Source organism: Harpia harpyja, chromosome 6, assembly GCF_026419915.1.
Source record: "Harpia harpyja isolate bHarHar1 chromosome 6, bHarHar1 primary haplotype, whole genome shotgun sequence".
In the NCBI taxonomy this organism is placed as follows: Eukaryota; Metazoa; Chordata; class Aves; order Accipitriformes; family Accipitridae; genus Harpia; species Harpia harpyja.
The window spans coordinates 7,722,240-7,860,262 of record NC_068945.1 but is presented as its reverse complement, the minus strand read 5'-3'; the positions used below and the strand labels follow the sequence as shown (position 1 = coordinate 7,860,262).

Genomic DNA, 138,023 nt, shown 5'->3' with positions numbered 1-138,023 from the left:
GGTAATCATTAAATAACTTTAGGGTTTGTTCAGCTGCTGTGTACAGCCACCGGTGTCAAGTTGGCTGCACTGGAGTACCCATTTTCTGCAAAGCACTCCAATATCCTGCACAACCAGGGAAAGAATACCATCAAAAGCAATTTTCTTTAGTTATGAATAATTAAGTATCTGCATCCAAAGATCCCCATGCACATTACAGACTTTACCCATGTTGTCATGCTGCCTATGCATCAGACAAGCCTTAGTATTCCATCTGTAAATGGGGAAAATGGTGCACAAAGTACTGAAGATAACTATATCATAACCAAGACACTGACCCTTGGTTCAGCTTTGGCTTGTTTGTTCACTCAACCGTTGACCAAACACTGGGAAAAGGGTGGGACCCGAGCAAGCGTAGGACAAGTGATCTCGAAGGAGAAAGGGCAACCACTCTCCACGGGCTACATTTAGCCTGCACATAATTTGGGCTGGAGCCACATGAAGGGAACAAAAGTACACTGCTGCAAAGGCTACCTTAGGTTCCCCTAGAACATGTGGTACTTAAAGACCCGTCTTCAGAAACACGCCACTGGCCCCACTGCTGTGTTGCTCCTTTGTTTTCGCAGGGCTGTGAGTAACAATGATTCCCGTCCCCAACAGGCCACTCCAAACCACTGGCTGGGACAAAGGGATCTCAGACTTGTGTTATTCAGATCTGAGGTTTTGTCCTTTACTGCTGCTTTTCACTGCACAACAAGGTATTTTCCTTAATCTCCTCCTAACATCATTTGTATGCCTTTAAGCAACTTGAGCTGAGGCTGGGCCATGCAATCAGTTTGGGAGGAATGAGTAGCTTTTTTGTAAAAAATAAGAAGCTGTAGAAAATAGACGGCAGCTCAGCATAGACAATACAGAGCCATTTCCTAGAGGAAAGGAAAACATCTACACAATTAGCTATTGTTTGCTGGGAGTGACTAACCCTGTGCCCTCACCCAGGGCCTATGTGCCCGTACTGGCTCTGAGGCTGCTATAGGTCCAGCATCAAGTGAAACTGGTGACCAGTCAAGAGTGGTGCAGGAGAGACACCAGGCAAGGACTGTGCCATGGATGGACAGCAAACAGAGCAGAGTCAAAAGCAACTTCAGGTATGCCCTCTGTGGTTTAATCACCATTCAGACTACAAAGTAGAAGTTTTCTGACAAGAGAGGCTTTGATATGCTGAATCCACACCAAAGATTACAAAAAAAAAAGAAAGTCAGCCCATGGAGGCACAAATGGAGTTAAGTACCCAAGGGGAGGTACAAATGAAAGAAATACCCAAGGGAGTCCAGAGTTATAGGTAGCTGAATAGTAGCTCCAAGGGGGTTGCCAAGAGACATCCACCTAGATGACATGTCCAAGAAACACAGGGCAAATAATGGATATTTATATCCTTAATTCACAGAATTTTAGCCAGTTAGCTACCTTAGCTAGCTTCACTTCACAGTGGTGCAGTGCAGAGCTCCTAGCAGTGCCCCTGGAGCACTGTGTGGTACAGCACAGGCTGCAAACCCTGCCCCCAGATTCCGTGCAAATATTTTTATCTCCTGCTTCTATGGCTACAGCATTGGCAACGCTTGGGGAATCCCTTTTAGAGCGAACCTCTGCCTACGTGAGCTGCAGGCACAGCAATACATGCTCAGAGCTGTTCTGACACTCTAGGTTAAGAAAGACTATACTGTTTTGACACTGCGGAGAACCACTTTGTGCTGGCAGTCCGGGGTAAGAAAACTAGCTGACCCCCTTTCCCATTCCTCCCTCTAGCACACGGACCCAGAATGTGGGGTTTGTCACATGCCCATGGGTTGACATTTTAATAAGAGCTCTAAGTCAGATGATTAGCTGTTTGTCACTGCTTCTGCATGTGTAATCTTCCTGCCCGCTGTTGTGCCAGTGACGTTATTGTTGTTATTGAGCTGGAGGAGAGGGCTGGGAATTCAGAGCCTGGTGGGAAGGAAGCAGGGAAGTGGGAGGAGGGAGGCTTGTGGCTGCACATCCAGGGCTGCATCATCAGGGCAGGAAGAGTTCAGTAAGGAGATTTGTGATCCTCACGTGGGATTTGTTGGGGGAGCAGAACTCACCTAGCACTGTGCTTGCTGGCCATGTCTTTGCATCAGACCAGGGAAGAGCCCTGAAACTCCGCTCTGATTTGGCAACAGAAATTCAAACTCGACGCTAGCTCAGCTGCCTTGTATAGTCCTGGAGATGGAAACAGCGATTTACAAGGCAACAGGAGTTTGAGATCAGTCTGTTAAAATTGGCAGAATGTGTTGGTGGCCTGGGTGAAACAGGCTAGAAAATTTCCTCTCTTTTGTCCTTGAGGAAGAGGCATCTACATCACTACAGACCTTCAATACACATTAGCAACTGCTGTGCTGCAGGCAGTTAGGAAGCAAGGAGGCCAAACGCCGGTATTACAGAAAGGCGCAATGCCATGAAACCAGAATTTTCCCCAGGTCTAAACCCTAGGATTCCTTCAGTCTAGGCGATGCACTATGGTACTGCACAAAAATAATGCCTTCCTTCTGAGTCACCCTTCTGCGATCCTGTGACACTCCCTGCAAGCCTGGAGAAATGTTGACATGTCCTAGGACAGACAGAAACAACTAGATGATGCTTCCTGTACAAACCTTATGCACGTGAACTAGTGAAGGCTGGGGCACACCAGTCTATGCCATTCCCACTGTGGGCTTCTCTATCCCTAAGAGATTTGGGCATGTACCTGTTGGAGCTGGCCATCGAGCTGTGCAGGAGGTCACACTACACCGTACTGAGCAGTAAAAGCTTAGACACTAAAGCGCCTGCCAGAGTTCTCGGGGACACACTTCAGCCATGCAAAAGTAGGTGTCATGATTCAGGTGAGAAAAATCCCCCCCAACATGCCTACTTATTGCCAGTGACCACAAAGGCAGTTTAAAGTGACAGGCTCAGCTGTACATGCCTACATTCTAAGTGTAGGGGAGATTTCTATCCCATGCCCATTTACACTCCTGTGCCAGGCAAGATTATCTGGGAGCTGCCACCATCTAAGCATTCCTGCAACTAAGTTAATGTATTTCCTCCATATCTCTCTTACTTATGTTCAAGATGAGAGATCACAGTGCCGCAGGGCTTGGAAAGGGAGCATTACCAAAAGGCATCTGAGTTCAAGAAGCAGTATGCTATTGAGTGCAAGGGTGGGTGCTGGCCAGTACACAAAACAGTCTCTACAGGGCAGAAGGCACAAGCTAACACCCTGGATCTCCTGTGAGGATTTGTAACAGGCCCTTCATATCGCTGGTGTCGGCCGAGTCCCATCCTGCAGGCAACTCGGGTGTGCGTATCAATATATAGGGATAAAGCCACCAGTCCTATGAGTTTCTTGGGGCAGCCTAAAGAATTTACATGAGTACTTCTAGAAAAAGACCAGGGCTTTATGTTCCCCTGATCCTGTTTTTATCATTAAGGAGCATCCAGCTTGCTCTTAATTTTCTTCAGGATTCAAATTGACTCTTTGCTATAGTCGGGATTTTTTCCATTCTAACCACACTGTAGGAGCAGAGTGCCAGCAAAACACCAACAATACCTTATCCTACCCTTGTTCATTCTGAGCCAGCACAACACACTATCAGATATAGGAAACCTGGGTCCTCTCACCTCTGCCACCGGTGTGGCCTTGGAGAGTCACCTTGAGCATCTGAGGCAGCCTGCTGTCCCACTCAGCCCCTACTACTGCAACTAGTACCTCCTCGGAAAAGTTCTGCTGCTCTGGATGTGGCACGCAAAGAAAGAATTATTTGATACACTCCCATTCATTGTCCCCAGGGTAGCAGCCATTAATTTTTGTGCTGAAGTGAGCATGCTGACCCATTCATTATTACCTTCTCTTTTGCTGGTCAATAGATAATTGTGAGCCCAACTGCTCCTAGGAAAAACCAAAGATATTCCAAGTATGTATCAGCTGAGTAACTGGGCTAAAATTGGCCGGCTATTTTGGTTTGTTTGCAGACAGTTCCCTTTATCTGTCTGCTGTTTGCAATGTGCATCTGGTCTGGCACATTACGTGACACGCTTTCTGCCCCTTGTTGTTTAACTGAGATGTTATAAACAGGGCAATAATCCAGCTTCAACAGGGCCGCTCACGAAAACTAGCATTTTTTTTGGTCTTACATCTCACAGCCACTTAAAGGTCAGGCTCATTACCCCCGTTTTAGACAAGCAGAGGCACTCAAGCATCACACGGGGTGCACCGAGCCCTGTCGTGTCCCGTGTCCACCCCCCCCGCGTGGAGCACCGCCCCACGCCGCTGCGCTGGTGGGGAGAGAGGGCGGAGCAGCCTGCCCCCCCCGGTCCCGGGTGGATTATGTGCCGGCTCATGCTGTATTTATAACCCCTGAGTCACGCTGGAGTCGGGGGGGGGGGGGGGGGGGGGGGGGCTGCGGCGTTGCTCAATCCTATGTTTATTTTGCTGCCTTAAAAAACAATTCTTTTTAATTTAGCATTGCTTATTTGTTTTACCGTTCATTTATTGCCGCGCATCCCTTCTTGCCCCCCCCCTTCCCCGAAACGCGAAGGATCCCCGCCCCGCCCGCAGCCAGCGAGAGCCCCCGCCCCGCCGGCATCGTGACGGCGGAGGGGGGGCCTCCGCGTGACGTCACAGCGCCCAATTTGCCGTCAGCGGCCGGTGCGCTCCCGCGGTGCGGCTCGGGGTTGCGCTGCGCTTGAAGGGGGTGTGCGGGGGCCGGCTAGGGACCCGGCCGGAGGGGAGGGAGCCGCAGCAGCCCTCGGGAGGGAAGGTGACAGCCCGGCAGCATGAAGTTCCAGTACAAGGAAGACCACCCGTTCGAGTACAGGAAAAAAGAAGGGGAGAAAATCAGGAAGAAATACCCCGACAGAGTCCCGGTGAGTTGGGAGGGGGAGGCGGGGGCGGCGGCTGCCGCTTGCCCGGCAGACTTCGCCCTCAGCCCCCCTTTTGTTTTCCTTGTCGGCTGCTTGTTTCTTTGTTTTGGAAGGCAAAAGAAGTGAGACGAGGAAAGATGATCGTGATCTTGATGAGCCGATTCCAATTCCAAGCTGGTTTTCTCCTTAGCGCAAAGCTACGGCTGTTGATTATGGAGGGAGGTGGGTGTTGGGAGGTGGGTGCGGGGTGTGATACCCCCTTTTTTTCTGGGATCCGCAGTAACTCGACAGCGGGAATGCTGCTCATCTTTTTCTGGCAGCCTGCGTGCGTGGGGTTGGGGGGTGGGGAAGGAGCTTACCATTAGCTCTGTAAAAATGGAGGAGAACAATGAGTGGGTTGACCGGGTACTTTTCACAGAAAACGAGGTCTGTGTCCTCGTCATCTGATGCTTTCCCGTTGTTTTCCTTTTACTTTCCTTTGGCCTGTCTTTTGGCTTAGTTTTGCTCTGTTCTTTTCCTTTGCACGAGAGAAAAATGATACTTGTCAGTCTTTCTGCCCTCCTGTTTAACCAGCCTGTGGAAAAAACGTCACTTGGAAAACAAGGTCATCTTCTAGCTAAACTTTGCTTCCTCATCCTTAGGTCCCTTTGGAGTGCCTGTGGAAAACTTCTAGCTTTATAATTACTAATAATAATTGGAAAAAAGAAATGACAAATCAAATTAATTGTGACTTTTTTTTGGTTCCTTTTTAATAAACGCTTTGCAAATGTTCTTTCTTTTCATCCCCACTGGAGAGGTCTGTCCTAGATTTACTGCCCAGGGGTACTGCATGCAAAATAACTTAGACTCCCCTGTAAATCTAAGGGCAAGGGGGAACAGTTACACCACAGGTTTTCCCTGCAGGCTAACACCACTTTTTATCTTGGGAGTGACCCTCAGCTGGACTTGCAAAAGTTTTGGGATGTCAGTATTTGGGTGCATTTGTCCTAGCTGCTTTTGGGACCCCTGGCCCAGCATAGGAGGTTGAGCACGCAGCAAGTCAATGGTGAAGTGTGTGCAGTTCTGTGGTTTAGGATGAGGACCGCAGAGGGCTCTGTAGGTCAGGCTGTAAATTGAGGATTAACATAGCAGATTGCACAGCAGATTATGACAGATGTGTCTGGAAGAGCCGTGTGGGGAGCCCGGGACTAGACCCAGTATGGCAAGAGGTAAAAGAGGTCAAGATAGGGGGGCATCAGCAGATCTTCATGGAGAAAGCCAGGACCAGAATAACAAGGTGTGCTGTAGTTAAGGATAAATGAAAATTATGCACGGCGAGGCCCAGACGTGAGTTGTCGGGGGTAGCCTGTTGTCAGAGCTGCATATGGAGCAGATGAATGCAGCAGACAACTGTTCTTTACATCACTTCTGTCTCTGCCCTTCCCGACAGCAGGATCCTTGAGGATGACGTCCATTTGGCTGCCTACACTGCAGTGCCCTGATACATCTCAGCATTTTGCTGAGATGATACTGTTGGCACAGTCCCACATTACCACAGTCGCCACCCAGCAACAACAGACATACAGATAATCTGTATCTGCCCTTTGGATTGTCTTTGTAGGTTGGTTTGTGTGTGTGAAGGGTTTAGTGCTTTCGGAAGAGGTACCTGTGTTATCAGGCAAACTGACTATAGTTGATAGTCAGATTAGCAAAGCACCTCCATTCCTTCCCTGCCTCTTTGTAAGAGCAAGATCTCTCTTAAGCTCAGTGATGGTCTGATTTAAATCTTTCCTAGGGGCTTAGAAGCCCCAACAATCTCACCTCTTCCTCATAGGCATGGCTTCTTTTCCTTTCTTATCTAATGACCAAGCTACAAGCCACCCTTTAGAGTCAGGGTGGTCAGAGCAGTGCTGCTAGCTAGCAGTTCTGCTTGTCAGTAGTTTTGGAAATTGGAGGCAAGAACTAAAGGGTTTCTCTCCACTGCAATTTATTATGTTAGCTATTGCCTTGTTGGATGTGCGGGTAAAAAAATGCGCAGAGTGCTGTTGCTGTTCAACCTGCACCTGTTCAGTGAGATGGGGGAACTGTCCTTCCTTCATAGCATTTACCAACTGCATCTTGTACGGAAATGCATGTCCTACCAGCTGCCTGAGCGAGCTTGAATGCCTTGTACTAATTGAGGTGCTTGAAGTTCTTGAAGTAGCAGATACAACCATGTTTCTATTTGAAAAACAAATTTAGAATTTTCAGGGGTTTTGGCTGTATTGGCAGCATCCAAATGGAGCACGAGGAAGAGATGTCCAAGCTAGCATCTCCACGGTGAGACATGCTTTGCAGATATTCACTTGGATCTAGGAATCAAGTTAGCATGGCACTTTGTCCAGGCTAAACACACCAAGCTCATCATCATAACGTTTTTTCTCTGGCATAGTGTCTCACTGATGTGACAACACCATTTCGCTTCCAAAGAAGGCTTAGTCCACAGCAGTTCAGCCTTTTTTGTCACACAACAGATAGAGTTGCTGCTTTGGGTTGCTGAAGAGCTACGGGAGCATGGAGCCCTTAGAAATTAGTCCCACAGTGGCTCAGATGGAGTATTTACAATTATAAGGTCTAACAGAATTAAAAAGTGAGGAGGTTCAGAAAATCCAGCTTCTTGTTTAGATGGTCAAAATGGCTTCTGCAGAACAGCAAGCCACATAGATTGAATCATGTAATGTATCTCTTACCAGTTCAAAAATATGTATCACAAAAAAAAAAACCCCAAAACCAAAAAAAACCCCCTGCCTGCAATGTTTTTTCTGCACAAACCCAGCAGTTCCAAAGGTTTCCAAGGCTTCTCATGGAAGGAATCAGGTCACTTTGGAATACTTCTGCTTCTGAGGTAAACATTTTGCCTAGCTCTGGTAACAAAAATTTTCTTGTAGCAGAAGGTCTCTTGGTCTATTTGACCTTAAAGCCGCTGAGTTTCATATTTTTCTATGTTGTAATGACATTAGAATATAATGAGGATTAGTATTTTGTATGAAAGGTCTCTGTGGGTCCAGTTGCCCACATGGTAGCCTGTTTTTTAATTATTAGATATTTTTATGAATAAGGAAATGTCCATAACTATATGAAGTAGGGAAAATAACCTTAAAGGCTATGAATTTCAGAGTAGAATGTGCTGAAGAACTGAGGATTAAAAAAAACCCCAAGCATTCCCCAATGACCTGTAGTTTCTCTTTAATTCTTTGCTTCATTCTAGAGCACTTGGTATTGGTGAATGTGGAAATTAGGATGTGGGACTACTGGGAGTAGGGGTGATTTTGTGCCAGGCAGTTTGGAACTGTAACCTGGAAACAGTTCAACTTACTTGTGATACTTCTTGTGTTCATGTATTAGCCTCCTGGCAGCTCCTTCATACAAAATTAACCTGCATTGGGACCATCAAGGTGACCCGATTTTTTTTTTTTTCTTGGCCATTATGGTTTATTTTTATGTCTGTTCCAGTCTCCATTTTTTACTCTCTGTGCTTACTGCTGCAGTACTGGACACAGCTATTGCCAGTGATTTTAAGTCTTCTTCTCACCTATCTGTTCTTCAGTGTTGTATATTTGTTACAGATTAAATAAATTTCTAAAGGCCTAGTGGCACCATCTCTCTCAAAGGGTAACATCCTTTTCCACTGATGCTTTTTGGTCTGTTTCGTTCTATGATACTCATGGGTTGTTTCTTCCCTTCTCTCACTCTCTCTCTCCAGGTAATTGTGGAAAAAGCACCAAAAGCCAGAGTACCTGACCTAGACAAAAGGAAGTATCTTGTGCCTTCTGACCTCACAGGTAACAAAGTCTACCTCCTTTCTTCCTGATTTTCAGTGAGAAGGTCTCAGAAGTGCTTTTTACTCTTATGATCAGCACCAAGAAAATATCCAGGCAGGCTCAACATCTTATCATGACCCCAGTGTGTACGTGGCTGTCCTTGTTACATTTATGCACCTTACAGCCTGGATTACAATATGCAGAATTCTCTGAGATCCTCTGAGTTATCCCACTGACTTAGCTAACATGCATGTGGCACAGCTGACTTCCAACCATGATGAAAAATGACTGAATTGTGTATCATAGGCAGTAGCATAATTATCAGTCAGTGATGACCTAGCTGCAGAGTTGCCAGAGGCTGTATCCTTGTTGCAGGAAAAGACAAGTTCTCCAAATAGTCCCATCATTTTCCACCCCTGTGGTTGGAGTCATGGCTACAGAGTTCCTTTTCCGGATGGTCATGGCCATTTTGTGTGTGATTACATTTGTTTTCATTTGAGAACATGAATGAGTTAAAGGAACAGCATTTCTTTTTCTTGCAGTGCATAATGGATTGCGGAATACTTTGTTGTGCAACATAGCCCAAGCAAATAGTAAGGAATTTGTTTTCAGGAATGGTATGACCATTTACACCAAGGCTAAATTCTCTAAGGTGTCTTTGATCTATAGGATTTAAAGGTTAAGCTAGTTAGAGGTCTTCCCACCAATCCCCTCAGCAGAGCATTTCGTACCATGGTAGGTGGAGTGTGGATTTAGAGGGTGCATGAACTGAGGCATGTACCTGAGAAACTGCCAGCTCCGAGAGGATTGGCTGCTAATGTGGTGACAATCACAAAGTTACTGCTTTCTTTCCCGCATTGTTCATTTTTACCTACATTTTCTGTACAGCACGTGACTTCCACCACCAAAAGAAAACAACCATGGTTAGGGTAAAACAAACAAACAAAAAAACCCCAAAACGTTCTTTCTGCATCTAAGGCATTCTCCTCTGTTCCTCTTCAGTTGGCCAATTCTACTTCTTAATCCGAAAGCGGATCCACCTGAGGCCAGAAGATGCCCTCTTCTTCTTTGTCAATAACACCATCCCTCCCACCAGTGCTACTATGGGCCAGCTGTATGAGGTAAGCCTGGCCCACCTCTTTCTCCTTTTGCTGGAGTGTCCAGAAGAATGCATATCCTCACTGAAGGACAACTGAGCACTACTCAACTGGCAGTGGGTGCAGCTTGATCACAGATGCCTGAACACGGACCCCCTTGGCCTGGGCTGTATCCCATCATCTGTTTAGGGAAGTTCCATCCGGCAGTTATAAAGAGGAGCCAGGGGAGCCTCATCATTTTAACTGATTGTTTGCTAGTTGAAAGGGTTGTCGTATCAGGTGGTGAATAGTTACCCCAGCAGTGATGTGTTGGTCCTGCTACTTTGTTAAAGTATTGAAATGAACCACTTTATTATTTATGTTTCAGAGAAAAGATTGTGGCTGGGGCAGGGGGGGTAGCGGAAGGTAATGCACTAGCTTTCCTGTTTATACAAAAGGGATTTCCTTTTAGCTAGTAAAAGAACACAGTACCACTGGGCAACCAACTGTCTATAAATACGTTGTCAAGGAACACTTATTCTTTGTTCAGAATGACTTTTTCATTGCTGGTACTGTATATGTGAGGACCTTGTAGGACACTGAACATTGCTGCCCAGCATTTCTACTGAGCAGTGTTATTTGATTGACCTTAAAGGCATGTTCTGTGCACATCAGAGGAATGTTCCTCGATTTTATAGCCATTATATCATGGCTGGTTTGTAGCTTAGATTGATTTCTCCTTGATTTCTCCTTCTGCTGTATTAGTGTGTTTTAATAGGAGAGCTCCCGTAGGGAGCTGTGAGCCTTGTTTGACCTGTCACTTTCTGGCAATAACTGGACAATTTGTATGTGGACTGATGAAGATAATCTTATATTAACACACGCAGGGAGTTTTCCAAATCTGGACATGTAGGAGGAAGGTACGTCTGACTGTCCAGAGCTGAGATCAATACTCTGTTCCTGGCACTCTGCAGACTTGTGTCAGTGTAATCATTTAACATCTCAGCTTTATAGCCCACATGTAAAACAGGACTAGGAATACAGCCACTTGTCAAAGTGTTCTGAAAAACAACAAATACAACCACATTTACCAAATTTTTTACTTGTTAGAGCCTTCCAAGTCTCTCCTCTCGATCTTAAGGCCATACCAGTGCTGAGAGCCTGCTGCACAGCCTGCAACAGTCAGAGCTGTTTCTGTTACATATTTGCAGCACGCTCTGGCTGTGGCTCTTCAAGTAAATTCACTGTGTCCAGAAATGTGACATGCCTGAATTTAGGAACAGAGCTGTGGCTAGAGAGAGGGAGTTGCTATACACTCTCTTTGATATGAGGAAGTGAAGCCTTCAATGTAAAGGGGGAGAAACAGCGAAAGAGAGGTTATGCCCTCTTGTTGTTATAATGATGTCTTGGTTGGGCTTTTTCACATCGTGAATTACAGGGCTTTGGTTTGTTACTTTCTCCCTTTCTCCCCTTGCAGGATAACCACGAGGAGGACTATTTTCTCTATGTGGCCTACAGCGATGAGAGCGTCTATGGCAAGTGAGCACCAGCCCCTCAGGCATGCAGGCGAGATGGACTGATGGAATGGATTTGGGGGGGGGGGGATGTTGGAGAGGAGGAAAGAGGATGCCTGAGAAGAGGGGAAGAGAACTGGAAGTGAACCACATGCACAATGCCATCACCTTCCATGCATTAATTATAACCATTATTTTTTAAAATGAGGGGAGGGAGGGTAGGGGGACAGTGTATGAAAGGGTGAACTGAAAGGCTAATGAGGGGTTCTGCACTGAGGGGTGGGGAGACTCCACTGTTCATAGTTCTTCTCTTGCCACAGCTGGACGTAGTTAGCCAGTACTGGAAGCTGCTAGACAAGCCAGTGTGGTGGAGCTCCAGGAGACTGACTGGGCAGGATGGCCATTTTTGTGTAACCCTTTCATTGGATGAAGAAGGCATGCCATGTTTTGTACACTGACCTTGTCACGCCTTGCCCATGGCATGGGCTGCACTCCTGTGAGCATTCAGTGAGCTGTGAAATACTTCACTCTGGCTGTCACACAAGGCTGTCCTACGCTGACAGTCCTCACTCCAACTGCTACCTGTGAAGCGTTCCAAGAGTATTGTGTTTCCCGTCACTTCCATCAGTATTAGAAGGGCTAACTCTGAGGGCTGGGAACTCCTCAGCTGTGAGACGTGAAGGTTGGGGAAAAGAAGGAAGGATTCTTTTTTTTTCCTTTGTTGCTTTAATTGCAAGTGCTGGACAGAAAAATTAGAGACGACCCTTTCGTTCTTTTCAGTGAAGTCAGCTGATAAACTCGTAAGCACAGGGCTAGAAAGGACCTCAAGAGAATGACTAGCCCACTCTAGAGTATACCAAACATGTCCATCATGGCTGCTTATCAAACTTGTTCTTAGTGAACTTCACTGAGGCAGATCCTGGAGGCTGCTGAGATTGTCTGTTCAGTTCCTAGCTAGCCTACAAGTGAGAGAGCTTTTCTTGCTACCTAACTTTAGTGTCCCTTGCTGTGCATTAAGGCAACTAACTACTAATGGTATTGTTATTGGTGAACACAGAAAATTATCTATCAGTGTTGTCCTTGTACCAGTCTTCTGCAGATTTGAAGATGGCAGAAGTGCTGTGGGTTTAGCCTTCCCTTCCATGTCTCATCCCTGTACAGCCCTTGCACCACATGCACAAGCGGAAGAAATCAGTCGCTCCCATGTGTGTTTTGCTGGCTTTTTGTGATTGGACAACAGTGCCACTCTTCACCGCAAGAGAGGTGCTTTTAGACTTGATGGGGAAGGGGAATAGATTCTCTGTAGATTTTAAAGTTATTTTATTTTAAGCCAGTGTTGTTCTTAGAAGGGTGCCAGATAGATGCTGTCCTGTGCAAGCCTTACGCTGTCATGCCAAAGCAGTTTCTTCCCAGTGGCACAAACAGCAGATTTTCCCATAACTGCCATAACTCTGATGAAGGGATGGGGTTTGGGGAGTGAGCTGACTTTCAGGAAAATTCTGGGGTTTTATCTAAACATCAGAGAACTGGACCTGAATTACTGTAAACATTCCTACATTTAAGAGAGTGACCAAGAGGGAGGAAAAGACAAGAAGGATGAAGACGACAGGCAGATTCCAAAATAAGTTGAAGGTGTATGCTCTATTTGCATGAAGTTAGATCCCAGTTCTCTGCGTTCCTCAGGAATGAGAAACCAAGATGAGTGCTCCTCTGATTGTGGAAGACAGGAAATCAGGTTTCAGCCTTCTCTGACTGTTGTTCCACAGAGGTACATGAGGCAGAAGAGCAGGCTGGGACTGTGAAGTGGGGAGTCACTGGCACAACTGTATGAAGGTCAGGGAAGGCGGCATAGTAGGGCAGGAGGGTCGCTGCCCACATGCTATGGGAAGTAGCAGAAGAATGGGGGAGAAGGGAAGGACCGCAATGGATGTAGACAGAGTAGTCGTAACAGGCAGACAGAAAATGGGGGAACAAAGGATGCAGTGGGTGGGTTAGTATCCCCAGTTTTTCATCCTGAACTTCAGGTTTGCTGTTACATCATGTGTTCATCTGGAATAAATGCGTTTGGATGAGTTGTACCTACTGCCAACTTAGATAACTTCAGTTTCTGCTTGCAGTGCTCGGTGCCCTCTTGTTGGCCTACTCTCCTCCAATTACAAGGCTCTTTTCACATCCTTTGGGTGCAAATCCGCATCAGTCTCTTGTTTTAGAAAGCTCTGAATGTTCTGAAGCAGAGAACAGACCCAGGAGGCTTTCTAGGGTAAAAGACAAGATGCGGGCAGATGGTGTGCATCTCTCTGCCGCTGTCCCACTTCCTCACGCCCGTGCTGCCAAGCACGTGGTTGTGTGTTGTCTCAAATGAGCCCGCGCTTAGGCATGCTCAGGGGAGCAAGAGTTGGCATCTGGGGTGCTTGGTTTTGTGTTCAGACCTCCCTTCCCACTGCTGGGTTTATAAGTGACATGTGTGGGACTAATCTCAGCCGTTTGTTACATGTAGAGTTTACAGTTTAATTTAGTTATTTTACAGTTCTTTTAACTGGATTGTGGCATTTACTTCTGTTTTTGCGCTAGTCCGGTATTGTACGAGGTAATGATGGTAATTCTTTTTTGTGTTGGTTAGCTGCAGGTTCTTGTAAAATAAAGTTCATACTACTTGAGCTAAATCAACCAATCAATAAAGACGCATTTGAAAATCACAAGCTTGGTCCAAAATGGGTGACTAGCATTTCTTCTTGATGTGGGCTTATAAAGAAAGGGATGGCTTTGCCAGAACTTCTTGCTGCTACTTTTTCCCAGAGCCCCAGATTTACTCTGTCCTGTTGACCAGGACAAGTCACTTCTCTACTTTTTTTGGTTATGTTGTCATACGCATACCTGGCTGTGTCTTGCCATGCCACCAGCGTGAACTTTAATTAGACCTGGATGACACGAGAAGGTCTTAAGAAGCGTAGTGGATGCACTGAGGCATTCTCTGCCATTTTAAGGCCCTGAACGGTCCCAGCCAGCTGACGGGGCCCCGAGGGCACCCCCAGCCCTGACTGTCCCTGCCAGGCCCCCAGGGTCACCCGTCACCCTGCCCACGCCCCAGGACCCCATCTTGGCCCCCCCAGGGCTGTCAGCCCCCGTCCCAGCAACGCCGCAGCAGGGCCGGTCTCCAGCTCCCCATAGCCCTGCCCTGCCCAGCCCCGAGCCCCGCCGAGCCAGGCCCACAGGGCCCAGCCTCAGCCCGTCCCCGCAGCCCTGCCGTCGCTGGGCCTCATCCTGCCCCTGGCCTGCAGATGGGATTGCCATCTTGACCTGCCTCGTCACGGTGACGACGAGCCTTATGGTTGGCGCTTGTGCCTCGGCCTGGCCGCCATCCCCAGGCCTGCCCTGCTCCGGCTGTTGGGTGCAGTAGGAGGGCTGCCGGGGTGCCCTGCCGGCCGCGTCCCTCAGGGAGCCGCTGGCCCTCGCTGCCTTCGCGAGAGCTCAGACTGAGGCGGGACTCCCAGCCGTGGGCAGAGGGTGTGGGGCAGGCCCTGGGGAGGCCCCCCTGTGCCTCAGGGCCCTCTAAAGATAGGAAAAGCAGAGGTAAGGAAATCTGGGACTCCTTGAAAAGTAAGCCTGCAGATCGAGGCTGCTTGTCCTCGCAGATGGTTGTGCGCTGAGAGGGAAGGAGTTGTCCTGGGAGCTGGCGAGACCAGCGGGAGCCATTTGCTCAGTGCCGTAACCCTGCGTCAGACACCGGCGGCGCGTGAGGAGGGAAGGGGTGCACGTGAGGGATGTGCCGCTGCTTCCACCTCCTCCCTGCGGAGGAGCGACCATCAGCGCTCGCCCTGCCGCGCGCTGAGCGAGAGAGTCGCTTGGAGAGCTGAAGCCAAGAACTTGCAACACTGAAACTCACAGGAATAAAACTTGCTAGGCCTAATAGGATCTTCCCTTCCCCACTGCATACAGGGTGGAGCCACAGTGTGAGCTTTTGTTGCTAGCGCTGAGGGAGAGGCAGTAATTCATCCTGCGCTGTGTAAGCTCGGAGCCTGTCCGTAACAGCAGTTTCTGTGCTTATATCCACCATCGGGACTCAAACAAGCTCCCTCTGTATGGCAGAAGGGTGCCGTGACTCCAGCCAGATGGGCAGAGATCAGCTAAAAGCTTACACTAGCAGCTGAAATAATTTGAATTTCAGCTTCAAACGTAGTGCACGTTTTGCTGTCTAGGTTGTGGTATTGTCTGCTGGCTCAAGTAGAAAACCACTATGGAGCATGCCTAAGCAGGCCTCTCCCACTCCCTCTCTCACCTCTTTCCTAGGAAAATGGTGCAGCAGTGATGTTTGTACCTGCCATGCTGCTTTGCATGTTTGTGTCAGTGCCATTGCTGAGAGAAACAGCAGGCGGGCGCATTTGCTGAATGTGATTTGCCTGGTCCATGTGTGAAATGTCAGCCTGCGCTCGAAGGCTGTCACCTTTATTCTGTGAGTTATGGAAATGGAATTGGAGCAAGGCCTAGGGGAAACTAGGGGCTCAGCTGGTTAAGAGAGGTTAAGTAATTAATACTCTGCCTTGGTCACTATCACTGCACCTGGGATCCTCTCTCCAGTCATCCTGATGCTTGCTTTAGAAGAAAACATTCTCCTGGAGCAGAGACTACCTAAGGAAAGAGATGGCCTGGGGCATTAGGGCCTGACAACATCACCATGAAGGACATCTGGGCTAACATAAAAGGTCCCGAATTATGCTAAAGACTGATGTTTTCACTTCCATAAGACAGTCATGTCCGAGATGAAAGAAACACTGATTAAAACAGAAATAAGACTACCGGCGGGAGAAACTCCAGCTCATTCCTGTCACTCAAGTGCGGATAAATGCTCCCCCAGGATGAGCCACAGAGTGTGACTAGAGAGCTCATGGCTGGCAGGGCACTTGCAGGACTGACCCAGGCAGAGCACAGCTGACCATGAACAGCAGCTGCCCCAGCTTGCACTGCCAATCTTTAGGAGGATGTTGCAGGTCCCGTGGTATTTGTGTTCCTGGAAGCTTGTAGGCATCCCAAAGCACAGCTCATGCCTGGATATACATGTGTTACAGGAATTAGTTAATATTCTCCTGAAAAAGCTGGACCTTGCAACACCTTTCCGTAAAGCAAGGGTCTGATTTTGCACTCTGATTTTGCACTCTGGCCAATGTCATTTGGATGTTGTATTGTTCTTTGGGAATTAAAAGATTGTTAATAAATGCTATAAATAGTGATATGTGGAAGCAGCAGGAGAACATAAAGATCCTCATTTTCAAGTAAGGGCATTTCTATAACTGCATGAAGGTTGAATGTACTGGATTATTAGCTGAAGGAAAAACTGATCTGATTCATCTCCTTTCCACTCCCCCCCCCCCCCCCCCAGCTTAGAGGAGTCTTTGTCAGAGCTCAGGACCCTGTTTTGGCTTTTTGCCACAATCCTCTCTGATCATCTGAGCAGTCTCCTGCAGCGTCCACACACCATTCAGGAACCTGGAGAGCTTGCAGGAGGTAGCAGTCCCCGTTACCTTTAGCAGGACATTCTCCTAGCCCTTGGTGTACCTTACCATCCTTGAGCCAATTCATATAATCTTTTCGGTGAGCATTCCTCCTCATCTTTGCTGTCTTGCTACTTGACCCTTTTGAAATAGTCTTCCATGTAGCAGAATGCCTTTAGGTCAGTGAATGTAAATCTCTAGTGTTTGCAGAGGATGTAACTTTTTGCTGTATATTGGGGCAAAAGCATCCCCATTCAGTGTTCCCAGCACTTGCAATGTGTATGTGGCAAGTCTTGCAACTGCCACCAAATCTGCAGCCTGTTTCCTTCCTGCTGGAAATCTGGCTTTCCTCTTTCAGATACCACCTCTTCTGCCAGTGCTCAGCACTATGGATGCTGTTCCCAAAGGACTGATGGAACTGTCTAGAAGCACAGGGGGTCTGCAAGAGGATAGCAACTGCCTGGGGAACTTGAAAATGTCTCCTAACATGTCAGGGAGATCAGGAGTTGATGGTGTATATCCTTGTCCAAACATAGAGTCCTCCTCCCTGAAGTAAACCAGCTTGTAGCTGATACTGGCTCTGCCTCTTCTCTCTCCCAGTATCCTATTTTTCCTCCAGTAGCAACTGCCCTTTTTCCCCTCAGGGTACAGCAAGATTACCAGGAACAGAAAGCTTTCCTTACCCTTTGATGTCATTGCCTGCCCAGCCACCTTCCCTCTCACAGGAGATGACAGAAGGCTGAGATGTGCTCGCATGCAGCAGCATCACCTACCTCCATTACCTGGGGTTCAAAGACACTTTGCTGCCAAACATACAGTGAGCAGGGCTGAAAATGCCTCATATCAAATAGCCAAAGTCATTGCATATCATTCCCACAATGAATACACACCTGTGAACACACCACCTTGACCACACACACAGAAGCGTAGACTACTTCCTGCACCTTATACTGGAAATACCACACCATGCTCACCCCAGATATGTACACACACATGCACCTTTTCTGCCGCGCCTCACACCACATTAAATGCACATATATCTTCATATGCCGCACTGGCCACATCATGAATATTACCATGTCAAAACCCACTCTGTGTCTTCAGTAGTTCCCCACACAACAGTGAATTTGCATGCATTCCCATGATATGCTGTCAAAAACAATGTGCTGCATATACCGAGCCTTGTATCGCAGCAAATGTGCAAAACATACCAGTTTGACGGTGTTCACCTGAAGCACATGTAAGCAGAAGGGACGTAAGGGAGAGAGCAATACACACTGCACACTTAGAGTTCAACTCCCCACACAGACTGCAAGTTTGGAAAACAGTGCAGAAAGGAAAGAAAAAGGAAGATGCATGTACACACTGAACGTGACACTTTACAGGCCTGAAGTACAGCCAGTCTGGCAAGTATAGTGTGTACGGGCAATCAAGAAAGAAATACAGCAAAACAAACATCTGTGCATACTGGCTTTCACCCAGCCCTTAGGGTGATGGACAAACATACATTTTGCGCTAACATGTATTCAGTGCAACTGGAACCAACAGCCATGTGCAAAAAATGGCCACTGAGGAGTGGAAATCAATAAGGAAACACAGGATGGAAAAAATGCATAGGGTAATATACAGTCATGGGCTACAGGTGGTTACAGAAAGGTTTGCAGGGGTAAAAGTAGGAGTGAAGAAGGAACCTGGAGCGCTCAGCAAAGGTACTGCAGTCTACAGACACTGAACTGGCTCTTATCTATGGAGTGCAAAGGATGCCAAGAGAGCATCAGGTCATAGGAAACCTTGGAGGAAAGGAGTCCACTACCTACAGCCGTATTTCAGAGGTGAAGAAACAGCAGTCCCTCTTCCTCTATCCTTTGCAATTTAAGGTGAAAATTAGAGTCTGGAAAAGCAGGACCCTTCTGACTAGGACTGGATTGGGTTAGGAGAACAGGAGGGAGGCAAAACTGGAGTATCGGCAGTTTGTGGAGTGCAGATGGAGGTAGTAGCCTGCTGGACCAAGGTGTGAGGGGAGAGTAAGAACAGACTAGTGAAAGGACTGCAGGATATGAGTGAACCTGGCAGAATTGTGTGGGAAGCCCAGCACTGAAATAACACAGTGGCTCCAAGGCAGGAGTGAAAAGATACAGACAGCTTAAACTAATTCCTTTTTTGCATAGTCATTACAGTAGCCATCCGAGCTCCCTGTGACCATCATGCTACCTCAGTGCTATCAATTAACCTCTTTGACCCTGGGTGGACAGTGGTATGGGACATCCTAAATGCCTTTGCCTGACATCACACAGGAAATCTGTGGCAGGGTGAGGGAGTGAACAGTTATCACAGGGATGGTCCTTCTTTTTCTTAAGAAGTGTTCTGAGCCCAAGAGCAAAATAAGTGTATAATTAAAGAAGTGGTATCACCATGCAGATACATGAAGGGCAATAGAGTCAAATATTTAGGAGAGAACAACTAGAAGACAATGGGCAACACAAGCCTTTTAGAATGAGAGCCAAGAAAGGCAGGAGTCCAGCTGCAATGCACTATGTAAGAATGTATATAAAAATGATGGAGAAGATGCTAATACAGATTAGAATCTGAAATAAGTATTTTGCCCTTTTACTGTGGTTGTTCAGATGTACCATTGGAGTATTTCAGGTCTCACTCACAGTTCCTTTGTTCCAAGGGGCATACAACAGAAAATGTGAAGTGACAGGTCTGATTGTATTTCATTAGTCTGCATTTTATTCACACTTACATAACAAGTTCTATATGACAGTCTCAGTCCTTTCAAAAATACTGATCTATTCAGCCTCACAGTAGCTCAGTGGGGTAGCTCTTACTGTCTCCAGCCTGCTGCTGGGGAAACTGAGGCACAGAGATGTGGACTGGCTTGCCTAAAGGCCATACAATTAATTAGAAGCAGAGCTAGAAAAAAAGCCTTGTCCCCCTCATCTCTAGCACCTCTGATAACAGGATGATACTCATCACACAGTAAAATTTGAAATGTGGCTTCTGTATATTCATATTATCGTTCATTAATGAACGAAACCCATCATCTTTGGGAACACAACACTGTAGCATTTTGATGTTCTGCCATTTGCGGACTAGAAAAGCTCTGATTTCTGTGCCAGAACCAGCAACAAGAAGGTAGCCCCTACTCTTGACATACTGCCAAGAAAACACTGCTGAATTGTCTTCGAGCAACAGCTCTCTTCAAAGCTCATTGATACATTTATCAGTGCCTTCTTTCTCTGGAACAAAAAACAAATCACAGTGCAAGCCTGAAAAAAAAAAAGTGCATTTTCTTCTTTTCATTTGCATATTGTTGGATTTTCTGGCAACTTACAAGTATTTAGTATCTGCTCTTCTATTTTATTACGAAAATGTTTCATAAAATTTGCAAAAGGATTCAAATGATTTAGAAGCCTAAATGTCATTTTGAAAGAATTTAGACATTTAGCTCTAGATGCTGCAGAACTTCAGGGCTGAAGTCCCACTCGCTCTTGAAAAATGCTGAAATAAACCCAACAATGTAGCCACAGACTTTCAGTAATATTTTGTTTTGTAGTATTTTTAAAGACATAGTCACATGACAAAGCAGAAAGAAATCTTGATGGTTTTGAAACTATATAGCTATATGCATCTGTGGTTGCCTAAATAAAAATCAGATATAAGACACTTTTGGAAATATCCTTTTGGGATAGCATTTCCTGGCTGAAAAAAAAAAAAAAACCCAAAACATTTTTAAATCTATACATTTGCTGTGGATGTCATGGAGATGAGCATTAGAGTGTTTCACTGTTAAAGGAAAAATATCATCCACTATCTTGGCCTCAGAAGATGAGAAAGCTCTTACCCAGTGGTAGAGACTAAAGGCCCTACAGGTACCTAATAAAATGGAGAAGTGATATTAAGTTAACATCACTTCAGTGACGGAGATATTTTTGCTTCCTATAAAAGGTTTCAGATTATTTTGCCTCGAGGATGTCCTGTAAGAAAACTGCATTTCCCCAACTCAAGCCCAGGGGAAAATACCTCTTATTAAAACTTTGACTATTCCAGAAGGCAGAATCAAGTGCATATTTGGACCAACTTCTGAGCTCCAGAAAACTCACAAAGGTGCTAAGGCAGATTCATATTTTAGCATATTCTTATAGTCTATTTTAGCATATTCTTTTACTGTAGTGTTCTCATATTTTTTCAGAAAGCAGAAAACACATCTAAGTAGTACATCCCAGGTAGCATGAGCTGCAGTTTGCTGTAGCGCACCGACACTTCTCTTGACTCAGGCGTTGCAGGTCAGTTGCTCCCACAGCATGGACATTTTCTCCTCTTTCTGCAGCTGGTTTGGGTTGTCCAGACTTAAAAAAATCTCCTTGAAGGTACCTCCCTGCAAAGGATTCCTGATCAGAGCCTGTCTCCCAGAGAGGATCTGAACATGGCACCTGGTCTAGCAGCATATTCTTGAACAAGACAATAAAGAAACAGTTTTAAAAGGAAAGTAAGCTGTGCCAGGCAATTTAAGGTGAGGTAGCCACAAGAAAAGAACACCACTCAGTGAATTAAGATCTAAGATTTATTTACTAAGGGAGATGGTATTAGCGGGTGGCTGGCAATTTCTAGCTATGAAACGTGCACACCACATGCTCTTTGCAGAACATACACACCCCCAACTGAAAACTCCAGTATGACTGTGAGTGGCACCATGGACTGAGGGCGACAACCCTGTACTGACCATAACTAGCAGGGTTTCTGTAACAGGGGGCTGCAGGGCTGCCGTGTGCAGGAGGAGTCAGTGAGCTGCCCCATGCCAGTCACAGCTACTTCCAGGTAACCCTGAAATGGATGGGAACAGCCCATCGTGCTCCAGAAACCTCAGCCTGTCAGAGCCAGTCAGAAGATCCATGGCAGAGCACATGGCACCTCTGCTCAAACAGATTTAAGAAAGAGCAGCACACACAAAGGGGAGGAGATATGCGAGGAGACACATGGAAGACAACATTGCTGGGGACATGGCTGGAGATGCACCCTTGGAAGGAGAAGCTCCATGCCAGAGCAGTGACACGCCTGAGGGACTGTGGCTTGTGGAGAACCCATACCAGAGCAGGGACACCCCCAAAGGGACTTCAGCCCGTGGGTGGTCCATGCCAGAGCAGAGGAAAATGAGCAAAATGCATGGACTGTCAGAGAGAAACCATTCCATTCGAACCTCAGCCTCTTGTGCTGCCCGTCACATCCCTGGAGGGACTGGGAGAGACTGAGTGTAATGCATGGCAAAACCAAGGGAAGTTGGGACCAGGAAAGGGTGGGAGTGGTGTTTGGCTGAAGTTGAGCTGCGGGAAAGAGAAGGAAAGGTGTTTCCTTAAATGTAAGTTTAATGGTTTACTTTTTTTTTTCCTCAATATACAAATCAGTAATCAAAAGTTTGCCCTAGTTGGCAGTAAATTAATATAAATAAAATTCCCCAAGTCGAGACTGCTTTGGCCATGACAAGTATGCTTACTCCAGCTGGTAAAAGTGTTCAAGACCTGCCTGGTGGCCCAGCTGGTACCTGCAGCAGTGCCAGCTCAAGGTTAGCCTTCCGTGTGATGCTGTATATCTGGGGATGTGGTTCCTTCCCTCAGCAACAATTGTTTTCACTATTTATTGCCGCCTAACTGAGATGGCCAGTAAGTCACCAATTACCTCATTTTCAGATCAGCTCAGGCTGGTTTAGCTTTCTCTGTATGTTAAGCCAATTAATGGTCTTTCCTGGGGTCACTAGTATGTTGCAAAGGTGTAAAGTTGTTAAGAGTTCCTCTGTGCTTCTTGTTTCTTTCCGTTGCATACATGAATCATTTGGAACAAGGCAGATGTAGTTCAGAGCTTTGGGCAAGATTTCCCTGTAGCAGCTATTTGTGCTTTCCTTGTTTTTCCCTGTACATACCAAGAGTGTTAAAGCTGGCAAAGCAGTTGAAGTCTCATTTTGTCTGAGTGACAGTTTTGGGCAAGTTTGACCACATGACAAGCCTAGCCTCCATTTCCAAAGGATCTCAAAGCAATCTACAGAGATCGATACTAAAATGGTCATCCTACTTATGGAAAGGCAGCTGTTCTCTGAGTGACAGAAAACAATCATAAATCAGGTAGCTCCAGGGTAGAAAAAGCAGAATAACACCAGGTCTCTGAAGCAGGAGGTGGGGGGATTCTGTCTGCTAGAACTGGGTGGACACTTTCATAGACTCATCCACTTTCAGAAATACTGAAGATAATTTACTATTATGCATAAGCTTAGTTTGAAAATTATTTTCTGTCTCCAAATAGCAGGTATTTTGATTGGAAATATGAAAGATGTAAGCCATGCGTAGTGTGGGAGTTTTAAAAGCAGAAAAAATGAAAGGCTAAATTACATAACAAAATAACAGAAAAATGATATGTGCTGGCTACAATTTGGGGATAGTGTGTTTTCTAGGTAGTTTTGTACTGCCTCTTAAAAAGTACAGAAAAAGAGACAGAGTGAACTAGTCTAATCCAGTGAGAGACAGAAACTTCCCAGCTATTCAGGTTTTCCACTTTCAGACAATTGTTATCATAAGCATTTTCTATTAAACACTCATGTTTCAGTCAAAGAACTCAAATATCCACTGTTTATGTAAGATATTTATTTGTCTGCCTGATGGGGTGTAGGAGTTGAAAATCTCCAAAGTATAGAACAGAGATTATAAAGTCATTCGATGGGACAGATTCAGTAGTGTTATTGGGGGACCCAAGACCACAATATTAAGTAGGATTCACTGCTATGAAGTTTAGAGGCTGTAACCAAAACTTGACTCTCCTGAGATTACAGTGTAAAGGAGAATAGCCTTATCCTTCCAGCTAGGTAACAGTGACAGTAATAAACTCCTCTGGAGCAAGAAGTAGCAATGAGTCTCTAAAGGATAGGAAAGAGCATCAAAGGAGACATAAAGGATTTACACTGGAAGAAGAATATTAAATGCTTGATCCTGCTTTCACTGGCACTACTGAAGAGCTTCGGTTTTGTTTCTATGAAAGCAGACTCTGCATCCAAAAGCAGAGACAAGATTCTGCTCTAAGCTACATTCATGGCACTGAGATTGGTAGAGTTGCACGGAGGCAACTGACAGTAACGTCTTGCCTTGTCTGTAAGCAGCAGCTTAAAATCTCTCTCCTTCTCTGGCATAAGAACAAGTAATTTGATAAAAATCATGTTTCCTTTATGTTAAAGACTGTTCTAAGCAACTCTTTTTTTTCCTGGAGACTATAACACTTTTTTAACACAATCAAAACATTTGAGATTCCCAAATACTTGGGAATCTTTTCTGCCAAACCTGTGCATCATTAGTAAATATTATTCAATTTACTTTTTGTACAAGGAGATATTAATAGATTTCATAATGATCTCATTTCATTATAATTTGCAAACAAAACCAGAACAATGGAATTAATTAGCAGGGCTGACTCACCTGTGTACATTATTTGAATACAATTAACAAGACTCCGGTCAAGGAGTAATAAAAAAAATTAAAAGGGAATGATTTTAGCCTTCTGCTAAACTAGATGAAGAAAAACAACCAAAAAAATGTAATTAAAAATACCAAAATACAAGTCTGCAGAAATATTATGTTTAATTGGAAGTTTATTTCAAATAAATTACTTACTGTTAGTTAATTACAGTTGCCAAGCATATTTTAAAGGTTCAAAGTGCTAAGAACTGCCAGGTCTGGCAGAATGGTGCTCATTCACATCTGCTCCTGTAGGAGGTTGATAAGCCAGGGTTATTTTACGCACATGATATTTTCTTCTTCTTTCCAAAATAGCTGGATAAAATAACACCTACTCTTAGAATTTCTCAGCTGAAAATCAATTTGAAAGTTCCACCCCAAACCAGAAACATTAGTGGTACAAATGGATATTTCACCCTTCTGATACCCAAAATTCTGGCAAAACTGAAGTTCTTTGTTTCCAAGCAGAAAATCTGTTCCTCTTCAAAGTTCAGTGAAAAAATTCCTTTCTTTCTTGGTGGGAGTTGAAATGAACCCAAGAAAGCTTTGTGGTGGTTTTCTGCAGGTCTCTATTACAAATGCTTCAGCCTATGGACAGTGCCACCCTCCTTCACTTCCTATTTCAGTCATCATCATATATGTCAGGCTGGAAAATGCTGTTGAAAGGCGATTAATACTGGATTTTAGACTGGGTAGATCCTACCTGGGGACAGCCGGCTTGAAAGAACATAAAGCAAGGTTGCTGCTTCTTTGCTTTTGTGCTATCAGTGGACTCAGCTGGGAAATGCTGCAAGATTTAGAAAGGAAGCTGGGAACTAGATGGAAAAATGTGTTCTGATTGAACTGCTATTTCATGACAGGTCTTATTGGCCAGCAAAGCAGCAGATATGAGACACTTGGCTGGGTTTGACATATGCCACCATGTCAGGGTGTTCACAGCCCTCAAAACCTCGTCCATTGAAAACCACTGAAAAATATATCAAAATATAACAGATGGCTGTTAACAGCTCCTGAGAGCATCCTCCCCTACATTTCCAAGCAACTACCTCTTCAGTGGACATGTCTGCACAGCATTAACTATCACAGGTGGTCCAAAGAAGTCAGATCACAGTGAAAAATTCTCTTCTGCCTTTGTGATTAATATTATTGAACAAAATAGACTATTGATACAAATTCTTAAAAAAGAACTGGATTATCCAAACTTTTCTTTTCCTCTCCAGGGTTTTTTTTTCTGACACTATGTACACAGCAGGACTGCGTCAAATTATATCAAATATCATAAGAAAAATTCAGCCCGTTTTAGGCATTTAACACACTGCAGGCAGCATAGAACAGAAAGATAACAAGGTTTCCACCAAGTCAGTCATTAGGAGAGATTGTCAGATGGCATTATGCTTGAACAGGTATTGTCAAAAAACCCCAGGGTTTAAATGTCAGTCTTGCAAAATTACAAATAACAAGCAAGTGGGTGATAGACTAATTTCCCGTCTCCTAGATGTCTGTGGCAGTACGATTCTTCTAACAATAGCACCCATGTAACTGCTTTAGAAAACAGATGAACGAAACTTATGTAAATCGTCTTTTGTGGCCCACCCTCTCCTGGGTTAGGAGCACCTTTTCTCAGTATAGCACCATCTTTCCCACACCACTACCTTCTTACAATCGCTTTGATCTCTATGCTCCCTGAAGCACTGGGGACTGAGTGTCATATACTGTTTCTCAGCACAGCCATGCTTTTTCCCTGTTCCCATCCCTCTGACAACCAGTGGAGCAGCTCAGCAATGCACACTGCCTTTAAGAGAAGGCTGTGCTAAAATATTTATTTTTGTCTTAGAATGTGTAAACACTGGTTTTCATTCCAGAGCCCAAATAATTTCCCACCCCTCCAGTGCTGTCAGTATAGTTTATGGATCTAATAGTTTATTATGGGAAAGTCACAAGTGATACAATCTGCAGAAGTAACCCAAACCCATTCCTTTCATTCCTCAGACTCTACAAGGAGAACAGGGCAAAAATTTCATGTGCTGAGAAAAGACTCGTATATTCATGAGGTGCTATCATACATATTAAACAGGAGAGTGCTCCTCAGAGGCTGAAACAACACCCAGATGAGAAGAATTTGCATGCCAAGAATCCTGCCTGGTTTGCTTTACATTCTGCTAGGAAGAAATATAGAAAACAACAGTATTTATCAAAAGGTATTTGAAGCACCTCTGCTGTTTTTCTCACATGCTGTGTTAGTTTTTGTAACTCAAAGTGAATAGCTATTAAAGAAAACTAATGAACACAAAGGGGTAACATTTGCAAAGTGCTTATTAATTGCTTCTGAACTGATTATGCTTTTAAAATTAACTCCTTTTGCATCTATACAATAAGCATGGTCATGGAAGAGTTCTCTGATTGGAGAGTGACTTGCAGCATGCTGTGTAGAGCTGAAACTGCTGTTTATTCTTTACTGTAAGGCACAAAAAAATCCTGGAAGATTGCTGTGATGGTTGCTGAAAATTTGTAAATCCTTCCAAGGCAATCAAGATGTATTTTGCAAAGCAGAGGGTCTACAACTACTGTAGGATTTTTCCCCCAACACGTCATATCCTTCAGTATTATTCTTAGTATCATGATTTTCTCTACCTCATTGATGGGGGGTTTGCCTTTGAAAACCCTTTGCTCCCAGACATGAGCTAGTCCTTATGTATAGCCAAAGGAATAAAGGTTTTCTGTTCCAAAAGCAGCCTGGTGTCCTATGCCATCCTGTTTTATGTGAAATCTGAAATGGGAAGACATCTTTTATTGTTAACTTTTCTAATCTTACTATAAAAGGCACATAAAGAAATGGTCCCTCGTTTGCTTCTCTGGGTACCCTTAATTGTCCTGGAGTTTATAGGGATTCAGCATGGAAGGGGCAGATGGGTGAGCCATACCAGGCTCTGCTCCATCACAGAAGTCTGTATACAACAGACAAAAAGTAAGGCAGATACACTTAATATTCTCCTAAGAGAAAGCCCATGAGCTGTAGTTGCTGCTGTAGTTTGCACTGTCAGACATGAATACATCCCAGTCTTGCTTCACAGCCCTGGAAATCGGGGCTAGTATAAAAAGAGGGTAAGGCTTAGCACAAGGGAGAACTCATGGCTGCTGTACTGGGAGTTCAGGACGGCAGAGGGGAGACAAGGGACAGAGATAAGGACAAGGGCCGTATCAGTAACACTGTCCCAACTACTCAAAATGCTGTTATAAAAGCCTTTGTCTGCCCAAGCCTCGAGACAGAACACTCCTTCTTCCTTCTGGAAGAGAACATGCCCAAAGGCATCCACCTCCCAAAGCAGGCTTTGTGAAAGCACAAAAAACCAGACAAAGATAAGATAACCTTGAAAACAAAAGAAACTCAAGATTTCACTTGCTGGGGGGGGGCTAAAATCTCCTCTGAGTGCTCTACCCTGTCAGGCTGGTCCTTCCCTGGTCCAGTTCTGCAGTTTTTTCAGTGATTCCCTGCATTAAATAAGCAATAAGCACCCTCAGTCCCCAGAAGGCATGAGGCTGTGCTAGAGGTCTGCACCCACAGCAGATCACCTTGCTCTGCTCTGGTTTCAGGGCTCCTCCTGGCTGTGTGACCCCTGCCTGCCCCATCCCACCTTCTGCAAGCTGAGCATGGCCAGCCAGCTGCAGGGAAAGTGCCGCCTCCCCTCTCCTCAGTGGGGTCCCCTTGACTGACCGTGCTGCAGCAGGGATGGGGTGACTGAGCAGACTTTCTTGTCCTCCCATCTCTGCCATCCGGCTATATGTTTTACCTTCCTCTCCTGTAATCCATGGCCCTTCAGCATACCACCAGCAGAGACCGCACATCCTAAGGCATCGGTGTATGTAGGCCTGGGACAGAGAAAGACATTGGAGAGATTTCTAGACTCCCTGTCACTCAAAGGTAATCCAAAACCTGTCCAAGGAGAGCTCCAGGCATCCTGAAACAAGAATTTCTTTTTCAAACAAATATCCCTTTGAAATACAGAACCTAGTTATGGTTCCCCTCGTGTTCACTTAACCCTCCAGCAATGCCTAAGCTCTCAGCCCTACATGATGTGTTGCACCTTCCAACAGTCTGTGTGTCCTCACCTTCCACATAAAGTCAGTGAACACCAGGATCAGTGGTGTTGCATGGCATTCTCACCTCCTTGGGTTGCTGCTTTGGATGGTGGGATAGCTACTTGGTAACTGTCCCATATATCATCATCTATGATGTGATGATCTCCACATTTCCCCTGTGGCACTCTCTGCAGAGATTTCACCATTTCTGCTCACACCTCGCAGACTGTACTCTGAACAAGAATGTGTTGCCATCCCTGAAACTTTTCTAATTCTTGAAGACACTGGCTTCTTTACAGGGAAAAGGAAATGATAGCAGCTTTCTGAAGTCTTGTGGGGAAACAAACTGCATCTCAGGACTCATTTTTGGTGACTAGATCCCAGGGAAAGGACCATGAATAGTGAGTCCAGGACAGAGACCAGATCCTCTGATTTAACTAATAATTCTCAACTAAAAGCAACCCTCAGTATGTAAAATCTGCCTTAGAACTTTTCAGAAAAATCTCATCTCCAGCAAACCAGTAAGTCCTATAAAGGTATCAGCCCTGCAATATTCTAATTCTGTAGCAGAGAAAGAACTCTGAACAGAGAGAAGGACTCATTCTCCTTAAACATCTGCTAAATGCTGACCTGGACCTAGCTCCCTGGCAGAACCACACAGAGCACCATACTTCAAAACCTGAAACCAGATCTACTGCTGCTTTTACCAGTATAATCACCCGCAGCCTGTCAAGGCTCCTAGACATTAAAAGTTTCAGGAAAGAGATGCCGGGGGAAATTTGGCTTCATTGAAACCAATGGAAAAACTCCCATGTAAAAACACATCCTTATAAAGCCAATTTTATATAAGTCTTACAAAGGTCCTATCACAGCCTGGAGGTATGGAAAAAGAAATATGAATTATATTTATGAAATAATTTGTATGGTAATGATACCAATGCTACACTGCACCAGTGTAAGGGCCTTATGATCTTTGAAAGTGCCTAGAAATGTCTGAAGCCTGGAAAAAATAAGTTGAATATATATCTAAATGGATTTTGTCAGAATTTCTTGGAAAATTATTTGCTTTCTTATTAGACTGTGGATGGCAGCTGAGTGCAGAAAAATATCTTAAAGCAGAAGATGCAGTCCTATAGTAACGCTGAATTAAGATTATTGGAAGATGAAGTAGTGTTAAAATAAAGTCAAATGGAGTTTAGGAGAGAAAACCCAGGGTTTTGGTTACAGGGAGGCACCTCAGCTGCAATGGTGGCTCAACTCCAGCGGGAAGCAGCTGAGTACGGGCTTTTGGCTGGGAACCATCCCATCCCCCTTGGGTTGGGGACATCCTTGCCTTCCCGCTGGGTTAACCAGCGGAGAGCTGACAGACCATCACAGCCCCCAGGGTGTCCAGGGAGAAGACAGCTATCCAGTACTGACATTTCCTCTGCACAGCTTTTGAGGGACTCACCTGCAAGACTCAAAATGACCCCATCTGTTTTCTTGCAAACCTCACGCAGGATTTGTCAAACTGACTGGAACCTCCCACTGTTTGGGCTGCTAGGTTGTGTCCAGCTGCGCTAGTCGCACTGGAGTGAAAAACAGTCTGTCAAATTGGCATTGGAGCAAAATGAGTAACCTGAAACAAAACTGCAGTTTTACAAAACTGTCTTTTTTAACTCACTGATTTCTGAGTACAGTTAACAAAGTTGTTATTTCATTAAAACTGTAAGGTCAATGTAGGGATTTTGTTCTCTTTACATGGGGACATCTGATGTTGCTGTATTAATTTTGAATAGCAGATGCAGCCTTCAGACTTTCAAATTAGTAGAGAAAAGACTCATATGTCCAGGTTATATATTCTGAATTTTTGCATGATTTTCCTTGGCCTGCTGCCATGCTGGAGCTACACTTTTTTTGTGCTTATGGAATAAGCTTCCCCAAACTGGCACTCACCATTCCACTACACAGCCAGTGGACATAGCAGGAGAAGGTTGATTACACAAATTTCTGCAGGCAAAGCACTAAATGCTTTGATATTATTCATAAATACTTTCAAAGGTATGAAGCTTTCTTTGAAAGCTTCACAGAACAATGGTTGAGAGTCTGCTCTGATTTCTAATCCTGTGTTTGTTCCTAATATAAACAAAGTACAGCAGAATGAATAACGGGTGGTTGTTTATTAGTAATTAAAAATTATTTGATCAAAACTTCTATTTTTGCTAATCCAGTAGGTGATTCTAATGCAATCGTTGGTTGGGGGGGGGAGTCCTGATATGATCTATAATATGAACATAGATGAAAGAGTGTAATAGAAACTTGACTTATTCTAGAGCGATGGGCAATTCATCCAGTCATCAGTGTTCAGGAGATAGAGCTCCTAGCAAGCTTTAAAGATAGGTTATCTTTAATTGGCATAGACTGTTTGACAAGTTTGTGTCTGAAGATCTTGAAAAAGAGGCATATTTCTCCACCTTATAAGAAGATACTTGGGCATGTGTTGTCAAAAATCCTACTGCAAGCTGATATTTGATTTGTGTTGTCATGTTAGGTTTCATTCTGTGCTGTTCAATACCAAAGATCACCCTGGTGATAAGTATTTACTGAACCTGAATTTAATGTATACACTACACATTATTTCTGCATTAAGCATTTACAGTACAGCAAACGCTAATTAGTCATTACATATAAATAACATAATTTTTTCATCCTTGAAATAATTGGTCGAAATCTCTTGTTATGGGAGACATCTCATGAACTGCTATTAGATCACTGGGTTTCTCACTCATGTAGATTAGTACTGGGGCTGGTAACTTCTTACAGTTTGTTCAAAACATATCTAGCTGCCCTGGACTCCATATTGGATTAAAGTGCTCATATTATAACCATTTCTACTGATGTCATTGCAAGGGCACTCTTGATTATTTTTGAAAGGTAATGGCAACTGGGATATGTTCCTGAGGACTGGAAGAAAGCAAATGTCACTCCTGTCTTCAAGAAGGGCAAGAAGGAGGATGCAGGCAACTGCGGGCCAGTCAGCCTCACATCAGCCCCAGGAAGGTGATGGAGCAATTTCCAGACACACGGAAGGACAAGAAGAGGATCAGGAGTAGTCAGCACAGATCCGTGGAGGGGAAATCATGCTCAACCAACCTGATAACCTTCTACAATGAGGTGACCGGTTTGATGGATGAAGGGAGAGCTGGGGATTTTAATTGTCTTGACTTTATTAAGACCTTTGATGATGTCTCCCGTGAAATCGGCACAGAAAAGGTGAGGAAGTATGGGGTTAAATAAGTGGACAGTAAGGCGGTTTGAAAACTGGCTGAACAGACAGGCCAAGAAGGTGGCACAAAGTCCAGTTGGAGGCCAGTGATCAGTGGTGTATCCCAGGGGTCAATACTGAATACTTAGCTGCATTAAGAAGTGTATCGCCAGCAGGTCGAGGGAGGTGATCCTTCTGCCACTACTCGGCACTGGTCAGGCCATGTATTTTGTGCTGCTTAGGGGCATGAACCTAACAACAAAATCATCAGTATTTTAAGAAATACCATCATGAACTACCACCAGACTGTCACTAAAAAGTCATCACAGTCACCTGTCAGGTAGTCAAGGTGTTGTTACACAGCGTAGGACTTTGGGTGACTATAGCCTACTTGTCACAAAAATTGGAATTGTACCTGTCTGTCCACTGAATCCCATGGGAAGAAGCGCTGGGTGAGGAGTATAGCGGCACTTCTTTACAGGGAGAGCTGCTCTGGAGGAAACTTGGAGCATGGGGCAAAGAGACCACTCAGTCAAGGTATGGTGCGGTGCACTTGAACCGTGGCTGAGGGTACCTTCACGGGTGGGCCTTAGGACAAAGGGTCTAGAAGATGAGGGGTTGCATTTACTTGGCTACTGACAAAAGTAAGTTTGTCAGTCTGTAATCCCTCAGGCAGAGCTGGGGTAGGAACCTGTTTAATAGCTGTAGCTGTATCTTGTCCTCTGCAACAGGAGATGCTCTTCTGCAGTGTTATTGCAAAGAAAGTGTTTCAGCCCCTGCCCTCCTGCCTCTGCTCCTGCCACTAGCTTACTTTCTGCCCATTTATCAGTCACCCAATGTGCTAAACAATGATGTTGGGGAGGAAAACAGAAAAAGCCACCACTGAAAAAAATTGTTAGAAGCAACCATATTTATTTTCATCTCAGCAGGGTAGCAGGTTTACTCCTTCCCAGCTAGTTACACAGCAATGTAACACTGGGTGCCATGCTCCAGTTTTCTCCAGGTACAAACAAAAAACACAGAAGAATTTAGGTTAGAAGGGACCTCTGGATATCATCTGATTCAACCACTTGCAAAAGCAGGCCAGCTTCAAACTTCGGGCTAGTTTTCAGCCTTGGTGTATGACACCAATGTTCACACGAGAGATAAATTAACCCAGAGTTTGCACGAGCTCACAGATTACAATCCTATCTCTCCTTAGGATTTCTGATGCCAGGACAGCATTCCAGTGACAGTGCTCAAGTATCTCTGAAAATGACTGAGAGAGACTTAGAGAAATCTCTCCTGCTCCTTCTCTACCACTTTGAAGACTGTCTGTCACGAGCCAATGGCTATGAATAAGAACCTCACCAGTGTGATCCTGAATGGAGCCAGGAGCAGCACTCAGACCTCTGGCTGCTCATGCCAGGGCTTTGGCTGCAGCTACATTCATTCCTTGCACTATGGCAGGTGTCACGGCAGCAAGGAGAACAGCCAGGCACTCTCTCAGAGAAGCTTCCTGAGTCAACTTCAGAGGGATCAAGCATTAGCACAGCTTTCCAAAGGACACTTCCTAACACAAGGTCCTCAGAGGTCACTGAAGAGATTTCTCGCAGACCCATGGGGCAAGGATTTCACAGCTGGAAGCATGGATGGCACCTTTCAGCAGACCGGCGCACTTCTGCACAGGGCTGTTAGACAGGACCCTGTGGGAGACACGGACAGAGCACACAAGCAGGGAATCATTAGAGAGGGATGCCCGCTTTGGCTGGGGGAAGAACACCTTACAGCTTTGGAGGCAGGAGACTCGCTGCATGGACTTCGTGACCTTGTGTCAGGGAAGACCCATCCTGGGACAGAGGAGGTCTGGCAGTGGGGCTCGCTACACCCAGAGCTCACCGTGAGACTTTCAGTTAGCCAGTCTCATTCTGGGCTCTCCATTTCCCATCACTAAAGAGAGAAAAGTCCTGTCCCACAAAGGATTTTTTGCTGTTTCACTTAAGGCATTTGGAGACCTTGGGACAGAAAGTATCAAGTGTTCAAGTTTAAACCTGTTGTATGGGTTCATGGAAATTGAAAGCCTCTGCTTCATTAAGGTTATCCAGTCAAGGACATTTTCAATGCAAAAGGGGATAAGAAGGAGGAAATGATTAAACAGAAATCCACAGAGACACAAACTTGGTGCACAAGAAATAGCAGAGGCAATGGCAAAGACCAAAAGGCTTCAGCCACAGACTGACGGTAAGAAACTCCAGGCGCAGCTTTGGAGAGGGACACCCTGGGCTTTGTAACGGCTAAGAAGGGGGCAACAAGAGGAACAGGAGGAGTTGGGATGTTCGAGGGGGGGCTGTGGGACTGTGCAGACCTTGTTGAGGAAAGTTTAGGGGAAGGGGGGCGACCAGGGAGGAGAGGGTCTAACAAGGTGCGGGTCGTGTGTGAGCAGTTGCCGATGGCGGGTACGCGCTCGCCTGACCCAGCCCTGCCGCTGCCCACCGCGGTCCGTCCCGGTTCTCCTCGAGCCCTTCCTTCGCCGCCCGTCCCTGCGGTCTCGCCCCCTGCCCCGCGTGTGCCAGCGCTGTAAGGACGAGGTGCCAGCGACCGGGGGCCCCCTGCGAGGGGACGCGGTGCCGGCTCTGGGCTCAGAGCGGGGTGCCGGACCCCGGGCGGCGGTGCCGGGCGCTGGGGCGGGTGAGGGGCTCAGCCCAGCCCCGGGGTCGGCACCGGTGGGGGGGGGTGTGCGTCCCGGGGGTAGCTGCTGGGGGGACCGGGGCGGGTGAGGGGCTCAGCGCCGGCAGCTGGAGTGGGACCGTGGGTCGCTGCCGGGGCGGCGGGTGCTGGGGGGAGAATGCGTGCGTCTCCCCCAGCCTGGGCTGCGTGGGCTGTGGTTCTGCAATTCCCTAGCAAGCTCTGAGCCGCACTAGCCGGCGAGTAGGAGGCCCTGGGTCTGGGCAGGGGGTATCAGGTGGGCAGGGGGTCCGTGCTGGTACTCAGGGAATCCTTGAGTGGGTGTGGGCACGCTTCTGAACCTGGAGAGTGTTGTGTATGTGTCTTCACTAGTCAAATTCAATCCTGAGCGGCCGGAGAGGTGGAAGGGGACTTATCTGCCTGTAGCTGTGCATTATGTGAGTTCTGGTGGCATTACATGTGGGTGCTGCTGAAGGCAGTGCCTTGTCTGTGGCAGTCTGTGGTAGCCAGCTGTATCAGAGTCCTTCACCTGCATGTGTGTCTATGTCCGTGTTTGTGTCTCTGGGATACTGGCTCAGCTTTACTACTAGTTGAACCTGCAAACAGGAAAGTAGCAGCTGTGTCCATCAGCCTGGGATAGAGACTCCCAGGTCTCTGGGTGCACCAGACTGGGCTCCAGCAGCCAGGCAGGAGGAACCCCTTAGTTCTGGAGCTGCTAGAGCCTGTGGCCACTCTGAACATCCCTTAGCAGCTCTGTTCATTGTTGGTCGACTTCCATCAACTACAGAGGGAACATTTCATGTAAAAGGGTTAAGGGCAGGGGAAGGATCTCAAGCCCTTTATCTAAAAATACAGAGGAAATACCATACTCACTTTTTGCCACTCAGTTTTGAGCCATCTTCCCAGGCCCAGTCACCACCAGTGCTATTCTTCAAACCAATCCAGTACAATTCAGTTTGCATCACCTGGAAGAAGTCCTAGGAGAGATGGCGAGGCAGAGAGATCAGTGGACTCGAAGAAACCCAGTCAAGTCCTGGGTTCTGAGGGGGAAAGAAAGGGTCGCTGTGTGAGAGAGGGAGTTTGGGGGCTATTTCTCAATGTCCTTTGAACACCCATGCCCTTCCTTCCTACAGGGACCGGCTCTGTGAGACTCAGTGTTTCGGAGTACCAGGCAGCTCCCCTGACTGTGGGGTCTGAGGGCTGAGCCCATGACAAGCTCAGTGCCGGCAGGCAGAGAGAATTGAGTCCCTCTCGCAAAGAGGCCAAGAGAAAGCCTTGCTTCTGCCAGATGCAGGAAGGTGGTGGTGGGTCCCAGCACGTTGCAAAGTCCCTCCACACTCTCTCTTCCTCACAGAGGGGAAGAGCTGGGCAGTACAGTGCCTTGGACCTGCTCCCCCGTAATCCTACCATCCTGCATGGCAAAGGCTCTCTGCCCTTGCCACTGCAAAGGCACCCACCATTTCGCTGGTATCGCTGATCACCAGGAGATGAGCTCCCTGTGCCCGGCAGGATTCCTGGCTGGAATTCCAGTCCTTCTTCTGCTTGGAGAAGAAGTAGCAGCTCTCTCTGCAGGCCACCCACTGCTCAGGGCAGCGTGGACATGCACGGCCTGCAAAACAATCATACGTCTCTCTTCCCATTCATAGTCATAGCCTAGTTCATTACAAACACATTTCACAAATGCACCTTCTCCAGAAAATGATTCTGCACAGTTACTGTAATGCCATCCCTGGAGCTCTTCTGAGACTGGCAAAGACAATGTAGTTACCTACACCAGAGTCTCTGAAGGGCTCTGTGAAGGGCATCCATTTGCCACACGGGAACACACGGGAGAGCGTGTAGGGGTCTCTTGGGACCTTCCTTTTCCTTCCCAGTGTTTTTGCCTTTTTGTTTTTCCCTCCCCTTTTTGTTCGGTCTTCTCCATATAAACTTCCTCTTTGGCCCATGTTTCCTTCTGTCCAACGGGAAAGGCAAAGCCCTGGCACCCGACAGGTTTGTGGCAGGTCACCCATTTCCATACAGCCCCCACCGCTAGTGCTGGCTGCTGCTAGGGCACATCTGTAGCCCATTTCTGAAGTACTGCTGCTTTGTACGAACAGCATTTCCGATTCCTATACTTGCCCGAACCTCAGCTTCGTAACATTTCATGGCAAGCTGGTCAAAAGGCTTAAACTTCCTAGGAACAGGAATCATTTTATAACAGCTGCTAGTCATGGAAGTCTTGCAGTTTGAAGCACCCTCCTTTTCCTTCCAAACAGGAGAGCAGCTGGTGCTACTGGCCCATGGATGGCCACTGAAGACCTCAGCATTCATTCTCTCGCTCTACAGCACTGATCTCCATATCCACAGAAAAGAAATGGGCCTTCAGGTTATGTCCTCCAGCCTAGAGCTGTATTTGTCAGGATGTAAATGGTCCTGAGTGGCTGAGCACACAACACAGCGTGCTTGCTACACACTGAAGTCTACCCAGTCACCCCTTTCAAAGGCATCTTTGATACTTTCTACCCCTTACTCTCTTGTTCCTGCTGAGGGCAGGTCTAACTAGACCAAGTTTAACATTTAAAAATCTCAGAAAAAAGAAGCAAGTCTTTTTTAAGAGAGAAAAGGTACTTCCATGCTCTCCTTGGACCTTTGAGATTTCAAGAGCTCTGTTTTGCTCCCTGACAAAGTTCTAAATTCAAATCAAATATTTTCAATGGAGGACATCTATTTACCCTTGATAATAAAACCCACTGTTGTTCCCAGCAATGCCAAGAAGAGGATCCCTAGAATCACTGCAATACTCCAGCAGGTGGTACGTGAAACAGGAGAATCTAACAAGAAGAAAAAGAACATAAATGTGAGAAAGGTGAGGCTTTCTCAATGGGATCAGCTCTAAAAATACAACTTATATTGAACTGCAGTGTCTGTTTACCTCAGCCTGCACTCGTGTCAGAGTCCAATACTGTCTGAAAGGGTCCTTTTCAATATTACATACATGGATAATATAATGTTTAATACCAAATTTACTTATTTGAAGATACCTGATGTTGCATGAGATTCCAGTTTAGCAGAATGATACAGCTATATGTTGAAAGCACAACACAAGTGCAAATCACACTTAGCAGAATATAACAATTGCAATACACAGCTGAATCACAATACAAATGTGATTCTCATTGCTAAGCTCTATGATATGCTCACCATCGCAACGCTGAGTGGCACCAGGAAGGAATATGTGGGTTTAAGCAGCTCAAGCCTGTTGCTCTCTTCAAAGCTCTTTTTGTCAGTTGTTCAGCAGTTGTACTCTGTTAGGCTGAGCCACGTATACACTCCCGCCATCCTGGTCTGGCTAACTCAGGAAGACATTCGCACTCTTTTGATTAACTCATGGACAAAAATTTACACAACCAGCTGATCCACTCAACTGATACAACTTTTAATCTAAAAAAGGGTCTCTCTCTGGTCCCCTTAATGTTAAATTCAGCTTTCTGACAGCCATGTTCAGTCACTGCATGCTTCATGGGTACATTGCACTTGCCCACCTCCTTTGAGCCTTCTCTCATTGTAGGGGCTTATTGATCAGTCACAACTCAGGATTACGTCTGAAGAGGAGTCCAAATACAATGATTGTTTTGATACGGCACCAACAGAAATTATTAGATCACACATTACTTACTTACTCTGTTGGAGCTGCAAGTCTCCAAATTTAACATGCCTTGAACTGCCCATCCTTCCCAACTTCAAACAGCAGGATAGAAAAGAAAAATTTTTAGCATGCAAATACAAATCTCTAATTCAGACATGAAATCTGTTAGACTATTTATTCAGTAATGCATACATCTTTCCCATTATTAACAGACTTTACCTTTGTTCTTGATGTTCTTCTTTTCTGTTCTTTGTCTTCCCATCATCAGTTTCTTGGAAGAAGCGCTGTGTTTTACATTCAGATAGATGTGCTCCTTAATATTCCCGTCACATGCTTTTAAGTGTTGCTTTTTTTTACTTAGCTTTACTTGGAATTTAGAAGTCCAGTTAACTGCAAAGTCCAGGTCTGGATCTGAATTTCCCTGAAGGTCAATAGAGCTTTCCTCCCAGCAGTTTGGAATCATTTCGAACAAGAGACCATATTAGCAGAAGGGTAATACATGGAATGATGTCCTAAATCAGCCTTCTGGAATACAAAATCATTTAAGCAAGGACAATAGCTCATGAAGAGCTCTATCTTTTGTGATTAAACTGCTTCTGTGATGGATGCTAGGTAGGTCAATGTTAGACAGGGAATCTTGCTTTCACAGGCAAGTGAAGTTATCTAGCATTCTCCACATCAACTAATGTAAGTAAGCAACTTAGTCTTGACCGAGATGACAAAGGCGAGGAATTAAATTTACTTATGTAGCAAATGGATAGACATGGGTAATTGTAGTGGGACAATTTACAGAACGCACTTCTCTCTTTCACTGCAAGCACCATCAATAAAAGCAATACAGATTAATTTGATCTATGTCAATGACGTACTGATTTAAAAACAAAAGTCCTTTGAGCATTTGGACAAGAAAATTGGGGCTGTTTACCTTAATTCCACAGGAGGAGGCTGAAATGTAATAGCAGAACAGGTGGTGCATCTGTCCTGGTCTCCATATGTGACTCTGCAGGATGCCAAAGTGATCACTAACATCAGACTGAAACAGGGCAACTGAGAGATGAGAAAAAAGTATTGTGGTGACCCACACAGGAAACTTGCATTCTTTTACACAGCACAAAGCTCTACCCTTTCAGAGTTACAGTTGCAAAACCTGTTCCTGTCATGGTCACACAAAACTCTGTTTGAGCTAATTGTAATATCACATTCACTGAGCAACAGAACACATCGAACAAGATGAATCTGTAGAATCCATTACTAAAATCATAGGCTTGTACTGCCAGTGCTTTTCCTACAAGAACAATTTCTCTGATCTGTCCAACAATATCAGTCTTTCCACCCAACTCTTTGGTCTGTGTAGAAAAAGTTGCTCGCCCTTGCTTTGCAGATAGGTTGGGACTTGGCTTCAGATGGAAAACAGAAATTATAGTACCTTCAGAACAGAAGAGGACTTCACAAATCACTCATTTCGTTAATTCTGAGAATTAATAAAAATCTGGAAAAGTAATTCTATGAACATTTGCATAATTGTTTTTACTTTATAGGCTACGAGGAACATAATATTTAATTTTGAAACATAAAAATATTTTCCTTCCCTTTTGTTCATTTCCTTTCCCTTCTTTTTCTTCTTACCCAATTTATTTTTAAGGACATGGACAAGAACTGGTCAGGGATGTAAAGGTTGGGGGCAGGCTTGACTGCAGTAACCATGGAGATCAGGTGGAGATCAGGATCCTGAAAAGAAGGGAAAACCCCCCAAAAACAGAATCACAACCCTGGACTTGAAGAGGGCAGACTTTCGTCTGCTCAGGAACCTGCTTTCAGGGATCCCATGGCAGACAGTCCTGGAGAGAAGAGAGGTTCAGGATAGCTGGTTGGTTTTCAGGGATCAGCTCCTCTGAACTCAAGAACAGTCCATCCCAATGAGCAGGATACAAAGCAAAGGTGGCAGTGGACCTGCATGGAAGAGCAAGGAGCTCCTGACTAAACTCAAACATAAAAAGGAAGTGTACAAGAGGTTGAAGCATGGTCCAGTGATGCAGGAGGAATCCCTAACTTGCAGGGATGGGGTTAGGAAGCCCACCTGGATTTGAATCTGATGGGGGATGTGAAGGGCAACAAGAAATGTTTCTACAGGTACATCAGCAAGACAAAAACTAGGGAAAAATGTGGGCCTGCTGCTGAATATGCAGTGGAGCTGGTCACAAAGACATAGAAAAGGGTGATACACTCTGTGACTCAGTGCCGCCTTTGTCTCAGTCTTTGCTGGTGTGACTTGCCTTCAGCAATCTCAGGTCCATGAAAACTATGAGAAAGTCCAGTGCAAGGTAGACTTATCCTTGCTGGAGGAGGATCATGTTAGGGAGCATTTAAATGAAATGTACACACGCAAGTCCACAGGCCCTGATGGGACACACCATGAGTGCTGCAGGAGCTGGCTGATGCCATTGCGAGGCCACTCTCCATAACCTTTGAAAGGTCATAGTGATCGGGAGACGTCCCTGAAGACAGCAAATGTGACTCCTGTCTTCAAGAAGGAGGATCCAGGGAACTACAGGCCAGTCAGCCTGACATCAGCCCCGGGGAAGCTGATGGAGCAACTAATCCTAGAAACCATTTCCAGACACATGAAGGACAAGAAGGCAATCACCTTCTTGTCAGCATGGATTTACAAAGGGGAAAACATGCCTGACTGACCTGATAGCCTTCTACAATGAGGTGACTTGCTCCACGGATGAGAGAACAGCTGTGGATGTAATTTATCTTGACTTTAATAAGGCTTTTGCCACTGTCTCCTGCAAAATCCTCACAGACAAGCTGATGAAGTATGGAGTTGGGTAAGCAAAGAGTGAGGTGGACTGAAAACTGGCTACAGGCCTGGGTCCAGAGGGTTGTGACCAGCGGCATGAAGTCTAGCTGCAGGTCAGTGACCACAAGCATGCCCCGGGGGTCAATACTGGATGCAGTAGTGTGTAACATCTTCATTAATGACCTTGACACTGGGGCAGGGTGCACCATCAGTAAGTTCTCAGATGATACAAAACTGAAAGGAGTGACTGATACAGCAGGTGGTTGTCCCAACATTCAGAGAGACCTGGACATGGTTAGAGAAATGGCCAGAGAGGAACCTCATGAAGTTCAATAAAGGTAAATGCAAAGTCTTGCACCTGGTGAGGAACCAGTACACACTGGGGGCCAACTGTCTGGAAAGCAGCTTGGCAGAAAAGGATCTGGGAGTTCCTGGAAGATACCAAGTTGAACATGAGCCAGCAATGTGCCCTCATGGCAAGCAAGGCCAGCAGCCTCCTAGGTTGCGTTAGGCAGAGAGCTGCCAGCAGACCGAGAGGAGTAATCCTTCCCCTCTGCTTTGCACTGGTCAGGCCATGTATCAAGTACTGTGTCCAGTTCTGGGCTCCCCTGTACAAGAAGCATATGGACTTACTGGAGAAAGTAGCAGAGGGCCACTAAGATGGTGAAGGAACTGAAGCATCTTTCGTACAAGGAAAGACTGCGAGAGCTGGGACTGTTCAGCCTGGTGAAGAGGAGGTTCAGGGGGATCTTGTCAATCAAAGCTTTTTCCATTTTTTATTTTTTTAAATAAAGGTGAGTGCGGTTTCTGAGTGCGGTCAGAAAAAGTTTCTGAGTGCGGTCAGAAACTGGAACAGGTTTACCAGAGAGGTGGTAGAGTCTCTCTGGGAGAGGGATATTCAAAGGCCAACCAGACAATGTCCTTAGCAGCTTGCTCTAGTTGACAATGCTCTGAGCAGGGCATTGATGATCACCAGAGCTGCCTTCCAATCTCAACTATTCTGTGATTCTGTGACAAGTAGTGAACTTTCAGTATGAAAGAGAAGAAGATGAAGGCTGAATGGAACAGACATCTGATTCCTCTACAGCAGCTTTGGATGGGCAGGTAGGTTGTGCCCTGCCTACCAATACAATAAATCTTTGGCTACTGGAAGGGACTTCTTGGGCTTAGTTAGTTAAAACAGACTTTAGTTTGCTCTGTTTTGTGCTGTTGATAAGGTCTAAAAGAGATTTTTCCCAGCCTCCACATCCAAAGATCTCCTCCCTCACTCCACTTTGTGCCATGTGGTCCACGGGGCTGGCAGATCTATGCCAGCTTCAGGGACAGTTCTGTAGGAGTGAGCTGCAGGATGCTGCTGACCCATTGTCATAGAAAAATTTAGGAGTCTGTGGCTTTTGATATTCCAAACTCATCCAGACAGTGCATGAGCAACTATAATGTAAAACATCTCTCTGGGGGCAAAACAAGCTGGTACAGTTCTTCCTAGTAATTACACCATGCGCTGTAACTCACAAGATCGGAATCAACTGTGCATACAGCAGAAATCACATAAGGATGACACTGACTGGGTTAAGAACTTTAGCACTGTTTTACAAGTCTGTGGCTCTTTTTGTGGGCAGATTTTTGACACAAACATCAGACTTATCACACTCCCCAGCAAGCTGGATCTAAATTCTGCCCCCATGTCCCTGAGTTCTTCATTGTGCTGCTGCAGCTGACAACATATTCTAGGGCAGGATGTTCTTCATTTAAAACACGGATATATCAAACAAATTTAAATACAGAATGTGGGGTTAAATTCAATAAAAGACTTCCTTTTTATAATTCAGTATAAGAAATTAAGTAATTAAACTTATTAAAACATAAGTAATTAAAATTATTAAAACATAACTAATCAAACTTATTAAAATATAACTAATCAAACTAAATGCTGTCCTCCAACTTGGAGCTGGAGTATACCTGTGCAGAAAGTACACATTCAAAAAAAACCTTACAGACAATTCAGCTTGTATCTGGCTCTTCTTTCCTGTTGCAAAAAATAAACCATAGTAAATCCACACTTTGAAAAGATAACACCAGTTTACAGGAACTGCTTTTTCTAAAGGCATTTGCTTCAGACAGGAAGCATTAGCTTCACAAAAAGCTTTGCTGCCTGATATATTGCTCATAGGAAGAAATGATTAATAGGAAAGGCAATGAGGAAGCTCTGAGTGCTTCTCTTCCACAATGCCATATATATCATAATGCCATTTCTTTGTGTGTCTCAGCAGATAGGTCTGTTTTGCAATATGTCCATAGGTTAAGAACTTCAGCAAAACACATCCATTTCTGGTTGGTTTGTTTTTTTGTTTGGGGGGAGTTGCTGCTCTGGTTTTTGGTTCTCTCAGACTCAAGACTTCTCATAAAAATACAGAAATACAATTAACAGCACATAAACTCATCTAAACAGAACAGCATACATTTTTTTATAGTGTACATTACCATGGTGTACAGTACTGCTCCCATCTCCTCACCACATCTTGAAGACAGGTTGTGGTGAAGAGCTTAGAGCTGCAGCTCAGCTGCGTATGTGCAAGATCACATACATGCTATGGGTGCAATAAAGAAAGGAACAGCTGATCATGACCTGACTGTGGTACAAATATTTAATTGCTTTCATTCTGTTACAATGATTCAGGTGAAAAGTAATGAAAGATTTCTACAGTGGCAACAGCTCTGCTATAGCCTTTCCACATCAAAACACTCTTACCTACTCAAGCCCCATGCCTCTCCTCCATGTACTGAATTTTGAAGTACTAATCATAGCAAACTGATCAAACCGCTGCTGCTCATACTGACACAAAAATGCTCCCGTAAGGCTATGTGGAAGGTGACAGCATCCACTTCATTACAGTCATTGAACAAGGAGCCTTTAAATGTAAAAGAGGATTAGAATATAATAACAATAACAATAACAGCAATAACAGCATCATCATCATCATCATCATCATTATTATTATTATTATTATTATTATTATTATTTGCATCACAGAGACACAAACTGAGCTGGACCTGCTGGTGAGTAGGGAACCTGTGGGGTGGGAAAGAGAGGCTGGGATCTGGGCAGGGGTGTCAAATGGAGAGGTGCTGTGCTGGTACTCGTGGGTCCATGAAAGCGTGCGTGTGCTTGTGAACCTAGAGTATTGTGTGTGTGCCTTCACTAGTGAATCCTGAGCAGCCAGAGAGGAGGAAGGGGACTGCGCTGCCTGTTAACTAACATTTGTGCGAGTTCTGGTAGTGTTATCCATAGGTGCCGTTGAAGGCATTGTCTTGCCTGTGGCCATCTGTATATCTAGCAGTGTTAGTGTTGGGTATTTGTGTGCGTGCATGTGTGTCTGGGATACTAGCTCAGCTTTTGGTACTGGTCGAACCTGCGAATGGGAAAGCAGCAGATGTGTCCTTCAGCCTGGGACCTCCCAGGACCTCAGATGCACCAGTCTGGGCTCCAGTGGCTGGGCAGGAGGAATTCCTGAGCCCCAGAGCTGCTGGAGGTGGCATCCACTTAAAACATCCCTTATCAGCAAGAATATCAGAATTATGTGTATTAATTTCCTGATATACACCTGCTTATTTACCCCTTCAGAGAACTCCAGTTTATTTGCTTAATTCCTTGCACAGAAGCATAGTTGTTTCCTTCCCCAGACCATTGTGCTTAATGCTCTGTCTATTCTATGTTTGTAATGGTTTCTACCAGCACATGTAATGTGACAGTGAAGCTTCTGGTCTGTAGTTTTAAGACCCTTAAAAAGTGGTGCTACATTTTGTTTCTTTTGTGTTGGGATACATTCAAGAAGTTACTGTGGTGGGTTGACCCTGGCCAACAGCCAAACACCCGTCCATCCACTCACTCACTCACCTCTCTGACAAGACAGGTTAAAAATAGAAGTAAGGTGAGAGGACTTGTGGATTGAGATAATGACAGTTCAATCAAGAAAGCCAAAGCTGCACGCTCAAGCAAGCAAAAATTTTTTTTTACTACTTCCCACCAGCCAGCAGATGTCTAGACGTCCCTCCTTCCTCCTCCTTGCCTTGACCTTAGTGTTCCCTCCGTTGTTTCTTGCTCTTTTTATCCCTTTTAGCCCTTTCTTTAATACCTTCCCCCAGAAGCACCACCGGCCTGGCTGAGGGGCTCAGCCGTGTCCTGCGGCGGGTCCGTTGCAGAGCCGGCAGCCCCCGGTCTCTTCCCGCAGCGACCACCCCCGCAGCCCCCCACTGCCCACCCCTTGCCACAGACACCCGGCACGGTGACATGCTGCACCCAGTGCATTCCCAGGGATGTGGAGTGGAGAAGGGGCACACGCTCAGGGAGCAAGTGCGGCTGCAGGCGCCCGCTTCCATCGCCGCGGCTGCTGGAGCCGGCGTTGCACCACAGGCACTGCCTGCCCTGCCCTCTGCACAGTCCCGTCGCAGCTTCTTTCTCTTAAGAGCTCAGTTTGGAAAGCTGGCGGTTTTTCTTTTCTATATGCATTCTGCCAGAGGGCTGTGGGTTGGGTTTATTTTTGTTGTTTTGCTGGTTTTTTTCTGGTCCTGGTGCCGTTTCAGTGTCTTCTACTTTCTAAGACTCTCATTTTACTTCCCATCAATTCCTGTACTTGCCTGCTACGCTTTTTAAAGTGTCACACTTAAACTGATGTTCTTTCAACATGATTTTAAATAAATTGGTCTCATCTCTAACCACATTATGTGGTTCACTTCTTTTAAAGACATATGGCATTGGCTGATTGGTTTCTTGTTGTGACGTCCTCTCCCCGTTCAGGACGGAGCTGCGTTACTGCCTGAGGCTGTGCACCCATGTGCGAGTGCGTGCTGGGGCAAGGGACAGAAGGAGACATGGAGAAACAGTGAGAAATACCACGGTGAGGATTGTAATAAATAATAAATAAAAAATAAATGAAGACACCGCTGTCTGGAAGTGAAGTGTTCATCTAAACCACTATAGACAGGAACACAGACTTTTATGAATGTGGAATGCTGTGTTGTTTTTTTCCTGAAACTGTCATACATGAAGAGGTAAGCAAGAAGGAGTGAAAACATCCAGACAGGCAATTCATCTTTCCATCCCTCCATTATTTATATTTCAACCACTGAATTTGGATCTCAGTGTCAGCGGTACCATGGCTGCATCCAGGAGGCAGCAATGCAGGTCTCTTCTCGTGTTGGATGGTATTATGTAGATATATTAAAGGATTAAATGTATCAAAAGATCAGCCAACTAAGGCTTTTCCTTACAGTGTAACCTCCCCACCTACACACACACACATCCCCGCTAATACTACCCCCTTCTTTTTTTGAAAACCCTGCTTTCAAGGACGGTTAAGGAGCATAATAACTTTGAACTATGTATGTCAATGTATAAATTGCTGGCATGCCCTGTACCAAGTAAGGTATGATTTTTTTGGCAGCATCAAGCTAATTTTTCTTTTCCTTGTTAAAATAACACTTTTTAAAATACAGGTCCTAAGACAACATTTCTCCCATTAAAAAAATGGGTCTGCCCCATCTTTTTTTCCCTGTTTTCTTGCTTAAAAAGTAAAAGCCTTTTTTTCTGACAGCAATAATGTATTTTCATGATATTTCTGCATGCAAAAAGAATTTACCTAGGTGGGCCAAAGCAAGATCACGGTCCAGGAATGTCACAACCTAAAGGGTTACCTGGCCTGTGGGTGTGTAGAGATCACAAATGCAGGTTCACAGGATTCTGTAATACACAAGGACATGGAGGCTTTATCCTCTAAATTTCTCTACTTTATTACAGATTACCACAAATCACCACTAGCAAGTATACATATGATTAATAGAGCAAATATATATATAAAGCTATTAAAAATTATTATCAGCAATCAATAGCATAGAAGCAATCAAGAACAGCAGCAATCCAGAACAGCAGCAACAACTGCTGCCTCCCTAGGGCCTGCGTTAAAGATGTGATAAGAAAGCTTCCTACCCTGGTACGGCCCTCAGATTATTATCCATTATTGCTTTTTCATGTAGGCAGCAATGAAGTTGCAATAAGAAGTCCAAGGGCGATCAAGAGAGACTTCAGGGCCTTGGTACGACTGGTTAAAGGATCAGGACCACAAGTGCTGTTCTCCTCTATCCTTCCAGTTGCAGGGAATGATGAGGGAAGAAACAGACAGACCCAGCAGATTGATACCTGGCTCCGAGCCTGGTGTCACTGGCAGAATTTGGATTTTTTTGATCATGGGTCTCTCTACATGACACCAGGCCTGCTGGCAACAGATGGGGTACACCTGTCTCAAATGAGGAAAAGGATCTTTGCTGAGGAGTTAGCAGGGATCACTGAAAGAGCTTTAAACTACATTTGAAGGGGGGAAGGGATAAAATCAGACTTGCTAGAGATAAGCCTGAGGGTGGCACACCAATATTTGAGGGACAGTGTTCTAGCAAGGTCCTTCAGTCTGCTGAGTACACTGGACCACATTTGAGGTGTCTCTGCACCAAGGCACACAGCACCTTAGCCACCTCAGTGGACGCAGGGGATGGAGATCCACGCAGCAGCAAAGACGTAAGGGTTGTCGATGCCATTAGAAACCACGGAAGCACCTGGGAACAGTCACATAGGAATTAGAGCTTCTCCCCCCAAAAGGTGGCAGGATCAGTAGCCCAACTGAAGTGCATCTACACCAATGCACGCAACACGGGCAACAAACAGGACGAGTCGGAAGCCGTTGTGCAGCTGGAAAACTATGATGTAATTGCAATCACAGAAACATGGTGGGATGACTCGCACAACCGGAGTGCTGCAATGGATGGCTATAAGCTCTTCAGAAAGGATAGGCACGGAAGGAGAGGCGATGGGGTGGCTATCTATGTTAGGGAGTGTTTCGATTGTACAGAGCTCCACGATTGTGATGATACGGTTGAGTGCTTATGATGAGGGGGAAGGCCAACAAGGCAGATATCATGGTGGGAGTCTGTTATAGACCACCCAAGCAGGATGAAGAGGCAGTCAAAATATTCTATAAGCAGCTGGGAGAAGTCTCACAATTGCTAGCCCTTGTTCTTATGGGGGACTTCAACTTACCAGACATGTGAGAGGAAACAGTCTAGGATGTTCCTGGAGTGTGTGGAAGATAAATTCCTGACACAGCTGGTGAGTGAGCCAACTAGGTCAGGCACCCCACAGGACCTGTTGTTTGCAAACAGAGAAGGACTTGTGGGTGATGTGATGGTTGGAGGCCATCTGGGGTGTAGCAATCACGAATGATAGAGTTTTTGATTCTTGGAGAAGTAAGGAGGGGGGTCAGCAGAACTGCTACCTTGGACTTCTGGAGGGCAGACTTTGGCCTGTTTAGGAGCCTGGCTGACAGAGTCCCTTGGGAGGCAGTCCTGAAGGGCAAAGGAGTCCAGGAAGGCTGGGCATTCTTCAAGAAGGAAATCCTAAAGGTGCAGGAGCAGGCCCTCCCTATGTGCCGAAGGATGAGCCAGCAGGGAAGAAGACCAGCCTGACTGAACAGAGAGCTTTGGCTGGAACTCAGGAAAAAAAAGAGAGTTTATGACCATTGGAAGAAGGAGCAGACCACTCAGGAGGACTACAAGGATGTCATGAGGTTATACAGGGAGAGAATTAGAAGGGCTAAAGCCCAACTAGAAATTAATCTGGCTACTGCTGTAAAAGACAATAAAAAAATGTTTCAATAAATACATTAACAACAAAAGGAAGGCTAAGGAGAATCTCCATCCTTTATTGGATGCAGGGGGAAACATAGTGACAAAGGATGAGGAAAAGGCTGAGGTACTTAATGCCTTCTTTGCCTCAGTCTTTAATAGTAAGACCAGTTGTTCTCAGGGTACCCAGCCCCCTGAGCTAGAACACAGGGATGGAGAGCAGAATGAAGCCCCCACCATACATGGGGAAATGGTTAGCGACCTGCTACACCACTTAGACACACAAAAGTCTATGGGGCCAGATGGGATCAACGCAAGGGTACTGAGGGAGCTGGTGGAGGTGCTCACCAAGCCACCTTCAATCATTTATCAGCAGTCCTGGCTAACCGGGGAGGTCCCAGTTGACTGGGGGTTAGCAAATGTGATGCCCATCTACAAGAAGGGCTGGAAGGAGGATCCAGGGAACTACAGGCCTGCCAGTCTGACCTCGGTGCTGGGGAAGGTCATGGAGCAGATCATCTTGCGTGCCATCACACGGCACGAACAGGACAAACAGGCGATCAGGCCCAGTCAGCATGGGTTTACGAAAGGCAGGTCCTACTTGACTCACCTGATCTCCTTCTACGACAAGGTGACCTGCTTAGTGGATGAGGGAAACGCTGTGGACGTTGTTTACCTGGACTTTAGTAAAGCCTTTGACACCATTTCCCACAGCATTCCTCTGGAGAAACTGGCTGCTCATGGCTTGGACGGGTGTACTCTTCGCTGGGTAAAACCTGGCTGGATGGCCGGGCCCAAAGAGTTGTGGTGAACGGAGTTAAATCCAGTTGGCAGCCGGTCACAAGCGGTGTTGGCCAGGGCTCAGGACTGGGGCCAGTTCTGTTTAATATCTTTATCAATGATCTGGATGGGGGAATCGAGTGCACCCTCAGCAAGTTTGCAGGTGACAGCAAGCTGGGCAGGAGGGTTGATCTGCTGGAGGGCAGGAAGGCTCTACAGAGGGATCTGGACAGGCTGGATCGATGGGCCGAGGCCAATTGTATGAGGTTCAACAAGGCCAAGTGCCGGGTCCTGCACTTGGGTCATGGCAACCCCATGCAGTGCTACAGGCTTGGGGAAGAGTGGCTGGAAAGCTGCCTGGCAGAAAAGGACCTGGGGGTGTTGGTCGACAGCCAGCTGAATATGAGCCAGCAGTGTGCCCAGGTGGCCAAGAAGGCCAATAGCATTGTTAAGGAATACTAGTCATTCCGCTTAAATAAGTAAGTTTTAAATAGAATGAATTGCTCTGTGCTATTTGGTATACTGTTTGTTTAGCATAACTTACTTAGCATGAGTAGCCAGATTTACTGAAGCCTTAGGCTGCAAGCTGTGAACTTTCACCTAAATACTGCTGAACTTATGCTGAACTTTTACTTCATTACTTGAAGGAAGGCCCCGAAATCGGTGCAAACCAGAAAGATAAGGTAGCCACATCCATCAGCAGAAGTTGCGTCTTTGACATATGAAAAGTAATGGCCTGCCTGGAGACAGAAAAAGGATCCAATGAAGACAAAAGAAGACCCTAAAATCAAATATTACTATTGGACTGAACCATCGTGTGACAGGAGGGGAACTTAGATTGTAAAGGTATAATTGCCCAGAGATTTCTTTGTTTGGGGTCCCTCTCCGGAGGCACCCAGCTCAAGCTGTTTTTACACTCTACCATCTGAATAAATATTTTCATAAGATTCGATGCCTGAGATTCTGCTACGGGAAACATAGGGTGAAGAAACTTCTTTAACAGCACCCTGGCTTGTATCAGCAATAGTGTGGCCAGCAGGAGCAGGGAGGTGATCGTCCCCCTGTAGTCAGCACTGGTGAGGCCGCACCTCGAGTACTGTGTTCAGTTTTGAGCCCCTCACTACAACAAAGACACTGAGGTGTTGGAGTGTGTCCAGAGAAGAGCAACGAAGCTGGTGAAGGGTCTGGAGCACAAGTCTTATGAGGAGCATCTGAGGGAACTGGGGTTGTTTAGTCTGGAGAAAAGGAGGCTGAGGGGAGACCTTATCGCTCTCTACAACTACCTGAAAGGAGGTCGTAGCGAGGTGGGGGTCAGTCTCTCCTCCCAAGTAACAAGCAATAGGACGAGAGGAAACAGCCTCAAGTTGCACCAGGGGAGGTTTAGGTTGGATATTAAGAAAAATTTCTTCACCAAAAGGGTTCTCAAGCATTGGAACAGGCTGCCCAGGGAAATGGTTGAGTCACCATCCCCAGAGGTTATTTAGAAGACGTGTAGACGTGGTGCTTAGGGACATGGTTTAGTGGTGGACTTGGCAGTGCTAGGTTAACAGTTGGACTCGATGATCTTACGGGTCTTTTCCAATCTAAATGATTCTATGATTCTAACTATATACATAGTATTTCAGGTTTCTAGAAACTTACCACTAATAAAGCAAACTTATCAATAATGTAACAGCAAATATATTTATGTTAGATTACTTATATGCATATGAAGGTATGTTCATAATAATACCAGTACCAAGCACCTCAAACTGATGCCAGAAGTGGGAGGCCAAACCCGTCCCACAAGTTGGACCAAATCAAACCAACCCCAGAAGTGGGCCCAGAAGTGGGATGAATAAAAAACAGACTGAGGCTCACCTCAAAGATGATCCATGTCACAGAGCTGGGAGTCAACCAGGCATCCCTGGTGATGGCCCAATAACTTGTCTAGGAGATCTTGTAGAAAAGTTTGTGCAGGGAGTTCAGCCTGCTTAGGAAAAGGAAAAGTACGTGCAGCATGGGAAGTTTGCAGAGAGAGAGGCTCCATTTTGGGTCAAAAATAAGTCATTTTTATATCACAGAGACATAAATGGGCACAGAACACCCCACCTGGAGCAGCCAATAGAGGCAGCTAATTTCTATTTTTGACTTGGGGCAGCCAATAGATGATGATGATGTTTTCTGTTCTCTCAGACCAATTTTTGTTTTTCTTGCAGCTAGAACAGCCAATGGCAGTTACCAATTCTTACTTTCTCAGGGTGTTTTCCTCTTTTGCCAGACTTTTTTTCACCTTTCCAGATGATAACTTGCTGTTACAATCCTTGATTTTGCGCTTATCTCAGGCTGTCTCTGGTTTCTAGGTACCCAGCTGCACTTCAGAGATGCCAGCTGCACTTCTCAAGGATACTTCTGGTTCCCAGGCCTTGTTCCCAAGCTGGCAGGCATTTTCTCTGACAGTATTTTGGCAGACAGCTTCTTCTGTTTAGTAATTTTCCCCTTATAAACAGGTTGCCTTTATGGCTGTTCACATCAAGGAAAAAACTTGCATTTCTGAGAGAAGTCTGAGACTTGCAGTGTAATTTGAAATGACCAGCTCTAAACCTTGAAGCTGGTAGTGAAACTTCCCTAAGAAATTTTTGCAGGATTGTCTCTGTTAAAATAGAACTTGAAAACCGAAGTTTCCCAGGTTCAGAGCTACGCTGGGACAGCGGGAGAGCGAGAGAAACCAATTTCCAGAGTTGTACGCTGGTAGCCTGGCTCCTACACTAGGACATCCAACACCTAGGTTTTCTTCATTGTTTCTGAAACATTGGTTTTGGATTAAAGACCAGAACCCAGATGTAGCTTCCCTCACCATAGTAGTATGTTCATATATACATATTTGTAAGTGAAAAAAACTGGATGAGTGCTTGGTTTGCATTTCCTATCTTGCATGCCGTGTGTGCTTCAGGCTGGGCAGAAAACAACAGAGGTAGTAAGCTAGCATCATGCAAGAACCTCCCTCGTCACTCAGCAACTTAAATAAACACTGAAGTGTAACACAGTGAATAAATATTGTCCTGACCACGATTGTTCTCGGCGTTGTGATGCCTACTGCCTTCAAGCCTCAGCTTATTTTGAGATATTGTTACCAATTCCAAAATCTTGCAGAGAAGTTCGGTGTAACTACTCAAGTTTTTAACATCTGCATATTGCATGTTGCATAAATAATCATGATCTGCAAGTAATTTGCAAGAGTTTTCAAGACTGCATGCACACGTATGTGATGGAAAAACAGATGGTAATCATGAATTTTCAAAATGTGCTCACAACAGAGCTGCTAGCAGAAGCCGTGTAAATACTGACCTTGATGTGAAGTTCTGTGTCTGTCTGCCCATGATTTTCTGTTTCTTTGGTTTAGGATTTTCCTTTCTCTCATTTTGGTTTTGGTGATGAACTACAATAACCACAGGCATCCTCTGCCTACTATTAACATGAGCATTAGGATTTTGAGTACATGTGTCCACAGAAAGACACAAATGAGAATATCATATATTCTTGCCTGGTTGTAAAACAGACCTTTGATACCATGCCACAAAACTCCAAGTCTTAAGTGAAGCAAAGCAACCCTCTCACTATTTCATCCCTTACATTTTCCTAGACCTGTTCTCTGGAGAAGAAAAAAGAAGATATAATTGAAGGTCAGAGATGGGCAACTGGTGCTGCAAGAAGACTACAGCCCAGGTCAGCATACTCGGGGACACGTGCCGCAATGACGTTGCAGGCAGGATATAATGGCAGGACTATCAGCCACGCGTCTTGCTGTTGTCAGGTACAAGACAAACACTGAGCAACGCCACTTCGAACAAAACCAAAACAACGGATGCCTACAGGCCACAAACAGACCATCTGGAGTATCTCAGCATGCCTGCTCACACTGTGCCAGTCTGAATGACAAGCCTGGCCAGGAAGCAATCGCCAGGCATGACGACCCCCTTGTTTTCACAAATGGTGCTTCACGTCAGGTCCCAGCTTCTGCCGAAGTGATGCCAACCATGGTTGAAAAGATAAATTTGATGCTGGTTACATCATCCATAAGCACCATCTATAACCACAGGCACTGTCCTCCAGCAATCTGCCCTGGCACCATCACCAGGAACCCCAGTTACCAGGCAGGATCCCAGTGCAGGGTCTGTTACAGGCAACAAGATAACCTACATTGGAATTACAGTGTGGTGCCTGGCAAAAAATAAACTATCAGGTAGGGAACTATTTTTCTAATTTAATTTCTTCTGACAGTTCACAGACTTCCACAGAACAGAACTCTTTCAAACACTTTTGTCCTTACCTTTCCCACATAAAGCAGCTCACTGAGTAATCACAGGGCTGTACTGTAGCCAGGTAACTCTGGATATGCCCCAACTCAGAAGAAATATACAGCTCCTCTCACTGAAGAGGTAGTCATCAAGTTTGCATTCAGCAGCTCCTGCAAGCAAAAGTTGATTTAATTAATATGAATCACACTAGCACCTCTTCCTACTCTGAATACTCCTGGAGGAGTTAGTCATATCATAGCAAATGTTGCCCTGAAGACAAAAAATCCTGACACACGCTAGCACAAACAGATGAAGAAGCCAGCTATTAACAACTAAGAACCAAGAGAGAGCATTTTCAATATAACATCCTGGTTTAAGACTAGCATGAATAACAATTCCAATGTAGGTATTGCTGTGCAATCTCAAACCAGGCAACCGTGCTCAAAACCACTAGTTTTTGAACAAATTCAACACAGTCCCAGCTTAACTGTCTCGACGTTACTCTACTACACTGGCGGGCTCTTCCAGGTCCTATTCTGACATATCAAATTCTCCCTGGGCACTGCACTGAAGGGCTCTAAATGTCATTCCAGGAGGGAATGTATCTCAAAGAGCAAACATGCATTGTGTTATGAATGAAGAAACAGGGAAAGAATAAGGCTGCAGTGACTGGCAGAAAGCAGGAAGAAAGGTGCAGCATGGGTCTCATGTCAGGGCTTGGTCTTCTGCTATCATCTTAATACCAGCCAGCATGTGAACAACAAGCTTCCTGATAAGCACATCCAGCCCCTTTTGAAGGTACTGGATGTAGGCAAGAGTCATCCTCTGGCAGCAAGAAGACACAGTAGCTTCTTCCTCTGCCATGAACATCTCAACTTCTTTAATCCTACCTGTGCTCTTCACTTCCTCTTCAGCAGTTCTTTTGCTCTTAAACCCTGGATGCTGACAGCTTTACTTCTACCAAAAACTGCTCCAAGAAGAAAAACTTCAAATTTAGAGCCTGGACAGAAATCATTCCTTGACTCATGTACACCAGGTTAAATTCTAATCTAAACAGGATTATAAATATTTCATCGCATGTCTTGGTAGTATTCCGGCTCGAGCCTAGCACTATTAAACACTGCTCCCTCACACCATAGGTCTGCTCTAAGTTTCCCAAAGTCAGAAGTGGTTACTGGAAGTGAAGCAGAGGCTGAAGTAGTGTCCCCATGCACGCTTCAGTGTCTGATGAGATAGCAGTTGTAAATACCACAGTAAAGGCATTTTCAATACACAGAAAGAAATCTCTAACACAGGACACCTCAAAAAAGCATCCAGCACCACTATGTAAAACAGCAGCAGGGGAGAAGAGTTTTCAGCTTAAATAACACCTACCCAGCCACTTACTTGCCAGTGAAGGCTAAGCCTCCCCACTCACACTTCATGATCTGCAAGCTCACACAGTCTTAAGAGCTCAGAAACAAGCCCAAGATGAACTTTAAATCTGCACCTCCAACAGGAACGGGAAAAAAAGCAGTGCTGGGTAAGAAACATTTCTAAAGCCCAAGAGGGAAGAAGGAAGATCTGGGAGTTGTGAGACTCTTGGCATAGCTGAAGTCCAGAAATTTTTGCTTCAGCTTTAAAGGAGACTATATGGGATGCAGGATCTGCAGATACATGTCATCCTTACTAAGATCCAACACTTCAAGACCTTGTCACTTTATCCGATATGATATGGTATTTCACATGCCAATTGCATCCATGTCAGATTCACTCTAAACATGCAGAAGCATGCAGAAGAAAACACCATGGCTGTGCTTTCCACACTGCATTTCTTCATCTGCTGCTTACTGGCTTCTCACATACAGCTCAACCACATGGGATGGAGCTTAAAACTCAGAAACCAACAACCACCAAACTCCATTTTAAAGCGGCTGTAAAAGCAGCTACACAGCCCAGCAAGATTTCAGTAATGATTTTCTGAAAAAATTATTCATAACCAAGGTGTATCCCATCACTTACAGCAACAAAGGCTAGGTCAGATGCCATTCCAACATTGGATCATCAAGAACAGACAGTAATTTGCAATAGGGGATCATACCAGATTATCAGTGCTTCTAACAGGAGCAGCAAAGCCATGGTGGATAAGACATGACAGGTATTCAGGAAGCATTCTCTAACTCCAGTGTATCACTTCGCCTGAAAAAATAGGTATTTCTTGTCAGTCCCAAATGATTTAATGTTACCTTGGCAGTGTTTTCGAAGCATTCTTTTTTTACCTGATATCTATCCGTCCTGAGTCAGACTCCAAACTGTGCTGCCGTTACCGATCTGAAAAGTCACCCACAGTTACCCACATCTTTCATGTTGTATGCACATCTTAAAGAACAGACTGTGATCTCCTCTCCTGGTTTCACCTGGCTAAAGGCACCTACATTGGCTAAAGTCAGCTCTTTCTCTACAGCCATTAGCTGTATCTAGCAGCTTTCATAACCTTTGAACAGAAAAGTACCGCCACACAGAACAAGGCTTGCAAGCATACATTTTGGCTTCACACAGTATTTAAAAAATATTAGTTACAATTACCCTACAAACCTTCTAAAGCTTTTCTGCACAACTGCCTATACATTTGTGGCAGTACGTTTTTAGTCTATTTTAACCACCTCTCCAGAGGATAAGGCCTTCAAGCCTTCTGCCTTCACTTCTTTTTTGGAACAAATTCCAAAAATATGTAATTATTTTAACATGCATAAGCCCAGTCATGGACTATATTAAGCAGGTTTCCTGGTCCTCTTTGCTTTCCTGGTATGTTTTGTACATGAGCCATATTCAAAAGTCCTTGGATTACTGACAAGCTATATGAAGTCCAGCTATTTTGCTGGATATTGAATAACTCCATTACACTCACTTGATTGCTCATGCCATGCAAAGTAAGAGTTACTGTATTTTTGTGTGTGATATTAAATCAAGAATGGTTTTGATATAGTATTCAAGGCACTGTTGCTAAAAGTCAGTGATGGCAGCTCAGGCTAGCTTGCTACATACGCATATGAGATTCTTGCAAACAAGTTCTGCAGGGGAGAACTGTAAGCAAAAGAGGAATGAAAACAAGCTTCCAAGGGCAAAATTGGGGGAAAAAAACCCCAAAACCAAACCCACAAAGGGAAATACAGCATCCTGCAAGAAATAATTTCCAGAGGAGATAGAATTTGAGATAAAATTATTATAATCCAAAACAATTTACAATAAGAAAAGCAAGACAGCATTCATTAACATTTGGAAAAAAATTACTGGATAGCAAGCTCTAAGCCACAGACAACTCAAATATTTTCATGAACATCACCAAACTAGCAATTTAAAGTTTTGCATATGAACTACTGGTTTTACACACTAAGTAGAAACCCACCAATGGCCCAAAGGGTTGGTTAGAAAAGGCTCCACCGAATCAGTACACCTGTGGGATAACCCAGAAAGAGAAACAGGAATATCTCAATTCTTACAGCAGTTCAAATGTGGCAGGCTTCATCTGAAAGCTCAAAGCATGTTAGAAGACAGTGCAGCTACTACTGTTAACCCGAAATGTATGAATCAAGTACATAATGGGGTTGTTTTAATTGTACTCAGGTTCCCAGTTGCATTGAAACAAAATCGGATGCACAGTCAAGTCCTTCCCTTGCATCCCAGCAGCAATTCTTAATTTTAAGGTAGACTACCATGGGGCAGATGTGGTAAGACCAGTCAGCCCTGCCATACAACCAATGGCAGCTACTATAGGGAAACAAGGGCAAACGCTGCAGCCTGTGGGACAGGGCTGAGTTTTGTCACATTGCTGCCTGTTTCTTATGCCAGAAACCATGCTGGCATCCTTTACGAACCTGTGTGGAGTAAAGGCACCCGTAACCCTTTAGCGAGGATTTTTTTTAACACCCATTTGGACTGACATCTGAGAAACTTCCCCTGCCTTAGCGAGAGCGACTGCGGCAGTGAAGCATGACTGATCCTTGTTATTAGGATGCCACCTCAGAGCAGCTCTGACAGCAAGGGCTGCTCCAGCAAAGACAAATAAAGAGTGAAATATGCAGGGTGATGGCAGCAGGGGAAAGTAAACCAGATCCAAAGCACTGGTGAAAAATTGGAAATCAGCTTGCGAAGTAAAGGAGCTTGTAACTTCTGACCTACGGCTATAACACGGTTTGTGTGAAGCTATGCTGACATGGGAACAGAAGAGCAACACCTCTAATGTAAAACACAAAGCTACAGAAGTAAAATGCCTCTTGCAGAAGAGGATGACAGTGGGGGCTGTTTAAAAACAGGAAAACCCCAGGCCACCTTCTCCTTTTGTCATAAGTAGAAAGACCTGTTAAAGCACTGTAAATACGAGACTAACTAATGCGAAAAAATTAGCGCTTTTATGTGTCTTGAAGAATTTGGGAGGGGGGTGTGTGAATTATTGCTATTTCTTGATGGTGCAGTACCTGCTATAAATAAAACCACAAGCTGTAGGAGGTAGCATAAACAAATACACTCTCACATCATCCAGACTAACCCACAGCCCTCACCAAAAAGCAATTCTGTGACCATAGAAGAGCAAGTAAAAGCACTGCAGTATCTCTCTTCTGTGTGTTTTAATGGGAATCCTTTGCTACATGCCCACTGTAGCAGGAGAAAGATTTATGGAGGCCTAGAGAGTTCAAAAAGACTCCTTAAAAGCTAATGGCTCATCTGTGGTTCCAGGAAATTCCAAGCATCGTGAAGCCAAACCGGACCATGAATATTTAGTATCTGTGCATCCTGTCTGTTGTCACCTTTTGGACCATAAACTTTCTTTTTCTCTGGACAGAACTTCCTCATCCTTAGCAGAGCTGTTGGTGCTAATTCAGTCTCTCACTGATCAAATGGCTGAAGAAGGCAGGTAGCAGAGATAAACCTTTATCTGTAACAAAAGACAATGCTACAGCTACATTTGAGAAGGACAGTGAAACAACCCACTGTTTTCCAGTCTCCAATCCTGTATCAGCAGGTACATTGAATGCTAGTCAAATAAAGACTCAGATACATACAATTTACACGGTGCGGTGCTAAACTGCTCCTTCCTTGTCCTGTCAGAAGTGAGGCTGGGCAAATTCACTCTCAAATGAGCAGTAGAGCGAGGCGAGACAGCCGTCGCTGACCCTAACCCTCGCTACCTCTCAGCAGACCAAATCTGCTCAGGCACGGGGTCTCACTGTCACAGCTTCAAATATACAGGAGGCAGCAATGCAGCAGCTGTGTTGGTTCTCTGCATTTGTTCCAGCCAGAGGAAGTCTTCTCTCATGTTCTAGAAAAGCTTCCAGACTTCCACCCCAAGCCTAGGGCTTCACCATGCAGAAGGTAAAAAGCTTGTTTCAATGGAACAGTAAACTCATGCTTTCGGTGATGGCAAATTGTCAGACAGAAGTATTGCAAATCAGAGAGGTGAAGGCCCGGTGCAAAGTCCATCCTGCCAGTTCTACAGGACTTGTGGCTCCTCTGCTTCACACCGAGTCAGTGGGGACCAACTGAATTATGCAGATGGCCCTGCCATCTTGGAGAAAATTGCAACATAATGATCAAAAGTCTGCATTTTTCATGGGAACAAGATATTCCAAATAAACAAATTAAACAAGGTTTGTCATTGAAAATCCACGCTTCTCCACAAAACAACTGTGAAAAATTTTCACCAGGCCCTCAGTAGATTCACCAAGAAGGAATTCATGCATGAGTCTACACTGATCCTAAAAATTTAGACCTGTGCGTGAATGGAGACTGCCATGTGGAAAAGATTTCTATAGACTACTTTAATTAGCAGGAAGTATAGTTAAACTAGGGTAACTCACACATGTAATTCCTTTTATGCCACTATAAAACTTAATCTGATTTACATTCGGTCACTTCCAAACCTATATAAGCTAACCTGGGGAAAAGACAGTCAAACCAGAATAAGAATGCTCACATTGAGAATCAAGCCACCTTATTGAAAGGAAATTAAATTTAGACCTTATCATATAGCAGGAAAATGTCTTTCTGTGGGCAAATTCATAAGTAGGGTCTTGGCACAGATTTGCTCTCAGGGGAAACTAAAGCAGATCTTTTGTTAGAGGCTGTGAGGTGCTCAGCATCCTGAATTCCCACAGATTCCCTTGATCAGAGCTTTGATAACAGAAACAAAATACGAGGACTCGTGTAAACCAGAACATTGCTTTTTGTGATGTAACAAGATAGGGAGCTTTGAAAACAGTGATGCATTTGTCACATTTATCTCTCCGTTTAACAAAGCTCCCTATGAACCACTGTGCATTATTCATCAGGTCTGCAGCAGCACTACCGATGCTGTTCACCGTTCTGAGATTGTATTACATACCTGAAACACACCCACCTTTAGCTGGCAAGACCTTCAGGAATATCCCATTCTTGGGTGGGGGGTTCAAACTAAGCAAATGGTTTTTTTAATGAATAGTTGATTCACCAAAAAAATAGTATCGGCTGACTGGTAACTGTGAATTTGACCTAAATTTACCAGGTAGCTTTGAACCTCTTTTCAAGTGAGTGGAGAGAGAAGAGGATGTTATTATTTTAGCATTTTGAAAAGAAGATGTTTCAATTCTTCAAGCCAGATTTACACCAAGAGTGGTTATGGACATTAAGGTGGCGATTAGCCAACACTGTAAAAAAAGTCAGAAAGCTAACTGAGCACTCTTTCATGGGAGTTTGCAATGTTCTGGTATATAGTGGTGATATATGTGCTGCATGAACTAACATTACTTTTATTTCTGGATGGAAACATAGTTTCTTACAAAGCCTAAGTGATATAGGAAAAACAATCATTCCATCGATGTTATTTCGCATTTAAAAGAGAAAACTTTTTAACATTGTCTTTGAAAGAAGACCAATAAATTTTGATGGAAACCAGAACCTAGGCTCCTTTTCACAGCTATATATGTTTAATATCTGAAGTGACAGTTGAAGACTTCCTTCAGGGTAAATATTCCCCTTTAGATGAGCCATCGTTTAGCTTTTTTCACACCACCAATTTTCGGCCTTGCATCCTACATGGCTAACACCTAATTTTGGCCTTATAGGATGCTGCAGGCCTGCAACTTGTTCTGAAATTATCAGGGATTCAACTACACCAAAGGCTGAAACCTAATAAATATAACTGACTGCAATTAGCCTTTTGTGGGTTTCTATGCCCTTTGACTCCTAACACATACAAGGGTCATGCTAATTGGAGGGATACGGAGTGAACATTGAATCCACTCTTCACACAGAACAGTAAAACTACTCCTTTAATGTGCATTTATTCTTTTTACAAGAACCTTTGTTGCTCAAAGTGCCAAAATAATTAGAGAAAAAAAAAATTAAGGCACTGTCAACTTAGAAACCACAAACAGTGGAAGTCAGATGAGAAAATTTCACAGACTGATTCTGCTTCTTTTGAAATGAAGGAAAAATGTTTGTGACTTCAACCGCCCCTGATTTTTTACAAAGTTTGCATGTTCATTAAAATCAATGACCAAATATTTTCAGATAAACTTTGTGCAGCTTATATTATAAAATATAAATACTGAACAAGCAAAACCCCCACTTTTTTTGATTAAAGAGTCATGCCCCTCTTCCAGGCAGACACTGAAGACATACAGGTGTATTTCCACTGGGACTTCAACCCCTCAGCTGTGCTAGGGTAAACCTTAGCATAGGCACTACTAACTTTTCTGCAATAGCACTGGCGCAGCCAGAGCCTACTCATAACCTGAAGAGTCAAATCATGTGCATTCACATAAATCACCACTGCAACAACCCTAGCCATTGAAATCTTTAGTGGAAACAAGCCTGGAACTCACATTAAAACGTATCCACTGATCAATGCATGGCATATAAACGGCTTATAAGAAAACTACGTACATAAACTTTCTCACATTATTATTTTAAGCTGAATCTTGAGTTCATATTCAGCAGCTCACTGGGCACAAGTTCCTATCCTCCATACGATTACCAAAGTTATCTGTGTTGTTTACATGTGAGACCTTGAAGTAGCTCTGTTATCAACACAGGATTCACAAAATGCTACATATTGTCACACTTGTCACAGGGTAGCTAAGAAGGTCATGGCCAATATCCAGATCCTCACTGCAGAATTCATATAAAGGTGTCACCACAGAGATAAATACAGTCTATGGTATATTCTCACCATAATCACACAACAATGTCACTATGCATGCTTATTTTCATCATGTATTGTTTTTAATGTAGATCAACCTTTCTTATTTGGTGTACTCTTAACATTTCCATACTGTTTTCACAGTAGCTGTTATAACCATGGACAGGTGTCCCTCAGAAACCAAAATACTTAACCCAGCAATGAGCAACTCAAAATAGAAGCACATAAACAAATGACCTGCTCTGCTCAAATGAACACTTGGTTAAGGACCATCCCTAAGAAATTCAGGTCTGTAAGGACTTTTTCCTGAGACGAACATGGGATAATACGCCTTTTGTCTTGGAGTACTCGCTTGAACCCAGAGCTACTACAGGGAAGGTACACTCTACACGAAGATGTATTACATTAATGTAATAACTTCTGCATCCACAGATCTTCAGATTTGGTTTTTTGGTTTTTTTTAATACAGTACCCATTCTCCCATGGGAAGCTAGAGTATAAAGCACTGGAGAAATCCCAGACATTTACTGAACACTTAAAAAGGCACAAACACAACTAACTGTCTTGAATAGGTCCTTAAGTGAATGGACAGGAAACTATCCATTTTTATTACCTACTCCATACGGTTTTTCCTATAGGGCTGTGCCCCATAGCATATTCCCCAGTACATCTCCTGTTTTAATACCCAACTGATGCAGTTTCCCGGGACAGAAAGGATGGGGAGAGATTTACAGAAACCTCCTTGTGGTGGGTTGACCCTGGCTGGACACCAGGTGCCCACCAAAACCGCTCTACCACTTCCCCTTCTCAGCTGGACAGGGGAGAGAAAATGTAACAAAAGGTTCATGGGTCGAGATAAGGACAGGGAGAGATCACTCACTAATTACCGTCACTGGCAAACCAGTCTCGACCTGGGGAAAAATTAATTTAATTTATTACCAATCAAATCAGAGTAGGATAATGAGAAATAAAACCAAATCTTAAAGCACCTTCCCCCCACCCCTCCCTTCTTCCCAGGCTTAACTTTACTCCCCATTTTCTCCACCTCCTCCCCCCAAGCAGTGCAGGGGGAGGGGGAATGGGGATTGGGGTCAGTTTATCACACGTTGTCTCTGCTGCTCCTTCCTCCTCAGAAGGAGGACTCCTCACTCTTCCCTTGCTCCAGCGTGGGGTCTCTCTCACAGGAGACAGTCCTCCATGAACTTCGCCAACATGAGTCCTTCCTACGGGCTGCAGTCCTTCACAAACTGCTCCAGCATGGGTCCCTTCCACGGGCTGCAGTCCTTCAGGCACAGACTGCTCCAGCGTGGGTCCCCCACGGGGTCACAAGTCCTGCCAGCAAACCTGCTCCAGCGTGGGCTCCTCTCTCCATGGGGCCACAGGTCCTGCCAGGAGCCTGCTCCAACGCGGGCTTCCCACAGGGTTACAACCTCCTTTGGGCATCCCCCTGCTCCGGCGTGGGGTCCTCCACGGGCTGCAGGTGGAGATCTGCTCTACCGTGGACCTCCATGGGCTGCAGGGGGACAGCCTGCCTCACCATGGTCTTCACCACAGGCAGCAGGAGAATCTCTGCTCCGGCGCCTGGAGCACCTCCTTCCCCTCCTTCTTCACTGACCTGGGTATCTGCAGGGCTGTTTCTGTCACATATTCTCACTCTGCTCTTCCGGCTGCTGTTGCGCAGTATTTTTTACCATTTCTTAGATATGTTATCACAGAGGTGCTACCAACGTTGCTGATGGGCTCAGCCTTGGCCAGCGGCAGGCCCATCTTGGGGACATCTGGAACTGGCTCTATCATCGGACATGGGGGAAGCTTCTGGCATCTTCTCACAGAAGCCACCCCTGTAGCACCTCCACTACCAAAACCTTGCCACACAAACCCAATACACTTCTTTAACTCAAGTTTCTCATTACATTTTCTACAGCTTCCTAAACCCACTTTGTTCCCAAATGACCACTGGCAGAATGATATCAACAGGTTGATTTAATAATAATAATGATAATAGTTTGTTGTTTCTGGTATGGAGGAGAGATCTGATATATATTGATGTGTTTGAAAAACAAAGGGATCCCTCCCAACATATGCAGCTCACTCTGGGCTTGCAAAGAGTCTAGAAAGGGCAAAATCAGAGACTTCTCCTTTACCAACATGTGAAAGGGTCCTTCAGAGTATAGTGTATTCCCTCACTAGGCTGTGCACATCAACACCAGCAACATTAGCATAGAGTTCAGGCACCACAAGCTCAGGCACCTGCAGTACTGCATGGTCATTGCTGGTCTTTACAGCTGTTTGTAGGGACCGGATCAGGTCTGCTGGAGAAGGCCGGTTAGTTGCATTCCACTGCCAGCAGGACTTCATGATGCCGTACCTGTAAGATGGACAAGTAGGGCAGCACTGGGAATGAGAAGCACCAACACAAAGTTTTACTACAGTCAAGTCATCTCATATTTAAAATATCTAGAGACCTCCTCTTTTTCTGCTTCATATAAAGTTCTTTCAATGATCCTTTGGAATTTGCAAGCACATAATAATGTGTGGGGACAAAGGCATGCAGTTGTTTGCCAGGATGTCAACCGTGAGTATGGGAAAAGGGAAGAAGATTGTTTGGTATTCCCTTTTGAAAGAGCATTATGAAAGAAAAAGCCTCTGAATATTAAAAGAAATTATGTCTTCACAAAAGGAAATAATAATGCCTTATATCTTCCCTGTGGATGATTTGTTCATTTCAGGGAGAATCCCACAACTTAGAGGAGAAAGATTACTCCAGAATAGCCCTGCACCTTGCAGGGAAGCAGTGGAGCAACAAAATGCAAGGGCAGATATGGAAACAGAAACAAGAGCAATTTTCAAAAGCAGGAAAGAACAGTTTTGGCAATCAAGGTTTCATACAGCAGAATCCAGTAAGGAGATGTGGCAGACATGTGAGAACAAGTCTCCTCAGCTAACAGGTTACTGTTTTGTATAGTCGAGACTTACAGATCTTCTGTAAGATCTAGTTTTGCATGTCTCACTTCCATTTAGCTCTGCAGATCTCAAGTTCAATTGTCCATAAAGCAAGTGGCTTACATGGCTTGCTGGCAGCTTGAGGGCTGCTTCATAATGTTCTGTCTCTGCAGGTACGGTAAGATGTCAGAAGGTGGCACTTCAGGATATGGTGGAGCACCTGGAAGAGCAAAAGGAGCAACAGTAGAAAAACTATAAGGTAATGGTTGCAGATAGCAGCTTCTGTGTAAGAATGCCTGCCTTCCCTACCAAAATCCATTTTTTTCCTATCACAATTCACACTGACAGAAAGTCTAAAGGGAGTTGTCAAGACTTTGCAAGTTGGAAAAACAGGATGTTTATTTAAATGGCCCAACTTTACATGCTAAAATTTGAGATTTTGGGTCTTGTTAATTTGCTGCTTCCTTACATATTTTTTTATTATCATTAAATCTTCTTACCTAATGTTATCATTTCATACAGTAGAATTCCAAAAGACCATCTGCAAGAAAAGAAAACAAAGCAATGTTAAGTCTCCATTTTAGCTAGCTAGCTAGCTTAAATACATACAAAAAACTAGGCATGACCTTCAGAAATTATAAGAGAAGGTATGAGCTATAAAGCGGAGCATTATCCTGAGACTAGATAGGCCTTACTGTGAACTGCAGGACATGAAACGATACATAAAGGAGTGAAAGAAATAGGCCTGACAGAGAGAGGAACTTCTAGTCCAAAAATTAAATCATACATGTCTGCCTTGATGCTAGGGGGTTTCTTCAGGAGCCGCTCTGGTGCCTGCCACTTGACTGGCACAATCTGTGTGACTGAGTTGGCACCATATGTGTGAGCTTCATAGGCCAGACCCAAACCACAGAGCTTAGCAGTCAAGTTGTGATGAAGTAGGACATTCCTGGCAGCAATGTCACCATGGAACAACTTCTTCTGTTCAAGGTAAGCCTGGAGAGTTCGAAAAGAAAGAGACCATGATAATTTTAAAAGGAATATTAACTGATATCAATTTTCACTTAGTTTATGCCTGTCTTCCACACTGTGGAATAGAGGTGTATGCTCACCAAAATAATGCAAGCATATTTGGCTCAGTTTTAACAAAGCACATCCTCAGTGCTTAGGCCAAGAAGACCAGCCACCACGCAGACTTGTGTTCCAATCAAGCAAGAAGGAAAAAATGCAGCAAATGTGAGCAGACTTACCAGAGCTGCTGCAACCTGCTGTCCAACTTCATATACTTGCCTCTCAGTGAGGTCATAGGGGATACCATCCATTGTCATTACATCCTAGAGACAAAAGAGCAGACCTTGGTTCAAACAAATGCCATAGCTGTAGGGTACTGGGGAATATTTCCTTCTAATCTAATAAAATGAGTACCATCTAATCTTATGCTCTCCCAGCTAATTTCAAAATTGGTCATAAATCGACTGAAATATAAAGGTACATGGATGGGTGATGTTGATGGATGGATGGTGTGCTGGGTAAGACAAGTACACTAGAGACAACTGGTGGGAAAATTGAAGGGTGGAGAAGAGATTAATAGGTTAGACAGAAATGGGCAGAATGACAACGGAGAATGACAATCCATACAGATGAATGAAAGATATATTATAAATTAGAATGATGAGTAGAAAAGCACATTTATAACATATGAATGGTTATCTGGTACGAGACTAACAGTCCATCTCTCTTACTATCCTGCCTGTAAATGACCCTAGTTGGATGCCCAGGAGAGAGAGAGAGAATAAGGTAAGCACACAATGCTTTTCCTGTGTCGTTTGCCAGCCCCCAACTATTTTCAATTTAAGAACTTCCTGAGATGGTTATAGTTTCAACATGTTCAGTAACCTTTGAAAGGTTATCTTCCATGAATATATTCAGTCTTGTCTTGAACCCATGTAAAGTTTCAGTATCCACAGCAGTCAGTGGCAAGGAATTCTATTAGTCAACTCCCTACTTCATGAAGAACCACCTCCATTTGTTTGTTTTGAACATGGCACTTACTAGCCTTACTTGCTACCACCTTGACCTTTTGCTGAATGAGGCAATAAGCAATCTCTCTGTATTTACTGTTCTAGATGTAGGAGAATGATGGATTTATATAGTGACATGGCAGAGTTTTGTTTCTATGCCTTTCTTAATAATGCCTAATATTTGGTTTCTTTTCTTCAGTTAACGTTTTCATTGGACTGTATATTTTCATACAATCAGACCCATGATTTTACGCCTCACGAGCAATGGGCAGATACAAGGCCATCACTACATATGTGAAGCTAAGACTGCTTTTCTACATGTGCATCACTTCATTTTTAACTATGCTGAATTTCGTCTGTTCTTTTTATTGGCCAGTCTCTCAATCTTGGAAGATCCTTCTGTAATTCCTCAGGGTCAGCCCTTGCCTTTACTGGCTAGAATCATTGGCAACCATCATCACCTCACTGTCATCCCATTTTCTAGGTTATTGATACATGCAGCGAACAGCACCAGGTCCTAGGTGGGTGACCCCCCTCCGGTGCAAGTACCAACCTTTCACTCTTATGCTCTGTTTCCTGGTTTTTAATCAATTGTTATCATTCAATGACCTTCTCCCTGGTGTTGTCACTGCTCTGCTTTCTTAAAAGCATCTGGGTTGAGACATTATTCAAAACTTTTTAGAAATTCAGGTAGCTGTATCAACTCTCACTCTTATTCCAGTGCCTGCTATACCCTTCAAGGAACTCAAGTGGTCTGCAAAGTAGGACTTAGCTCTACAAAAGTATGTCAACTTCTCCAAACTATATCATACCTATCGAGATATCCACTAATTCTATTCCAGTTTAGACTTGTGTAGAACTTCTCTGGGGGATGGAAATAGTTTAGGCTGATATAGAAGGATGCATGGAGAGATTAAAAGAATCATCTATGACTTATGGACTATGACTTATGGATGGATATGTACCTAAGAAATTTAAAAAGATATTCTATCATCACTTCTTTTGACTCACCTTCCGACATGTCCATAGAAATGTCAACAAGTCACCAAGAGACACATCTTCCATGATCATATAAAGTGGGAGCTGGTCTACACAGCATCCAACCAATTTAACCAGGTTCTCATGATGGCCAAGATTTTGATGGAATTTAATCCTCCTCAGGAAGTCCTTTACTTCCTGGGGACTAGCCAGGTCTGAAAGAACAAAAAAACCCAACTCAAACCAAACCAAAACAAACCACAAAACCAAACCAAAACAAAATAAAAACCACCAAAACCCCACAACAAACAGAGGCAGCATAGAACAGGGTGAGTAGCTTAAAATCAACATGAACAGAAATTTCTTTAGTCTTACCAAGACACTCCTACCAAAATACCACTCTGACTAGCTAACATGATACTGAACACAGCTTGTTCTTGCCCAGTAATGACTGCAAAGTTCTGCCCAGCATCATGTCTTTGATACAGAGATCTGTACCAAAGCGGATCCTGGCAATGTGCCTTACCTTGTAAGACTTTCAGTACTACGGTCTTAGTCTTCCTGGGGTTCCCAGTTTCCAACTGTGCTCTGTAGATGCTCCCATAGCGGCCATGTTTTATCAGCTGCAAGGTGCCTGGTGAGAGTTTCTCTCGTGGTATCTCCAGTTCTTTCAGCGTCAAGGATGCAGAATTTAGCAGGCTCTCCACAGATGTCTCACTCAGCTGGATATAGTGGTTCTCTGTTGAGCTGGATTCCTGCTGATTCTTGTCATTCACTGGCAAAAGCAAATACACATGATGCATAAAAACAGACAGATGAACTCTTGTAGTAGGTGGCAATGCCTGTCCTTCTATCCTCTTTAATTTTTGCTCCATGCTGTTTTGGAAATCAGGACAAAGTAAGGAACTGTTATTGTCTCTTAGTTATCCTGGCCCTTGAAGAGAAGGAATTTATCTCCCACTCTGTTTGATGAAAAGGCAGAATGAATCTGGAGATCTCTACTATATTTAACTATGCAAACTTTCTAGATAAGACGCATTTGTACTTGATTCCCCTGTGCTGAAGCAATGACCATTTTCTTTTATTACCAGCTACCAGTTGTTATGTAAGCGACATGGACAGGGTGTTCCCACAAAAGCCTTATCTTTGTTCTCAATTATTTCCCTTAATATAGGCTGAAGAGGCTTTTTCCTCTACAAAACCAAAATCAGTTCAGAACTGGATTTTCCTTTCCACACAGCAACATGTGTTTGCGGTACCAACAAACCTTTCCCTACACCCTCACCAGTCCCTGTTGTTTCCTGTTGTCTCCATAGGAAGTGGGAGACGACAGCTTTAAATTAAATTTCTGAAATGACAGTATAGAAAATGGATTAACGAGAGGTGGTCTGCATCAAAATGATTGTCATTCATAATTACTCCAGTGAAACTGTCCTTGCAGTAGCCTCTAGAAGGCTGCTACATGAACACACTTTGCAGCTCTCAAGTGATATTACCACAGTACATTCAACAGCCTATATGGTACGTTGCTTTAGGTTTTGTCAGATCTATCTATACTACAGATTCCACTACTACTACTGCAAGTGGGGTAAATCAGGGTTTGCAGTTTTTCTGATGTTCACTGGATTGCTGAATACCACTCAGGCTCTTCATAAATGCTATTGCCTAACACCTCAAGCAATGGGGAAATGGGATTGACTTCTGGCCACTGAAACCAACACTCTTTCCTCTGGTTGAAAAACATTTTTTTACCTTGGTGTTCAGATGATGATGATTGCTCCTGCTTTGCTCGCAAGCCTCGACAGTGGAGCCAAAGGATCACAGTTAGCACGATGACAAAAAAACCCACAAGGAGAACTGGGACAACAATCACTTCAGTCTGATATTCACGCACAACTATCAGCAGAAAAAGAAAACGGGAAACCAAGGAATAAGCAGCACTGCCAGATGCACATTGGTTCTATATAACAAAGTAGTAATAATCCATTTCAGTACCTTTCAAACCCAAAAGCATGTGTATCTATCCTCTGCTCCTTGGAATAGCAACTGAACACTATTAGTGCTGCCACTCTATTTTTCAAAGATGCTGAGTATCTAAACTGCACGAAACCACTGGGACTCCCACACTTAAGGTCACTTATTTAGATGCCTTAATACAGAGGCTAGGACTTGTAGCCATGTGGAAGTATCATCCACCAGTGAAACAGAACCAGCCCTGGCAGAGGCTTACCAGGGAGATGGGAAGGGCTGGATATTGCTATGCCATCACAAATACATGTGCAATTACAGCTTCAGCTCCTTCCATTAAAATTATAGGGAGCATTTTAAAGAAAACCGGGCGTGGTCACCCGGTTTGGAATTTGACTGGAAGACATTGCAATTAACAAGGATGTCGCAGGTAACTAACTCTTGTATGTTCCCAGATCTGGAGGTGGTGCTATTTTTGCATAGGCCAAGACCACATTTCAGTTCCCAAAGATGACAGAAAGTCATGAAATCAAAATCTCACAAGACTGGTCCTTAGGGAAGCTGCAGGGAATCTTTAATGACTATATTATGTCTCATTCAAAGTAGAAATACTCTAAAATGCCTAAAATTATGTGAGATAAATCCCACCACAAAGGCTGTATCCCCTTAAAAGTTTCTCCCGAGACACACACAGGAAAAGCTCAGTCAGATCCTTCTCAGATGCAGGTGGAGGAGGGGAAAGGGCTTGGCCCACTTTTTAGTAAAGCTGGACTTCCTGCTCAGTATGTGAAAGCTTGTTACTTAAAGGAATCTGTGAATCTTACCACATAGCTTGTCATTGCTGTTGCACTCCAGTAGCATGCGTGTGAATCTTTTTACATCCCCTGCCATGTTCAATTACAAGCAAGTGGGTTTCCAACCTCTGTCTTCTGCACAGACACAAAGAATATTAATAAAATTTATTAGGACAAAGGATGATTCATGAAGCAACAAGTGACCTGAATATGGAACTTTCTACCCCTTATGATTAGTGGTTGTATAAAGCAGCAGCACTGGGACTTCAAGGCTTAGAAAATGATACAGGACATCCACTGTCAAATCCTATGAATGGCAGACTGCATGACCAGAGAGAATTTAAGATTAAGCTTGTTCTACAGTGCTTCACAAGCAATCAGGTACCCCTAGGCCTAAAGGCTGGCATATGCACAAAAATTCAGAGTCATGAACTTAATTATATTTAAAGAATAGCTAATACAGCTAATACACTTATAACTAACACACTTAGATGCCAAAATGGCTCAGCCTTTTATCTTCTGGTCCGTAACAAATGAAGAGATCAGCAGCATGCATACAAAATGTCTGTCATTCTTGACTACAGCCCCTGCCACAACTTGTACTATTGCTCCACAAAGACAAGGAGAAAAAAAGTCTTGTCATTAGGGCTCTCTGCTACTGACTCCTTAACACTGCCAGTTCTATAACTAATCTGAAGCACAGCATCTGGAACTCGTCTGCATTTGTAGTTGAAAATCCAGAGCCTGTGCAAGCGTGCACCCTCCCAGCTGTAATTTCAGATATCACTAATCTCTCAGGATGTGCAATCATACACCTACAAAATCTTCTGACTGTGAAAGTGCGTGTGTCATGTACGGCCCCACTCAGACAGGGCTAGACTCACCAGTGTATGCCAGTGTCTTTGAGCTGCACCAGGACTGCAGATCAGCTGCAGGCCTCCCAAAACACATCCCTGATGTAGTATTTCAGCTGTTCTGCATTACAGGGGGAGATTAACCCTGTAGAAATTTGCATTTCAGTTCAAATTGGTGTATGTGGTTTTGTTTATTCTCCGGAGAACACATAAGTGTTTTAGAAGATGCCCCACTACTACACTAGGTGTATTATATTTACTGAGGACTGAAGTCATAAGATAGGAATAGGCTCTGTGGTGCTGCATTGATTTACATCAGCAGAGGACCTGGACTACTATTTCTAAATTGCAAAACTCAATGTGGTGAATAGCGACGACTGTCAGAAAGGCAAGGCATGTACATTTAGCTACTATTTCTTATAAAAATTGCCAAAAATTTAAGACTTAACAGTTTCACAAACAGTATCATCTAGAACGTTTTATAGGCATTGGGACTTTTATCCTGTAAGTACTTACTTTATTTTCAGCTATGAGTTCAAGGCAATTAACCTCAATGGCAAATGTTAATAATAATATATGGCATTCTTACTGATATTAATATGGTTTTATGGAAGTTGGTGATGGATCAAACATTAAACACAGTTTGTTCTCATGCTTAAAATTAACGGGTGAAATTATGCTTTATGAGTTGTATAACAGAGGCAGCAGAAAGAGGAAAATGGAATATATCTGCACTTTAAGGTATCACAAAAAGTCTGTTTCATTTTTTATTTCCTTTGGTTCTTAATACGCTAGCAAATTCACTTGGTTTCAGGGTGTGGCTACAACATTAATCCAGTTAAAGGAGCAATAATACAGCAATAACGCCAAGCTTTTCAGGTACACTCTGAAAGCAAGCACACTAAGTCAACCTAGCTTGGCTGTAACACATACACACTCTTACACACAAATACACACGTATCACTGTAAGAGGAACAGTCCTAGCTTCTTTCACTCTCAAGACACACACAGATACAAAAGACACATATGAACATTACAGGAAAATAGACTTTAGGACCATTAGCCAGCAATCATGTTGTATAATCTGAGCCATAAACAGCCCAAGCTCCATCTTAACACTAGCTAATGGCTTTGCTTTGTACAGATGCTCACTAGAAATGCACACTTACATTTAAATGACGTGCATGCACAGGCACATATAAGCACACGCATACCAACTTGTACTTACACAGAAACATGCTCATACAGTCGCCAAGACCGATGGAAAAAAGCTTTGACACAGCAACCATGTCTACACTGGTCCCCTGTCCGTAAAAAAGATTCCTACCTACTCCCTTATGCACCTCCCATCAGTGATGCCAGAGGGTGGCACCCATTTTTTCTAACCATACTCATGGCAGAACTATGGGATCCAGAAACAAAAACATTGGCAGCTATTGGTGCTTTATTTGCACTGGCACTCCCATTCATTGCTGTTGCTTATGGAGCCACGCAGGTGTTACTACTGGGAAAGTTTGATTAGACAAGTCCATTTACACTCTATGTATCTATCCTCTTGCAAAACTCAGGAAGCAGGAAAAGAAGTTGTACTTAGTAAGATAATTCTGAAGTGCCTTTCAGTGCTAATTTCCAGGCTGAGACCACATAAATTCTCATACTTAGCTCTTTCTGCAGCTTACTTGACTAACAGCAACATCATTGCAATTCCTACATTTCCATCCTCACAACAAGAGTGGTAACTCATAAATCCACAGATCTCCTGTTATATGTTTAATAAATATTTTTGCAGTGTACCAGTAGGGGACACGTGGAGGTTATGTGGAACTAACATCTTCAATGTACAGGGACATACTCACCACATAGCAGAAAGCATATTGTGCTCAACTACTTATTTTATTATATGAAGACAGTTTTCCAGTACCAAGCCAGGATAAGGGGGACAAAAAAGGTGGTGTGTTGTTTTCAGCCATGTTTGTTTGCCAAGCTGTTCTGCTGCCCTGGCAATTTAGACAAAGTGCAGAGGGCAACACAGGGACAGGAATAAGCAGCTAAAAGATGGTTGTTGGGAGGGCTGCTTAAACCAGTTCACAAAGCCCCAATACTGAATGTGAATATGGTTTTGAAAATGCAGCTGAGCTGAATTAAGTGCTCACCAATGCCAAAAGATGGGAGTATCTCTTCTCTCTGGTCTCTTCCCACTCCTTGTTTTGCTCCCAGCTGTGCAATTGATCACACAGTAAACTGATTCAAACATTAACCTAGCAGGAAAAATTCACTGTTCTTTTGCCAAGGTAATTTCCTGACATTTTAGTGAGTGGCATTATTTCTCCAAGCAATTAAAAAACGGCCAACACAGGCTCGAGAAAGTGGCAGGGGCACACATCCAGAAGCAGGAACAGGGAAAATGGATCTCCTACTACCTTGGGTGGAATGGCTAATTCGTCTAAAGTTGTATTGTGAAACCATTCCCCGTGTCAGCACAGATCCACAGGTACTGCGTGCCAGCATAAGCCCTACTATGGTTTTTCCAGCCCCCTGTCACTCATTCCCATGTGTATACTGTCCCCTTCGCGCTAGCACAAGCATTCACATGGTAATGTGGTAAACTGATCAGGAAGGTGATCTGCCCTAAAATAATCAATCCTCTCTTGCATTTTATGGACTTATATTTCATATCAGGCTCCATTTATGCTATTTAAAGTGCCAGGACGTAAGAGTCAAGAAACCAGAGTGACAAACATTGTGGTGAACACTGACAAGAAAGAGAAACAGAAAATCTTACGTGCCCATGGAATATATGGAACAGATGGCTTGAGAACTGCACACACAGAAACTGCCTGCTGCTTGCTCCTGCCATGTTCAGGAAAGTAAGTTGCACATATTCATGGTAAATACACAGTTTTGCCAGTGAATATGTCTGACTTGGGAACTAACATCAGTTCCTATCATGCACAGTGCAAGTGTGTAAATCCTTGAGTACTGATTAGCTATTCTGTCTAAAGAAACAGCTGATTAAATTAATTAAATATGATAAAAATAAAGGCTAAGAGGCATTTGGATCTTCATTAGACCTTTTAAACTGTGCTATGAGCTGATACGGAATTAATGTAGTTATTTCCCCAGACTTCCTGGCCTGCATTAACTGCACACCACTTTATTATAAAAATATTCTTACAGGTGTTTTTCATGCACCAGTTGTGAGGACCAACTGTAATATGACTACAGACATGTAAAGAACAGCTGAGTAATTACTCACTTCAGTCCAGCACACCGCCCAACTGATAAAAGACAAAATAAATCCTTTAACCTTGACACTTTTTATGTAATTTCTTACAGTGGCAGAACCATACTCTCAAGCTTTTCCAGTCACCATTTCTGCACTGCTTTTATTATTTTCCTGCTCTTCTATATGACCTTTGAACATGGCCACCAGTCAAGGCTTAGGCAACTGTTACGCACAAGCACACTGCCCTGGCTGCGCGGCTGAAAGGGAGGGGAGCTACCACGGAACTGCAGGAACCAAAATGGTAGTGAAACCACGATGTGTGGGCTCAGGACAGCCCAGCAGTTGTGGACACTGAATGTGAGAGAAGAGGGAGAAGAAAAGCAACATGGAAAAGCAAACAGCGAAACAGATTTCTTCCCCTGTAATGTCCACCGTTTTACTAAAAGCAGCGTCCAAAACAAATAAAAAACAAGTCCCACAGGTTTCAAGCCTAACAACTTGATACCGTAAGAACATATTTCTGCAAAGAGCTATGTATTTGTTAAGACTACATATCCTGTCTCTTCTGCCTTCAGAAGACCTTAGTGACTATTTCCAACAGCCTGGCAGAACATGACATGTTTGCAAGGTTTCCCTGGCCCATCGAGTCATCTGATCTCTCACCATAAGGCACCTGTGGGTTACCAAGCAGCATCTCCAACTGTTGAATGGGAAATTCTGACCGGTCAGCCCAAGTTAAAACATACCAGAGCCACCTCACTTCTCTTCTGAACAAGGATTACTAATAATATCCTGCGGCTTGCTGTATTGGCTGTAATAATGTCTCAGCTATAAAGATTTGGTACTCTAACTCACTTTTCCAACACCTGGTAGTTGTAACACCCTGTAAGAAAACAAAGTGTTTCAAAAAATCACGTACAGTGACTCAAGATTTTCTCTTGGCCCAAAATTAGAAGCAGTACCTGAACATCAAACCTAGACTAGCTGCTACTGACGCTTATTAAAGGAGTGAAAGAAAACTAGGCCGACCACTTCTGAAGAGCTAGACCATGGAGAAAACAACAAATAATGAGGTCCATGCTGCTAGCTGATCAGGTGAATTACTTAGGGCAAACTTGGCTCCTTTTCAAGGGAGCAGAAAAAATAGGCAAAGTCAGCAGTCACTACTGCATTGAGAAATGAGTCAGGAGGACTCTGCACTGCTGTGCTTTTATGCTAACAAGGTTAGTCCAAACTGGCACCTTATCAGTGGAGATATGCAAGTTCTTATGGTGCTAAGTTTTGCTTAAACTCTGATCATCTCACAAGAATTAATTTACTTGTGCAGCATGAGGAAGTTTGAGTACAGAAGTGTGAAAGGTACAGAAACTGAATGGTGATTAAGACAAAAATTTTTTCTAATGCAGACACAGACTACTATAGTTTCTGAAAAATTAACATATATCTTGATCACACTCCCCCTGAATTAAGGCCATGAAAAGTTCTTTCTCACAGGTAATCTGCAAAATAAAAGTTAAAATAATAAAAAAACCCTGAGGAATACATTAACCCGAAGCCCTTAGCGAGCAGGCTGTTTGGAATATGAAGTGTCTAGTGGCCAAACTCTCAACAGCAGAGTCTTACCTATGACATCTTTTTGTGCAGTCAAAATCACACACTACTTTTGAAAATGCCAGCCATTCTGTCTCTTTCTTACTGATGACTTCTGATTTTGGTGGTAAATGCCAGTACTAAGCCTGTATCAAGTCCTAGCACAAACTTGACACAGATATTCTGAAAAACTGTGACAGCAAAAGCTGTTACAGGACATAAGCAGAATGAAGGAGTTTTTCAAAGGACCATGCATACATGTAGCTCTTGTTGTAAAGAACACTGTGTGATAAAAATACTGCATGATACCACATTGCTGCATAATGGCTTAAGAAATTGGAGCCTGAATCTGCTTTCATAAATGCACAGCCACAAGGAAACCGAGCTGAAGCTGTGTACAGTACTTTAGCTTCACAATTTCTCAACTTTTGGATGTTTCTTGGTGCACTTAACATAGATTTTGTTTATAATTTAATCAGTAGCTCATGCACACACACAGATACATGCAAACAGGTAAACACACAGAAAAATCTAGATATCTGCACCACTTTGGATTAGAGTTAGCTTCCTTACAATCAAGTAACACTGATGGAAGTCAAATGCTAATTAGTTCTGAATCCAGCCCTAGGCATTTGTTACTTAACCAAACACTGAACATATTTATACACACATGCATAGTATTGCCCTGTGTTGTTTCAGTGAACTGAGACTAATTTTATACGAAACTTATTTCTTTTGTTATTTTCTTCCTGTTTAAAATGAGCCTAGAAGTTATTTCGTTTAAATCAACCTGCATGTAGAGGGCATATCTTTTTTTCTCTCTAATCCCAATACCATTATGATCACAGAAATTTATTACTATAAGTAACTTCAATACAAGCAGTAAGTACATGCACAGATGTATATACATACATACACAGATGTATAGACTTTACAGTACAGCTATATCCTAGTTCAGGTCACATTTATGTTAATGAAAGTCTTTTTAAAAAAATAAATATTCATTAGCTAATCTTCCAGCAGTGTTTTCTCTCACTTACCTGAACTACACCACTTCTCTTGCCCTGCGGTAGTCTCTTCCTGAAGCTCGCCTGCTGCCGGTTCCCAGTTTGTCCGAGACCGCTCCTGAATAACACTGATGGTTGCCTTGTGTGGTTGCAATTCTTATTACTAAGTTCCTCCTCACTGATCTTCCTATCCCAGACCTGCCCAGCTTCAATTCTTTATTCCTCAAGGTCTTCTCAGCTGTCTCCCCAGGGAGATCACATGAGTGTACGTCCAACACACAGGATGACAGGTAGGCACACACTTGTAAAACGGGTCTGCCTGGCTTCCGTGCACCAGCTGCTCGCCCACAGATGACAGAGACAGGCAAAGAAAAGAGTCCACGGGAGGGGACCTGGAGTGTAATTTGAAAGGCAGGCAAACACAGATCAAGAGGGATAGGCTAACGTGACAAAGAGAAATCATACACTTCAGATTACAGGTTCACGTTTAGAAAAAAATGGGTTCTTGGAACAGAAAATCTGTACAAACCCCCTAAGACTCCAGACACTGGAAGGCTTTCTGTCAGGAACACAATCTGCAAATGAAGAAAGAAAGAAAAGACTGGTAATACCAAAGCATGCTACAACAGACAGCAGCAACAGAGGATTTTTCCACATTCTGCCTTGCTTGTTCATATCCCTCCTGCTCGGGCTGTCCATGCATTCTGCCAGCATTTTCCAGCCCTGCCATCAGTTCTCTCCTGCCCTTTCCTCCCACCAGTCCAGCCCAGAGCTCCCACACAGCCCTGGCAACGACCCTCACTTACAAAACCCCTTCAAAATCTATCCTGAGCTCCCCAACTAGACCGGATAATACTCTTGAACTTGCCTTGTGACCTTTTCCTGCTGTGATGCCCTTGGGGTCACCGTTGTGCTCTGCTGGTGCCCTCAGTCCCCAGCAGCTGCATTGCGTAATCTTCATTGCACCTCAGTTCCTCAGTGTTTTAGTTCTGGGGACTTTCTTCCCACCCAACCACTGTATGGAAGTCCCAGCTGTTGGCCTGCTCTCCCCTATCACTGAAAAATCTTGTGTTAAGAGTTTCAGATTCCTGACTCCTGGTTGTATGAGTCTGTACAAGATTATTTGCTTACCTACTTCATACAAGTGAGAGGCAGTTGTATTACAAGAGGAAACAACATGAGACCTATCATTGAGAGACAAAGTTCATTTCACAGTCAACAACACAATGCAGGTGGCTTTGGGAAGATGTAGAAGATGATATGATCTCTGCCAACTGTTTGAGCAAAACTTACCTACTCCTATTAACACTTTGGTGCTGTGTGTATTATTTTGTTATGGGAAAATTTTAGTTGTGGTAGAGGCAATAGCTTTAGATACTGAAACACAGTAGTTAATTTATCCACAAGAGAGACTGTGTATCAATATGTTTGTACGCCAGTACATCCCAAGCTTCTCTCTGGGATTATTCTTCCACCTGGCATTTACTGTCCATGCATGCAAAATGGTGAAAACCAGGAGTGGTTTTCTTCATTGCTTGATCTCTCTACAGAGACTGGCAGAAGTGGGCAAAATAGAATAAGCGAAATAGCTCTGTGATGTGGACTTTCAGCCCCTGAGAAACCAGGAGAGACATCTTTCAGACTGAAAATTTTCTTGAGTTAGATCACGACAGCTGCAGAGCATAGGCTCAGACTCTGGTTTTAATTTTCCTCTTATTCTGGTACTAAGCTGCATTGACTCTCAGCAGTATTTTCTTCATGAAGGAGCAGAGGATCTGTCCTATACCCCATTCCCCATTAAAAAGTGGCTAAAATGCAAACGACAGTTCCTCATTTAAATGAGTTCTTTACTGAAATGTGTTACTTTCCACAGGCACCTTCCCCAAGGGCAGCTGGGTGAACCTATTCAGATTCCTCTTTAAAAATATGCTAATTGGCAATACTCCTCCTTTTGGTCCTTCTTTCACAGTTTCTAAAGCCCCCAACTGCAGAGGAAAGAGTGGGAAAGGCAAAGGGTTAATATTCAAGGTATGCATATGCAAAAGCAGCAAGCGCTGCTGCTTTTAGCTTCCCCAGTCAATCTTTCTGCTGTGCTCCCTGTCAGACTGGTTGGAGAAGATATTTCAATGGTTCAGGCCTCAGACTATATAATCTTCCTCACTGATCCACAAGCCCCTCCCCCTGTTTAGTTAAGGGACAGCAGTCATTTATCGTCATGTTTTGTCCTGTGAAAAACAAAATTCTGCTGTAAGTCTTATATTGTGTGCACATCCACAAAGAAAACATGGTTTAAATGCCTCGGTCCTTCTGTTTTTTCCTTAAGCAAGTATGATTAGGCACACTGAAAGGCAGTAGACTGGCAGTCTTATTAACAAAAACGTCCTCTTCATCTCCAAGACAGCTATAGCAACCACCCAAATCACAGAGCAGCTGCTCAGTGGCCTCAAGATGTGTTTCTGGGACTAAGCGGCAATTCAACCACAAGCCATCCAGTCTTTATCCTATGCACTGAGACTGTTAACAAGGGTGCTAATTTTGCAGTTCAGCTTCTAGAAGGTAAGCACGCTCCAAGTAACTGCTGCTGGACCAGAAAAAGCAAGCTTCAGATGAAGGGATCCCCTTCTTAAATGTTGTGGCATTCACTTTTTCTGCAGTAATTTAGAGGCAGTAAGGTCTCTGACTTACTTTCACATCCTAATGTAAGATTTAAAACTGTGGCTTATAGGTGATAGACTGTGACTGATCTTTTGGTCAGCCTAAGCCCACAGAGGTTGAAAAGCTCAGTACCTGTTCTTTTGTTTCTGCAAGCCAGCCATTCATCCCCTAATGGGGTAAGAATCAGAACAGATGATCTAGAAGTGAAAGAAAAACTCCCACCATTATCCCAAGTCTCTGTTCTGCCACATGCGCTTTGGCTCTCAAGATGGCAGGTCTTCTGACTTGAGAACAATTCATTTGCCTATTTAATATTTAGATTTTTCTTGAAAATGATAGTTCTAGTGTGATTTTCAGTTTATCCCTGCAGTTTTTGTTATTTAAAATTTCCAAAGGAACAAAGGCTAGGAGGGGGTAGCATTACATGAAAAGAAATAAAGAAAGAGCTTCTCCTTATAAAAATGAAATGACTGAAGGATTATGCATCAAGCGTCTTCAGCCAGTTGAAGGTCCAGTAATTTGCCAGCACTTTCTCTATTCAGGGTTAGGCACATCTAATAATAGTCTTTTTCCCCTGCTCCCCTGCAAAATTAGACCTGATCATTTCCAACTCTGTTCTTAAATCAAACGGAAATTTCATTTGCACAGTTTCATGCAGTCACTGGTCTGGTCAGCCCTCTCTTCTCAAACCAGATGCTCAGGAAAGATCCTGAAGGTTGGTTAGATGCTCTAAGTAGGCTACAATACAGTTTTCCCCTTTGGCTTCTTTGGCAGATTTTCCAGGCCCAGAAGCTGGGATTCATTCAACACAGCTGAAAAACTAAGTTAAGGTCATAGCTGCCATAGGTTCTCTGTATAGTCAATACAAGGTCATAATAACTTCTGTAAAGCAATTCAAGGACTAAAATCTTCTCTCCCTACACTGATGTCACAGGTACAAAGGGTAACCTTGCTCCTGATTTACATGTCTTGGTCAAATGTCAGAAGTTAGATACCATACATTTGGGCTAAATTCCATTATCTTCCTCTTCTTCAAAGAAATAACTTCCCTGAGCAGGAGCTCTTTGGGCTCTCAAAATCAGTACATATCTGCAGCGTAACTTGGTAGCTTGGCCACACCTTCTCCCAGAACTGCAGGGCTGACAGATGAACTGTTAGACTGTAAGTTAGGTGCAGCACGTATCATATGCATTCAGTTCCGCTCTACTTCCTAAGTGCTTTTGTCCTAGGCAACCAACATCCTGAGCACAGTATGTATGCATATTCCTCTGTTATTTTAACCTTTTCTCTTTCAGTTTCTTACGTTCTTTTTGTTAAAGATATAAATTTTCCTTTTACGTTCCTGCTCTTTGCCACCGCATTTTTACACTGTTCCCATTTTCCAGTAAGAACCCAACAGCTCCTCTTGGCAAAACCTAGAAGGTAGTGAACAGAGCTACAGCGACCTGAACAGCCAGTCTCTGGATGGAGTAAATTGCAGGGTGTCACACAAAAAGGAGCCAGCTATCCCCTGGAAAGAATGCCCACAGAGACCTTAGAAGAACTAGAAAGTACCTATCACCAACAGCTAGAACACTTACATAAAAATGCATTTAAGAACAATTCCACTCAATAATATAATATTTATGCCTGTAATTCACCCTTTAACATATTGCTGTGTCCTAATTATAGTAGAGAAGAGTCACAAATAAACAAAGACATGTTGAAACAAAACACGCTCCTGTCTGCCAGTGTCACTGGAAATGGATTCTAGCACACTTATTATTATGCAGTAGCAAGGTGGCTGCTAGGCTATTGGCATTACATGCATAAACACACGACATATGCTGCCCAGGTTTTCATAAAGTAATGAAGCAGTATTAAAAAGCAACACCACTAGACCAAAAATCAGCCTCCTAACCACATATACACACAGGTACAGCAGGAAGGCACCATCTGGGAGACAGCTTAAAGGCACAGAATTTAGGTGCTGGGGCTACTTAAGAAATGACTGTGCCACCTCAAACCAAGGGTCCATCAGCCTAGTACTATGCCTCAGGCGGCTGGCAGCGAGAGTGCCTAGGGAAACTAAAGACTGTAAGAACATAGAATGATACTTCCCTTAACACTTTCCCCAGCCGCCAGCAGCCTATGCTTCACGGATTTACTTAGTCAAATACAACTTTTTCTTTTATAAGCCTTCAAGGATTTTGCTCAACTGCTTTTGAACCCCTGCAAAACTTCAGCAACACAATGCTCTGTGACAAATTCCACAGCATTCATATAACTTGGGTGAATAAATACTTCATTTTGTTTGTTTTGAAGATGGATTGCCAACTTCAAACCAGCTACTCAGTTGACAGCGAAATGAGTGGCAATAGCAAGAGATGAGTAAGTTTCATGCATGATGAGAATATACTCCATTGTTTACAAACAGGACTAAGTTTTTGTTTGTGTGGATGAAAAAGGAGAACAAGAGACAGCCCAAACCATTTAAGGTTTTGATATTGATCTGGAATGCGACACTATTTGGGGCATGAGCAATTCAGAGAAGGTACTTGATTCTCACCCTGCTATACACCAGGTAATTCCTAGTATCAGCAAACTCTCGACAAACTTTTGAGTCTTGTTGCTCAGTATCCAGAAAATTTCTAACCCTTCTTTGCCTACTCCTGCAAACACCTCCTCTGGTATTTTTTGTTTATGAGGACAAATACCATAGAATCGCAGCACAGCTTGGGTTGGAAGGGACTTTAAAGATCATCTAGTTCCAACCCCTCTGCCATGGGGGTTGCTCAAAGCCCCATCCAACCCGGCCTTGAACACCTCCAGGGATGGGGCATCCACCGCTTCTCTGGGCAACCTGTGCCAGTGTCTCACCACCCTCACAGTGAAGAATTTCTTCCTTACATCTAATCTCAACCTAGTCTCTTCTAGTTTAATATTGTTGCCCCTTGTCCTGTCACTACAGGCCCTGGTCTGAAGTCTCTCTCCATCACGCAGGCGGGAAGACGATCCCCTACAGAAAAGAAGCCGAGGCACCACCCAACTTTCAAACTTTGGGCTCGAGACGTAACTTTTGGGTTACTTTCAGGACAATCCCCGAAAGGACAGGCCATCTGGTGCAACCAGCCTTGCCACGGCTTGCAATGGCCGGCAGCCGGCCGTGAGGGGAGGCCCTGCACCAGCCTAACGTAAGGGGGCTATACATCCCGGGGGGGGGGGGGGGGGGGGGACGACGACGACACGACACAGCCAGAGGGGCCGTAAGCAGGGGGAGGGGGTTACCTCCTGTTGTCCAGCCTCCGGGGAAGGGCAACTACGGCACGGCGGCAGGCAGGGGACCAGGCGCTGCCCAGCAGGCCCGGCCTGCCCCAGAGGTCGGCCAGGGGCCCGCCGTACGGCGGCCCAGGGCCGGCTGCGGGTGCGCTGGAAGGAGGGGGGTGGCGGGACACGGAGCCGTGCCACAGTCCGGGCCCGGAGCCGCGGACTGCCTCCCTGCCGCGGCGCGGGGGGCAGGGGGGGACAAACCCCTGCCTTTCCGCTGCCTGTCCCTCGGCCGCCTAGCTCCTCACCCAAGCGCTTGTTTTCGCGAAACACAGAATTAATCGAGTCCGTGAGCTCGGGGGCAGAGCGCGCAGGAAAGGACGAAGAGGACAGAGCGGGGCGGTTTTTTTGGGTCCCGTTGCCGCCCGCTCCTGTCCCCGCCCCCGCTGGCGACGGCGGGAAAAGGGGAGGGTGAGGCGGTGGCGGGGCCTCAGGGGCGGCAGGGAGGTTGCAGCGTGCCCGGCGTGTGGTACGAGGAGGGGTTTGGGCTTGGGGAGGCTCCCCGGGGGAAAGGGTTTGCCGGCGCACGGTTACCTCAGGGAGTTGGTTGTGTGGGGAGGCCCGTGAGCAGCCAGCGTCTCGGTAAGGCTTGGCATCGCTTTCAAGTGCTGTGGAGACGTTATAAACCGTCGCATTCCTTCCGCATTTATCGGCAATAAAAAACGGGAAAATTGAGTTTGAGAAATCATATATAAAAAAAGAAAGCTGACAAAAACTGTGCCTGCCGCGGGACGTGTAGAGTCACTGCAGTGAAGCTCTTCCATCTCCTCCTGGGTAGTTTCGTGCCATCCGCCCGTGGTTTTCAGAAAAGGAAGTTAAAGGCAAGGCTGTGTGTCACATTTTCGGTTAATATCAAGGTTCTGAAACTTTTAATTGCATAAGTTGAGCCTCTCGATCTATATTTTTGCCCCAAGCATTTTTACTTCCTGAGATTTTACTACCTACAACTTATGCGGAGGTTGGTAAATCACAAGCACTTAGTTGCTTATATGGTGACAGAACTTAGTGTATGTAGTTACCCTGCTGTAGCATGCAAGTGTGAAATACTGGATACAAATGGAGATTTTGCAACTACCTTTGAAAATTAGGAATTGACCTACGGCAGAGTATTTGGGAGAGAAGCATGAAGACAACTGTAACAGGACAATAAATAAAATTTCCTAATGAAGTGTTTGATGGTGATCTTTGTTATTACTAATAGCAAAATCTTTATTTGGCACAAACGCAGCATATTTGAGTGTAATTCTTTCTACTTAAATTAATTTCAAAATGGATTGAAAATACTATGCAGCATGCAGGTGATGACCAGTAACTTCAAGGTCAGATTTTTTAATGAATTCACATGTAAATTGAGTATTTATATACACTGTTGGATTTGGGTTTTTTTTTTAAATTTATTGCAATGTTACTTTCTCTCAACTGGGAAAATCAACTCACTTCAAAGTATAATAAAGTGTGAAATTCCTGGTTTCCCTGTAGATGGCCGAATCAGAACCTCGGGAAGGAAACTATGATAACATGGTAAAGATGGTAGAGGACTCGAATAGGGACTTAGAAAAACTTCTGGAGGAAATGGAAAAACTAACAGGTACAGGTCTATTAAGAATTATACAGATTTGTCTACTAGAGTGAAGACATTGAAGATCTACTATTTATATTTATTGCTGTAAAATTCTGTGTGAGAGAAATATAAGCGGAAACTATCACCATCAATTAATGCCCTTATGTTCTTTATTGGGAGAAAGCGTGCAAATAATCTAGAAGTTTCAGATGGCTCATAACTGAAAATTAATAGGTGATGCATGCTGAGTTCAAAGTGGTGGTTGAAAACAGAAATAATACTAAGGTATTTAATATACAATTATTGAAACATAGTATGTAAAATGAGATTTAATGCTGAAAAATGGTGGGATACATAGTACCTCTCAGGTCAGTACATGATGTCTTTAATTCCTCAGCTAGAATAAAGACTCCTCTGCAAATTTAATCTTAGTCTTCTATGTATGGAGAGGACCGCATATTCCTCTCTGTGTTCTGCAGTAATTCTATCAGAAACTGTGCAACTAACAAGGATAGATGGAAACTGTTCATTAAAGTATTTGTAATTAAACACAATTTATGAGTGCCATTGAGAAAACTACAGTCAATTTATGGTAAAAGAAAAGGGAAAGTATGAAATAAGTGCTAAAACTATTTGCTCTGCTTTATTGGATACTTGTTATTTCAAAATCAATTTAATTATTTAGGTTGTTCTTAAAACCTTTCATCTCTATGCTGCAGCCTCCTTGATCTTACCGTTCCTCGCCTAACACAAGCCTCCTGACTGCAACTGGTCTGGAGAGAGGATTCTTTCGTTCATTTATTTTAAAACAGTCTGTTGAACCTTTCTTTTTGATTACCTGTTTTGTTGTAATTTTTAGGTAAAGTGTCTGTCTCCCTTTTGTAATTTACACCAGTATACTTCCATTCTGAAGTATTTTGAGACATTTATAAAAAAGTAATACTGAACAGTCTTTTATTTCAGTATTACTGTGGGCAGTTTCCACTTTATTTTACAGCAAGCTTTCTCTGACATAAGATCTGAACTGATAATAATTCATGTCCTTTATTCGTTTATTGAATCAGCCATTGCTTTTATTTAGCCAAAATTCCTGGCTTACTAGTATCTGTTGGGTTTGTAGTGCAGGCAACCTGGATGGCATATGACATGGTAGTTATACGTACCAACCCAGACCTGGCCAACTCCATGAGGCGTTTGGAAGATGCCTTCCTGAGTTGCAAAGAAGAGATGGAGAAGAAATGGCAAGAGGTGCTAATGGAATCTAAAGGTGAAGAGCAAAAAAAGGAATAAATTGAATTCAGTCATGCTGGCAGAACTCCATCCCTTGGAAAATCACTCCAGTCTTTTTGTTTTCCAGCTGTGGAGGTTTCACAGACACCATGGAAGATGGATTGGCTTTCATCTTGCTAAGAACTACTTACATGTATACATCTACGGAAGTATTGTAATGAGATTACACAGATATATATATTTATATTGTTGAAGGTAAAAGGTAACAATGTGTCTCTTTTTATTATGCTCATCAGTAATCCTTGTATTGTGTATGCATACACAATTTACATGCCTTCCTGGAAGACCATACTCACTTTGTTGTCAATATACGTGGAATTCTTTGACGCCTAAACAATTGGGGGGGGGGGGTGCAGTCGACCATCGCAGTGGTATTGCACCAGCAGATGCCTTTCAAGGAAAACTGAAGAATTACTTTTGTTCCAAATCAAAAACAGGTGAAATTCTAGATTTGCAGATACTTGAGTTAGTTTGACGTGGGATTGCCAGCTACATGTTCAGTTACAGAATTTTACTATTCAGATAGCTCATCTGTAGTTGTTTCATTTTGTTTCCTTGGCTTTTTAACCATTTCTTGGGACTACTTTTCCCAGATTGTTCTTCTCAAACCCTCTGAAGGTAGCATGTCTCATTTAAGAAAAAATTGTTTACCATTATAGACTGCACTGTGTGTGGTGTAGTCTGTGGAGGTGCTGCAGAAACCAAATTAACCATGTTATAAAACATGCTTTTCTCCGTATGTTCCTACTGTGCAATATTAAAAAAGGAAGAAAAAAAAAATTACTTTTCTTTTGTAGTCAGGCTGTGGATTACGAGCGCCACCTTGTGGCTTGCGGTTAATGCATAAATGAGTATTTTATCCAAGGTGGAAGTCGGTGCAAGTTTTGAGAAGGATCTTCCCCTTCTTTAAAATCAGTCTCTTTTAACATCTCCATCTCCTTTGAAGAGGCATTTAATCATTTAAATCACATCTAAATGATCTGCCAAAAGTTTGCTAATTTTTAGACTATGTATTCTCTTGAGACTTGAGTTGATGCCAATTCACAGACAGAATGTTTATTTGAACTCTACTCTTGACTTTCCAGTGGGTAGGTCTTCATTCCAGCCAAGGTAGGGAAAAATGGCAGAGCAGCATGAGGAAACTTAGACTTTGATTAATCTCTGGAGGATTTTTAATGGCATGTTGTCTGTCACTTTGGTACCTTTGACTACATTGTCTTCACTCTTTAATTCTGTATTAAAAATGGAATTCTTTGAAGAGGCACTGTCTTCAACAGCTTGTGTAGGAATGTACTGAATTTTGTGTGACCTTTTGGCTATGAAGTGCTGAATATAGATTGACTGCAGATTTTCCAGAAAGCTCAGTTTTCACTGAGACATTTAAACCAAGTGGCCAGTGTTTAAAAACAAAAAAGATTTTTTGAATCCAGGAGTCCCACTGAGAATAGAGAATACTGCTCAAAACCAACACTTCTAAAAAAATATGTCTTTTAATTAACTAAATGCGGCATTCAGTGAAGTTGTATCTTTTATGTAAAGTTGAATCCTGTTTACTGTGATTTATGTAAAGTTGAATCCTGTTTACTGTGATTTGAAGGCTACAGTAAGTGAGTCTGTCAGAATACTGTTTCTCCAGAGCAAAAGGCTACAATCAGAAAGCATAGCTGGAAGGAGAGGAGACATCTGGTAACATTTTTTTCAGTCCTCATCACACTTTACAACTTTTCCTTTCTGAATTTTGGAAAAATGGCGGGGGGGGGGGGGGTGCTGTATAACCACAGAGGCAGAAGGCATTACAGCACCATCAACAGAGGGCTGTAAGATCACCTTAATTTTCTCCTCACCAAAAAGCAGACAAACTGCAGATAGGCTGTGCTAACCATCAGGCACCAATTTAGTCTCAAGGACAGGTGCTTACACTGAGGTATCAGGTCACCCCACTGTGAAGGAACAGAATGATTTCACAGGAGAGGTGTTAGAGATACCTGTGAGCATTTGCTGTCTCTGCCACCCTTTTTCTTGCTCCTGAAAGTTCTCACACATGTGACCATGAACACCTAACGGTGATGAGGAGCAGGGATGGAAGTTGGGAAGGGAGAACCAAAGGTTGTGGCTGGGAGCACAGCATGGACTCTGCCTGGGGAGTCTGGCTGAGTAGGCTGGGTCTGCCTCTTTCTCCCCAAGATTTTTCTTCCCAGCTGTGTGATGATAACTGGAAGAGAGTTAGGGATATGCACCAGTGCAGGAACAGTGCATATTCCTTGAAAAACTACACAGCAAGATGATTATACTTTTCCTTTACTACTAAAATAATTTGTGTTTATTTTAGGTTGGTTTTCTTCTTTGTTTTTTACATTGAGAATCTGCTTGTGGGGATTGTGAGGTTTGTTTCATCCATCTCACCATCTACCACATTTCAGTCCAGCTAGATGCTTTAGGCTTGCAGCAGAAACCAGATAGCCCACATTGAAAGACCTTGATTTCCACATCATACAAATCTTCAGTAAAGTGTGGAGCAACAGCCCCATCTAGTGCTCACAGCACTTAAAACTAACAGTACTCCGGATTGCTGGGTTGACATCTCTTAGTCACCCATCACCAAAGATTTCCGTAATGAAAAGCGTCAGCAGCAGTTTAGCTTTACGTTTGCTCTCGGTGAGCTCCACTTTTGTGACCTGAGGATGTACAGCAGTCACTCACAGGCGGTCCCTGTACTGTATTTAAAGCGAAGCATGCTTCTGCAAAACAGCTACAGAAGCAAGAGAAGTTGGCACCAGTGCACTGCCCATCTGTATGCCCAAATACAGCAGTAAGGAATTCTGTTTCCTTAGTTATTCATTCCTTAGCCTCTATTAAGTAACACTTAATCACATGTCACATGTTTTGTTGGGTTTTTTTTCCTTTCCTGTTATGCAGACACCTGGACAGGTACTCGAATCTGTGATCACCGTGGTTCATTTTGCATGAAGACAGGCCAAGTCTTATTTCCACAGCTGGATATCAGCTTTATTCAAGTGTGCGAAGCTTAGCAAAGAGGTTACAGACTCAACCCTTAAAAACCTATTAAGGGTAGTAGATGCTCTCGTGTTTAACACCGCAACTCTTTCACTGTCCCTGTCACAACAAGATTTACTGATCTTAATTACATAGTTAACATGTCGGCAAGGTGAGAGTTGGATGCCTAAGAGCAAACTATCCAAGAGCCATCAAACTGAGCCATACATGCTCTGGTCCAAACAGTCTGCAACAGCATAGCTCAAAGCACATTCCTCTTTTGAACATGAACTGCTGTCTTTCCTATAGACCAGAGGTGTGCAAGGTGTCCTGCAGCCCCTTTTTGTCTAGCAGCTCAAGTGCTACTGCACTCATCAGAGCTGCCTGCATTCTCAGCACTGTTTAGAGTTTCCATTAATAGTTTCTTATCAAGAAACAGGTGAGACTTGGCTAAAAGGCCAATATGCAGCCTCCCAGGAAATTCTGATGGTTGAAACTGTGCCCTTCTCTCCAGTGTAAAACAACTGAGAAGGGGCTGTGGACACCTCACATATCCACTTCAGCATCTCGATCCTTGTCAGAATGCAGCCTAGAGCTCTGTTTGGAATATTTATTTAATTTAGTACTAGTGCCTTCCAGTTCTTGATTATTATAGCCCCAACACAGGTTATCTCAGAAAGGCTCAGAAGGAGAACCTGTACTAGCTGTTTTACTTGTTGGCATGAATTGTTTCAAAACTTCAGTCCAGATCCTTGCAGCAATTTTTCCTGAAATGTGTATGGAGATATTACTGAATCTCTAACAGCCCTATTTACACATACTACTATTAATGTTCTTTTTGCTGGCATTCTTAGAGAAGCAATAAGATTGAGAACAAAGGGGGTGAACAACATTCCTTCTGAGTCAGTCATCTCCTCCAGAGCAAGGACTGTATCACCTAGGCACTATCAGCATGAAAGTGGCAAAGCCTTTTCTGTGTATGTTCTATTAATACTGATTTATTTTTTATAGCGCTGCCTCCTCCCTGCTTCTGCACCACTGTAAAATGCATTTACATTTTTGCAACAAAAACCTATTATGGCATTTTCTCATTTTTCTGTTTCTGATAAACTATTCTCTACTTGCCTGGTTTTCTGTAGGTGCTCTGGGTTTGGATCACTGGAATACACACATAGGCAGTAAGATTACAAGGTTTTCTGTAGGTGCTCTGGGTTTGGATCACTGGAATACACACACAGGCAGTAAGATTTCAAGGTTTTGAGGCGACATGTCATTTTACACATGGATTGAGTTCTGCTGGTAACTAGAAAACACTCTATGGCTCCTCAGAAAGTCAAAGAGCGAATAAAGAAGACACATGGCATCTTCCCATTTATAGAAAGCCAGACTAAATAAAGGCATGTGGAGATACTAGTTAGAGCAGGTTAATTTAGCGACTGTTTAAGCTCTCACGCCACATTTGGGATACCATCCCGAGGTTGTGAAATTGTGGGGATTTTATGCGCAGCTTGTTATGTACACCAGCACTACATTACACAGAATATTTTAAAGGAAGAAGGAAAAATTCAGAGGCCATTAAAAACTGTTAACAGTACTCTCCAAGTCACAGACAAAAATGTGAGTATTGTGTAACATAAGTGAAAATAATTGGCTAGACCAACACACTGAGCAGTAACCACAGAACACAGACCTTCTGAGCCTCTGGAATCAAAACCAGACTCTTACAGGTACACTGTTCAAACCATATTTGGACTCTTACCACCTAACTGATGTTACCTAGTATGTTAAAACAGCAGAAGTTTGACTTTAACTTGAAGTGCAGCTAAAGCTGACTTGTAGGCTGACACTAACCACTTATCTGAGCTAAGACTGTGTGGATCTTCACACATTTAACCCACACTGAATATTTTGAGAGCAGATCTCTTTTTGTACTACAGACGCACACTTTACAGCCAATCATCCTTAGAATTCCTAACTCTAAGGACCCTATGTGGTCTTACAGAAGTCACAATTTACAAATCAAAACTCCAGACTGATAGCCAAGCATTGAAGAGTGATGCATTTTGACAATACTCAGGAGATTATGATGAAGCTCTGAACTCACTGACAACTTTCTGTAGGTCTCTCCTATCACATTTTAAAACCTTAAGACATTAGAAGTACTTCTCAGCAGCTGGTGGTACTAAGTCATCAGGATCAATTTTGTGCTCAGTGCATCATTGTCTAACTCTTAACACTCAAAATCAAATCACAGCTGCATTGCCCCACTGTTGCCAACAGCACAAAATGGAAGAGTTCAAGCTGCCACGTGTTTGACACAGCCTCCAAAGCTTTCTCATCTCCGTTACACTTGACCAAGGGTCCCACGGCCGCTTGGCTTATGCCACTGTTTTTCCCCCAAGTATGTCAGAACACCTCAGAGCATACACTTTCTTTCTGCAGGAGGACAGTGATGCTGAAGGCTAGCTGGTTCTCCAAAAAGCCAAACCAGCAGAAAGGATAATGATGTCTAAGGCCATGGCTTTGAACTCAGGATCTACAGACTTTCTAAAAAGCCACAACAAATAACTGACTGTTGGACTTGCATGGTTTTCCATCTTCATCAGAAGTTTCCATGGATCTAGAAGCTGAGGAGTTTGAAAACCACTGTTCCAGAGTTATTAGGGTCATTACAACTCTTGCTATCCAGATCACATCCAAGTTCATTCTAGTACTCCATGGGAGAGTCTCAAACATGTGCCCCGGCATGAAATAAGTATGCACATAGCTTGCCCTAAGGACTGTGAAATCCAGTTCTATGTAGCACAGACTTTATTTCCCAAGTTTCTCCAACTGCAGCAGGAAGTCTGTTTCACTTCCAAGGCATTTGTTGCACCTGCATACAGTCCTCCCATGGAAGCAGGTGGGAAGGGCTGCACATGGATATAATACTGTTCAATGCACAAGTTTACAGGATATGTATTTCTCTGAATCAGGAATATCTTGTCATTGCAAGACTATTATGTTTAAAACAGTGCGCAGACAAAGGCCTACAGAACTTTCCTCTCCCCTTCTTTTTCCCTCCTCAAAAGATCACAAGCCATGGGGAATATTTTTGTGGCTAAGTTACAGTAGACAGCAGCCTTCACAAGCAAAAAGCCTGGTTACAGTCAGGCAGCCAGAGTATTATGAAAACACTGTAAAATGATTACACTATAAAAGTGTAATCCACCCCAAGTGTAAGCCACTTTAAGTGCCCATGAAAGGGAAGAACACTGGAATGAGAGAATGAACATAGCACAAAAACAATAGCTCCAAGTAGGTATAAAAGCATGTTAGCTACTCTGTAAATTCAAAATCCTTGTAGCCAAGTCTTTAAAAAACCCAAAAGACCACAAACTGAGCACTGATCTGAAGTTCTGCTTGAGGCAGATAACCTATAGCCTTATTTTCAGGTACACAAGCACCACAGCTGCCAAGAGAACTGACCCTCATTGAGCACCAGTTTTATATTTCTTCAGCCAAAGTTCAGCTAACAAGAGAACAAGTGGCCCAGTAAGGGAACCATTTATGCCCAGCTCAAGGCATCTAAAATGTAATTTCAGTAAGTACTTTACACTTGCTAGAGTTGAGCCTATATTTTCAGAGCCAGGAATTCAGGGGTGAAGGGGGGTTATGTCAGTCACAAGCTTCTGTTTTATGCAAAGATTCTTCTTATCGCAAAGGTAGGACTGAAATAACAGAAATAGAGCTAGACCCTAGGACACTACTTGCCTCTCTCCCTCAATTTCTCCTTTCATAAAATAAGAATAGCTAGTTAGGTACTTTTGTTAAACCAATTCAATCTGACCTACATTTTTGCAGAGATTAAGAAAACTCCATTTGGCCTGTCAAATCTCACTATAAGAAAAAACCACTTACTTTTGAACAACTGAAGGCAGTTCAAGTAGTTTTTATGACAAATTCTGCAGTAATGTTTCAGTATTTATGAATACCTTACATCTGTTTATACTACAATGAAACTGCCAACCTCTCCCAAATCTGCCTGAAATATTTCACTCTGAACAAAACTGAAGCCTACTAGGGATTATCCCACTTAAGAATTTCTAAAACATATTACTTACGTTTTCCTCACCTTATTAAATTTTATTGTGTGTCAAAACAGCCACGTTCTTCATCTTGCAAGGAAAGACATTAAAATACCACTGTGTCCATCTTGACATCTTTCCCAGTCTACAGCTTACCAGATTCGGTGCAGAAACTCAGTCTCACAGCAATCCTTGTACCAATGTATTTTCAGGACTGCTAGATAAGTGATCCAGTGCTGCAATGGCAGGTTATGCTACATGAACTTGTACTCAAGGGAGTCAGAAGCATTCTCCTTCCTGAACCAAGCCTGTAGCTTTCACTTCACACCTCATTAAAAGTTGCTAATTCACTGCAAAAGCAAGCAGGAAATTCCCAATGCAGTCAGCTGTGGGCAGTGCAACTCATGCATCACTAAACTTTCCCCTACCCACCCCAAGCAAAGGCAACAGGGTACAAGGACCATTCCTCACCTTCCCAGAAGCTGGAAGCAAAGTGCTTTGGAACACAATTATTCCCTACGCTCCCCCTACTTCTCACTTTCTCATGTTACTCCTCAGGAAATGTGTCTCCAGAAAACCTCATGCAATTTTTTAATTATTAATAGTGCACAAGAAAAGGGAAACTAGATGAGACAAGGACAGAAAGTACCTGTCAAGAATCTCTCTACTCCCATTTAGTCCTACACGTGTACAGTTGCTCCAGACAAAGGGGTTTTACATGAAGTAAAGATTGGGTAAAGATTGCATAGCTAAGAACAGAAAGAGGTGTTTTAAGGAAACCAATATACTAAGGTGTGGATAACAGCAAATGGAAGACAGGAACGTGAGAAACGTTGGACTAGAGGATGAAGGACACAAGATAGCTGAAGAAACACACCCATATTCAACAGCTGGAAGCAGACTGATAACACTTGCAAGACATCCAAGTTTTTGGGAGAACATTAGAAAAAACACACACATTAGTAACACAGCTAAGTACCTCACTCATTAACACAAAACAGCACAGGTACAGAGATTTTACTGGTTTCAAATAAGGAAAAGTGGAGAGGCTAATAAAACATACTGCCATTGTTTGGAAAAGAAGCTTGAGTAAAGTGGCAGTTACTAAGTCCACTTTGTCTTTTTGAGCAGAGGAGTCTCAAAGCTTGCGTTCTACTGTTTACAGAACACAAAAGCCTAGCAAAACAGATGGGGAAAATAATATCCCAGTAACCCACTCCAAATCCCCCAAACTCCTGCCACGAGATGGTAACAGAAAAACCCAACCCTTCACACCATTTGAGCCAGAAGAGCAGAGAGGACAGTGTAGGTTATAGCTCTGTTCTTCAAAGAAACTGTACAAGTTCTTTTGGATTGAAGTAGATCCACCTAACCTAGCCATGTCCCTGCACATGTATCATCCAGCACAGTTTTAGACAAGATACATCAACACATACTAAAGAGGCAGCTCTCATTTTCACATATCAATACTGAAGCAGCTAGATTAAAATAATGAATTATTTTTAAAGTAAACATGAAAAAACATACTAAACCAGATTTTTTTTGGTAGTTGAAATCACTTTTATTTGTGAGGAACGTCACCCATGCTGCACAGTTTCAAATAGATCTTACCAAGGAAAGCGGAAGTTTCTCCTCCCCGTGTCCTGTAGTGAACAGGACTGGCACAGAAAAAAAAAAATAATCACACCTGGGAGGTTTAGCACCAGCATCCAATAAAAAAAAAGCATTTGATTTCAATTTCAGTTCTTTGGTTGGGTTTTTTTCCCTTTTCAGTTTGATACCAAAAGAAAAATTGAAAAAATTCAATACTAGCGAAACAGTGAAATTCTAAAAAAAAAAAAAAAAAAAACCAAAACAAAAAACCCCACAGTTGCTGTTGAAACTGGGGAGGTTGCTCTTTCTGAATCTCGCTCTCTTTTTCTCTCTTCATGCATCTATCTTGCAGGCGTTCCCTGGATCTCAGCTGCTGGTAAATTTTTTTTTTTCTTTTAAGTTCCGATGTTTCAAAATCTTTGCTTTCGTCATCACTGTTGACAATTTATTGCTTGTGTGTTTCTTTGGTGTTACTTTTGAGTTGTATTTTAGGACACCTGTTGAAAAGTCAAATTTAAAAAAAATGCAGTTTAAGTTTCATTTCCCTGTTGAAGAGGTGAGATGTCAGGTGGAGAAGGAGTTATTGTAATAACAGACAGGATAAGCATGACGGGCTTATCCTGTCCATAAGCTGAGAGTACAGTATCTCCCTAAAGCAAAACATTACTAACTCATCAGCAGATGCTATTGCTATGTAGACCAGATAGATCAGGATTATAAAGCAAAGTTTACTTTGTGACAAACACAGACACAGAGGCAGAGGAGAGAAAGAAAAGCAGCGGGAACAGGAACTATCTATATTCCTTACCTGAGGGATCGTAAAGGTGCCTGGGGAGCTGGACATTACTCAGCACCACTCTGCTCAGTCACCGGAGCAGGATTTTCAGCAGGTGTTTCAGTCACCTTTGTCTGAGACACAATAAACCTTTATTATAGGCAATGACTGACCCCTAGACCCTTCCTCTGTTCAGTAGTAGGGCCAGCATAACCCAGGTTTTAAAGTAATCAAGGAAGATGAATCCTCAGAAAATATTAAACTTTAGTGTATTGCCTATAGTTAAGTATTACACAGCAGATTCCGTCAGGGGACCACCTCAAGCAGACATAGGATGAGAAAGTCTTTCCTCAAAGGTAAAAATCTGTGTTTGCAAACAGTTCCCTGAAATAATCTGGCTCAAGCAGTCCAGGAAATGGACACAACTGTTTTTCTCCACTTCAAAAATATTTGTTACAGTCTGACCCCAATTAAGAACTATCCAGAAGCAAACCCTATCCCACTGCTGGTTTCATTTAAGAGAAGCTGCTCATTCTCCAAGAAGGTCATAAGGAACTGGCAATGAAACCAGCTACCTTCGAGCATGAGCACTCTGGACTTAGCCATCAGACTCCTCCAGCACACCAACAATACACTTGTCAAAACTCCCACAGGACAGAAGGTCTTGAGCATTCACCCCATCAAAACTCGGCCTCTGCCGCGTTTTGCCAGGGGCGTGCTTACCTCTTTCCCATCCTGAGCTGGAGCATTGGGTGGACGAGGTCGACGCCGGTAGTTGTATGGGCGCCTATACCCACGGCGAAGTGGCTGCTGACTCATAGCATTGGCCTCATGATGGTTCTCTTTGTTTTCAGCCTCTCCAGCCACTGGGGCAGGGCGTGGACGTGGGGGCCCTCTGAAGAGGGGCAGAAATAGGTGTTAAGTATGAGAGGAGCCCACAAAGGTTAAACTACCATAGTTTTAGTCCAGCAAAAGCCTCTCTAACCAAATACCATCTTTAACAATTTTGAATGCTAGCAAACCATCCCTCTGGAATTTGGCTGGCATATAATTGGAAGGGAAAGACAAGCAACCTGGGCGTCTCTTCACTGCTGAGGCTACATCAGCATATTCTACTGTCTATCCTACAATAAAGATGCAGTTAGCCCATTTGAGTTGCTGGCTAGGAGGATAAATAAGCCAGCAGAATCAGCCTGTGTGGCCACTACTAAGTTAGCCTTGGCATAGCTATACACCAGCCCAGTCCTATTCACAATTAATGGTGCGATCCCTGGGAATCTCAATTCCACCTGTAAACCATTCCTGGATCCTTGCTCTTTGCCTTATGTTGTCCCTCTCAACCACAAAAAGCAGCATAGCATGTATCTCACTCAGGCAAGTTGGACCTCATTAACACTAAGCTATCAAGTCCATGTTCCTGAAGTATGCAAGAACATTTCCTCCCATTTCCAGTATAAACAAGGTATGTTTATAAACCATCAAAACACAGCCAAAAGTGATGACGAAGTCACTGCCTACTATCCAGTTCCCATTAGCTGACTTGACTAATCCACAGCTATCTAGTCCCGAAAGCCAATTTAGCTTTTCCAAAGGAATTTAAAGGACTACTGTCACTGGACTTAGTGCATGTAAATGCAAGTAATACCTCCCTGTTAACTCAAATACAAGCATTCTGCACTCATATATCATACTTCTTACAGGAAAAAAAAAATGCACCAGAACTGCATAAATTCCCATTAGCCATGGGCAAATTATCCAGCTTGTGATTTACCCACAACACATGCAAAAGCTCAGGTGCCTCCTTGTACTTGATGTGGTGCTATTCCTGACTGCCCAATGCTAACGAAGACTTTCAGGAACAAAGTTTATTCTGCTCAGATCCCTACAAGCAGCAGCAGCCCACCCCATTTCCCACAATCCCACAGAAGAGAGCCAGCTTTAACACAAATGTTCACAGATAGAAAAGCTCAGAGTAGAGGTGGAAGGCTTGTGGTTCTAGACCCAGCATCCAGAAGGATGGATCCATTTTGCATGGAACATGTAGTCATTACAATTAAGGACAATCTTGTATTTCCTATGAAATTCAGCTTCTTGTTGCTCTTGTACTGTTATTTACCTCTTACTGTTGGTTTTTGAACAAACGTGCATATGAAAAAATGGGGATTACATGGAACTTGACCTCTGAAGCTAGTTGATAGGATGACAAAGACAAGATGAAGAGAAGCAAGTGAGTGAATGGCAGACTAATACAAATCAGCTCCTTGAGAGCAGAATTTTAGAATGGTTTGGGTTGGAAAGGACCTTTAAAGGTCACCTAGTCCAACACCCCTGCAATGAGCAGGGACATCTTCAACTAGATCAGGTTGCTCAGAGCCCCGTCCAGCCTGGCCTTGAATGTTTCCAGGGATGGGGCATCTACCACCTCTCTGGGCAACCCATTCCAGTGTTTCACCACCCTCATTGTAAAACATTTCTTCCTTACTTCTAGTCTGAATCTGCCCTCTTTTAGTTTAAAACCATTAACCCTTGTCCTATTGCTACAGGCCCTACTAAAAAGTTTGTCCCCCATCTTTCTTATAAGCCCCCTTTAAGTACTGAAAGGCTGCAATAAGGTGTCCCTGGAGCCTTCTCTTCTCCAGGCTGAACAACCCCAACTCTCTCAGCATTTCCTCATAGGACAGGTGTTCCAGCCCTCTGATCATTTTTGTGGCCCTCCTCTGGACCGCCCCCAACAGGTCTGTGCTGAGGACCCCACAGCTGGATGCAGTGCTCCGGGGGGGAGTCTCAGCAGAGCAGAGGGGCAGAATCCCCTCCCTTGACCTGCTGGCCACACTTCTTTTGATGCAGCCCAGGATACGGTTGGCTTCCTGGGCTGCAAGCACACATTGCCAGCTCATGTTCAGCTTTTCATCCACCAGTACCCCCAAGTCCTTCTCCACAGAGCTACTCTCAATCAATTCATCCCCCACCCTGCACTGGTACTGGTGATTGGCCTGACCCAGGTGCAGGACCTTGCACTTGGCCTCGTTGATCCTCATGAAGTTCACACAGGCCCACCTCCCAAGGTCCCTCTGGATGGTATCCCATCCCTCAGACATGTCAACCACACTGCTCAGCTTTGTGTCATCTGCAGACTTGCTGCAGGTGCACTTGATCCCACTGTCTATGTCATTGATGAAGATATTAAACAGTACTGGTCCCAGTACAGAACCATTAGGGACACCACTCATCACTGATCTCCATGTGGACATTGAGCCATTAACCACTACCCTCTGGATGCAACTATCCAACCAATTCCTTATCCACTGAACAGTCCACCCATCAAATCCATATATCTCCAATTTAGAGAAGGATATTGTAGGGGACCGTGTCACAACACTTAAGAACACCAGTGAAAGTAATCCAGTGTTTTATTTAACTTGTCACTCATTCTCCAAGATAAAACAAGTCACAAGAAGCCAAGAATCTGAATGAGCTTTTCCACTTAAAGGAATTCAGTGAAAAAAGTGAGGCAATGTTTCAAAAGGTATGATAGTCAGAGGCTGACTATTTCACACTGATATTTTTAACTGCACCAAATTCCTCAGCTATGGAATTGTTCCGTCAGAGTAAAGGGTGGAAGCTGGAGTGGTCATGTCAGAACTATGGCTGGAAAAATGAAGAAAACAATCCTACACTGGCCAGTTTAAAGTATGACTAACACAGATGACTCAGCAACTTACTCTGCATAGCCCCCTGGAAAGCATCAGTGTTCCTGTGAACTCCAAGGGATCTTTAATAAGAACCTAAGAATAGCCTACTGAGTCTTCAAGTGTCCGTTTATCCCAATTCTATGGATCCCTAGGGAAAAATAAGGACAAGGAAACCTACTTCCCAAATAGCCTCCCAACCTCCAACTGGTTTCCACGCTGGGGATTTCCCACACCAGAGAGTTTGCCTGTTTAGAGATATCACAGTGGTGTTCTCTTCTAGTTATTTGACCAGTCTGCCCCAAGCTCATGCAAGCTTTTAACATCGCCAACATCCTGTGTCAAAAAGCTCCAGCAATCTGCTGTACGCATAACAACCCCAGTCAGCAACCTGAACGTGAGTCAGCAGTGCACCACTGCAGCAACAAAGGCAAAATGGATCCTGGGCTGCGTCCACAGAGGCATTAGTAACAGAGAGAGATGTGACCATCCCACTCTCCTCAGCACTTATCAGGCCACACCTGGAGTACCATGTCCAGTGCTGGTCCCCACAATTCAAAAAGGAGCCAGACAGACTGGATACGGTCCAAAGGAGGGCCAAGATGATCAAAGGGTTGCAGACAACTGACCTATGAGGAAAGACTGAGGGAGTTAGGTCTTTTCTCCCTGGAGAAGAGAAGGCTCATGGGGGAAACTCATCACATTATTCCAGTACTTAAAGGGCAGCTACAAAGAGGACAGAGGCTTTCTCTTACAGGGAGCCACACTGAGAAGACAAGGGGCAACAGGTACAAGTTGCACCGGGACAGGTTTTGTCTTAATATAAGAAAGATTTACAGTGAGAACAATCATTTACTTGGAACAACCTCCCCAGGAGTGTAGTCGAGTCCCCATCACTGAAGGTCTTCAAGATGTGATTGGACAGGGTGCTAGATCATCTCATCTAGGCTCCCCTTCCCACAAAAGGTTAGACCAGATGGTGTTGGTATTTTTTAGGTCCCTTCCAACCTGGGCTGTCCTATGGTTTTTATGAACCTCCCTTTGTTCTTCAGCATGTCTCCCACTTCCTTCATTCAAAGGCTCCTCAGCATATTCTTTTATCAGAAGAAAAAGCAAAAGCAATTTCATCCATCCTTTTCATGTTACTAATTATTCTGCAGACCTCTATAATCAATCTTCACTTCTCTCTTCTCCCAGCCTCAGAGTCCTCAGTCACTTCCACTCTTCACACATTTTTTTTTCCCCTTCAATCATTTTGATGAGTTTTATCTTATTATTCTCGAAGCTCTCCAGTCTCTTTAGCACCCCCCTTCTCCAAAAGTTCTAGCAAGAACAACTCTAATAATCCTATTTTGTTACCTTCTCCTTTAGGAGCCCTCAAGGAACCTAAACTTTAAATCTTGACCAACAGCAATACCCTCCACTAGCACAAGATACTGCAAGGTAACTATAATGCTACCATATAATCTAATGGCCTGTAAGAGGACACAACTTCAGTTTCTACTGAACAGTAGGCTTTCCTCTGTACCTACAAGTAGCACCAGTGCATAAAACCAAGCCCGCATGACACATAGGACTGAGCTGGATGTGCACAACCTACTAGTCCAGTGCTGAACTGCAAACTACTGTCTGCAGTCCACAAGAGCTATAAAGCACACCCTGCCCCTGCAGATGGTGGGCCTGGCTGTCCCAGATCAAGTGGGATTTGGATTCATTACTTGTCCAGGAAAGCATTAGAGTTCAGCTGGGAAGATGTGGACCCTGCAACTCACATCAGTATGTTGCTCAACTGTGAAAAGTAACAGGATACAAAGAATTCTTCACACTTTCTTGACCTATTCCTGACTCTGAGCAACATATACACATTAAACAAATTCTACAGTTGTTTCCTTCCCTACTTCTATGGCTCACCTTTCTCCTAGTAATTAAAATGCTTCTCACTGTCCCTACCATTTGCATACACATTAATGACAGGGAATACAGCTTCCTGCTCTTAATGAAGCCTGTATAGATCACAAAAGCATCCAAATATAATGATGAGCAAAGGAAATAGTACAAACCTGCGATAGCGGGGACGATACGTAGGATTCCTATTGACTTGTTGATGAAGTTGTCCTCCTTCTGTGACCCCATCCTTGACTTCTCCCTCACCACCCTACAAACAAAAGAAAACAGAAGACAGAGTTAAAGTTATTTCATGGGCAGTATATTAACTATAAAGCCCAACGATCTGAACAAGTTCAAAAACAGTGTATCAGTACAGAAACACCAGCATATCAGGTAAAAAGAAGCAGCAGATACCCAGAAGACTTTAATTTGAGCAAAGATAAGAGTAGGACAGACCAAGAGCCAGTAAGGCTGCCCTTGTTCCTCACCGTAACAGACTAAGCAGCTACCTGATGATGCCTCCTCCCTGTCTGCCAAGAAAGGCAGAGAACCTGACAGTTCTCTCCGATGCATATGCAAGTGCATTTCAAGACATAACACTGCATTGCAAGAGGTAAATGTGTTATGGAGAGGCAGCCATTGACCAGGACACTTCTGAATTTGGAAAGCTAACTCAAAGACATCACACTGAAACTTGCCAGAGACCACTTCTGGCTTCATTCTACACAGAGCCCCATTCCTCAGAGAACTCCCACAAAAATATCAAAAAATTTAAAGATAGAAAAACTGTACTACATCATGTCAAATACTCTTCTCTTCTACACAGTCAACATTTTCAGCCTTTCAGAGATGCAGTGGTTCTTTCCCCTTTAGTTGTTAACTGATAAAGCTGTATTTCAGTTTGGGTTTTTGTCTAGTTTGTTGTTTGGGTTTTTTTGTTTTGTTTTTTAACTATCAGCCATCAGTAATGTCTATTTCATAAAGTAACATTATTAGCCATTCCCACTACAGCATTCTTCCCTTTAAAAAGAAGGAATTTAACAAGAGATGGGCTTCTGTTTCCAGATCTTCTGGATCTGATTCAGCAGGAAACAAAAGCTATTGCTTCCTGACAGCCTTCAGTAGTCTACACTGCATTTGACAGGTCTCCTTTGAATTCCACACAGTTATTTTAACCACCACCATCATGCTTTGCTCTATTTTAACTGGCAAATCTCGGGTAACTGCATGGGCAGTGAACTTTTCCTTAGCTAAGATAACATGATGATTAGCATTTAGAAAGGCTGGAGTGTTGCAGGTTGTAACAAGAAATCTTGGGGAATTAAATGAACCTCAGTGACCAACCTGGACAATCTTCTCCTCTCACCACAGTAAAATACCCTCCAAATGCATTAATAAATTTCAAGCACTCTTTGTAGCTCTCCAAGTTTCCAAAAAGCACAGAGACATGGCCTAAAGGCAACTGGAATACTTCACATGCTGCACCTAGAAATAGCTATACCGGCTATTCTTAACAATATGACAGGGTCAACTGCTGAGGTGAGTGGAGAGAAACCAGAAATCAGTTAAAAACCCACAATCATAGATAACATTATCCATTATGTTCTCTCATGTATAAAACTGATCAGGATAACTAAATATCAAAAGGAACTCCCACTGACTTAAGTAGATGGTAATAGTAGGTAGCATCTGTTAGCAGTTGAGAAGTACTTGAGACACTCAGAACCCAAAAGGAAAATTACACTTCTGAGTTTACAACAGCATTATACTACTGATGTTACAAAGTAGATATAAATTTGTCCTGTTTGTACCACGATGCTTTGTCCTAGATAACCATACAGTTTAATAGACCTGTGATGGGTGGTCAGAAGGGTCTCAAGACAGTAAGGCAAGAAATAGCATCGCCAGTATTGTGTGTGGCAATAGCGATTCAGAGGTCTTGGGATTTGCCCTTTGTGAAGGAAGGGCCTAATGCTGCTCCTGCTTTCACTCTCTTCCTCACGTGAGGACTGGCAAAGCACAGAAAGAGAAGAGAGCATCAAGATGTGAAGGGCAGAGAGGATGAAAAACAAACAATCCCTGAACATGTTCCAGCATAATCACTATTTCTCTTCCCTAGGATTTCTGAGCAAGCACACGTGGAATCAGCACTCAGTTCTAGGGCTGCAGTGACGGAACCATGAAGGCCTAGCAGGTCTTGTCTGAGGAGCAATGTGCCAGAAGCTAACAAAGCATCAACCAACCTAATTGCAGGGAGGGGCACACAACAATATTTTTCATCAGCCAAAGCTCTCCTCTAGCATTTGACAATCAGGATCACATTCACAGCTCCTTAAAAGGCAGTATTAAATTTCTACATGTTTTTAATGGCACAGCCCAAGTCCACTCCTCCCTACAGAGGCCTGCACTGGAATCTCAGATAAAAGACTCCATCTCCTGTAGTAACGGAAAGAACAACTACACCTTATGAAGCATTAATCAAAAGCAACGCAAACACTTTCCTATTCATCTTGAACTGAATGTTGCTATGTGTATTTTAAATGGGTTTGGCTTAAACAATCAGTTGAAAACAAGAGTAGCAAAGCAACTGAACTGCTTAGCCCAGAAGTCTTGATAATTTCCTACATCTTCTATAGTATCACAAAAATTCAATTAACACATTACATTAGTATCACTGTTAGTTGATCTAGGTCTATTGGTCAGAAGTGAAGTATAGCCCCAGAATAAAGCAATTATGCTGTCAGAAGTCACTGAAACAGATGCAATTTGACCAGAAAACAGAACCTGAGCTTTGAGGTCCTGTTTTACTATACTGATAGGAAGATTACATTCCTTTATTAGGAAAGCTTTATTTGTACTCTTAAAAGCACCACACGATCCTGTTCATTCAATCTGCTCCACAGGTATCTTCCAACTCAGTGTAATACCCGCTAACAAAACATTAGGTCGTCTTAAAGGATGAATGAATGAATGAAGCTGGCCTGCTGCACTCTATACTTTCCTCTGAAGAAGGCCAAAATAGCCAGGCAGGCTGTGATTCCCCATGAAGATCTCACACAGATTTCTCTAACCCTAGAAGGCACAAAATTTTATTGCTGTCCCTCAAAGAAAAGTTTTGTAAGCATTAACTGTAACTGCAATGAGGTTTTTACCCATCTGCTTCCCCTAGTTTCTTCTTTGTTTGTTCTTACACCTCTTCAGATCAGTCTCTAGCTTTTGTATAATACTACTTATCTTTCCAGGTCTCCTCTCTACAACAAATAGTTTCAGTCTATAAAACAGCTCTCAAACTATTTCACTTATTTTCCAACTCATTGGTACAGAGGCTTCTTGTATTAGTAATGCAAACAATATGTAAATGAGGACATCATTGGTTCTCAAGGTTATTCCACAATTCATTGTTCTAACATTTTGACACTAGCTCCACGCCATATCTATGTTGTCATAGTTTAGTGAGGAGCACAGCCTCTTTTCTGTAGTAGATACAATTAAATTTCTGATATGAACAAGTACGTCTACTCTCCACAGAACTCTCCATGCAATCCAGACACAGTTCCACTAGAGCTGGTTAAATACCTCTCATTCCTCAAGGTTCTCTTCACTCTCAGGAAATTCACACAATGTGTTCAAAAACAGACCCAGTAAGTTACACACAGAGTACAGGCACATTTGAGTTAGCATGGCAGACAAAGGATAGGCATCTTTAGTTTGCCTAAAACCATGCCAGTAGGCAAGGATAAATCAACTCTTGCTACGCTGCAAGGTTAGACTGGAGTTGCTAACAGACATCAGTTAAGAGTTCTTGAAACCTAGAAGGCCACCATGTCAAAAGTCACCTCAACAAATTAAACTTTTTTTTTTTCAGTAAATACAGGATTGATGATGTGGGCAGCTGAGCTCTGGGAAAACCTTTCACCTCTGCAGCCTAGTAGATCTTTAAGCATAGCAGGCCTGGGTACACTGAAACCTTTTCCTTCAGGTGTGCAGTAACAGTTACCTGCAGCTGAGTAAATATCCTTTCAGCAAACACAGCCCAAGAGCACCATACCATCGGCAATTCAAACTTGTCTCACAAATATCCTGCAGGACAGTTAGACAAAAACACTTCCTCAAATAGAGAGGCACAACCTTTAATGTACCCGTTAATGGGACCATACAGAATAGTGTATACATATTGCTATGGCTCACAGACATTGGTACCTTTCTTCCCCCTTTACACACATGGGAATGGAAGGGGAAAGAGGAGGCCCTGTTAAAGGAAAAGCATATTAGAAAGAAGCATCTTTCTAGACATGCAGTTTCAATGTGAAGAATGTGTTAATTGATGCAAGTGAAAAATCTCTAAAAGGAAATACTGATAGCTTCAGATGAGGATCCACACTACTCTCAATTGATCTATCAAAGCAAGCACACAGGGGATGACAAGAGTATCTGGAGAAGTTTGAGTGGCTTCACTGACCTACCCTAGGCCAACTTCAGGGACAGTCCCTGCAAAGACTTCCTTGAAGTGGAGCTTTGACTTGTTGAGGCAACTAATCAGTGAACGGATAAGAAGGCCCAGCAGAACTGGCTGCACCTCAAACCAGCTCAGAGCACTAGAAAGGTCCACTGCAACATGCAGAAAGTTGAGCAGGCATAGCAGAACATCAACTTTGGCTGCATAAGGAACTCCTGACTGAGCTCAAACATGAAAAGGAACCATTGCTTAAACAAGTGACTACACAGGATACGTTCAAGAGTGCTGAAGGAGCTGGCCAACATCACTGCCTGGCCAGTATCATCTTTGAAAGGTCACAGCAATCACAGAGTTTACCTTGTTACCTGTTAGAGTGACATGCTAAGGGAATGGTACTATAAGGTCTTCACCATCCCTGAATGAAACAGAATTTACTCTTAAAATTATGAGATGATACCAAATCCAGAGGAGCAGTCAATGCATTGATAGGAAGGCCCGACATTCAGAGGATACTCAATAAGCTAAAGAGAAGGACCAACAAACCTCATGAACAAAGGGAAACAAGGAAAGAATGAACACCCAGGTTAATGTCCTTTTGTAAACTATCATTTGCAAGTTTTGAAGGCTGTAATTCTTCTAGAGTCAATGGTCCCAGAGAAAGAGCAGTACATTTTAGGTTATGAAATGAGAGATGACTTCATGGAACATCAAGCACCAGTCACACAACAGCTAAGGTCTGGTATCCACACCAAATCAGTCTGGGGACTCAGACAGAAGCAAGCCAAAGAAAAACAGTGTGATACCACAATTTGTTCCCCTTGTGTATATCTTCAAGTACCAGGATCCAAGCGTGTTAGTGTCACACGCAAGCCAGACTTTTAGCTGCATGAGTCTGCATTAGACATCCAAGAGAACATGTCCCAGCATGAGTACCCTGAGACTGAATGCTCCCCATGTCCAAGCTGGGTCTCACATTATCACTCTTCAGACAGAAACAAACAGCTGTTTTCCATACTCACCAGTACACAGGGTTGTCTAAGCCTTGATACATCTGCTCATTTAAAATCTGAAGCAACTCCAAGACAACACCAATACCACCAACTACAGCACTGACTCCCAATAAAGACAGTTGAGGGAGATTTTAATCTCAGGAGAGCAAAAGGAAACAGAACACATACTGGAACGTAGCTGGCTCATGAGCTAACAGGTAAGACTGGAAACATCAAAAAGCTGAACAAAACCAAGCATCCTAGTTCTTTGCCACTTGGCGTGAAAGCTGAAGCTTGCAGACTGTATCGCTACAAAAACAAAGACATACTCAGTAATAAGCCATCAGTTATCAGCACCAAATACTAGCTGTCTCCAAGGGACTCTGAAAGAACACCTTTCATGTATTTAAGGCTCAGTGGTGTCTAGCAGGATTAAAGAAGAGACCTCATGATAGCTAGTATAAACAGCTAGGCTTTAAGGAAGGATTTGATAACACTTGTTCTGTTTGCCCCTGTGCTGTCAACTCTGTAGAACAAGATGAGAAAAGAGTTACGCTGCTTGGGCAGAGACTTCCATTAGGGCTCTCATATTGGATCATTCACACATTTCTGCAAGTGATGATCACAGACTCAACTATCAAAGAAAAGATAATCAAGCCTAGAGTATGTTCCAGCTTGTTGGATTGTTCTAGGCACCAATTTAGCACAAGCACAACATGGACAGGCGTAGTAACTGCTAGAACTACAGCCAAGTACCTCATACTTACTTCTCCCTCTGCAAAAACTTGCAGGGAAGCTGCTTAGGAAAGCTTGCAGATGTTATGAACAGCTGTGCATAGCTAGTTTAACAAAAAAAAGCATTAACTTTACACTGAACTGCTGTAGGCAGAGGCCTACAAAGGGATGATACATGGAGGTTTCAACTAGTTGGTCAAACTACTACCATGCCATGCAAAAGTGACGAACTTCTAAACAAAGCCCATTTTCCAAATAACCCTTTCAAGTTACAGTTATGCTACTTGGAGCAATATAAATACTTCCCCTGGCTTCAGGTAAAGGGCATGGTGAACAACTTGGGCGTCTCACTCCTTTGAGTTTACTCTTCAAACAAACAGATACCTCAACACCCAAAGAGATGCTTTTAATGCGTTCCAGAAAGACATTCCAAAGGAGGGCCTACAGGACACCCAGTAACAGAAAATATCAGTATCAGCATCAATGATGTGCTGGAGGAACCCAGATTATTACGGAAGAACACTCACACCTTAGTTAAGCATTGACAGTTTACTATATGCCAGTGCTGAAGCTGTAGTTCCCTCTCATGAGGGGACTGGAAGACTGCTGAGGAGGCAGGATGACCACCACTAAAGAAATTAAACTTACACTTCGAGGTGGTCCACGGCGTCGGCCAAAATAGCCACGTCGATAGCGGCGCCGGTCTGCAGCATAGCGGCTGCCTTCTACAGGGACTCCATCTGGACCAGTGACATTAGCTGCTTCTGCACCCTAAAAGGCCAAAAGAAAGTAATCCAGGGTGGTGTGAGGAAAGAACAACCAGCTACAGGGAGAAGATGAAACAGGAAAGAGGCTTTTTTGCATCATTTCCAAGCTGCAGAGATTCCTTCCTCCCACATAGTGCAAAAGCAGGTTTGTTATTCTCATGATCATAACTCTTGGTTATGGGGTTGAGTTAAGACCCTATCAGCCAGGCTGAGTTCAGAGGAAGAAGCAAGAAGTAACTGATTAATGGGGAGCGGGGGGGGAAATAAAAAAAAAAAAAAAAAAAATCAAAAAAGCTCAGAAAACGTTTGAGAAAGTACAAGCACAAAGAACTTGAAGGTTCTTACAGTTATTAAGCTACCAGACTCTAAGACAAATTCTTCAGGGCAACATATGCCTCAGTTAATGATCATTGGGCAGGCTGCAAGCTTCAAATGCTCTATCAAGTAAGTTACAGATTCTAGAAGGACTAGAATGTAGTTACAGTTTCGATACATATCTAGAAATACTTCTTAATGAAGCCTTTAAACAGATCTTCCACAGAAAAACTGTATGAATGCCACCACCCCAGGGATTAACACATTAGACAAAAACACCAGATACACAGCTAAGGTTGTGTGTTATTCCCCATTAGAGTGATGTTAACTGTTGGACCACACCCCTAAGTTTCCATAATCTCTCACCTTCTCTCCCTCGACCACATCAAATTCTACAGTCTCTCCATCACCAACACTGCGCAGATACTTCCGTGGGTTGTTTTTCTTTATCGCCGTCTTTAAAGAAAGAAGATACAGAAAAATGTATTTTATCTTACTCATTATCTTACACATTCATAGTCCTGTAGATGAGGAAAGGACAGTATTCTTCTGCTACAATCCCAACTCTACACATGAGATTGGTTGCCACACCAAGATATTTCAAATACATAGATGTCTCTCTTACTCCACAGGCCCTCTAATACTCAGTCAAGGTTTACTCCTTTCTCAGTACTTACGAGTTTACGAATCAGCTGTTGCCCCAGAATCCCCTCTGGCAAGCCTACTAAATATCCAGATCATTACATATTTCTGTATGAACACAGTTCACACTGAGTGTTTGATCTCCTGCAAGTTGTACCAAGGCAGCTCCAGCAGCAAGCATGACCCATGCCTTCACAGCCATTAGGAGACCTGTAGACCATCTACAGAGAACTTATGACCAGGACCATTTTTGTAGAAAATGGCATTAACTGTAAGGTATCATGGCAACTCATAGTAACTCAGGAAGAATTACTGTATCCCTGGCGTAACAAATAAGCATTTTACCTAAGCACTGTAAGGAGACCCTCAAAAATTAGGTGAGTCCCTAAAGAACACAGGAACAGTACCAGACCAGACAATTGCAGTCTTAGTCATCTCCTAGACAGAAACACCAAAATACTATTAACGACATGGCTTTGGATCAAAACCAGTTGAAAACCTCCTCAGACTCACAGCAACACTCAAACCTCCTGAAGTGATTTTCAGCCTGTCAACTACAGATACCTTTCACTCTGTGGAGTATTTCTAGGATTCCACAAAAGGCAGTCAGCAAGACAAGCCTACTATCTGTTCATTAGGTAAGGGTTCACAAACTGGAAGAGGCTGGGGGAGAAAAAACCCAAACACCACCAAAACACACACATTGTACAAGCCAATCTAGTAGCCAGCCTTTTACTGAAGTTCCCTTAGATTATTAAAGACCAATTCACTTGAAGTTTCCTGATAAGGGCATCTTTTGTAAGCATGGAGGCAGGTGCAGAGCCAGTAGATAGAAGCACACAGGGAAATAGAGGGCACATATCTGGCTTAAGAAATAGGATGCAGGGCAGGAACAGAAGAGACAGTTTTCTTGAACTGCAGACAGATATGACAAACAAGCAGAACAAAGATCAGTTGAGTTGTTGCCTGTGCATGGCAACTATATTCTTTCAGTCAACAATAGCCCCGAAATATTTCCCACTGAAGGAAAAGTTCTAATCAGTTTAAAGTGGAGCTTGACCAGTTTAGGAAAAGTATTCTCATTGTTGCTGAATACAGCCCCCTTTGTGTTTCAGGCAATAGGCCAGCATGTCCTTTTAGCTGTACATCTAGCCACACCTTTCCCTGTACCCTGCAGCATCCCGAACAGCTTAAAGGAAGAATGCAAGAGCATACCTATTATTGCTACCAAAGCAAAAACAACCCAAGAGGGTTGTTTTGGGTTTTGGTTTGTTTGTTTGTTTTTTTATACAGGAAGAGAATGAGCTGCTCAAGAGAATTCTTTTGGGAATTACTTTAGCAAGCAGAGACTCCCACCATCAGCTGAGACAGCTTTGTTCACTTTCTGCTGACCTGTTGGTGTAACTGCCCCATTTCTAAAATCAGCTGGAACTGCTAGCTTTTCCATAAATGCTATATACTAATACTAAAATCACTATCTTCACTGCAGATTGTTTAAATCTTTTGCTACCACTTGTACTGAGACAACTGACTCAAACTCATAAGACTTGTACTCTGCATATGATGGACATGTCAACAAGCTGTATTTCAAACTCCTTCCCCCTTCTTTTAAGTGCAGAGGAAGAAAGGACTACCAGGTTTCTTTTCAGCAGAGGGTGTGCTTAAGATTAACAAATCTCCTCAAGCATCCCCCAAGAAGGGTAATGGAAGATAAATCCAACAGGATTCCGCATGTTCTGTTCCAGCTTTATAGACAGAAACTTCAAAAATTCAGACTTGCAACTGAACAACCTGCCAACAGGAAATAGAGGCTGCCACACAGCAGGCTAGGGTTTGTTTTATAAAGGTAACCAGGAACAATTTCAAGTAAGTCCTAGAATTCAGAGCAGAAACTATACGGCTTTACTACTTACTACTTCAGCTGCAGGTAAACATTGCTGAAATAAGCCTCTAACAAGCCTAGGCTCTAAGCTTGATGAAAAGACTTTTACTCTGTATATCCAGAGGGGAGAGAGCACTACTCTCCCTATTACTGTTCACCAGCATCCCGCAGGCTCCAGCTTCTTTGATTCAAAAGACAGATGTTCTGTGTTAACACAGACAGCACTCAACAATTAAGACAAAGCCTTTCCTTTCCCAAGGGGACACTGATGAACAGAGAACTTTAAGAGTCTTCACAGATAGTTCAGTATTTTTTTGGAAGAGTTCTTTCCATATCCTCACAAGCACCACATCACGTGCACATCCAGCATTATCACAGCAATAGCCAAAATCTGTTACACCAGTTACTAGTGCACACACGCCAGCTGTGCAAGGTGAACACAATCCAGTGAAGTAAAGAAAAAGAAAGACCGGGGCAGCAGAAGAGATGCTGCTTGTTTGTTCAAACTATGCCTAATTAAGCTGGACTTCTCTGGCTACTGACACTTTTAAAATGGTGTCAAATTGCAAGACCCTCGTCCCCCCCAGACACAGTCCACCCCACAAGGCAGATCAATCCCTATTGCTCGCACCACCTCTAACCTACACAGTGCCCCAGACAGCACCTTGCATTAACCAACCGGACAAGGATGCAAGCAAGACGAAGCAGGTAAAGAACTGCCCTTCCCCAAAACACTGCTTGGGCCCCCCGCAAGACAAAGGGTTAATTCAAAGCAAGCCATGCATGCCCTAAAGAGAAAAGCATTTTAATCTGTACTAGGTTTATAAATAGCATCCAATAGCCAGACACCCAGCGTTAACCCCCATTCCAATCATGAGATCGGCCTGTTCCCTCCCCACTGCGGATGTGTGCGGGGGAGGCAGGGAGGAGGCTGTATCTATTCAACTAGGTCAGCCTTATTCTGAAGGGATTAGGCATGTAATCCAGCCCCTCCCGGGACAGGCACAGGGAGGAGGGGCAGAACCAGCACTAACTGTGGAGAGGGAGCTGGAGCTTGCAGCAGGATGTTTGCTTACGCCATGGATTTGCCTCCCTCGCCAGGCGGCCCCATCAGGAACTCTGGCCAGAAAGCCCCAGGCTCTGGTAACAAGCACATTCATGTACAGGAACAGCTCGAGATGGAAGAGCTGAGGAACATCTGATTGCAGCCAACCCAGGCCAGAGCTGGAAGCATCTACTCTGCCATGCACAGCCCACCAAGAGGGTTAATTGGATGCAGGCTTGCACGTGATGCGGTATTTCTGAAACAGCATGCCAGTTTTGCTCACTGCTCACTCCGAGAGGATTTCAGCCACAGGAGATGGGAAATAAGTTCACACACACACAGGAGTTTCCATTTAGGTGAATAATCTTCTCCACAGGTATAGGAGACAAAACAGCACAGATAATACTACCTTGCTGTTGACCTTCACTGTTTGGGTCTCTGCAGGCAGCCTTCCCAAGCAGAGTAACACTGATCCATGTTACTTCTGTCATCAGCACAACCACCATTTTCCAGGATATCTTCTCATAGGTCTCAAGGAGACCTCATTTGCCTTCAAGGTAGTTTTACAGTGCTGCCTAACCAGAACATGTTTCTGTTACTAGAATTCTTCTCACCCTCCTCTGGACATACTCCCATCAGGCTGCAGATGCAGCACCTCTATTGGCATGCACACAGCACACGGGCATTAAGGAAGGAGAGTGACCACTAGAAATCGGTACATGCATTGAGGGCTCTTGCTCCCAAATCCACCAGCTGAACCAGGAATGTGTACTGCACGTACCTCCCAACATCATATTCACTCATTACAGGCACTAGACTTACTCCCTCCCAGCTTCATCCATTTTCAGATAATGGGTCTACAGTCCTCGACCCAGAGAAACAGTTATCACAGGCTATTTAGTCATGAAGCCACAGGAACTCTCAATGTTGACCAGCACATTTAATACAACTACATATGCACATATCCTCCTCCTCTGTGACAAACTCTGAGTGCAAGTTTCCTGGTTACATTTGGTGGAAATACTGCCACTTACACCACAGAGAAAGCTCATGCTTTTAAGGATCACGTGGGGCTGCAGATATTTCATATGGGACAAGCTCCAGGGGCAGTACTTCATTTTCTGGTGGAGTAAGAGTCTCAGATGATGCAAAACCAGACCTAAGCCAACTAATCAGTTTGCACCAGCATGGAGACAGCATGCTCTGTCTTCCCATTAGTTGCCTGCCACCTGAGAGTCAAGGTATAAACTTAGAACAGCCTACTGACAGTTCAAGGAAAGTTAACCAATGACAAGCTGCTGGGCAACCTCTCTCTGCTTGGGCACACTTGGCACACAGCCTTCCTCCTCTTTTTCCTAAGAGCAGCTGCCGCATGCAGCAACAGCTGATGGCAACCCAGGCTGGTCAAGAGCCAGACTAGATCACTTTCTCTCCAATACCAGGGAGGGCAGTCAGAAGAGACCTGCAAATGAGGAGGGTAGGAAGAAACAGAAGACACAAGGAGCATGGGGAAAAGCAGGGGGGGAGGGCAGGACAGACAACAAGTAGCAAGGTATTTACAGAACAGACGAGTCATCTCCCCAGGGAGGGACAACCAACCAAAACAAAAAACATGCCAAAAAACCTTTAGTGTTCAAATCGGAGCAGATGAAAGAAAGCATAAGGGGCTGTAATACCTACTCCTTCAGTTATAACTCCAGAGAGAAGGAAAACACACCCTAATATTCCTCCCTCAAAAATGTCAACATACATGTCCATTCAAGGTATTTGCTGCAAATATCCTAAGAAGAAGCCAGGACAAGGTTGGGTGGCTGTTTCAGAAAGTTGCATTAGAAACCTATCACAGTGCACATCTCTAAGTACAATTACTGCTGTCTTACCTGATGAACAAACACGTCTTCTTTGGTATCATTTCTGCGAAAAGAAAGTGAGAAGTCGTAAGAGTTTAGACTAAGAGACTTAAATAGAAATCCCTGACTTCACAAGTGAAACCCTCCTTCCCCCAGCCTGTAGTACATCCCCTGGATTCCATACATTCTGTGTAAGTCTATGCTACCAAGACCCTGCTCTGAATTTCCAGGGTCATATGCTTGACAGCAGAAAGGACTCCCCACCCTTCAGAAGGGTGAGGGGACAGGGGGAGGTTCTCTGTAATATTCTGGCAAACATTCAATATTTTGTTTTGACATGAGGCAGAGTAAATGACTGGACTGTTTGCCTTTCACTATTCTACCCCCCCAAAAAGACTTCCACAGGGGCTGCAACCTGAGCTGTTATCCCAGAGGTCAAGCAAGACTATCAACAGGACTGGCCACAGCTGTTAACAGAGCTCTCCTTTCAGTGAAACTCAAAGCAACCATGCACAAGAGGTGTCAGGAGAGTCCACTGGAGGGGAACCCAGACATGAACATGAGGTTGTCTGGATTAGGCCAGCCAGTTCAGGCTTCCGCATCCAAAACATGAAGACAGGTCTGAGACCTTGATTCTGTGTCCCCATACAACAGAAAGAGCCTAGACCTTGCCATCTGTTCACTCAATTCCTTCTCTGCAGAGGGCACAGGCAGGTCAAAGAGTTCGTGGAGATAACGCATAATCCAAAACTTGTTGCACTGGACTGAAGTAATAGTAGACTTCGGTTTAGGAAGAAAGCTAACAAGTTATTACACCACAGCCAGCTGAAGGCTCTCACATCAACTGCTATGAAAGACTTTAAGAGTACTTCCTAATTCAAGCTTTTCTTCTAAGCTTACACAACACTGGATAGTAGTCTCCAGAGACTGGGATTAATGCTGTACTAGAACTGGCTCCAGAACCATGAAAGGTTTTTCATAAAGCACAAGACATTTAAGCTCCTCAACCCCACACATATTCCAGCCTTAAAAGCCAGAGTTTCCTCCAGTAACTCGGAAGCATGGGTCTTGTGTACCTAAGGTTGGAGTGTGATCAATATCACTTACAGCTATGTGGATTAACAATGCCATTCAGAAGTTTGGTTATGTTCAGAGGAGAATAAGAAGAGATACAAAGAGAATTCCTGTAAACCCAGGCCCAGAATATCTTCAGTTAGATGATATCAGAGAATCTCAGTGTGTATTTAGAATAATTATTTTGACCAATCACTTAACACCTGAATTTTTATCCAAGAGTATTTCCCCTCATCTTCCAACCTTACTTGCACCTTTAAAAAAAGCCAGGCAGTCATGAAAGAACATACAGCTCATTAAAGGTGTAGTAAAAGTAAACATAAGAAACAAGTAACAGACCAAATTTGTAATGAGTTTGACCCTTTCTGTTTTCTCCCCATACACACAACCTTTGGGGGGGGGGGGGGGGGGCATCCCCTGAGATGATATCAGAGTGAGTTAGTTGAACGCCTGGCCAAATCTGGCTGTCAACTGCATGAACTTGTAGTCAGGTCCTCAGGTCTCTGTTGCAATTACTAACACGTGGCATACTATCTGTACCATGAGTCTTAGTACAGTATAAATAAGACTATCATAATTTAAACATACCTGTTGATAAAGCCATATCCATTTCTGACATTGAACCACTTGACTGTGCCAAGAACTTTGGTGGCTAGAAAGAAAAACAAGTTACTCTAAAACAGAAGTAGTACAAGGATGTTACAAAAATACTTTTCTACCTGCACATGAACCAGACCTATTCTGTTCCCTTAATACTCAAAAGTGTACCTTCATCTCCCACTTCAATTTATACTAACACAGTAGCAGGAAGCAGTGCTTTAACATGCTGTTCTTCAGCCAGGAGTTTACCACACAGCATCTAGAATGAAGCCCAGCTCTAGTTTCAGAATTGGCCATCCATCCATCTCTTATTTCTTATCCCAGAAATGGGCAGTGAAGCTGAAAATCCCACTGCCATTCATCAATTCTCTTTAGCTTAGTAGCTAGACATGAAACATAGCTGAAGAAAGCTGTTTAAAAGTCCTCTCTTTCACTCAGTTACCCTTCCTTTCTTCCTTGGAAACCAGAACTGGCCAAAGCAGCAGTATCAAGCACCATGCAACTCTCTCAAATGGAGAGGCAGCAGATCCTTATTTCGGATAAGCTCTTTCTCACTTTGTCAACATCACTCTAATCAAATGAGACCCCACAAGATGTTTTTGTTTTGTTTTGTTTTTTTTATATTCCAACTTCTAGGGACCTTCTGTGATTTACCCATTACGAACTAACCAACTTTATGTTCCAAGGCTTCTAGGATCAAAACAAGCTCCTGTCTCAACACCAAAATAGCACCTTACTTAGAAGCCATACTGCAGCGTCTTATAGGATCTGGTGAAACCTGTTCCTCCAACATATAGGAACATGTGGGAGGAACTCAACAGCGATGGAGGTAGTTCAACCTCTCCTTCCCTCTCAGCAACTGGGTGGAGACTACAAACTTGTACTTTTCAAACCTGTAGGAAAGGGAGAATTTGGGGCTCTAGACTTTAATGGATGTTACTTATTACATAGCATGACCACAACTATCTAAGCAATCTACATAGTACTTATTTGAAAAGGGTCTAGTCACCTACAGATGACTGCTTGTTAAAAACCTTACATATGTTTGGGGGGTGGGAAGAACCCAAGAGGCAATTAAAAGGAAAATAATCTAGAGACAATTTCCAGTTCAGAAGTCCAAGCCAGTCTGCTAGAGGTATGAAGAACACACTGCAAATCCTTACCTTCATCTGCTCTGCACCTGCATTCTTCCCTACATATCCACTAGGAGATGACAAAGCTAGACAGACCTTTGGTCTTATGCAGTCTTGCCATTCTTATATACCCCTCTGACAGACAAAAGGAGCAACCTCTTTCTCCTCCCCTCAATACAGAGCTAAAGTAGGAATGTTTGCTGCCAGCAGTCCACTGTAGCACCGTTGCTGTTACTGAAAGTACTAACAGGCCATTTCTCAATGCACTTCTAGAAGCGAGGGTTTTGGTCTCCTTCAATACACTTTAGCAGAAAAATGATCATATTTAGAAACAGCAAAACCAGTTAAGACTGAGACAGTTCCTAGAGAAAAGGGCTCTACTTAATACAGCATCCATTCTCAAGACTTCTTGTTTACAGAAATAAAAATCCTTAGTTCCACTGCCTAGTACCGATTCAGTAACAGTAACATTCTTAAGCATCAACATTTATAGTTGTGCTTTTAGGTTTAGTTTCACGGGGACATCACTAGGTACAGACTCTTATTGCTACCACAAAGGCACTCGCTATAAGCAAGAGCTCACTGCACTAAGACAAGTCAACAGGAGAGGAAGGGAGGGGGGGGAAAACAAGAAGCACAGAAACAGGTGCCAAAGGCACATGCAGGTTTTAGTCTGCTTTAAGAAACAAGGCTAATACCACTGATTCCGCTACCATCATCCATTCCCTCCCCCACAAAACAGCTATCGAATCTGTTGGCCTATTTCAATCAGATTAGGAAGAGGGCGAGAAGCCTAGGAAGCCTGGCAAAAACCCTCAGAGGAGTCAGAAAGCTGGTGGAAGGAGAGGTACTCGAAACCCATTCTACATGGCCAGCTAGCTGCTGCAAAGTGGACATCCACACACACAGCCTCACAGCAACATTGCTCCTTTCACACAAGCTGCCAGAGACCACGGGTGAGTCTCCAATATATTCCCTAACACAGTGTACTGGGGAAATACCATTCCCTACCCACACTAGTCTTACAGTCTCCCCAAAGCACTACCATGGGGTGGGAAAGAACCTCAAGACACAACAGCACGACACTGAACATCTGAACATGCATGTGGCCGTGGTGCAGCCTTTGTTAAGCCTGAGCAGTCATAGCAGGGAGATGAGGCAAGGAGGAGGACAAGCCCAGAGAAAACCATAACCAGTTTTACTGACGAGTCAGAGAAGGTAGTTGATATGATGACTCCTATCCCACCAGCAAGTGAAAGCCCACATATTTCTACAAGATGCTGTACCCTGACACCATCAAAGGAAACGATCATCAGCCACTCCTACCCATGACAAAATAGCCTTTCCATTGGTTTTAACACGGAAAGCTAAAGCTTCCTGTGACCAAGAGAGAAGAGAAAGTTGACTAACCTTTATCCTTATTCCTAGAAGTCAGACATTTGGATGCCCTGGGCAAGCATCAGACCTTGCTTCTAATGGGATCTTTGTAAGAGGAGACTTAAGTGAACATAATTACAAGACCATTAACAGGGATATTTGAGGCAGACTTGAACATAAGTCCATTTTCAATTAGCATTATCCATGATCATTTTCCTTACAAATCCTGCAAAAAAGCTTGCCTAGCAATAAGGCCAGCATGCAAAACCATCACCACGGTGGTTTTCTTTTTCTTGCTGGACCAGGAAAGGCACTTGTGCCTTCACTTTTTTTCTTTCCCCTTCTCCAAGCAACAGGAATTGATAAAACACAATTAAAACATTACCAAGAATGAAACAAGCCACGTTAAGGCAAGAAGCAGCCAGACATACCAACAGATATGGATGTGCCTTGACTGATTACTGACAAATCAGAGAACAGAACGGGGGGGGGGGGGGGGGGGGGGGGGGGTGTGGAAATCACACAAACTGTACCTCCAATTTTTGTTTTGCTAGAATCCTTCCTACCTCAGCTCCAGAGAAATCCTTTACCTGGCTCCTCTATCTGCTGCAGTAAGACTCAGTCTTTCCCTTCAGAAGAGAAGATACTGTCTTTCCTTAGCAAAGGTTCAGGACTCTGCACTAGTAGTCAGCCTCAACTCTGCCTTGACTAACCTCTTAAAGTTACGCAGTTATAAACAGAAGATCCCTATTTCCACTGCAGACTGAAGTCTCGTCCTTTCCAACAGGTTGATCCTGTTTAATCACAATGGGGAAAAAAAAAAACAAAAAACAAAAAACAAACACACTAGCTACGCACTGGGCTCGAGCAGAGATGGCAACTTGGCATTTTGCTTGCCTCTTTATCAATAAAGTAGAAACAAACAAACAACCAAAAACCCAAACCACGAAACTTGGAGGCATTATTAAAGCAGTAATCTTTATAGAGAGAAAAGTTGTGCGAAGACCTTCAGATCAAAGGGGGGCACGCAGGGTTTGCCAAGGGGAGATATCCCTCCGGGGCACGGCGGCAGGTGCCGGGAAGCCCCTCAACATGGCTGCACTTCACTCACCAGCCCCGACCGGTCCCGGAGAAGCGCCCGGGGCCGCGCAACGCGGCCCCGGGCGCTTCTCCGGGACCGGTCGGGGGAAGGGGACGCCGCCGCCGCTCGACACAGGTGCTCCCGCCCAAATCCCGAGTTGGCGTCCCGGCCAGGCGCCGCTCGGCTCCCCCCCGGCCGGGGGCGGCGAAGAGAAGGAGGAGGCACAGCCGCCTTCCCGGAGCGCAGCCTGACTCACAGCCGCGGGCGGCGGGAGGGAGGGGGGGGGGAAGAACCGGGCTGGGCCCCGGCCATGTGCTGCTGCCCCCCCGCGCCCTCCTCCTCCTCCCGCCGCCGCAGGTGCCCCGGGAAGTTGGGAGCGGGGCCCGGTACTCACCCAGCACTTTCTTCTCCGTCTCGGCCCCGCCGGTTGTTGTTGTGGTGGCGGCGGCGGCGGCAGCAGCGGCGGGAGCCGCCTCACCAGCAACCGCGCCCGGTGCGGCGGCGCTGACAGGGCTCTTGGGCTTGGCGTCCGGGGCGGCGGGCGACGGCGGCGCGGGGGCTCCGGCGGCGGGGGGGGGCGGTGGTCGTGGTGGGCGCCGGGCTGGCGGTGCTGGTGGTGGTGGTCTCCGCCGCCTCGCTCATGGTGGCTGGCGGGCGGTGGGTGAGTGGCGGGCGGGTGCGCGGCGCTGGGGCGGCGGGTGTCCCTGGGGCCCGCGCTGGGTCTTACTGCCCCCAAAATGGCCCCGCCGAAGTTTTAACACAGTCAGCGGGGGCCGGCGCCGGCACTCGCGCCGCCTCATTAGCATTTAAAGGAGCCGCGTCCACGTTGAGCGGAGCGGGGGAGCGGCTCCCCCGCGTGGGGCGGCGCGGCGCGTATGCCGTGACATGTCATGACACGGGAGGCGGGTGGGTGGGCGAACGCGCTCCGGCCCTTCGTGCCTGCGCCTCTGTGCGGATATATACGTGGCCGCGCGCGTGTGCGGGAGGGCGCGTACGTGCGTGGGGCGTGCGGGTGCCCGCGGGAGGGAGGGGGGGGGCGGCGTGGGCTGAGCGCGGCGCGTGCACGCACATCCGTGTCCGTGGGTACGGGCGGGCGTCCGCCCCACGCACCGGCGCCTACCAGCGGGTACCTATAGATGATGTATACGGAGGCAGCGGCGCGCGGGATGGAGCGCGGAGAGGCCGCGCTGTTCCTCGGTCTCCACGGGTGTGCGCGCGCCTTTTCCACGCCAGCGCTTTTGCTCCGGTTTTGTACTCCGGTTTGCAACCCCGCCCTGCCCCGTGAGATCTGGCTTTCACCCCTGCAGTCCCCACTGCGGCCTCGTTTCCTTGCCACCGCCCTTACACCTCCCTCGCCTGCCTTCCCGCCTCTCCTTCTTTTTCCCTGCCCTTCGCCCGGGTTTTGTCCGGCCTCTCCTGCGCAGTTTGCACACTAGCACCCCAGCCTTATTCCGCGCTCCCCCCGCATCACTTGCCTTAATTGCCTCCGCCTTGCGTCCATCCTTCCCTACGAGATGGACGCCTGCACTGAAGCTTGGCGCGCCTGGCCTTCTCTATCTCAAAGCTTTTGCTTTGCTTCTCTCTGTACGCGAACAGTCAAAGAGCATCAGATCCTGATTCGTTTTTGCTTTGTACCCCCTCCTGATCTCCACTCCGATAATTCCTTGCTAGTTCTCACAACAAAAATGAAGGTCTTCGGAGCGCATCCATCCCTTGCTGAATGTCCCTCAGGCAGCAACGCCAACGTCGGCTCCAAAGCAGTCTCAGATGAAGCGTTTGCTGGGCTTAGGGTATGGTTTAAGCTGCACGAGGTCTCGCCTACGGAAACTCCTCAGGAACCTTGAACCTGGGTTTGACCGATGTCAGATCCAAAAGAAAAAGATGCTACAATGCATCTGTGACGCAGACCCTCCCACAGCTGCAAAGCGGCTAAGGCTTAGCTAGCCTAGAGACTGATAATGAACCAGAGAGCTCTTCTGAAATTCAAAATGCTTTCAGAGCATTCAGAGGTATTTCCACCCACACAGGCATCGCTGCTCCCAATTCAATTACTTAGACCATTTTCTAAATCCTGGATGGAAGTTATTATTACAGTTCTCCTCGTTGCGTCCCGCTGTACACATAAGAAATGAAAAAATAATTTTTGTGCCACAGTTTTCAATCCTCCACTCTGTGTTAATTTCATTATTTTAAGATTATGTCACCTTGTGTCCTTTTACGTTTTCAGGGTATGTGAAAATTTCTAAGAGGATGCTCATTTGAATGAATTTTGAGAGGAAGTCTTACTATGCTAAGTCAAATACGTTATTAAAATTCAGACACTGACACGCACTTGAGACATCAAATTTATTGTCAGTGAAGTTGTTAATTAATTTTTGTTCTTTAAGTTAATTTCAGAGTTTTATTGAAAAGCCCATTCAACAAAAAACTACAGTTTACAAGCTGTGGAAATGTACTGTGCTTTATTCCATTCCTTTGTAGAAAATTGGCAATGTTTCCCTCTTTTTTAAAAATTATTTTAATAATAAGAAAATGTAAGAATTATAGAGTAGTCTCATTTTTCCTTTCCTTGCTGACATTTGGTAATACATCTCCTTTGCTTCAGTATTCAGTCTCTTCTCAAAAATTATTTTGGAAGAAATTAATCCACCAATTTGGGTAATAAAAAATTGTAACTCTTGCATCTGGAGGCTAATTTCTGCATCTCTACATTTTCTGAATACTTCCTATCAAGTAGTTGTAAATAACTATTTTATAAAATTTAGAACAGTACAGAGTCGCAGACAGGCTGAGGTTGGCAGGCACCTCTGGAGGTCGTCTTGTCCAACCCCCCCATGTCCAAGCAGGGCCACCTACGGCTGGTTGCCCAGGCCCATGTCCAGGTGGCTTTTGAATATCTCCAAGGATGGAGACTTCACAACCTCCCTGGGCAACCTGTGCCGGTGCTCAGTCACCCTCACAGTAAAACCAGAAGTGTTTCCTGATGTTCAGAGAGAACCTCCTGTGTTTCCATCTGTGCCTGCTGCCCCCGGTCCTGTCACTGGGCACCACTGAGCAGAGCCGGGCTCTTTGCACCCTCCTTTCAGGTATTTATACACATTTATAAGATCCCCCGAGCCTTCTCTTCTCAACAGTCCCAGCTCTCTCAGCCTTTCCTCCTAGGAGAGATGCTCCAGTCCCTTCATCGTCTTTGTGACCATTCGTTGCACCCTCTCCAGTATGTCCAGGTCCAGAGCCCAGCACTGGACACAGTACTCCAGGTATGGCCTCACCAGTGCGGAGGAGTTACCTGCTGGCAACACTCCTAATGCAGCCCAAGATACTGTTAGTCTTCTTTGCAGCAAGGGCACACTGTTAGCTCATGTTCAACTTGGTGTCCACCAGGACCCTCAGGTCCTTTTCTGCAAAGCTGCTTTCCAAATGGGTGGCCCTCAGCACGTACTGGTGCCTGAGGTTGTTCCTCCCCAGGTGCAGGACCTAGCACTTCTTATTAAACTTCATGAGGTTCCTGTCAGCCCATTTCTCCAGCCTGTCAAGGTCTTTCTGGGTGGCAACATGACCCTCTGGCCTATCAGCCACTCCGCCTGGTTTTATGTCATCAGCAAACTTGCTGAGGGTGCGCTCTGCCCTGTCATCCAGATCATTAATTAGGATGTTGGACAGGGTTGGACCCAGTATTGACCTCTGAGGTAGAGCACTAGTTACTGCCCTCCAACTAGACTTCGTGCCACTGATCACCACCCTCTGGATCCAGCTGTTCAGCCAGTTTTCAATCTACCTCGCTGCTCATCCAGCCTGTACATCAACAGCTTCTCTGTGAGGATCTTATGGGAGACAGTGTTGAAAGCCTTACGGAAGGCCAGGTAGACAATATCCACTGTTTTGCCCTTGTCTACCAAGCTAGTCATTTCATCATAGAAGTTTATCAGGTTGGTCAACCATGATTTCCCTTTGTGAATCCATGCTGGCTACTCCCAGTCACCTTCTTGTCCTTCATATGTCTGGAAATAGTTTCCAGGATTAGTTGCGCCATCACTTTCCCACGGATCAAGATGAGGCTGACCGGCCTGTAGTTCCCTGGGTCCTCCTTCCTGCCCTTACTGAAGATAGGAGTGACATTTGCCTTCCTTCAAGTCCTCAGGCACTTCTCCCAGTCGCCATGATCAGTCAAAGAGTATCAAGAGTGGCCTTGCAATGACATCTGCCAGCTCCCTCGGCACTCGTGGGTGCATCCCATCAGGGCCCATGGACTTACGCATGTCTAGTTTGCCTAAGTATTCCCTGACCTCATCCTGTTCCACCAAGGGTACATCATTCTTGCTCCAGCCTTTCCCTCTGGTCTCTGGGACCTGGGATTCCTGAAGACCAGTCTTGCTAGTAAAGACCGAGGCCAAGGTGCATTCAGTACCTCAGCCTTTTCCAGGTCCTGTGTCACCAGGTCCCTGGTCTCATTCAGCAGTGGGACCACATTTTCCCTAGTCTTCCTTTTGTCACCCATGTACCTATAGAAGCCCTCCTTGTTGCCTTTGACACCCCTCAGCAGATTCAATTCCTTTTGGGCTTTGGCTTTCCTAACCTCATCCCTGCATGCTTCGACAGTGTCTTTGTATTCCTCCCAAGTTACACGTCCTTGCTTCCACGCCCCGTGTACTTCCTTTTCAAGTTTGAGTGGGCTTTCCTATTTGTGGGCCAGGAGCCCCTAGTTCATCTACGTGTTTTTGCCTGACTTCCTGCTCACTGGGATGGACAACTCTTGAGCTTAGAGGAGGCGATTGCTGAGTATCAACCAGCTTTCTTGGGCCCATCTTCCCTCCAGAGCGTTATCCCATGGGACTCTTCTGAGCAAATCTTTGAAGAGGCCAAAGTCTGGTCTCTCTCCAAGGTTGTGAGCTTGCATTTTGACCTGCTCCCTTCTCTCAGGATCTCTACCATCTCATGGTCATTGCAGCAAAGGCTGCCTTCAACCTTCACATCCCCAGTGAGCCCTTCCTTGTCCGTGGGTATCCAGTCCAGCAGAGCATCTGTCCTCGTTGGCTCCTCTGTCACTTGGGTCAGGAAATTCTCATCGGTGCTCTCCAGGACTAAAGTCCTCCATGAGGACAGGGCCTGGGAACGTGAGGCTGCTCCTGTCTGTCTGTTCAGGGCCTCGTCTGCTTGTTCTTCCTGATCAGGTAGCCTATAGCAGACACCCATTACAATGTCACCCATGCTGGTCTGCTCTTTAATCCTTGTGTTGCTCGCATCCTTGTGTTGGCTCATCATCCATCCCCAGGCAGAGCTCCAGGCATTCCAGCTGCTCTCTCACATAATGGGCAACTCCAGGTCTTCCCAGCCTGTCCTTCCTAAAGAGCCTGTATCCCTCCTTTGCAACACTCCAGTCATGGGAGCCATCCCAACACATCTCCGTGATCCCTGTGGGACTGTAGCCCTGCAACTGCACACACATCTCTAACTCATCAAGTTTATTCCCCGTGCTGCGTGCATCGGTGCACAGGCACTTCAGAGAGGTACCCCAGCATGCTTGTTTCCCCAAAAAGGGTCTGGGGTTTTACTCCATAACGTTGCCTTGTCAGCACTTCCTTGCTTACATGCAAATGCTTGAGTTTGGCTTAAGCCTTGATTTGTTGATTTTGTGTTCCCTTTTGTTAACATCTCCCCAGCCCCTTTGCTCGTCAGCCCTGTCCGTCACTCTCTCACAGGGCTGCTGGTGACTCTCCCTCCTGCATCGTTCCTAGTTTAAAGCCCTTCTTACCAGGTCAGCCATCCTGCTGGCAAGGATGCCTTCGTCCTGCTTAGTGAGGTGGATCCCATTTCTCCCAAGCAGATGTTGATCTTCAAACAAGGTCCCATGGTCATAGGAACCAAAACCCTGTCACTGACACCAGCTCCTCAACCAGCTGACACACAGTTCTCTCCTCTTCCTTCTCGCATCCTTTCCTCTCACCAGCAGGGTTGAGAACACACTCATACGCCCATGCCCTGACTCTCACCCCCAGAAGGAACACTGGTTGCAGAAGATGTGGGGGTTTTTATAGTGTCTAAAAATTTCTAGGAATTTCTAAAAATTATTTTCATTCCTCTCTTTCCTAATTAATAGATCCATAGCACATCAGCAACACCCTTCTGACATTGCAGGTGGTGAAAAATATCAATCTAACACACTGTTTAGGTTGCTCATAACTTGGCCAAACCGCGATAGCTTGGACTGAAATTTGTGCTTCTCAGTGCAAAGTTCAGCAAAAGATACTCAGTCCTGACAATGAGATGAGGGAAAAATACTTTGTTTTCCCTCATTTGAATTTGTTTTAGGACTTGGCTTTATAAGTTACAGTGACTCCATGCTTTTGAATGGAAAGTTGAAATTTAGCTGTGATAGAGGTACAGAGTTTACAGTTCCTGCTGCCCAAGTTGCAACAAAGGCAAGAAGCAGAGGACGGCTGGGGAGCATGGGCTCTGCCGAATGCAAGACCAGGGACTGAAACATCCAGGGTGAAGACACTTGTCGGAAGGGGATGAAATACTGGCGGCAGAAGCCAAGAGAAAACAGTGGTCGAGAGAGAGCAGAAAGGCCTCGCAACGGGTGTTTCGTACCCCTCTGATTTGTACTCCATGGGCTTTGCCGCCTGCTGCTCTGGCTTTCCAAGTGGAAGGCGTCTGAGCCAGAGCTGCTGCTCACTCGGGTCAGTCCAAGTGGCTCTGTGGGACAAAAGTGCTGTTCCCTGGCCTGGCATTTATTGCTGTTTTACTTTTGGAAGGCAACTGAAACCCATTCGGCAAAAGTCAGTAAAGCTGCAAAGTTAAGCAAGGAAAAGTTAAGAAATACTAGGAATGAGGTTATTTGTAAGCTTGAAGTCAGCCCCCTTAAGTGTAGGGGTAATTATACATTTCTTAATTAGATGATCACATATTCTTCCTCCCACAGGATCCTGCCTTTTTCCAGCAAATGAGCTGTTTTTCAATAGTCCCTTTCATCCTCCTCTCTCAATGTGCAGCTCAAGCTATTATTTAATGCGTATTATATAACCCTCAGACTAGATGCAGAATTATTCATTCCCTTCTTTCTTTGGGATCCTGTGGGGCTTTTACTGTTATGTGCCCATGGATCACAAGCATTAATGAATGTATTTTATCCAGCATCATGTGCAAACAGCTGGGATTATCATCTCCATTCTGGGGATGGGGAACAGAGGCAAAAAGAGATTAATGCTACTGTTTTCAATTATCTGCTGATTCTGGGTACTAGCTGCCTTGAACATACATGCGTTTCTTTTCTAGGGGACTCGCTGTTTTTACAAGTTGGGTGCGACATGAGATGCCTGCCTGAGGCTTGGACATGTGGCATAGGAGATGTTTGGGGATATGGGAGATATTTTATGGGGCTATTTTATGCCCCTGGCTTCAGGGGAGGTTGCTCCTGCAGATCCCGAGTGAGAGGAGATGTCTCGCTGCGGTGCCAGGCTGGCAGCCTGGCCTCCTTGGGGGGACGGGGTTTGAACCCCACTTCTTATCTCGCTGCTTCCCACTGGTGAGCATAGGTCGTCGTTCATCGTGTCCTGTGAATTTCTCTCCTACCGTGACTAGTCCCTCCCATGCTCTGTGTGGGCATCCCAGGCACCCACCTCCGACTTCTGAATCCGCCAGGTACCTGCATGAGGTTGTGCAGCTCCTAAAAATGGAATGCTTTGTGATTTTTATAACGAGTATCACATTTATTCGCGGGCTCCCTTTTACAGTCCTAGCCTCTGGAATCCTGTGATAACCTGAAAATTTGTGCTTTTGTTTCTTTGTGCAGAACCCATTTGCTCCATGCTGGCTGCAGAAAGGGTCTTGAAATGTGCCATTTAAGGCTTAGATACTGAAACACAGATCAGAAGAGCTAAAATTCATCATTGTTCTAAAAATTGCATGATTTTAAATCAACCCCAGCAAATTTTGACTGCTGGGAATTGGCAATAGTATGCCATAAGAATTCTGCATTAGGTAGGTAGAGTGTATTTGATGATTTATGGATATGAATAACATTTTGTACTTACAAAGTAGCTCTTTAGGGGCCTCAGGCTCTACTGAGAAATCTGAGGGGAAAACAGCATTTCTGAAGATTTTACACGGTGGATGACGATGTGCAAGGTGGCTGCATTCGCTTGTCCGTAACAGGACACACTGATCCAATAGGCTAGTTCTAGTTCAAAGAGCAGATGCAGCTAACAAGTTTTGTAATTAGAAAATGTGGTATTCACCAAAGCGGAAACATTTTGCAGATACAAATCAATTTCTGTAGTTGTATTTCTTAGAAAAAATTGAGATAACACCTTTCAATAAAGTGGCAACATTCTGTTTCAACAATTGCAGAAACTAACATTTCAATATAGCATTTCCAAATGATTTCGTGTACTGAAATTATTTTATGTAATAAAAAATAATGTTGGGGTTTTTTTTTACAGTAAACAGTATATTTCTGGGGATGTGTTTTATAAAATACAGACATCTATAAATACTCCTTTTTCTTCCAATTTTGGAAAGGAGAGACACTTAAAGCTGCAGAATTTCCTTTAAAATGGAAAACCCTGGTCTTCCCAGGTCTAGCTCGCCAAGTAAGAGACTTATTTGGCCTTAACCCTGAATTTAAGCCATAAATTCTTCAAATTATAAGTGGTCCTTTAGTGTGTTCTTATAAAAATCCTGGTGTAATTGGGACCTTATCTTCGCTGCAGCCTGTGCCTGTGTTGACATTGTCATAAAATTGATAATACAATGATCTACCTACCATAGGCAAGTCATTTAAACTCTCTACTTACTTACCTTCCTTACTGAAAAATTAATTATTTATTTACAGAAGCAAGTTTAAAAAGTCAGAAAATAATAAACTAAAAAATGTAGCACTTGATCCACCGAGTCAGTGGAAAAATGTGCTTGGGATTAAGCCCTAAGTGTATGGTTGGATCTAAAATGTAGGGGATTGATTGATCTTAATTACTTTTACATTACATTTTATATCATCAACAGCTACTTCTCAAGTAAAATCTTTTATGTTGGACTGAAGGCAGTTCTACAAAATCCAGCAAGTTGGGGGTTTTTTTGGAAGCCTTTTATTAAGAAAAAACAACTTACACTGACTTTAACAGAAAGTATTGATAGTCTTGTAAATCCTTTAATCTAGAAGGAATCAAAACAGTTTATAGATTAAATACCTGCAGAGTACAGCAGTCAAATGCAAAATGCTGCTCCACCAACCTGTGTCAAGAATATTTCAGAGTAATGACATAAGAGAATATCTTTCCCATTAAAGCTGTGGAAGGTTGTCTTGGAGAATATAACAAAGTTACTGTGATAGGAAAGTAACAAAGGCTCCGGAAGTCATTGTCCCTTGATCTTCCTGTTATCCTGCAAGCATCTCCCAGCCTACTCTGAGAAATGTAATGTTGAACCTGGGAAAAAAATTTCCAGTGGACAATTTATGAGACAATGCTGTGAATTGAGATGATATTCATTAATAATTTTAGGCAAAATAAAATTAACAAAATACTTCAAAATTGTCAAAGAATCCAGTTGAATATGTTAAATTAATATGTAGGTAGTCTACATACAGTACACCTGCTTCCGCATGGCAAATGAAGAACAATCCATCCCAAAATAACCCGTAGCTTGGCACTACCCTGGGAAGGATTGGATCAAATTCACTCTTAGGGCTGCTGCGTTCTACCACACAGAGGATGTGTTTCAAATTTGGTTGAAGTACCTGAGAATTATTGTTTATAAGCAGTTTTGGATCCTTCCAGATGGGAGGACTTAAAAGGACTGTCAATGATTTCCCTCAGGATTTGTGTGTTGTAAAACACTGAAAAGCTTATGAGCAAAATAATTGTTACTACCTGGATATCTGTGAGATATGAAGAACCTGATTCCGGGCCAGAGTTGAAAGACCTGAACTTGAGAAAAAGCTGCTGCTGCTGAAGAAGGAGAATTTCTCTGCTAAGAGACAAAAGATCTGACCAGCAGTCAGTGAAGGAAAAATTTCTGCTGACGGATTGACCTCTACAAAGTTTTGAACCAGACCCTGAGCGCATCAAAACCTGGGTAGTTGACTAGGCTTAAATATGTCACCGTACTACCATGCAAATACAACTTTTAATGAAGAAACCGAGGAAGGAGTTTGCTAGAGCCGTTCTTGGGCTCGCTCGCTGGCTGGGCAGCCCCTGCCGACTCACTGGCCTGGCTCAGCGTCCTGCCGCACGTTATCCCGCAGAAGTGGGGTCAGCCCTCGCCATTCCTGTTCTCTGGATGCTCCTTTGTATCGTTGCTCCAGCCAAGGCTTCTTGCGGTGTCTTAGGGGTTAAGGTGACATAAAACAACTGCACAATAGGCGGTGTTATTCTAACAGAGTATGAAGTATAGCTGGAAGGACCTGATCAAGATAAGGAATTAGCTCACTAGAGCGCTGAATTGTGTAGTGACAGTCGCACCGGCTTGTTTCCGGATCTTTGTTTATTTACCATTTTAAAAAGACTGGATGACAGCCAGCTGCTGGCTCTGCGAGAAGGCAAGGGAACAAGATGTCTACGCTGGCAAAGGAACAAGATGTCTACATTCGCAAAGTACTTTACAAGTTGTAACTTGTGTTACAGTCACAAACAAACACAGAACACGGTACCTAAATTTCAACTCAGAAGGCCATTCCTCAGCCACATACACACACCACAAACCATACGTTCACAAATTCAACTGCAGATACAACGCAGAGACCACACAGAACTATACCCAGCACATCCTTTCTTAGGTTGCGGGCAAACATGCATTTGCCTGCACTACAAAACAAAACCTCCAATTGGGAGAACCCCCCCTGCTTGGTCAAGGATGTCCTGGTTTCAGCTGGGATAGAGTTAACTGTCTTCCTAGTAGCTGGTACAGTGCTATGTTTTGAGTTCAGTATGCGAAGAATGTTGATAACACTGATGTTTTCAGTTGTTGCTAAATAGTGTTTAGACTAAAGTCAAGGATTTTTCAGCTTCTCATGCCCAGCCAGTGAGAAAGCTGGAGGGGCACAAGAAGCTGGGAGGGAACACAGCCAGGACAGCTCACCCAAAGTGGCCAACGGGGTATTCCATACCATGTGACGTCATGCCCACTATATAAACTGGGGGGAGTGGGGGCAGGGGATTGCAGCTTGGGGACTAACTGGGCATCGGTCGGCGGGTGGTGAGCAATTGCACTGTACATCATTTGTACGTTCCAATCCTTTTATTATTACTGTTGTCATTTTATTAGTGTTATCATTATCATTATTAGTTTCTTCTTTTCTGTTCTATTAAACTGTTCTTATCTCAACCCACGAGTTTTACTTCTTTTCCCGATTTTCTCCCCCATCCCACTGCGTGAGGGGGGCAGTGAGTGAGTGGCTGCATGGTGCTTAGTTGCTGGCTGGGGTTAAACCACAAGAAAGGAAGACAAGGGTGAAATGAGAGTAGCCACTGGAGAGCTGTGGGGAGCTTTGATCGTACTAAGGTGGGGAGCTGCACATCAAACCCCAGGCAGAGGCTCTGCGTAAGCAGGTCAGCTCAGTACAGCGGTGAGAAGGGTTGAGGTGAGAAAGTAATGGAGAGGTGCAAACCACGCTGCACTCCACAGGGGACACGAGAACAATCTCGTTGTGTCCTCCAGCATCTCTCTTGGAAATGGTCTTTCCCTCGCATTTCACGGTTATTTCTGAAGTCATGAGCGCTGACTGCCTTTGTAATCTTTTCTAAGGTGATAGTCTTCGTAACACTATGGAAAGTACAATGGCAGTAAGGATTAGGGGGGTGTGAGTGGAAAAGTGTAAAAGCAATGTAAACTAGCCTCTGCCACAGAGTAAATAACACACTCAAGAGGAGTGTGTCCATCCAGGAGTATCCTCTACCCATGTGCTTTGTAGAAAGTGCATTTTATGTAAGTGCTATACCAAGATTAATAATAATAATACGAAAATAACACACTCAGAGGAGTGTGTCCACCCAGGAGTATCCTCTACCCGTGCACTTTGTAGAAAGCCTTTATATGTAAGTGCCATACCAAGATGAAGAATGCTGTGACATCCGCCTATGGCACTGGATTCTCCTTTTGCCTCTCGTGGCGAATGAAGACCGCAGAGTTAATAAATTCCTTCTCCGCTCCCGAGTGTGCCATCAGCTTTTTTTCCTTTCTTGTCCTCAGGGAGTTTTGTGGAGGAAGTATGTGGCAAAGCAGACTTGGACACTGTGATTCAATTCTTAAGTCTGGGGCCTGCTCTTCTGAAACAAGCTTTCTCCTTTTTCTCTGAGCCTTCTCCCACCAGCTGTAATATAGCATATGACTGCACATGCCTACAGGGAAAATGGGTTGGGAGATACATTGCACATAGTCAATTCAAGGTTTTACGGCAAGTCATTAAAGATTTTTTAAAAGTTAAAAGTGGCAAGTGAAGAGGGGAGTTATGTGAGCCAGTGCAAAAGGTTTATAATTAGGAACGAAAGCACTGGAATAAAGAAAAATTACCCTGGCCCGTGGGGTGGGTATCTGCAGGCAACTCTGTGCCTGACAGAAGGAGACATGCTGATAGCTAAGTGGTTCAATACTTGGTTCATCAAAGCAAGTGTCAGACTCCACAGGGGTGGCAAAAGTCCCATTTAATTTAAAGCTAAGTGGCATTAAAGCAAACCAGAGCTCCAAAGAATAGATTGTAGAGAGGAATCCTGCTCTGCCAAGTAAGAAGAGAAGTGTCGAAGGTGTGGTCTAATACAGTGCTTTTTCACTAGGCATTTATAGGACCCTGTGAAATGCATATGCTCCAGGAATGCCTCCTGTCTGCATTGCAACATGAGCTAAATGTTGGACTCCCAGCAGCTCCCAGCAGACTCACAGCCCAAGATAGCAAGGCTGCTTTTCTGGGAGGCTGTGTTGCACCAACACGGAAGAGGCCGGATTTGGAGCCTGCTCTCCTGTTCTGTTCTGACACCCAGAGCGCAGGTGCTTTCAAGTGGGCTTACCTAATGGTTGCATGTGAGAGAGGAGAAGAAATCCATCAATGTCCAACCATAATAAAAATCCATCCAATCTTGCCTCCCTTTATCAGCAGCAAAAATCAAAGCGTTGACCTTTTCTGAATGATTTCTGCCTGACTTAACACCTATCTGATCATTTACAAGACACTAATTATAGAGTTGGAACATTACCTGCAGCCAGTTTCCTGAAGTGATGAAACTGGCCGATACCTGAATGATGTGATTGCCTGACAGCACATATAAAGAGAGGCACTCTGCAGGATGCTGTTGTTCCAGGAGATGGTTGCTTTCCTTCAGCTGAGAGCGCTTCGAGGTGCTGCTTGGAGCCAGTTTGCTAGTCCTGGCTGCAGGTTAGGCCACAAAACTGTAATGCTCTCAGATTGACTCTCAAGATGCATTTTGGCCCCTTCTATAAAGCCCTGTTTTAAATTAAACTTTGGGAGGTTTGTGGGGTTGTTTTTTCGGAGAAAAGCCTTGCTTCAAAATAAAAAAATCAAAATTCTTTGCTTTGAAAACACTGAAATGTAACACTTGGCTTTTCTGGATTGTCTTCTCCTTTCTTTAGCCATGACTTCTCCCCAAATACGGCCCGAGCTTGCCGTTACACAAGCACTGCGTTTCTCAGTTAATCCACCCCAAAATCCCTCTCTGCAGGTCCTTTCTCAGCGCACTGCTGCTCCATGCCGCATGAAGTGCTGCGTGTCTCACGAGGGACCCTGCTGACAGAAGCCACCCAGATCTCCTGCCCTAACCTCTGATGGTTTGTGTTTATAAAACTTTGGGGGTGAATGCCAGCCATCCTCATGAACATGAGGGATTTTCCCCTTCATGCCACCCCACCGCTGCAAGAAGATGTGAGGCGGTGATGGTATTTACCTTCCTCTGAAAATGTGACATATCCAGCGTTGTCTGAGGTAGTAAAAAGCAAGCCAGTTCCTATTCAAGCAAATCCCGTCCCCCTGCTCTACACAGCTAGCCTTTTTCCTTACTTCTTCCCAGGAATTTCCAAACTCAGGCAGGAATCCCGTGAGGACCATCATCACATTCAGAAAGGCTGGTACACTGCCTGCACCCCCTCTTCCCTTTTGAGCCAAAAAGCCTTTTTTTTTTGCCACCGGTAACTCAATATGATATATCCGTGCTGAAAAGCTAACAGGGAATCAAAGAGATTTCAAACGGAAAGGAAGACAAACCTTCCAAGGCCAGCAGAAATAAAGGTTTTATCAAAACGTGTAGCTCTTAAATAAATAAGAGTAAACCAGAGATATTTATTGAAGGCCCAAGGATGAGGCCATTCAGTCAGAGACAGTAGATGGCAGTAAGAGATGGGGAATAACGAAGATTAAACCTGTAATTGGGAAACAGCGGGCGGGTTCTCATTTCAGTGCAGAGACTTCACTAACCTGGTGCCATGCTCTGCTTGCAGGTGGAAAGGCATGGCTTCTTGGAGAGCCATTTTTTTTCTCATGCCTTGTGCCTTTCTCCTTTGGTTCTTTGGACACGCAGGAAATGCCGATGTATCTGTACAGTAAATTTATGTTTTCACGATTTAACCCCACAAATAAGATTCCCTAAAGACGACTTGCAAGCACAACACCTGACTCATAGGTAGGATCACATACAAGCTGCTGAAAGTCAGCTCCCCCCCCACCGAAGGCCAGGTAACTGGGGCGGTATGATCCAGCAGCTCACAGAGAAAGGGGAGACTCCAGCCAGCTGACATGCAGACAGCCAGCTGAAGTAACCGAGAGCCCGTTTGTCCACAGTAACGTCTGGTCAGCGTTTGGATTAGCAAATTGAATATGGCAAAGAAAAACCATCCCGGGACCTTGAGCGAGTGTAGTGGTCAAAGCCCAGACTGTGCACTTTAATACAAAGCAAAACCTCGTACAGCAGAATACTGTGTAGTCCTGCATTGTGTGAGCTGAATGAAATGCTCGGCATTGTGGTCTGCGTTAGTTGTGAGGCCGCCCTGCAACAACGGAGCGCTTCCCACCTGGGCATGAAGGGACATGACTCTCATCTGTCATGCTGAGAGGGATGAAATATGGGGGCACAAGTCAGCAGAGAGTCCTGGATCCCTGGCTTTGCATGCATTGTCACCACATTATATATATATCCTTAGGAAATGTATTAAGCTCCATTCCAAAACTAGTTTGTTCTCCTCTTCTTCCCCCCCAAATGCCTTCTGATTATCACCTCTAGTATGCCATAGGCTATGACATATACCATAATTCTATCAAATGCAATGAACATAAACACAATTCTTATTATATAATATATAAAATACAGCATTGATATAATTAGTGCAATTAAAATACATTAAAAAGTCTAAATATAAATAATAAAACGTCCAGTTCACATTGGAAGCAGGTTGACATTTTTCACAGGAAATGGCTCCTGACAACTGAAAAATTAATTCAAAGTTCTGTAAAATCTAAAACTTTTTCAGCAGGCAAAACTTTTCAAAGAAATTTTTTCAATGAAAATAGAAGCATTAATTCCACTGAAAAGTTTTCTCAGGGGAAAGCTGCTTAATCACAAGCTATATGTAACACCTAGAGGAAATAGCATCCTTAGCTGAGTCACCAGCAACCACAAAGACTCCTGGATTTTATATTCTGGGCCTGTCCCTGCTGAGAGTGAGACATCCCTCATGTCACGGCCCTAGGAGGGTTTAAATTAAACCAACCTCACACACATTGTGCAAGGCTGAACTTAATTTAATGGCTTCTGCCTGATACCCTAGAGGGATACGTGTTCTCTGAAGACACTTCAGCAAGACCCTTTGGTAAGTCCCAATTTGTTTGAATTTATCCTTGAAATGTACTATTGTTCCTTCTCCTCTCCTTTTCACAACCGTCATCATTTTAGAATCACAGAAAAATTTATGTGGGAAGAAGGTCATCTAGTCCTGCTCCCTGCTTAGAGCAGGGCTAACTTCAAAGTTTGACAAAGTCGCTCAGGTTTTCTTGTAATGCTGAGAAATCTAATAAAATCCTGTAACTAGGACAACCAAAAAGCTCATTGAATGGCAAGGGAACTCTTTGTCACGGCATTTCTTTAAGCCAGAGGCAAAGGCATTCACTGACACACCGTTATGAACACGGTTACGTGAGTTACGTGGCCCCTGTTACAGACTCTGTAAAGAACTAGTATCAACTGCACATGTGATACGTATGACTATCGCTTTGAATCGTGCTTATATAAAACATAAGTTGCAGTGTTTAAAGCAGTAATGCACTGAGATACCCAGACAGGTATTTAATGCCAGTAGTGACTTGTCTACTGTTTAATGCCATGACGGCTGTTAACCGGGTTCTGTGCACTGTCTGGTGGGGAGGTGGCTTTACCTTGCCAGGTGCTTTCTGAAGTTAACTTTGGGGATCAGCAGTCCTCTGCAGGAGTGTTAAAAGTGAATACCAGATTAAGGTATGAATCACGGGAAACCCTTCTGGGGTTGGGCTACAAGGTTTGCATTTGAATTGGATCTGCCTGGGGATAACTTAGCAGTGCTGGGACAAGGGGTTTGATTGAATGGTAAATCCTAGCCCCAAGGTTGTATAAGTGGCTGGACAGCTGCAGGTAATGGATATCGAAACCAGAAGGTTTCAATCTACATTTATATGTAAACTGAGTAAACATACTTCTTCAATTTCTGTACACACAGAGCCATTCAAGTCTTCTGAGCTCTGCAGGCAAAGTCGGTTCTGTGGTCGTACAAGAAGGTGCAAGAGCCAGACGGTTCCTGATTTGGGAAGTGGAATGGGGAGGGCAAGGAGCAGAGCTGGAACGGAAAGGTAGGGGAGAGAGCCCGGCAGGGCTGTAATTCCTCATCCTGCTGTTCCCTGAGAAGGACAGCACCTGCTTCCCACTGGCACAATCCTCCGGGAAGCAGCTCCCAAGCCCTGCCCCAAGTACAGCAGCAGCAAGCCTGGTCTTCCCATGCTGCAGCAGGGGCAAGGGCCTTGGCTATTGTGGCTCCTGTGCACACTGCAAATGTGTTGTTAGCATCTGAATACAGTAAATGCTTCATTCCCTTATTCTTACTTTAGTGCTTGTCTGCTGTAAAGGATGATTTCAGAGTGGCTGGTGAGCAGCAAGGCATTGCATTCCTATGGGTGAAGGAAATCTCTACACAGGGGTACAGGAGTGTCTCCCCAGCATCCCGCCTTTCCAGTACAAGATTCACAGGTAGCAAGGCTGTTCCTCCAGTGAGCTCCAGCAGGCAGGGCGAGAGCTTGTGAAATAGGATGTTGGAAGCCTTTGATGACCAGCTTTAGCCAGATGCTCCTTGGCTCTCCTTCAGAGAGCACAAATCCCAGTGACCTCTCAAAGGTTGTTGCTCCCCTCAGCGTGCAACTCTCCGTATGAATTTATTATGTCATGATATTTTCATCACTTTTAGGCTTTCACTTAGAAAAAGTGTTATCTAGAAAAAGTGGTTTTTAAATGTTCTCTTTGAAAGGAAGACACAGGGATCCCATGAAGAACCGTATTGTTGATCTCTGAAGAAAGCAGTGTGGATGGGCTCAGCTGCTTGAACAGAGGCATGTACTTTCATCTGGGATGACCTACTATTTCTGACACAACTCCAAGGGACTGGCAGACATTACACAGGATCTACAGAAGACCTTCTCCCTTCTTGGGGGGCACCTGGAGGCTAGAAGGAAGACCTAGGTGATATAAGATGGCTCTAGATGTTCATGTTTAGGCATCTCACCAGTAAACTCTCTGTACCGAATGGCTTTTCCATTCCGTCAGGAGAAGCCTTCATGAATCAGTTAGCTTATTTCAGAAATGAACAATTTGGCAGTAGTTCAGTCCCCAGAAGGCTTTGTGCCAGGCTCTATTGCTGCTTCTAGCCTCTGTCCGGCTTCACCCAGGCAGTACATTGCAGCCAGCCACCCGACCATTGCGCTGTCTCTCTGGCTGCCACGGAGCAGTCAAGCTCAGATGGCCACCTGGAAGACTGAGACCTGGGCTGTGAGCCTCAGCGTTTATTGCTTCACACTGGAGATATCTCTAGGAACACCGCTAGCTGCTCCAGGCTGACCCTTTGCTGCAGCCATGACCCAGACCCTTGTACCTGAGCTGAAGCAGGTGAGATCTCAGTGAGGCAGGCAGGTAGGAGCTAAAGAGAAAATGAAAGGGCTGGAAACAGGGAAGGGGAAGGGGAGAGTAGGAATGGCAGAAGAACTTTCCTCCCTGTGAGTGCCATGCAATGATCTGTTTGTTAACTACCACACCCTGCTATGTCCTACAGCTATTTTTATCTGATGACACTTCTGTGCTGACTCATCCCAGTGCTCAGCTTCTGACACACCAGGCAAAATATCCACCCATACTCCTGCTTTATCTCCAAACCCACTCTTCTCCTGCCTATAATGCAACAGTGCTTTAAAGCATGAAAGGAGCATAACAAGCTTTCTATTTAACAAGACCCAAAGACATGCATGTACCCTGTCATCACAGCACAGTGGTATTATCCACCAGCTCCTTAGATAATTAAGACGTGCTCAAATTTTCTTAAAATTACAGTCAATGTGAACGATGCTGTTATTATGTGGAAGAGCTGGACTTCTGTAGCACAACCAATATGGCCTTAAACCAGAGCACAGCAACTACAGGTCACAGCAGTAAATTCAGGCTGGTGTACTGAAAGTCTGCCCTGGCTGCACCTTAGTGTTAGGAACAGCAATTGGACTGAGAAAAAAATAGAAAATACCTCACAGAGCCTGAAAGTGATTTGGCAAAATTATTTCACATTGAGTAAAATCATACTCAAACTGTCTTCCCTCTACCAGATCTGTCAATGCAGAGTTGCTCCCTCCTGGGCCTGCTTTACTCACATTTTAAAAGGCCACCAACAGTGGTGGGCTTCCTACCACAGTTTAGACACTGCAAATTGCCCAGCCTGATGTTCCTGAGTGTCAGAACTGATCAGCGTTGGTTAAATTATATTCCCTGAGATATCATTTTGCTTGTTAGTTATGTTTGGTTTCTTTGGATGACAGCATCCTTTCTATCACCAAAGAAACTGCTACAGAATTGCTTCTACTGATAAATCCTTTGGATTCTGATTTCTTTCTATCAATGTTACCTGCTGGTACCTGCTGTCACTGTTATAGAGCTTGTTTTATGTGGTTGCCAGAAATATTCTCTTCCTGCAACTACAGCCTCCAGGTATAGACAGGAAATAATTGACTAGTTTGCTCCCTGGTCACCTTCTGTGTGATAGACCATCCTCTTCAGTGGTCTCTGAACACCCCAGCCAAGAGGGATCCTCTACACCCCCCCCCCCCTTCCTATCTTTGCCTTTCACT

The 138,023-nt window shown here is 44.2% G+C and overlaps 5 protein-coding genes across 8 annotated transcripts; 2 read left to right on the top strand and 3 right to left on the bottom strand.

The window, feature by feature from the left end:
- Window positions 1-4,640: 4,640 nt before the first annotated feature.
- Window positions 4,641-13,964, top strand: GABARAPL1 (GABA type A receptor associated protein like 1). The gene is made up of 4 exons (XM_052790112.1): window positions 4,641-4,899; window positions 8,618-8,696; window positions 9,678-9,796; window positions 11,229-13,964. The coding sequence occupies exons 1-4, from the start codon at window positions 4,810-4,812 to the stop codon at window positions 11,292-11,294; spliced, it is 354 nt and encodes a 117-aa protein (XP_052646072.1). The 5' UTR covers window positions 4,641-4,809; the 3' UTR covers window positions 11,295-13,964.
- An 18,493-nt stretch (window positions 13,965-32,457) lies between these two features.
- Window positions 32,458-39,314, bottom strand: LOC128143550 (killer cell lectin-like receptor subfamily G member 1). The gene is made up of 6 exons (XM_052790885.1): window positions 38,783-39,314; window positions 38,077-38,382; window positions 36,944-37,042; window positions 35,687-35,838; window positions 35,103-35,206; window positions 32,458-33,250 (listed from the first exon to the last, which is right to left on the bottom strand). The coding sequence occupies exons 2-6, from the start codon at window positions 38,318-38,320 to the stop codon at window positions 33,139-33,141; spliced, it is 711 nt and encodes a 236-aa protein (XP_052646845.1). The 5' UTR covers window positions 38,321-38,382; window positions 38,783-39,314; the 3' UTR covers window positions 32,458-33,138.
- Window positions 39,315-59,336: 20,022 nt separating this feature from the next.
- Window positions 59,337-83,145, bottom strand: STYK1 (serine/threonine/tyrosine kinase 1). Of its 4 annotated transcripts, XM_052790207.1 has the most exons (13): window positions 82,844-83,145; window positions 80,858-80,991; window positions 77,451-77,496; window positions 76,955-77,313; window positions 70,275-70,379; window positions 69,235-69,378; window positions 68,009-68,257; window positions 67,516-67,697; window positions 65,734-65,817; window positions 65,271-65,479; window positions 64,984-65,024; window positions 64,607-64,703; window positions 59,337-63,908 (listed from the first exon to the last, which is right to left on the bottom strand). In XM_052790207.1, exons 5-13 carry the CDS (start codon window positions 70,339-70,341, stop codon window positions 63,704-63,706), a joined length of 1,278 nt encoding a protein of 425 aa, XP_052646167.1. In that variant the 5' UTR covers window positions 70,342-70,379; window positions 76,955-77,313; window positions 77,451-77,496; window positions 80,858-80,991; window positions 82,844-83,145; the 3' UTR covers window positions 59,337-63,703. The 4 variants fall into 4 exon arrangements, with proteins under 4 accessions (XP_052646167.1, XP_052646169.1, XP_052646166.1 ...); XM_052790209.1 differs by lacking the exons at window positions 76,955-77,313; window positions 77,451-77,496; window positions 80,858-80,991; XM_052790206.1 differs by lacking the exon at window positions 82,844-83,145 and having other exon boundaries at window positions 76,955-81,140.
- A 242-nt stretch (window positions 83,146-83,387) lies between these two features.
- Window positions 83,388-86,103, top strand: SYCE3 (synaptonemal complex central element protein 3). Its single transcript, XM_052790210.1, has 3 exons — window positions 83,388-83,487; window positions 84,362-84,470; window positions 85,564-86,103. Exons 2-3 carry the CDS (start codon window positions 84,362-84,364, stop codon window positions 85,731-85,733), a joined length of 279 nt encoding a protein of 92 aa, XP_052646170.1. The 5' UTR covers window positions 83,388-83,487; the 3' UTR covers window positions 85,734-86,103.
- Window positions 86,104-94,330: 8,227 nt separating this feature from the next.
- YBX3 (Y-box binding protein 3) lies at window positions 94,331-119,403 on the bottom strand. The gene is given in 10 exon segments (XM_052789683.1): window positions 94,331-94,884; window positions 95,196-95,296; window positions 95,886-96,057; window positions 100,912-101,006; window positions 107,567-107,689; window positions 108,367-108,456; window positions 113,450-113,483; window positions 115,082-115,145; window positions 119,079-119,278; window positions 119,280-119,403. Coding segments are annotated over 9 exon segments (891 nt in total). The 5' UTR covers window positions 119,327-119,403; the 3' UTR covers window positions 94,331-94,884; window positions 95,196-95,230.
- Window positions 119,404-138,023: the final 18,620 nt, after the last annotated feature.

What these genes read in the sequence shown, in the direction of transcription:
- GABARAPL1 (XM_052790112.1), top strand. Translation starts at nt 4,810, where the DNA reads ATGAAGTTCCAGTACAAGGAAGACCACCCGTTCGAGTACAGGAAAAAA. An exon ending in TGTGCCTTCTGACCTCACAG is followed by an intron (nt 8,697 to 9,677) that starts GTAACAAAGTCT and finishes GTTCCTCTTCAG; the next exon opens with TTGGCCAATTCTACTTCTTA. An exon ending in CTATGGGCCAGCTGTATGAG is followed by an intron (nt 9,797 to 11,228) that starts GTAAGCCTGGCC and finishes CTCCCCTTGCAG; the next exon opens with GATAACCACGAGGAGGACTA.
- LOC128143550 (XM_052790885.1), bottom strand. Translation starts at nt 38,320, where the DNA reads ATGATTCCAAACTGCTGGGAGGAAAGCTCTATTGACCTTCAGGGAAAT. An exon ending in TCAGCGATACCAGCGAAATG is followed by an intron (nt 35,207 to 35,686) that starts GTGGGTGCCTTT and finishes CATCTCTCCTAG; the next exon opens with GACTTCTTCCAGGTGATGCA. An exon ending in TCAAAACTGAGTGGCAAAAA is followed by an intron (nt 33,251 to 35,102) that starts GTGAGTATGGTA and finishes TGTCTCCCACAG; the next exon opens with GGTCCTGTCTAACAGCCCTG.
- STYK1 (XM_052790207.1), bottom strand. Translation starts at nt 70,341, where the DNA reads ATGGCAGGGGATGTAAAAAGATTCACACGCATGCTACTGGAGTGCAAC. An exon ending in AGTACTGAAAGTCTTACAAG is followed by an intron (nt 67,698 to 68,008) that starts GTAAGGCACATT and finishes TTGTTCTTTCAG; the next exon opens with ACCTGGCTAGTCCCCAGGAA. An exon ending in TTCTATGGACATGTCGGAAG is followed by an intron (nt 65,818 to 67,515) that starts GTGAGTCAAAAG and finishes TTTTGTCTCTAG; the next exon opens with GATGTAATGACAATGGATGG.
- SYCE3 (XM_052790210.1), top strand. Translation starts at nt 84,362, where the DNA reads ATGGCCGAATCAGAACCTCGGGAAGGAAACTATGATAACATGGTAAAG. An exon ending in GGAAATGGAAAAACTAACAG is followed by an intron (nt 84,471 to 85,563) that starts GTACAGGTCTAT and finishes TTGGGTTTGTAG; the next exon opens with TGCAGGCAACCTGGATGGCA.